General features: G+C 42.5%; 1 protein-coding gene across 1 annotated transcript; it reads right to left on the minus strand.

The window, feature by feature from the left end:
- Nucleotides 1-8260: 8260 nt before the first annotated feature.
- Nucleotides 8261-106539, minus strand: CYB5R1 (cytochrome b5 reductase 1). The gene is made up of 8 exons (XM_075850599.1): nt 106390-106539; nt 98144-98216; nt 75812-75915; nt 67201-67330; nt 64234-64317; nt 47853-47938; nt 17592-17691; nt 8261-9358 (listed from the first exon to the last, which is right to left on the minus strand). Exons 1-8 carry the CDS (start codon nt 106507-106509, stop codon nt 9186-9188), a joined length of 870 nt encoding a protein of 289 aa, XP_075706714.1. The 5' UTR covers nt 106510-106539; the 3' UTR covers nt 8261-9185.
- Between the last annotated feature and the right edge of the window lie 37640 nt (nt 106540-144179).

Consider the following 144179-nt stretch of genomic DNA (forward strand, 5'->3'; position numbering starts at 1 on the left):
CACATCCTGTTTCCTGTATCCCGTATCTGCGCCAAGTGTCATCTGTGCCAAGTGTCGTCTGTGCCAAGTGTTGTCTGTGCCAAGTGTCATCATGCCAAATGTCTGCCACGCCGATTGTCTGTCTATCTTCTACCCAGGTGCTCTTGTCCTAAAGACTTCCATTGACTGTTGTTTGGCCAGCTGCTACTCCGCATTGGCGGAGAAGCCTAGTGGGTCCACATACCCCCACAGTCGTGACAACAGGGATGCCCCTTTCCCCTTTGCTATATAACATCTCCCTGGAGCCCCTTGCTAGACAGTGGAGACGTGTTTGGGGGCATTAGGATAAATAACTCTATGGTAAAACGTACGCTTTTTGCAGATGATATCCTCTTATTTATGCAAAACCCCAAATGTGATCTAGCTCAAACATTTGCCGTTATTGAGAAATTTGGTCATTAATTTGGGTCTAAAGTAAATATTTTGAAAGGTGAGATATTGAGCCTTAAGTCCAATCTCTCATCTGGTGACCTGCAAGAGCTGAGAGTTCCACTTCAGTCAGTGGCATCTCATGTTACTTATTTAGGTATCTGTATTGGGAAATCCCCTGAATCTATTTATGTCTTCAATTATCCTCCTATATTCCGTATATTCATCCAAGATTGAAAAAGTGGGTGCACATTCCCTTATCTTTGATGGCTCACTGCTATTTCATAAAAATGCTTAGCTTTTCTGCTTTACTGTATCCATTGTAAACCATTCCCTTATTATTACAACATAAAGATATTGTGCAATTACATTCGGGTTTTATTACATATATTTGTATTGGTAAAGATCTTCAGATATCTTTAGCCAAATTGATGCTTTCTACTAATCAAGTAGGTGTGTAAATTTTGCGAACTGTAGAGGATATAATCTGGAGCCTGATACGTCATTTAACCGAGTGGTTGCTTCGGACTAATTATTATTTGAATTATAAGTTAGAATCTAGTCTGGCCCTCCCATGGGATATATCTGCCTTCCTACATACACCTTTTTCTTCTCTTCCCCCAAAATTAAACAGTCTCCGGTTCTTACGGACACTATTGGTACATGGAAGGAGATTAGACACCGCTTTAAGTTATTTTTCAGATCTCTAAATACTTTCCACTCTGTATTAATCGGAACTTTCCCCAGCGTCAGTCCAATCGATTATTTCAATCATAGCACATTAAAGGTGTATCAAAGCTATAGGACATGTTGCATACTGAAGATCACATATGGCTTACCCTCCGGGTGCTCCAGACTAGATTCCAATTACAGGCGGGGGGATACTTACAGTATTTTCAAGTACGGTCAATGTGTTCGGGCGAGTTAAGAGATCTGTCTTCAGAAATGAGACAACCAATTTCATTGGGAGTGGTACATCTAAAGGATCTATTGCTATATATTATCGGGGTATTATCAGGATTTTATTGGAGCCTATGTCTCAAAATATATTCAGTGATTAGATTCCCATTTTGGGAGACTCTGAAGCCCCATAGAAAATATTAGAAGAGCTACAGAATGTCAAGAGTGCTGTGATTAATGAGCAGTGGAGTGAGACCCATTTTCGCTTCATTCATCGAGCAATATATGTGTCACGTACTCTCTGCCTGCGGCTCCCTCGGTCTCCAGGACATCGAGAGTTACTCGCTCGGGCGTCGCCCGGCCTGGCAGACTGAGGCAGTCTGCAGCCAATGGGAGCACAGGAGAGTCAGGTCAATCAAAGCCTGGCTCATGTTCCTGAGCTCCCGCCCTCTCCTTATTTAGTTCAACCTTGTAGGCCTTTGTCTGTAATTAGAGTTTCCTTGCCTGGTGCTTTTCCCTTATTTCAGACTCCCCTGAGAGACTTGCATTTCGACTCCTTGTGACCTGACCCCGGCTGGACTCCTGACTTTTCTTTGCCTTCTGACTTTTGTTTTTCCGCACTCTCCCGGTTTGACCCTGCCTTACTCCGCCTTTTGCGCCCGGGCTTGTCCGCGGCGCAATTGCCCTGCCTCTCCCTCCATGTACTTCCCAGGTGACCCTTTGTTATTTCATACTGTCTCTGTCTTATCCGTTTGTCAGTTTCACTTGTACCAGTATAGGGAACGCCGCCCAGTTGTGCGCCGTCGTTTAGGTCGGGTCGTACAAGTAGGTAGGGACAGAGGTTTGGGAAGAACAGGGACCTCACTGTTTACTGTGTATTTGTTCATGACAATATGCTTCTAATATCTTCCCGCATACGAATGCACCCTCTCTTTTAATTGCCTGGACAAAATGTAACCTCCCTAGAGCAATCTTGTTCCACTCTATGTGGTCACGTGACTTGGTTCAGTCATTTTGGAAGATGATTTTAAAGTTTGTCCTGAGCAATTGGAGGATAGAACAACCTCTAGATCCCCTGTCCAGATTATTTTATGCAACCCCATCAGTGGGCTCCTTCCCACTTATAGTGGTGGCCGTTTTATTGAAAGCAAAACGATGTCTTCTTAATCATTGGCTTCCATCATCACTCCCACAAATGAGACATTTTCTGGAGATGTACTGTAGATTGGACACGATCAAACATAATCAGAGTACGACTAAGCAGTTTTTAAAAAAACCTGAAGGGGCTTATTTCTTCTGAGTATTCACATGTAGAAATAGTATGAATAATGAAATACACTGTGGTATCTTACTTCTGATCTAAGGGGAACCCTGGGTAGGTTCCCTAGCCTCGTTTACTGGCCTTCAGGTTAACTATCTGATTGGTCTGATTCCTCAGTTCTTTGTTCTATGATGGCATTCGTGTGAAATGGGTGGGGGAGGGGAAGGTCTGTTTGTAGTTTTTGATATCAGGATGTGTTTATGGAAAGGACAAAAATAAAGCCTTGTGCAATATTCTTACTGAAGTGTAACATGATTGCATCATAATTTATTTTGTACAATGAGACATACACTTGCTATATCCATTATGTCTTGTTTTATTCTTTTTTTGTTTTAAACTTTGTAAAACTCTTAATAAACAGATGTTTAGAAAAATAAACTAGAGGGTAGCGGGAGCGTGGCAAAAATAACTTGGGTTTGGAAAAACCCCTTTAAAGATCCTGCATTTGTCCTTACCCCTCCCTTTGTCACCAGAGGGTGCCCTCTCACTATGACAAACCACTTAAATGCCCCGGTCGGGTTAATCAAGTAGGATTGGAGGTTTCTTCTATCATGGGGGAGCGGTAGGGGGCCTGTCTGATCCATGTTAATCCTCTAGCCAGAGTGAAATCTACACCAGCTAGGAGCGTAGAATTCCACGATAACTCATGCCAGTTTCTGTTTTAAATTACAATAAATTTGAAAGGACATTTTTAGAAAAGTGTTAAGAGTTGCATAAATGGCCCAAAAGTTGCAATCCCCCCCCCCTCTTTGTCTGATGTGTTGAACGTCAGCACATTAGACAAGAACACCGAAAACCCCCTGCTTTTGGGATAGCTACTCATGTTAGGCTGAATTAAAAAAAAAAAGTATTGGAATTCAGTACATGCAAATTTCAGAAAGACTTCACAAATTTATTGCCAAAATTGGTACAGTTTGATGGTCTGCAATTCTGGTAGTAGAGCAAGGCAGTCCCTGGCCCCGTGTGCAGAATACAGCCTACAATTTATGTTGGGGTCCTATGGTGGTGGTCTTTTGGTGCTGTATTTTGACATATGATGTGTTTTTGACATATGATTTTTGACATATGATGGATTACGAGTGGTCTCCTATCTTTTGTGTCATGTGGGCATGGTGTTGTATTTACTTTTTAGAACTTATAGTTTGCAGCAAATTGTTAAGCGCTTGTTATAACTAGAACTATTATATCTATAATTTGCCTTGTGTGGGGTTTTCTCCCAAAATATATTTTCTCCCACTTCGACATTTTGGCATTACTCTGTGGATTTCCTCAGTAAATATAGATGTTATATATTTTTTCACCTTATAACTAGCATATTTTTCAGACTATAAGACAGAGTTTTTAGCTAGAATAAATCTTGCTAAAAAGTCCCTGCGTCTTATAGTCGGCAGCAGTGGCGTAACTACCGCGGTAGCAGTCGTAGTGGCTGCTACGGGGCCTGCGGCTTGAGGGGGCCTGTGCCGCCAGCCGGCACGCCCCTCCCATATGCCCGTTGGCAAACGCCTCGCTGAAGAAAAAGAAGCGGCATGTCACACAATAATGCGGTTTCCATGGTGTATTTCATCATATAAACAGCACAAGAAGTCACAATCAGCTTATCTCTATAGAATGAGGATAAATTGCATGTGGAAATCGCTGCTGTATACTGCCAAACCGCAACAGAAATCCGAGGGTCAGTATCGGATTTCTGCCCCAGAATATCAGGAGGAGGAGGAGAATGCTCGTCCTAAGCGGCAGGTACTTCGCGCATTAGGACGAGCATTCTCGTCCTGTGTGACAGCCGTCCCTGCGCGTGATCGAGAGCGGGGCAATGGCTGTAATACACAGCCACGGCCCCGCTCTAACAGCGGAAAGAAGTGAAACATCCTCTCTCCGCCGTTAACCCCTTGAATGCCGTGATAAAAGCTGATCGTGGCGTTCAAGGAGGGGGGACTGCATTTTGATCTCGTCACAGAAAATACCTGTGACGCGATCAAAGCCCATAACTTGTACGGCCAGACAGCCCAGGGTCCATTGAAGAACCCCAGGGCTGTCTGAACATATTTCCTATTGTTAGAGCATACTGAGGTATGCCCTAACAACTGCCTGTGTACAATTCGTACACAGGCTAATGTACTGGCATATAGATCTATGCCAGTACATTACAGTTAAAAAATAAAAATAAAAAAGAAAAATCCCTTTATTGGATTAAAAGAAAACGTTAATTGAATGTAAAAAAAAAATTAATGATAAATAAATAAATAAAAAGTAAAAAAGAATACACAGAAACACACATTTTTTTTAATAATAAATAAACTTTTTAAAATATAAGTCCCAAAACATGAAATAATATAGACATATTTGGTATCGCCACGACCATTTCAACCTGCACAACAAATTTCTAACATTATTTATGATGATCGGTGTATGGTGTAAAAAAAAATATATTAAAACTGCAACAGAACTGCTTTTTTTCAGCATTTTCGCCAAAATAAAAATTTATATAAATGAAACGATAATGTATTTGTACCAAAAAATGGTACCTACATAAAGTACAACTCGTCCCACAAAAAACAAAGTCTCATACAACTACGTTGTACAAAAAATAAAAAAGTTATGAGCGTCGGGATGCAAAGAGGGAAATATAAAAAAATTGTTCTGTCCTCAAGGCCAAAATTGCCTGTGTCCTTAAGGGGTTAAATGGCACTTACCATGCGGGATAAATAGCGCTATATTATCCCTCTGTCTAAAATCTGAAATGCTGCGGTCGCTTTTGACCGCAGCATGTAATCGGTTAAACGTTAGAGTAGGGTGACAGCTGCAATACACAGCTTAACACCCGCAGAATATGGAGCGAGCTTCGCCTGTGGGTTCGCTCCATACTTAGAGTATGTTCACACGGCCTGTTTTCAGACGTAATTTGGAAGCCGCGAAAAACGTGAGTACTTGCAAAAATGTCTGAAATTCAGGAGCTGTTTTCGCCTGAAAACAGCTCCGTAATTTCAGACGTAATTTGTTAAGACGTGTGAACATACCCTAAGGGTATGATCACACGCACTATTTACGGACGTAATTCAGGCGTTTTACGCCTGGAATTACGGCCGAAAATACTGCTTGAAAGCGTCGGCAAACATCTGCCCATTCATTTGAATGGGTTTTACGATGTACTGTGCAGACGGTCATTTTTTTTACGCGCCGCTGTCAGAAGACGGCGCGTAAAAAAGACGCCCGCGTCAAAGAAGTGCATGTCACTTCTTGGGACGTAATTGGAGCCGTTTTCCATTGACTCCATAGAAAAACAGCTCCAATTACGTCCGTAATGGACGCTGCGAAAAACGCCTGCACATGCCATTACGTCTGAAATTCAGGAGCTGTTTTCTCCTGAAAACAGCTCCGTAATTTCAGCCGTAACGGACGTGCACGTGTGAACATACCCTTACTCTTCCGAATATGGGAAGGTGTTAAATGGAATCTAGAATGCGACCAATTAGTATTTAATTTTCCTGCTCTGTTATTGAGTCACTATTTGGGTAATATATAAGGGAACTGATGATAACACAATTTCCTAATATTTTTTTACAGGTTAATGTTTCCTGGAAGCACTTAAACAATTAGGGTATGTTCACACAGGCTATTTTCAATGGTTTTTCGGGCCGTAAATGCCCCGAAAAACGGCTGAAAATATGGGGGCTGAACACCTCCAAACATTGATTTCAATGGGAAATTCGGCGTTTCATTCCCATGGGGCGTTTTTTACGCGCCGTTTTTAAAAACGACGCATAAAAAAACGCCCCATAAAAAAAGAAGTGCATGTCTCTTCTTGAGCCATTTTTGGAGGTGTTTTTCCTTGGGTCAATAGAAAATCAGCTCAAAAAACGGCCGTAAACAAACGCCGAAAAAAAAACACGCTAGTTGCTTAAAAAACGGCTGAAAATCAGAGGCTCTTTTCCCTTGAAAACAGCTCCGTATTTTCAGACGTTTTTTGTTAAGCATGTGGACATAGCCTTACAGTAAGTTAAGACCCCACTGCAAAAATCCGCTGCAGAGTATGTATTACATGCGGATTTTACTGCATATCCTCTACTAAACTCTCACATAGGAATGATCATGGAACCTGTTCTGCCAAACAAGATTTCTTAATCTTGTTCTGATCTCTAAGTGCAGGAGATGTAGCCTCAATGGGTGATTGGCCGCTACCAGGATCCTGACAGATGGCTTGCACTATGTGGTTGGTACAATTTTATGGGCACTACCAATATTGTTCTATGTTATTGACATTGATATGCAGCTGACACTATTGTATGGGTACATCTATGTGTTTGTCAGTATTCTATTTCAACTATTACATCAGGCTGTAATGACCGGCGGGTTGTGGACCCACTGTGCTACTTAAGCGGTTTGAATTAGGGCAACCTCTAAGGGAGTTGTCTAACTAGCCTCCCCAGTATTCACCCTTTAGCCCCCGTATGGGGATCTGGACTGCGTTGCTGGGAGACTCAAGTGTCCTGACAATGAATAGACATTACCTCCAGCCAGGACGGGATGTGTATTCAGAATCCTAACCACTTCTGTACCGTCTGTGTGAGTTACAGCACAGCACAGCGAGATCTCGCTGTAAATGACATCTTACAGCGTAATCTCGCGAGACTACGCCTGCTGTGCAGTAAATCACAGAGAAGTGCAGAGAAGTGTCAGGATTCTGAATACACATCACGTCCTGGCTGGAGGTAATGTGTATTCATTGTCAGGACACTTGATTAACATTAATGTGTGTGTATGTGGCTGCACATCGTGTTCTGGTAAGAACACGATGCTGCTGTGTAAATGAATGGGGAGAAGTGTATGACGCTGATTGGTCACTGATTGGTCAGAGTCATACACTTCTCTTCACAACACCCAGTTGTTAAAAAGTAAAACACGCCCAGTTGTTCATTAATAAACTAATTAGAATAAAGCCAAAATGCTAAAATAGGTCATAACTCCGTCAAAAATTGCGGGTTTTTCTAAATAAAAAACACTGCTGTAATCTACATTACAGTGCCGATCATATTATGTAGGAGATAGGGTTCTTATAATGTGGTGACAGAGCCTCTTTAAGGTACACTGTGGGCAAAGGTACTGGCAGATAACACTGTGGCAGGCAGGTATAGATCTGATGTCACCGTTTGTAGCTAGTAGTGGCCTTCAGGCTCAGAGCAGGATACAGACTGATAGTAGGTGGCAAAATACAAACTAGTAGCAGGTAGTAGGATGCGAATTGGTAGCAGGTAGCGGGATACAGACTGGTAGCACATAGCAGGATACGAACTAGTACAGCGATACAGACTAGTAGCGGATAGTAGGATTCAAACTGGTACAAGGTAGCAGGATATAGACTGGTAGCGGATAGCAGGATACGGTCTGCTAGCGGGAAACAGACTGGTTGAAGGTAGTAGGATGCGGACTGCGGGCTTCAATCATTTATCCTGCTGTATTAAATTATATATATATATTTTTGCATGACAGATCTGCATTGATTAAAGCTCATCGTATTTAATCCCAAATTTCTAATTACATATTTGTCTGCTAAATAATATTGAAACATACATAAATTACATATAAATATTAGAGTAAAAGAAAAAAAATGCAAACAGAAGAGCATACATAGTTGCAGATAAAAATAATATAAATCACATGCTGATAGTAAGGAAATCTCTCATTGTGTTCCTGCTTTTTTGTTAGGGATTGTTAGAAGACGTTATTTGATTTTTTTTGTATTATGTCTGTAGTTGGAATGTATTTTGGTGGGAAAACACAGTTCATGCTTAGGCCTCATGCACACGAATGTAAAAGCGCCCGTAATCACGGGCCGTAATTACGGGCCCATAGACTTCTATTGGCCACGGGTACCTTCCCGTTTGCTTACGGCAAAGTGCCCGGGCTGTTGAAAAATAGAGAACCTGTCCTATTTCAGGCCGTAATTACGGCACGGGCAGGCCCATAGAAGTCTATGGGGCTCCCGTAATTAAAGGTGGCTACGTGCGTGCACCCGTAATTACGGGAGCGTTGCTAGGCGACGTCAGGGGATAGTCACTGTCCAGGGTGCTGAAAGAGTTAACTGATCGGCAGTAACTCTTTCAGCACCCGGGAGAGTGACTACCGCTGCAGTTAATAGTAGTAATAGTGACTACCTGCTTCTTCTTCCAGTCCGGCCTTCCGGGATGACGTTTCATCCCATGTGACCGCTGCAGCCAATCACAGGCCAATCACAGGCTGCACTGGTCACATGCACTGCCGCGTCATCCAGGGAGGTCGGACTGGATGTCAAAAGAGGGACGCGTCACCAAGACAACGGTACGTATGAACTTTTTTTACTTTACTTATTTTACTTTCAATCACTGCGGAAACTCTGTCCCAAAGGGCTGCCTCTTCTCTCTATTCAGAACTGATAGAGAGAATGGGCTGCCGATTAGTGCAGATAAAACGGGTCCATAAATACGGGTGAAATACTGGTGACACTGGACCCGAAAAAAATACGTTCGTGTGCATGAGGCCTCACAATGTAAAATTGATAAAATAAAAATAAATTAACATTTTTTTAGAAAACATAACACATATCTCCATGATATCCTAATACGTTTAGATTTGGTCTGCAAGCCAGCTTTATCATGGCAGGAGGACCACAAATTAAAATGATGACATCATCGGCAGGTGGTGGTAGATGTTCTTGGATCATCTTCAAGTCAATAAAACCCTTGCTGTATTCCCACGCTTAACACCATCATAGAAACAGAAGAAAGAATTAATGTTAGTAAATAAGCAGGTTTTGTTAGACCAAACTTGGTGGGTCTTTTGTGAGTTTATAGTCATATTGAATTTCAGATCATTTTCTGACCAATCTATCACTCTAAACTGGTGTAAAGTAAACTCAAGACAGTAGATATTGGGTAAAAGTATAATGAAAATGCAATAAATAGCAAACTAAAATCGAAACAAAAATGGCACAACTAAATGTGATTAATAATTAACCCCTTTAGGACGCAGCCTGTTTTGGCCTTGTGGACACAGATGATTTTTTCAAATCTGACGTGTCGCTTTATGTGGTAATAACTTGGGAATGCTTTTACCTATCGATTCTAAGATTGTTTTCTCGTGACATATTGTACTTTATGTTAGTGAAAAAATTTGGTTGATAAATTCAATATAAATTTGTGAAAGCGGTAACAATTTTGGGAAAATTCACAAAAATTAGCATTTTTCAAAATGTCAATGTATCTACTTGTAAAACAGATAGTAATGCAACACAAAATAGTTACTATTTCACATATCCCATATGTCTACTTTATGTTTGCATAATGTTTTGAACGTCCTTTTATTTTTCAAGAATTTTACAAGGCTTAGAACTTTAGCAGCAATTAGGGGGCCTGGTCTGGGGTATGTATTAATTTAGGGAGTCAGGTCTGGGGTCATTAGTTTAGGGGGTCAGGTCTGGGGTCTGTATTAAGGGGTCTGGTCTGGGGTCTGCATTAGTTTATGGGGTATGTATTTAGGAAGCCTGGTCTAGGGTCTGTATTAGTTTAGGGGGTCAGGTATGTAGTCTGTATTTATGGGTCTGGTCCAAGGTCTGTATTTAAGGTGCTTGTTCTGGGGTCTGTATTTATTTAGGGTGCTTGTTCTGGGGTCTGTATTTGTTTAGGGGGGTCTGGTCTGGGGATAGCAATAGTTTAGAAGGTCTGGGGTCTGTATGCATTCTAATTAAGTCTGTGTAAAAGGGGTTGTCCGGGCACATCGATAACTCATCAGTATGAAAAACCGGTCTGTGCCTGGACAACCCCTTTAATGTATGATCCTGGGCCATGGTGTCTGAATTTTTGTGTTTCTATAGAGGCTGGCAAAGGAGTGAGGAGCAAAGATGTCTCATCAGGAGAAGTCGCCATACCGGTCTGTGTCAGATGGAGAACAAAAGAGAACGACTCCCATCAGAGAAGATGTCACTTGTGAGACACTGGATCTATAGATGATCTGTCACCTCTCCTGACATGTCTGTTATAGGAAATACTTAATTCCACATAAAGTCTTTGCATACCCAGGACTAATAGACAAATGCATGTTACCATTCCCATCGTCAAGAGGATGTGTCCCTACAGAGTGTGATACAGTCAGCGATGGTTGGAGACTGTCAGTATGCCCTTTAACAAGAGGAATCGTATCACCCATTTGTCAATTCTCATACAAAAAGGTGGTGCTCACTATAGACATGGCAGAGCGGCAGGGGTAGAGGGTCCCAAGTTTGTGGAACAGCCCAGGGCCTATGGTCTACTTAATCCGCCACTTGGTCTTGTGGTGCCTAAACAGTAGAAACCCCCCAAAAGTGTCCCCATTTTGGAAACTACACCCCTCAAGGCGTTTTTCTAGGGGTATAATTAGCATTTTGACCCCACAGTTTTTTTTTTGCAGAATTTAGTGGAATTAGTCTGTGAAGATAAAATTCAACTTTTTTTCTGCTAAAACATAGAATTTTTTAATTTTTACAAGGAATGAAGGAGAAAAAGCACTGCAACATTTGTAATGCAATTTCTCCCGATTACGGCAATACCCCATATGTGGTAATAAACTGCTGTTTGGACCCAAGGCAGGGCTCAGAAGAGAAGGAGCGCCTTTTGGATCGCGGATTTGCTGGAATGGTTTTCGGTGCCATGTTGCATTTGCAATGCCCTGGAGGGACCAAAACAGTGGAAACCCCCCAATAGTGACACCAAATTTATATAAGTTTTTTTATATTTGACTACTTTTACAAAGAAAAGACTATTTGTTAAAAAAAAACATTTTTGTGTGAAGGCTTTTTTCTTGGCAGGACGAGCTGTAGCTTTTATTGGTTCCATTTTATGGTACTTGCATACAACTTCTTGATCACTTTTTATAAAAACTTTTTAGAGCTAAGGTGACCAAAAAACAGCGATTTTGACATTTTTAATTCTTTATTTCTTACGGCATTGACCGTACACAATAAGTTCCTTTTTCTTTTTCTGCAAGTCGGTACGTACGATATACGTACAGACTTGTACGGTACGTACTATATACATATGTATATAGTTTTTTGTTTTGCTGCTTTTGCACAATAAAATCTAATTTTTATAAAATAATTTATTTTTTGTGTTGCCATATTTTGAGAGCCATAACTTTTTTATTTTTTAGTCAAAAAGCTATGTAAGGGCTTGTTTTTTTGCGGGACGGGTGCTAGTTTTTAATGGTACTATTTTGGGGTACATGCGACTTTTTTTTCACTTTTTATTCTATATTTTGGGAGGGTTGGTGACCAAAAAATAGCGATGCTGTCATAGTTTTTAATTTATTTTGTGGTGTTCCCGTGAGGGAAAAATAACATTCTAATTTTATAGTTTGGGTCGTTACGAATGCGGTGATACCAAATATGTGTATTTTTTTTAACGTTTTCATTTTTTTCCTATAATAAAATACTTATTATAGGAAAAAGACAACTTTTATTTTTACACCTTTATAAAACATTTTTATTAACCGCGAGGACGTATAGTTACTGAGTGGTGCGGCTAGGGGTTAAAGGCTACCTTTGAAAAGGTTTTTTTTAACATTTTTATAAACATGTGTATCTGTGTAATTGGTGCCACTTTGGTGCACTCTGACGGGTCCACCTGTTATCAATCACGTCTAAGTTATATACTTAGATGTGATCAACAACAGCTCGATCCTGCGTGTCAGAGAACCCGTCAGTGCCGCTGACCTGACGGAAACAGGTTTTAGCGCTAGATACAGCTGCTCTGTATACAGGATACTGTTACGTCTGGGGTTGTCGACCCACTGGACCACTTCGCTGTAATGGAGTAGCATCTGGTCAAACAAATGTAAGACAGTCACTGGTCAGTTGTACCTGGATGGAAGGCTGGTGCCGGATAGCTGGAAGCTGGCTTGTGCTGGATTATCGGAAGCGGGTTTGGCTGGATTATCAGAAACTGGTTTGTGCTGGATTATCAGAAACTGGCTTGTGCTGGATTATCGGAAACTGGCTTGTGCTGGATTATCGGAAACTGTCTAGTGCTGGATTATTAGAAGCAGATCTGGTTTCGGACACTGGATGCAGATACTGGACTTGTCACGGAAACAGAACACGGATACTGAAGTTGGACACTGGACCTGACACGGACACCGGACACGGATACTGAAGTTGTCACGAACACTGGACTTGACACGGACATCGGACACGGATACTGAAGTTGTCACGGACACTGGACTTGACACGGACATGGATACTGAAGTCGTCACAGACACAGAACTTGACATGGACACCGAACATGGATACTAAAGTCGTCAGTGACACTGGATACAGGAACAGCCTATGGAACCTTTGCAGACTAACACAAGGTTAGCAACAACATTGCTCAGAAACTCACTCTCCGAACTCTGTCCAGCAGAAGTAGGCCCCTGTGGAGGGTGAGCCCCTTCTGGTTATCTTTAATCGGCCCATCAGATAGGATCCCGGATCAACTAGATTGCTTTATATCCACGAACGATATACACATGGGTGCCTCTATTTTTTGGGATACCCTCAAAGCATACTTGCGAGGCTGTTTATCCTCTACTATTTCTTACATTAAACGCACGTCAGCCCAGGATGAGGAAATTCTGACAAATAGGCTAGCATTAGCTGAAAGGTCCTATGTCTCTGACCCTACTGATGCACACAGGTCTGAATGGTTGAGCTTTCAGAGATTATACGCCCAACAACAACACGTTAAATCTAAACGGTAGTTATTTTTTTCTAGACAGTCATACTTTGAACTGGGGAATCAATCCAGCAAACTATTAGCATTCATGGTGAAGCAAAACTCTGCCTCGAATGCGGTCTTTAAGCTTAGGCCCCCTTCCGGGGATATACTTGTGGAAGCAGAACTTTTGACTCAATGCTTTCAGGATTATTATACTTCCCTTTATAAGACTACATTGGCTATAACTGATATGGATATTTCTGCTTATCTCTCAGATTTATCTTTCCCGCAGCTCACAGACACTCAACGGGCATTTCTGGATGCCGATATCACAATAGATGAAATCACCCTTTCCATCAAAGCTATGGCTAAAGGTAAAGCCCCCGGTCCAGATGGCCTGCCTATAGAGATCTATAGTAAATACAGTGACCATTTAACACCCCAGTAACAGAAGGTCTTTGAGTCTGCCATTGCTTCTGGGGCATTGCCATCCGCATTTTATGATGCCACCATAGTGGTTCTGCTTAAACCCGGAAAGGACCCCTTGGACTGTAGTTCATACCGGCCCATATCATTGGTAAATGCCGACTATAAGATCCTGACTAAAATCCTTGCTCAAAGACTGAATACGGTCATCTTGGATTTGATACCCCCGGATCAAACCGGCTTTATGCCGGGTAAAAGCACATCTATAAGTATTAGGAGGGTTCAGACGATAGTTCAATATAGTGCATTGCAGGAAAACACTTGGGCTTTGGCGTCCCTGGACGCAACAAAGGCTTTTGATTCCATTGAATGGCCCTTTTTATTTGCTTGCCTGGAAAACGTTGGTTTTGGTCCCGTTTTTTGTAAATGGATACAGATAATATATGCTTCACCCCGGGCTAATGTCTTGGTGAATAATATACTATCCCCGTCATTTGCTCTTCAAAGGGGTACACGTCAGGGATGCCCCCTCTCGCCCGCTTTATTTAGTTTGCCAATTGAGGCTTTAGCATTGCGGATACGCTCCTCTCCACATATTACAGGTATAAACATAGCAGACCGTACGGACACCATTGGTCTCTATGCAGATGATATGGTGCTTTTTATGGATAGAGTGCAGGATACCCTTGCCTCGGTAATTAATATAATTGAACGTTTTGGACAATATTCCGGTCTTTCTATTAATTGGGGGAAATCATCTCTTATGTCCCTGTCCAAAGCACAGCCCCCTGGCCTATCTGAGTTGTCGCCGTTGCCTCTAGTAGATAATTTCAAATATCTGGGCATATTCATCACTAAACTTCCAAATGTTGACCTTTCCTTAAATATGTTACCGCTATTGGGCTTCACACGGTCTAAATTTCATGCATGGGGTAAACTGCCTTTATCAGTATCTGGCCGTATAAACCTGGTTAAAATGATTTTGTTGCCTAAATTTCTATATGCCCTTCAGCACAGTCCGGTTGTCGTACCTAAATCCTTTTTTAAACAGCTCAACTCCTTGTTATCACCGTTCATATGGGGGAATTCTAGACATAAACTTAGGTTGTCCACGCTCCAAAGGCCTAAGGCACTGGCAGGGACGGCTCTGCCTGATTTCTTTGTATATTATTTAGCAGGTCAACTGAAAACTTTAAGTTCCTGGATGCCTGAAAAGGACCTTCCCAACTCAGAGCACCATTTGGCACATGTACTTGGGAGTCAATGTTTGCTTGGCTCCCTTGAAGTAAATTCTCTCCCTGCTCAAATTAAACCCCTGCCCTTACACAAGCTGGCTCGTGTGGTTTGGAGACAAGCGAAAAAGCAGTTGGGTTACAATGATATTGTGTCTGAAATGCCTCTATGGAATAATGCTTCTTACTTTCCTTTAATGCCCCCACGGTTATCTCCAGCTACTGCAACTATAGGGGACCTATATGAGGATAATGTCCTACTTTCATTCACTCAGTTGCAGACTAAGTATGACATACCACGTACCCATTTTCATAGGTATCTACAGACCCGACATATTTTACAAACCCAATTCCATCACTTGAGAAATAACTTAACAATCTCTTCCTTTCCACTGATAGGGATTCTTAACTCCCAAGGTCCACGAGGCCTGATATCCGTTCTATATACCCATTTGTTATCCGTCACGGTGAATTCCACTCCACTAGCTATAGAGAGTAGATGGAAACGATGGATTCCTACCATTCAGACAGATGAATGGGATGATATTTTGGAGTCTCATCTTCATGTTTCCCCATCCGCAAACAATAAAATGATCCAGTTATATATAATACACCAGGCATACTTGACCCCGGTTAGGATAAACAAAATGGGACGTTTGCCTTCTTCAGAATTTCTGAGATGCCATGTTCCGGAGGAAGATTTTTGGCATATGATATGGTCATGCACGGTCATAAGGGACTTCTGGAACAACATACTATCCCTGTTATCGTCCTTATTGCATGTAGGCATCCCTTTATGTCCTAAGATATGTTTGTTTGGTATACTGGATGGGGAGACATGGAATCACCACACTAGAATTTTCTTGAGAGAAACTCACAACATTGGATCAATGATCGACCTCCATCCATTGGTTATTGGAAGGGATTGGTAAATTCTGTAATACCTTTTGAGAAAGTTGTATTTCTAAATCGTGGTTGTAGTACTAAATTTTCTAAGGTTTGGGATATTTGGAATAACTCCCCTCTGACAGTCAACCCCGTCGCTGGTTCACCAGATACTGTGAGATAGTAATATAGGTGACCCACAAATTTTTATTATGTATCTCCATGAACTTGCTGTACCAGATTTATCAGTTGCTCGTGGGTAACATGGGTCCTAGGTTGTTTTGTTTTCCTTTATATCTGTTTTTGGTTTTTGTCTTTTTGTTGAATTGTCATACATACGTTCTAGCAAACCAATCTAAGCGCCATTATTTGTGGGAAATCATCTTTTTGTAATGCTTTATATGTACTCATTACTTGACTTGCTATTTGATCCAATATGCCAAATATTGTAATTAGCGATGTGTGACTGTTTTTATACTGTAACAATTCTTAATAAAACGAGTTTAAAAAAAAAAAATTGCTCAGAAACTTGGGAGATGGAGGAGGTGCCTTAAAAAGTCCTGGGACACAGCAGGGGTGATAGGGTAACTTTTAGAATTTTGCGCGCACTGATCCTTTAAGAAGCGGCCACAGCCTGCGATGGGAAGCGCCGAGAGAGGCACAAGACACAGTGGCGGGGATCACTGGCAGATGCCGGACCCGCCTCCGGCGTCACAGATACAAACCAGCTATATCTCAAAAAGTAAAAATAATTTAAAATAAAATTTAATAATAAAGTTGCACCAATCAACACTGATACATTTTTATATAAATAAAGTTTTCAAAGGTGTATACAGCCTTTAACATTATTGAATAGTACACAGTAAACCTTTTACACTACATTTACAAGTAAAAAAATCAGAGCACAACTAGTGCAAAGGAATAATGGAGAAAGTGCATATAGTAACCAGGTGTCTGCTTCCATTTTTCGCAGCAATTTGGCAACTCCTCCATGCTTCTTATGCATTCATTTTGATGTCCCCTAATATTTATATTTTGCACAGTGTTTTTGTTTGTGGCTCTGAATGTTGTTGCCTAGCAATTATCAAGCATGTTATCTATTCATACCTAGAAAAGTAAGGCCTCATTCAAATTGCGTTTATGCCCTACGTTTAGCATGTACATTGGGAAAGCTTTCAATGTACACGTTATGTGTGTCCATAGGGCTCCATTAGCATAGTGGAAGCCAAAAGGATGATCTTTTGGCCTCCGTTGGGCTGGTATACGTCGGTATATCATTATTTTGAAGGATGGAATAGCGTAGTAGACTATGGACAGTGAAATAGTGAATGAACAGTGAATTAATGGGCTTCCCAGAGACCCCAGCAAAAGCGCTTCCAATTCTCTGGCTGTGGACTCCGTATTTGAAAGCCCCTGACATCACTGTCCATATATGTACAGTGATGTCGGTGGCTTCTCCAGTCCCAGGCCATTGCGCTGTCATGCTCTGGTCAGGGGACTTCATAATTGAAAGCCCCTGACATCACTATACAGTACATGTATGGACAGTGGTGTCAGGAACTTCTCCAGTTCTGGATTTCCCAGCCAAAGCGCTTGCGATGCTCTGGCTGGGGACTCCGGCATTGTAGATCTTGACATCACTGTCCATCTGTATATCTCAGATGGAAGTCTATAAATGTGATGTGAACAGGGCAAAAAACATTTTAATGACAATGTCCTCACCTTCTGGAGCACTTTCCACAGTGAACCAAAGTTTAAAGCGTTCTGAATACTCATCCTCTAGCTTCTCAAGGTCATTACGGAGGAGAATATCATCTTCTGACTGAAAGAAGACGTAGTTGTTAAATTTTTTTCTATTGCAGAAACAATGAGTTTTGCTATTCTTTTTATTTGAACAGTTTATTTAAAAAGTCAATAATATCACAAACCGTAAAATAAATTTTACAATATAATGCACTGGCTTGGAACATCAAGCATGAAAAGAAAGGTGGTGGCATATTTACAACAGAGATGACACAACTGCAGTAACATGCAGGAGTATTAACATTTAATTGAATCAGCTATTTTACTTATCACATTTTTTCTAGGTTAATAAATCGACATTTTAGGCTATGTTCACACAGGGTATTTTGCCGAGTTTTTTGACGCGGAAACCGCGTCGCAAAACTCGGCAAAAACGGCCCGAGAACGCCTCCCATTGATTTCAATGGGAGGCGTCGGCGTCTTTTTCCCGCGAGCAGTAAAACTGCCTCGCGGGAAAAAGAAGCGACATGCCCTATCTTCGGGCGCTTCCGCCTCTGACCTCCCATTGACTTCAATGGGAGGCAGGAGAAAGCATATTTCTCGCTGTTTTATGCCCGCGGCGCTCAATGGCCGCGGGCGAAAAACGGCGCGATAATCGCCGCGAAAATCGGCGTGCAGGGAGAGGAATATCTGCCTCAAAGTTCCAAACGGAATTTTGAGGCAGATATTCCTCCCCCAAAATACTCCGTGTGAACATAGCCTTACAGCTTTGATTGTGGAATGATTGTGGGTGAAGCATTGGTGCGAGCATAATACAAAAAACAGGGACTTAAGGGGGTTATCCTAGACTTTTTTTTAAATTGACAGCAGGGCAGGGGATGGGGTAAAATAATAAACTAGCATATATTAACCTCCTGGATTGCCACGGCTCCCGGTCTGAGGCCCCATTCTTCATGGCTCTGGTCCCGGAAAGCTCCTACAGTGGTCACATGCCTTTCATCGGTCACATGCCACTGCAGTCAATTGCTGGCCTCATCGGTCATGTACCAATTATGGCAGCATCTCCCCTGAGGCCAGCAATTGGCTGCAGTCGCAATTGACAGATAAATGAAACATGAAGGGTGCAGGAGCTTCTATGATGGGAACTGTGGAGAATGGGGTCTAAGCTCTGGAGTGGAGGGGCACATCAGTGGCGAGTATCTGCAAGTTTATTATTTTGTTCCATCTCCTGCTATGCTGCCACTTTTAAAAAGTCTTGGATAACCCTTTCAGTGCAAAGCCTTTTATGGCAGACATCTATTGGATGGAGCAGAGTGGAGTTCTGCTGGTTTTGAACAAGCAGACAGACAGAATATAAGAAAAGCCTCTCAAGGTACAATATGCTTCGATCTACATAGTATGGGTATGAGTAAAGATGGCCCAACAAAGTATTAAGTAAGTGTTCATAATAAACTGACTGCTAAGTATATAACATCCACTTGAGAAATATGTTTTTCAGTCATATAGTCCTAATGGATCTTAAAGAATCTTTAACCCCTTAGTGACCAACAGTACGCCTTTTTACGTTCGTCACTAATGGGCTTTAGGCTAAGGCGCCGCCTTTTCACGTGATTGCTTTAGCCCAAAGTAGCGCCGAAACGGAAGATCAGAGCTCCGTTCTCTCAGCTACCGGAGGTAGCTGAGAGTTCGGAGCAATGACCAGAGACCATAACGAGTGGTCTCTGGTCATGTGATCGGCCTGAATCGTTATTTCACGGCATTCACGCTAAAGCGGCAGATCGTCGCCATTTCTTTCTCCTCTCATGGAATAACTCCTTAGAGAGGAGAGAGAACGGGTAATAAGTGTTCCCCCACCACTCCCACGTCCGATCCTCCCACGTCCGACCCTCCCCCTCGTCCGATCCCTCCCCCCAAAATGGCGCACACATGCGCAGTGCATAGCTCCGTTCTCTCAGCTACCGGAGGTAGCTGAGTGTTCGGAGCAATGATCAGAGACCATCACGAGTGATCTCTGGTCATGTGATCGCCGTGAATCGTTATAACGATTCACGGCATTCACAGTAAAGCAGCAAATCGTTGCAATTTCTCTCTCCTCTCATGGAATAACTCCTTAGAGAGGAGAGAGAACGGGTAATTAGTGTGTCCCCCCCTCCCACGTCCGATCCCCCACGTCCGATTCCCCTTCATGTCCGATCCCCCCCTGGTCTGACCCCCCCTTGTCCGATCCTCCCCCCTCGTCCGACCCCCCCCCAAAATGGCGCCCGCATGCGCAGTGCAAAGCTTACCTGTGTCGGTAGCTGGCATAGCAACAGTCAGGGACCGTTGTGACTGGTCCCTGATCAGGTGATCTCTGTGATAAAACCTATCACAGAGATCACTGACAGTTATTTTCATAACACAGCCAGGACATGGGCTGTGTTTCTCTCTCCTCCCATTGTAGTTGTTCTGAGAGGAGAGAGAGATCAGTCTGCGTCCTGTTCTGTGAAGGAAAAAAAAAGTGAAAAAATCATCTTTCTAATATATACATATATATATATATATGTATATATATATATATATATATATATATATATATATATATATATAGAAACAAACATATAATAGGAGCAGCACTGTGCAAAAAAACAAAAACAGCTGGTGCTAAGATTCAAATAACAGGGAGTGACGTTCTCCCAGTAAGGTATATGGAAAAAATCGAGCAAAGAAGCAGCACTCAATAGCAAAAAATGAAATTTATTCACCCAACACAGCAACGTTTCACTTCCTCCATGGAAGCATTTTCAAGCAATTAGTGAAAAGCACACACAGGTATATATAGGGAGCACAAAGCTCAATTAACAAATCATCTAAATAGCAGCAATTATACACTTCATATTGAAAAAAATACCCCGTGTAACAGTGTAACAAAATATTATATATATGTGTACAAGAGTCAAACATTGACAAATGGTATGAAGAACTTTAAAATTCCAACGAGTGTCATACGTGCCTATAAAATAGTGTAATGCATTAATTGCATATTGATTAATAATCACATTATAATACACAATAGCTGGCACTCACCAATCTGGAGAAACAAGGACATCCTGAACAGAACATGTGTGGAATTAAAATTTCCGGCGTTACAAACACCGAACTGCACATGCCCCAACTCTATCTGTCCATTGGGTAAGGCTATCACATGTGATCTGACTCGCCGTGACGATGCACAGCGACGCAACAGCTGGAACGGCTATGGGGTCCAATGTGGCCCCTACGTATGCCAATATTGTCATGGCTGACATGGAGGAGACGTCGATCTATGTATCCCACCACTTCACTTCGGTACTTGGGTGGTGGCGATACATAGATGACGTCTTCCTCATTTGGACAGGGGACCTGCTTGGTTTGAACAGTTTTTTTGAGCATTTAAACTTGATAGACTCCGACATTCAATTCACTATGGTTGTTTCTGATAGTCAGGTCCAATTTCTTGATACCTTGGTATGCATACAAAATAATAAACTTGTAACTGATTTATTTGTTAAAGACACGGACTGCAACAATCTACTCAGCTTTGACAGTCATCACCCTAAGGGGATGATCAAATCCCTACCGTATAGTCAGCTATTGAGGGTTAAACGGATTGTTGATGATCCCATTAGTTTAGACCATAAACTCAATACGATGGTTAGGAAGTTCATAGACAGAGGATACACAGAGCGTCTTCTTAAGACACATCTGGAAAGAGTTAAACGAGTGGATAGGGCCCAACTAGGGCAGGATAGGAAGAAGATTCAGCAGAAAATGGATAGACTCCCTATGGTTTCCACATTCAGTGTATGCAGTCCTAATGTGGCAAATATTATCAGAAAACATTGGGGTATTCTGAGTAACTACTATGATAAAGTGATAGAATTTCAATCCCCTCCTTTATTTTCATACAGAAGACCCCGCAATTTAAGGGACAGATTGGTCGTGACGGATGTCAGTACAAGGAATGTTCAGGGCAGAGGTAGACAACAGGACTCGACACGGAACGGTTGTTTTCCCTGCCTGTCCTGTGATAGTTGTGCGATTATTCTCAAAGGCAGTTCTTTTTTGCATCCTACTACCGGTAGAGCTTATAAGATTACCTCCTACTATACATGCAGAAGTGACTATGTTATTTATGTTCTTCAATGTCCTTGTAATTTGATTTATGTGGGGGAGACCACAACTGAATGTAGACTGAGATTAAACAATCATAAGTCTAGCATACGTACAAAGAAGGTAGAACTCCCTGTAGCGAGACATTTTGTGGAAATGGGTCATAGTGTACAACAACTTAGATTTTGCATCATTGATAGGGTTCCCCCCATCAAACGGGGAGGGAATAGGGAATTGATCCTTAAACAACGGGAGGTTCAGTGGATCAATAGACTAAATTCTCTCTACCCTAACGGTCTCAATATTGATTACCCCTTGAATGTATTCAAATAAGTATTTTATTACATCTAGGACATTGTGGTCCAGATGGTTTTGAGAGGTCATTCTCTTCATGTACAGCCTTTAGATTTGGCCTCTGCGGCGTTCCTTGGGGATTCCTTTGCCTAATGATATCTGTTCATGATCCCTTCACTACTTTAGATATTGTCTGATGTATAGGAATAGGAAAGTTATTATACTGTAATTTTTAACCCCTTCCCGCTCCTTGACGTACTATTACGTCATGGCAGCTGTATCGTTCGCGCTCCATGCCGTAATAGTACGTCTCGGGAGTAACGGCCGTTTCGGCCGTCCTCCCGACACATACAGGAGCTGTGACGCTGCTGTCTTGTTCAGCAGCTGTCACAGCTCCTACAGCGGGGACCGATCGCTGTGTCCCCGCTGATTAACCCCTTAAAAGCCGCGTTCTATAGAGATCGCGGCTTTTTAGGGGTTAAGCTGCCATCGCCGGCCTGCTACGCGATAGCGGCCGGCGATGGTGACTATGGCAACCGGACACCAAACAATGGCGTCCGGCTATGCCATAGACGGAAGCCTAGTGGGTCCTGACAACGTCAGGACCCACTATGCTTGCTGTCAGTGAGTAGCTGACAGTTCTAATACACTGCACTACGCATGTAGTGCAGTGTATTAGAATAGCGATCAGGGCCTCCTGCCCTCATGTCCCCTAGTGGGACAAAGTAATAAAGTAAAAAAGATGTGTAAAAATAAGAAAATAAAAGTTTTAAAAGTAATAAAAGTAAAAGTCCCACTTTTTCCCTTATCAGGCCTTTATTATTAATAAAAATATATAAACAAACAAATAAACTATACATAATTGGTATCGCCGCGTCCGTAACGGCCTGAACTACAAAATTATTTTGTTATTTATCCCGCACGGTGAACGCCGTAAAAAAAAATATTAATAAACCGTAACACAATCACAATTGTTTGGTCACTTCACCTCCCAAAAAATGGAATAAAAAGAGATCAAAAAGTCGCATGTACCTAAAAATGGTACTGATGGAAAATACAGTTCGTTACGCAAAAAATAAGTCCTCGCACGGCTTTATTGATTGAAAAATAAAAACGTTATGGCTCTTAGAATAAGGCAACACAAAAAGTGAATGATTGTTTACAAAACGTATTTTATTGTGCAAACGCCATAAGACATAAAAAAAAACTATAAACATCTGGTATCGCCGTGATCGTATCGCCCCGCAGAATAAAGTTAATATATCATTTATAGCGCACGGTGAACGCTGTAAAAAAAAAAAAGTATACAAAAACAATAGTAGAATTGCTGTTTATTAGTCACCACGCCACCTAAAAATGGAATAAAAACTGATCAAAAAGCCGCATGCACCCCATGAAAACTACAATGGATTCCTCAAGGGGTCTAGTTTCCAAATTGGGGTCACTTTTGGGGGGTTTCCAATGTTTTGGCACCACAAGACCTCTTCAAACCGGACATGGTGCCTAATAAAAAAGAGGCCTCAAAATCCACTAGGTGCTCCTTTGCTTCGGAGGCCGGTGCTTCAGTCCATTACCGCCCGAGGGCAACATGTGGGATATTTCTCTAAACTGCAGAATCTGGGCAATAAGTATTGAGTTGCGTTTCTCTGATAAATCCTTTTGTGTTATAAAAAAAATGGTATAAAAAGAGTAAATTTCACCTCTACTTTGCTCTAAATTTCTGTGAAACACCTAAAGGGTTCATAAACTTTCTAAATGCTGTTGTGAGTACTTTGAGGGGTCTAGTTTCTAAAATGGGGTGTTTGATAGGGGTTTCTAATATATGGGCCCCTCAAAGCAACTTCAGAAATGAACTGGAACCTAAAAAAATAAATAAATGAGGCAATACTTCGCTTCTTACATTATACTGATAATGAGCCGTGCCCACTCCGAGATGACCCCAGTTTTGACCGTTTGTATAAACGGAGACCCCTATTAGACCGTTCCAGTGCCCGGTTTTCCCAAGCATACACCCCCGAGAAGTGTTTTTCTATTGATGAGTCCCTGGTACATTTTAAAGGGAGGGTTCAATTCCGCCAGTACCTGCCAGGTAAGAGGGCAAGGTATGGCGTGAAGATGTATAAGCTGTACGAGAGTGCATCAGGGTATACCTACAGGTTTAGGATATATGAAGGAAAGGCCACCCCCAAACCAGACTGCATCCTGGACTACAATAGGTACATGGGAGGGATGGACTTGTCAAATCAAGTCCTGAAGCCCTACAGCGCCATGCGGTGTAGTATAAGAAGCTGGCCGGGCACATCATACAGATGGCTTTGTACAATGCGTATGTGCTACGTCGATGTGCAGGCCAGAGGGGAACTTTCCTGGAATTTCAAGATCTAATCTTTAGGGACCAGGAAGGGGGGGGCGCATCGTACCAGGGCAACACTTTCCAGGAGAAGGTCCCCAAACCGGTGGAAAGGGAAAGAGTCAAAAGAGGTGCAGAGTCTGCTATAAGAGGGGGATAAGGAAGAACACAATATACCAATGTGACACGTGTCCCGAAAAACCAGGGCTCTGTATAAAAGATTGTTTTAAAATGTATCATACATCCCTTGATTTTCAATTTACCCTGATGCACTCCGCACAGCTTACCCCCCTCATCTTTCCCTTCTGAGCCCTGCCGTATGCCCAGGCAGCTGATAACAGCCACATGTAGGGTATTGTCGTACCCAGGAGAACCCACATTACAATTTAAGGGGTGTATATCTCCGGTGGCGCATGCTGGGCACACTATATTGGACACTGAAATGGCATATACATATATAAAATTGCAAATCTCACACTGCACCATCTGCTGCGCATTATATTTTACACAGTACCTGTGGGGTCAAAATGCTCACTACACCTCTAGATGAATGTCTTAAGGGGTGTAGTTTTTAAAATGGGGTCACTTCTCGGGGGTTTCAACTGTACTGGTACCTCAGGGGCTTCTGCACACATGACTTAGCACCAGAAAAGCTCCAGTAGGCCAAATGGTGGTCCTTTCCTTCTGAGCCCTCCCATGGGCCCAAAGGGCAGTTTATCACCACAAATGGGGTATTGCCGCACTAAGGACAAATTGGGCAACAAAATGGGGTATGTTGTTCCTTGTGAAAATAAGAAATTTTGATCAAAAATGACATCTTATTGGAAAAAATATAATTTTTTTCATTTCACAGCCCAATTCAAATAGGTGCTGTGAAAAACCTGTGCGGTCAAAATGATAACAAAAACCATAAATGAATTCCTTGAGGGGTGTAGTTTCCAAAATGGGGTCACTTCTGGTGGGTTTCCATTGCTTTGATACCTCTGGGGCTCTGCAAATGCAACATGGCACCCGAAAACCAATCCAGCAAAATCTGGACTCCAACAAACACATAGCGCTCCTTTCCGTCTGAGCCCTCCCATGGGCCCAAACGGCAGTTTATCACCACAAATGGGGTATTGCCGCACTAAGGACAAATTGGGCAACAAAATGGGGTATGTTGTTCCCTGTGAAAATAAGAAATTTTGATCAAAAATGACATCTTATTGGAAAAAATATAATTTTTTTCATTTCACAGCCCAATTCAAATAGGTGCTGTGAAAAACCTGTGCGGTCAAAATGATAACAAAAACCATAAATGAATTCCTTGAGGGGTGTAGTTTCCAAAATGGGGTCACTTCTGGTGGGTTTCCATTGCTTTGATACCTCTGGGGCTCTGCAAATGCGACATGGCACCCGAAAACCAATCCAGCAAAATCTGGACTCCAACAAACACATAGCGCTCCTTTCCTTCTGAGCCCTCCCATGGGCCCAAACGGCAGTTTATCACCACAAATGGGGTATTGCCGCACTAAGGACAAATTGGGCAACAAAATGGGGTATGTTGTTCCCTGTGAAAATAAGAAAATTTGATCAAAAATGACATTTTATTGGAAAAAATATCATTTTTTTCATTTCACAGCCCAATTCAAATAGGTGCTGTGAAAAACCTGTGCGGTCAAAATGATAACAAAAACCATAAATGAATTCCTTGAGGGGTGTAGTTTCCAAAATGGGGTCACTTCTGGTGGGTTTCCATTGCTTTGATACCTCTGGGGCTCTGCAAATGCGACATGGCACCCGAAAACCAATCCAGCAAAATCTGGACTCCAACAAACACATAGCGCTCCTTTCCTTCTGAGCCCTCCCATGGGCCCAAACGGCAGTTTATCACCACAAATGGGGTATTGCCGCACTAAGGACAAATTGGGCAACAAAATGGGGTATGTTGTTCCCTGTGAAAATAAGAAAATTTGATCAAAAATGACATTTTATTGGAAAAAATATCATTTTTTTCATTTCACAGCCCAATTCAAATAGGTGCTGTGAAAAAACTGTGCGGTCAAAATGATAACAAAAACCATAAATGAATTCCTTGAGGGGTGTAATTTCCAAAATGGGGTCACTTCTGGTGGGTTTCCATTGTTTTGATACCTCAACGCCTCTTCAAACCTGGCATGCTGCCTAAAATATATTCTAATAAAAAAGAGGCCTCAAAATGCACTAGGTGCTTCTTTGCTTCTAGGGCTTGTGTTTTAGTCCACGAGCGCAGTAGGGCCACATGTGGGACATTTCTAAAAACTGCAGAATCTGGACAATACATATTTAGTAGTGTTTCTCTGGTAAAACCTTCTCTGTTACTAAAAAAAAATTGAATAAAATTGAAATTCAGCAGATAAAATGAAATTTGGAAATTTAATTTCCACTTTGCTTTAATTCCTGTGAAATGCCTGAAGGGTTAAAAAACTTTCTATATGCTGTTTTGAATACTTTGAGGGGTCTAGTTTTTAAAATGGGGTGTTTTATGGGGGTTTCTAATACATAGGCCCCTCAAATCCACTTCAGAACTGAACTGGCACCTTCAAAAAAAGGCTTTTGAAATTTTCTTAAGAATATGAGAAATTGCTGTTTATGTTCTAAGCCTTGTAACGTCCAAGAAAAATAAAAGAATGTTCAAAAAACGATGCCAATCTAAAGTAGACATATGGGAAATGTGAACTAGTAACTATTTTGGGTGGTATAACCGTCTGTTTTTCAAGCAGATGCATTTAAATTCTGAAAAATGCTATTTTTTGTAAATTTTCTCTAAATTTTGCAATTTTTCACAAATAAAGACTGAATATATCGACCAAATTTTACCACGAACATGAAGCCCAAAGTGTCACGAGAAAACAATCTCAGAATCGCTTGGATAGGTTTAAGCATTCCGACGTTATTACCACATAAAGTGAAATATGTCAGATTTGAAAAATGGGCTCTGAGCCTTAAGGCCCAAACTAGGCTGCGTCCTTAAGGGGTTAATATACCTCTTCTTTCTTCTTTTTTATAGATTGAAGTCTCGATATTGATATTGGAAGACACTTGCCAACTTGAACAAGGAATTCTGTACACATGTGGCCTCTTTGTTGCTGTACTTCTGTATTGTGTTGCTGTATTTCTGTGTTTGTGAATCTGTTTTGATTGCTAGCAAATAGAAGATAGCAAAAACTCACACAATTTAAAAAAAAAAAAAATTTGTAAATTTTTTATTTTTTTTTTTCCCTTGCAGATTCGTTCCAGCTGAACAGCTGACGAGGGGGAAGGGGTTAACTGGACACAGGTGGTATAAATTAGTCAGCAGACCTCATTTTGAGCTTGCTCTTTCTGAGCTTGGTGGTTTAAGTGGCTTGTGAACTAAGTGGAGTTCTAAAACCGGAGTTGAAAAGAGGAGTTGAAGCCCCAGTAAGTACTCTTCTTTTTCTTTGATAATTGTTCGCTGTTTTGGTGTAACTTGGATAATGGATAGCAAGATTGGAGGTTTTCTTCAGTGCACAGTTTGTCATATGTATACACGACTGGAGCCGGAGTTCCAGGGTGAATATCTCTGTGGCAGATGTGAGCATGTTGTTCACCTGGAAGCTCGTATTAGAGATCTGGAGGAGCAGAATGCAACACTGAGGAGGATAGACAATTTTGAGCGGAGCTTGCTGCTCACAGAGCATGCAGTTAGTGGGTTAGAACTGGAGGGTGAAGACATGGGTGAGCAGGATCAGGTAAGTAGCTGGGTTAATGTAGTTAGGGGCAGTAGAAAGGGGTCAAAGACAAGGAAGGCCGATCCGGTTTCTGGCATTCCAAGCAAAATTGCCAGGTTGGGTGATGATGCGAGGGTGTCAGTCTCAGAAAAGGCAGCCCTAGTGGATACTGATCTCCCTAACAGCCGGGAGAACAGCCCAGCTAGTAGTCGGCGGGATGGTAATGCAGGCAAGCCAAGACAATTGATAGTTGTAGGGGATTCTATAATCAGGAAGACGGATAGAATAATTTGTCGCCAAGACCGCCTCAACCGAATGGTTTGCTGTCTCCCTGGTGCCAGGGTTCGGCATGTGGTGGAACGGGTGGACAAATTGCTGGGAGGGGCTGGTGATGATCCAGCTGTCGTGGTCCATGTCGGTACCAACGACAGAATAAATGGTAGGTGGAGGAGCCTTAAGAATAATTTTAAAGAACTAGGCTACAAGCTGAAGGGAAGGACCTCCAAGGTTGTATTCTCAGGAATACTGCCTGTGCCATGCGCATCACAGGAAAGACAGCGGGAGCTTAGGGAGTTAAATGCATGGCTGAAGTCTTGGTGTAGAGGAGAAGGATTTGGGTTCCTAGAGCACTGGGCTGACTTTTCATTGGGGTACAAACTGTATTCTGCAGATGATTTGCACCTAAATGGAAGGGGGTCCGCTGTGCTGGGGGAGAGAATTCTAGCTGGGGTGGCGGAGTATTTAAACTAGGGCTGAGGAGGGAGGTCAATGTAGAAAAAAAAGGGGTAGCCAGGTTAGAGAGGGGTCAGACTATATTGGTGGGGGGAGAAACAGAATGTGGGGAGAGGACTAGACAACAAGATAAGGAGATCCTTTCGTTACAAAACATCAGTGTAAATAAAAAGGACCGATTAATGTCAAATCACATTTCTGATAATAAAAGTGAAAAACTGACAGGCAAGTTAAAGTGTATGTTCACAAATGCCAGAAGTCTAGCAAGCAAAATGGGGGAGCTGGAGGCCTTGATACTGGAAGAAAATATAGATATAGTTGGTGTTGCTGAAACATGGCTGGACTCTTCATATGACTGGGCTGTAAATCTACAGGGTTTTACACTTTTTCGTAAAGACAGGACAAATAGGAAAGGTGGTGGTGTATGTCTGTATGTGAGAAGTGATATGAAGGCGAGTGTGAAAGAGACAATAGTGGGTCAAGACTGTGAGGAGGTTGAAACCTTGTGGGTGGAACTAGAAAGGGAGGTAAACACTGAAAAAATTACTTTTGGTGTAATCTATAGACCCCCCAATATAACTGAGGAGATGGAAGTTCAGCTATATAAACAGATGGAGCGGGCTGCACAGGCGGGTACTGTAGTGATAATGGGAGATTTTAATTTCCGGGATATTAATTGGTGTCATGGTTCGGCTTCAACTGCAAAGGGGAGACATTTCCTCAACCTATTGCAGGAAAATTTTATGGGCCAGTTTGTGGAAGACCCGACTAGAGGTGAAGCTCTGTTGGATCTGGTCATTTCTAATAATGCAGATCTTGTTGGGAATGTCAATGTTCGTGAAAACCTCGGTAACAGTGATCATAATATAGTTACATTTTACCTATACTGTAAAAAACAAACGCAGGCTGGGAGGGCAAAAACATTTAATTTTAAGAAAGTCAATTTCCCCAGGATGAGGGCTGCAATTCAGGATATAGACTGGGAAGAACTAATGTCAAATAATGGAACAAATGATAAATGGGAGATTTTCAAATCTACTTTGAGTTATTATAGTGCAAAATTTATTCCTACAGGTAATAAGTATAAACGACTCAAATTAAACCCCACATGGCTTACACCTTCTGTGAAAGGGGCAATACATGACAAAAAAAGGGCATTTAAAAAATACAAATCTGAGGGTACAGCTGTAGCCTTTGTAAAATATAAAGAGCTTAATAAAATCTGTAAAAATGTAATAAAATTAGCAAAAATACAAAATGAAAGGCAGGTGGCCAAGGATAGTAAAACAAATCCTAAAAAATTCTTCAAGCATATAAATGCAAAAAAGCCAAGGTCTGAACATGTAGGACCCCTAGATAATGGTAATGGGGAGTTGATCACAGGGGATCAAGAGAAGGCAGAGTTACTAAATGGGTTCTTTAGCTCTGTATATACAACAGAAGAAAGAGCAGCTGATGTAGCCGGTGCCAGTGCTGTTAATATATCAGTTGATATACTGAATTGGATGAATGTAGAGATGGTCCAAGCTAAATTAAATAAAATAAATGTGCACAAGGCTCCGGGACCAGATGGGTTACACCCTAGAATTCTTAAAGAGCTTAGTTCAGTTATTTCTGTCCCCCTTTTCATAATATTCAGAGAATCCCTAGTGACTGGTATAGTGCCAAGGGACTGGCGCAGGGCAAATGTGGTGCCTATTTTCAAAAAGGGCTCTAGGTCTTCCCCGGGTAATTATAGACCAGTAAGCTTAACATCCATCGTGGGGAAAATGTTTGAGGGGCTATTGAGGGACTATATACAGGATTATGTGACAATAAATAGCATTATAAGTGACAGCCAGCACGGTTTTACTAAGGACAGAAGTTGTCAAACTAACCTAATCTGTTTTTATGAAGAGGTGAGCAGAAGTCTAGACAGAGGGGCCGCTGTGGATTTAGTGTTTTTGGACTTTGCAAAGGCATTTGACACTGTCCCCCATAGACGCCTAATGGGTAAATTAAGGACTATAGGTTTAGAAAATATAGTTTGTAATTGGATTGAGAATTGGCTCAAGGACCGTATCCAGAGGGTTGTGGTCAATGATTCCTTCTCTGAATGGTCCCCGGTTATAAGTGGTGTACCCCAGGGTTCAGTGCTGGGACCACTATTATTCAACTTATTTATTAATGATATAGAGGAAGGGATTAATAGCACTATTTCTATTTTTGCAGATGACACCAAGCTATGTAATATAGTTCAGACTATGGAAGATGTTCATGAATTACAGGCAGATTTAAACAAACTAAGTGTTTGGGCGTCCACTTGGCAAATGAAGTTTAATGTAGATAAATGTAAAGTTATGCATCTTGGTACCAACAACCTGCATGCATCATATGTCCTAGGGGGCGCTACACTGGCGGATTCACTTGTTGAGAAGGATCTGGGTGTACTTGTAAATCATAAACTCAATAACAGCATGCAGTGTCAATCAGCTGCTTCAAAGGCCAGCAGGATATTGTCGTGTATTAAAAGAGGCATGGACTCGCGGGACAGGGATGTAATAATGCCACTTTACAAAGCATTAGTGAGGCCTCATCTAGAATATGCAGTTCAGTTCTGGGCTCCAGTTCATAGAAAGGATGCCCTGGAGTTGGAAAAAATACAAAGAAGAGCAACGAAGCTAATAAGGGGCATGGAGAATTTAAGTTATGAGGAAAGATTGAAAGAATTAAACCTATTTAGCCTTGAAAAAAGACGACTAAGGGGGGACATGATTAACTTATATAAATATATTAATGGCACATACAAAAAATATGGTGAAATCCTGTTCCTTGTAAAACCCCCTCAAAAAACAAGGGGGCACTCCCTCCGTCTGGAGAAAAAAAGGTTCAAGCTGCAGAGGCGACAAGGCTTCTTTACAGTGAGAACTGTGAATTTATGGAATAGCCTACCGCAGGAGCTGGTCACAGCAGGGACAGTAGATGGCTTTAAAAAAGGGTTAGATAATTTCCTAGAACAAAAAAATATTAGCTCCTATGTGTAGAAATTTTTCCTTCCCTTTTCCCTTCCCTTGGTTGAACTTGATGGACATGTGTCTTTTTTCAGCCGTACTAACTATGTAACTATGTAACTATAATAGGAGAGTGTTATTGAATAAAAAATTTTCATTTAAATTTTTATTTAGATTTTTCTTTATCTATGTGAACTGCAATAATGTTGTTGATTTTGCACAGCTCCACGACATCTGCCATCTATGTTTGTTCAGTATCATTTGGGTTGCTTATTGACTCTTTTTATATACGTTTTGAGCCGTGAATGATAGCTCCGCAACGGGGGAGTTCTGATTCGAAGGTACAGGTTTTTGCTAATTTTCCAGAGATCCCTTAATAGGAGTAATACTACGCGCCTCTGTGTTGATGATAGATCATCGCATTGGTTGAGTATTTCTTCGTGGGACTTGAGTTCTGCACGCTATGCGAGCGGGCGTTCTCTTGTCTCTTGGGACATAAGGTATTCCAATTGAGCAAAACCTACCACTGTGCATCTTATACACAGTTTTCATACACTCCTTTTTGACTAGCGGAATGTGTTATTCACGACTTCATTAGAGGTATTTTAGTGGTATCTCCACCCTGTAAACTGTAGTTCTGGCATATTTGCCCTTAACAAACATGGCGTATTATGTTGCATTGACCCTAACACGACTGTGCGATTTGATGGGCCTCTGCTAGTGATGTAATCATGTCAGCTGTTGCGTCGCTGTGCATCGTCACGGCGAGTCAGATCACATGTGATAGCCTTACCCAATGGACAGATAGAGTTGGGGCATGTGCAGTTCGGTGTTTGTAACGCCGGAAATTTTAATTCCACACATGTTCTGTTCAGGATGTCCTTGTTTCTCCAGATTGGTGAGTGCCAGCTATTGTGTATTATAATGTGATTATTAATCAATATGCAATTAATGCATTACACAATTTTATAGGCACGTATGACACTCGTTGGAATTTTAAAGTTCTTCATACCATTTGTCAATGTTTGACTCTTGTACACATATATATAATATTTTGTTACACGGGGTATTTTTTTCAATATGAAGTGTATAATTGCTGCTATTTAGATGATTTGTTAATTGAGCTTTGTGCTCCCTATATATACCTGTGTGTGCTTTTCGCTAATTTCTTGAAAATGCTTCCATGGAGGAAGTGAAACGTTGCTGTGTTGGGTGAATAAATTTCATTTTTTGCTATTGAGTGCTGCTTCTTTGCTCGATTTTTTCTATATATATATATATATATATATATATATATATATATATATATATATATATATATATATTAATTCACTGTATTTACCGATACAAATAATTTGTGCTCCCACAAAACATGAAGAAATTGCCAATTCACTGAAGTGATATGAGTAAAATATATATCTTTATTTGGTAACTCTCTAAAAACAGGGGTACAATCACCACCGTGAAAAGCCCCACCGTGTGTGTTAAAAACGTATTAAACAAAATACTCCAGGTCCTGATTCAATTGTGAACCCTATATACCTGGATGTATCACAAAGATACAAAAATTGGAATCAGCGTTTGAACATTGGTGTAACAGTGGTTTAAACCCTCAGACACACAAGAGCCCGCGATTACCGCAACAAAAACTCCTAATGCTCAGGTACACAACAATGCCACTGTCTCCTACGCTCTAATTCCTCACTTGAAACCAACCCTACGCGTTTCAATATACTTACGAAAAAGGCTTACGATTTTGTTAATCAACAACAACAGCAGCACCAACAGTCTAATAGGGGTTCAAAAGAATCTGACCCCTCCACTTCTGAGAGTGAAACAACAGACTCTGAAAGAGTGGGTCCTTTCTTTGGGACTGGTGGTGGTAGACAGAAATATAGGGGAGGTGCCAGAGGTAGGAGTAGAGGCCGGGCTAGAGCTTCCTCCAATAGTGGCAGTAATTTTTTATCCAACAATCCCCCCATTTCCCGCTACATGCTGAGGGGACAAAAGGATTAATAAAGGGAAGAGGAACAGATAGGTTACAAATTATTAATTTATCTGAATATAATCTAAGTGCATCTGAGATCATGTTATTAGAGAGGGGGCTTTCATTTGTCCCCACAGTAAAATTTGATTCATTTACTTGGATCAAGGACTTAAATCTGTTTGCTCGCAAATTAAAGTGGATCAAGTTTTTTTAAACATCACAACCGCAAAAAATGTATGGAAATGGGTTTGGAAGAATCAGATCTGGAAGGCCTAGAAGCCCTGGAAGGGCTACTTGAGGAAGCAGGTAGAGCCCCAGGACTAGGGCCTTTTACCAATCTAAAAACCAAAAGTAGGAAGCTGCCACCAGTGGGAGATTTCACAAATGTGGATTTGTTTGTTGACATGGTGGGAGATGAAATTAGGGCCTTGAGTCAGGATATGAGGGGCATGGATAATAATCTGTCCTGGTCTGAACGAGTGGCTCTCACCACATTGGAAAAAAGACAAAATATCGTGTTGAAAGCATCCGATAAGGGTGAGAACATCGTGATTATGAGCAGAGATGACTATAAAAGAATGTGTGAGGACATTTTACTTAATCCTGACTGTTATACCATCTTAAAGGTCAATCCCACAGCACAGTTCAAGAAGGAACTGTTGGTTATTTTGCGTGATGCAAAGAGCAAGTCTCTGATCAGTGCTAGTGAATTTGACTTTTTATTTCCCCAATTTCCCACTATGGCATGTTTCTATAGCCTGCCCAAAATCCACAAGGGGTATCCTCCCTTACGTGGCAGACCCATTGTGTCAGGCATTAACAATTTAACCCAGAATGTGAGCGCATATATCGACCAAGTGTTGCGTCCATTTGTATTGGGCCTTACATCATACGTACGTGATACTATGGATGTTTTGAAACAAATTGAGGGTATCACATTAGAACACAACACATTTTTGGCCAGCCTGGACGTAGAGGCTTTGTATCCTTCCATCCCACATAGACTTGGCTGTGAAGCAGTGGAGTATTTCTTAAAATCAAGAGGGACTCAATTTGGGGCTCATAACCAGCTTGTCTTGCAACTGTTACACTTTGTGTTGGAGAGAAATGTATCGCATTTTCCATCAACAACGTGGTACAGCAATGGGGAGTCCGACTGCTCCCACTTATGCAAATTTATTTCTTGGCTGGTGGGAAGAGACAGTAGTATTTGGGGACAGGTTTGCTAAATGGACTTCATCAATAGGAATCTGGATCAGATATATTGACGACGTGTTGTTGTTTTGGAATTCAACAGAGGAGGAATTTAACACTTTTGTGGCAGCCCTTAATATAAATGATCTAGGGCTAAGGTTCACTTGTGAAATCAGTGATAAAGAACTATCCTTCTTGGACCTTAAGATTATTAAAACTAATGAAGGCACAATACGTACCAAAGTACATCGTAAGGAAACAGCTACCAACAGTTTCCTTCAATGGAATAGTTGCCACCCTTACCCCCTTAAACAAGGGATCCCTAGAGGCCAGTTTATGAGAGTACGCCGGAACTGTAGCACGATAGAGGATTTTGAGATACAGGCGCAGGACCTCACGAATAGACTAAAGGATAGGGGTTTCCCTAGGGGAGTAATCAGAAAGGCCTATGAAGGAGCAAGGGATGCAGATAGGCAGAATCTTCTTGTCCCTAGACCGCGAAAAGAAGAACGAGTCACGAGACTTATAGGCACTTATGATTCTAAACAAACTGAAATCATGAAAATCTTGAAAAGATACTGGCGTATCTTAAGTGCTGATGTAGACTTGGCGGATCATATCACACAGTGGCCTTCAGTAACGTTCCGTAGAGGCAAAAATATCAGGGACAGGGTGATGCAGAGTTGTTGTGATCCATCACACGTAAAGGAACTTGGTTGGATAGGCAGGTACCGGGCACACATAGATGTGGCAGTTGCAAAGCCTGTGATTTTATCCAAGGGGGAAAAAATTCAAAAGTGTTACAACGAAGGTGGAATATGATATCCGAGATTTTGTGAATTGTAAGACAGCAGGAGTGGTTTACCTAATTACTTGTCCATGCCCCTTGAATTATGTGGGCAAAACGATACGCCAGTTTCGGCGCCGAATTAGAGAACATGTTGGTGATGTTATAAATTTGAGAGACACCTCTATATCTAAACATGTACATGCTAAACATCAGGGCAGAGCAGAATGTCTTAAATTTCAGGCAATCGAACTAATACGTCCTCCTAAGCGGGGAGGGGACTGGGATAATCTCATTCTGCGAAAAGAAGCTAAATGGATCCACAGATTGGAGTGTGTACAGCCCAAGGGGTTAAACGAGCAGACAAACTATGCCTGTTTTATTTGAATATGCATTTCCATCAGTTGCATATTAGGAGTACTTTTAGGCAGATATACGGCCGTTGTGCCAAGTTCTTGTATAGCGCCTTGCATTATGCCATTAAAGCCAACAGACTTGGTGTTTGGTTTTGGCAAATGATTTGGGATTCCAATTGTGGTGGACATTGTATCACTCCTTCATGCAATGTGTATCTATAGGGATGGTGTTTTATCAATGGAAGTCCGTTTGTGGGCCTGGGCTGACCCGCAATATATACCCAAACTTATTATCGCTAAACTCCTTCCTCGACCAAAATGAGCTCCTGAGCGGCAATGAGGTGTTCTTACAGCCTCCACTGCGCCTGCGCGTTCGCTTGATGCTGTCAGTGAGACACTGGTGGTTACATGGTCAGGTATCACGAGCTTGGTGGGGGAGTGTGATAGGCTGGTAGGGAGTGCGCCGCCGAGGCCAGGGGGAGGAGTTACATGTATATAGTAACTCAGAGTCCCGTAGTGAAGCATGCCGCTGATATCTATGAGGGCATGCTTCCGTGGTGTACAGCAGAATATCTGCTGCTGAAGTAATATTGCTGGCATCTTGGCCAGACTTATCAAGCTACAGACCCCTGACGATAAGTATATTGAAACGCGTAGGGTTGGTTTCAAGTGAGGAATTAGAGCGTAGGAGACAGTGGCATTGTTGTGTACCTGAGCATTAGGAGTTTTTGTTGCGGTAATCGCGGGCTCTTGTGTGTCTGAGGGTTTAAACCACTGTTACACCAATGTTCAAACGCTGATTCCAATTTTTGTATCTTTGTGATACATCCAGGTATATAGGGTTCACAATTGAATCAGGACCTGGAGTATTTTGTTTAATACGTTTTTAACACACACGGTGGGGCTTTTCACGGTGGTGATTGTACCCCTGTTTTTAGAGAGTTACCAAATAAAGATATATATTTTACTCATATCACTTCAGTGAATATATATATATATATATATATATATATATATGTATATATATATAATATATATATATATAATATATAAAATCTATATTAGCGTCAGCGCTAGATTAGCGTTAGTGCTAGTTTAGCGTTAGTGCTAGATTAGCGTTAGTGCTAGATTAGCGTTAGTGCTAGTTTAGCGTTACTTTAGGTTTAGTGCTAGTTTAGCGTTACTTTAGGGTTAGGGCTAGTTTAGCGTTCGTGTTTAGGGCCGTTAGAATTTATTTTACGTATGTTATATAAAAAAAATATATATAATAATAATAATTTGTGTCATTTTTAGGTTTACTTTAGGGCTAGGACTTATAGGGCATATATATATATATATATATATATATATATATATATATATACAGTGAAGGAAATAAGTATTTGATCCCTTGCTGATTTTGTAAGTTTGCCCACTGTCAAAGTCATGAACAGTCTAGAATTTTTAGGCTAGGTTAATTTTACCAGTGAGAGATAGATTATATTAAAAAAAAAAATCAAATTGTCAAAATTATATATATTTATTTGCATTGTGCACAGAGAAATAAGTATTTGATCCCCTACCAACCATTAAGAGTTCAGCCTCCTCCAGACCAGTTACACACTCCAAATCAACTTGGTGCCTGCATTAAAGACAGCTGTCTTAAATGGTCACCTGTATAAAAGACTCCTGTCCACAGACTCAATTAATCAGTCTGACTCTAACCTCTACAACATGAGCAAGACCAAAGAGCTTTCTAAGGATGTCAGGGACAAGATCATAGACCTGCACAAGGCTGGAATGGGCTACAAAACCATAAGTAAGACGCTGGGTGAGAAGGAGACAACTGTTGGTGCAATAGTAAGAAAATGGAAGACATACAAAATGACTGTCAATCGACATCGATCTGGGGCTCCATGCAAAATCTCACCTCGTGGGGTATCCTTGATCCTGAGGAAGGTGAGAGCTCAGCCGAAAACTACACGTGGGGAACTTGTTAATGATGTCAAGGCAGCTGGGACCACAGTCACCAAGAAAACCATTGGTAACACATTACGCCGTAATGGATTAAAATCCTGCAGTGCCCGCAAGGTCCCCCTGCTCAAGAAGGCACATGTACAGGCCCGTCTGAAGTTTGCAAATGAACATCTGGATGATTCTGAGAGTGATTGGGAGAAGGTGCTGTGGTCAGATGAGACTAAAATTGAGCTTTTTGGCATTAACTCAACTCGCCATGTTTGGAGGAAGAGAAATGCTGCCTATGACCCAAAGAACACCGTCCCCACTGTCAAGCATGGAGGTGGAAACATTATGTTTTGGGAGTGTTTTTCTGCTAAGGGCACAGGACTACTTCACCTCATCAATGGGAGAATGGATGGAGCCATGTACCGTCAAATCCTGAGTGACAACCTCCTTCCCTCCACCAGGACATTAAAAATGGCTCGTGGCTGGGTCTTCCAGCACGACAATGACCCGAAACATACAGCCAAGGCAACAAAGGAGTGGCTCAAAAAGAAGCACATTAAGGTCATGGAGTGGCCTAGCCAGTCTCCAGACCTTAATCCCATCGAAAACTTATGGAGGGAGCTGAAGATCCGAGTTGCCAAGCGACAGCCTCGAAATCTTAATGATTTACAGATGATCTGCAAAGAGGAGTGGGCCAAAATTCCATCTAACATGTGTGCAAACCTCATCATCAACTACAAAAAATGTCTGACTGCTGTGCTTGCCAACAAGGGTTTTGCCACCAAGTATTAAGTCTTGTTTGCCAAAGGGATCAAATACTTATTTCTCTGTGCACAATGCAAATAAATATATATAATTTTGACAATGTGATTTTCTTTTTTTTTAAATATAATCTATCTCTCACTGGTAAAATTAACCTAGCCCAAAAATTCTAGACTGTTCATGTCTTTGACAGTGGGCAAACTTACAAAATCAGCAAGGGATCAAATACTTATTTCCTTCACTGTATATATATATATATATATATATATATATATATATATATACACATATCTATAAATATGTCTCAGCGTATGTACAGCGCGGAGCAAGCCTACGCCTTGCTATGTTCCGACAGTCCTGAAAGCGAAACAGACACCGCTTCAGAATTTGTTCCCGACAGTGACGATTCTAATTCTACCGCTGAACCCCATAGTCCTATGGTGGTAGATACGTCAGTCGCTGTAGAGGTGTCAAGTGCAGGGCCGAGTGTTGCAGTCCCTCCCGTGATGTGGGATCCTGCACTATCATTTTCCCCCCAAGTACCCCAATTTGAAGCGACTCCAGGAATTAGTGTTGACGTCCAAAATTTTACCCCCTATAATTTTTTTCATTTATTTGTATGCGATACGGTCCTAGACTTGATAGTCCAGCAGACTAATCTGTATGCTAGGCAGTTTGTTCTGCAAAAGCCTGCATCTATGTACTCCAGAATGTGGAACCTCACAAGTGTCCCAGAAATAAAAAAATTTTTAGGCATTACCCTCAATATGGGTTTGGTTAAAAAACCATCTGTCCGGTCCTACTGGACTTCTAGTGCTGTCCACGCTACCCCTGTATTTGCAGCAGTGATGTCCAGAAACCGCTATGAGGCCCTAATGCGATTCATGCATTTTACTGACAATTCCCAAGTCCCCCCAAGAAGTGACCCAGCCTATGATTGGCTTAATAAATTAAGGCCATTAATCACCCTTCTAAGTGATTTATTTCTAAAGTTGTATACCCCTGATAAAAATTTGTCTGTAGATGAATCGCTCATGAGCTTCAAAGGCCATGTTTCCTTTCGTCAATTCATCCCTTCCAAACGAGCCAGATATGGGGTGAAATTGTACAAAGTGTGCGAGAGCACAACGGGTTACACCTGCGGTTTCAAAATATATGAAGGCAGGGACCGCCAAATTCATACCCCAGGCTGCCCAGAAACTATTGGCACCTCTGGCAAAATTGTGTGGAACCTAATGGAGCCATTTCTGCACAAGGGGTACCACGTCTATACAGACAATTTTTATACAAGCGTTGCCCTTTATAAAGCCCTTCATGCTGCAAATACAGGGGCCTGTGGGACAGTACGGAAGAACAGAGTGGGACTCCCACAACAGTTGGTGTCCAGGCGTTTGGGAAAAGGAACATCCATGGCCCTTGCAAGTGAGGAATTACTTGCAGTGAAGTGGGCCGACAAGAAAGATGTCTACATGCTGTCCACCGTACACACGGACACCACTGTGGCAATTACGGAGAGGGGGCTACCACTGCAAAGCAGAAACCTGTCCGTGTAACAGACTATAACAAATTTATGGGGGGTGTAGACCTTTTCGACCAGGTGCTTCAGCCTTACCTGGTGAAGCGCAAAAATAAGGCCTGGTACAAAAAGTTAGCAATCTACCTCTTCCAGGTTGCTATCTATAACAGTTTTGTTATTTTCAAAAAAGCCCAAGGAACGCTCACTTTTCTTCAATTTCAGGAGAAGGTCATTGAGCATCTCCTTTTTGAGTCCACTATACCTGCAGAATCCTGCGAATCTGAGGATGTGCGCAGGCTTTCAGAGCGCCACTTTTTACACCCTATTCCTTCCACTGAGACCCAAAAATATCCCCAAAGAAGGTGTCGGGTATGTAGCAAGCATGGCAGGAGGAGGGATACCCGCTTTTATTGCCCCATGTGTCCATCAAAACCAGCCCTTTGTGACTAGCCCTGTTTCGAAACCTTTCACACGGTTGCAAATTACTAGAATTTAACACCAAAAAAAATAAAAATGGGTGGGGGGTCTTTTTAGGGAGTCAATTTCTTTATATTTTCTTTTTAGTTTGTGGGCTTTCCAAGTACGGATTATTTCTTGTGGGAGAGGTTGTAGAGCACATTTTTTTCAGATCGTGAAACTAATTTTACCCCTTATGATTTTTTTTATTTATTTGTGGGTGATCAAGTGCTAGAATTAATTGTCCAGTACAAAATCCCACATCCACAATTTTTTTATTTTGACTGTTCTTATGACTATGTCCTGCCACATACAGCTGTTACATTCCTAATTCTGTACCGTGATACGGGCATGATCTTTTTTTTATTTGGAGGATCTCTAATAATCGAGCTGTTCCTCATCAATACACCATCATGGGCTTTGTTACAGTTCTTCTGGAAATACTGACATCATTTTGGGGATTAGTGATCCTTTACTGTTCCTATAGATGGTTTTGGACACTGTCCCTTTATATATTCTGTAGGTGATTGGTTGTTTTGTGCACATAGCGGTTCCTATCTTGCCGGGCAGGGGCCTGTTATGGTGTACCGCGTCACTTGGCACATTCGTCCCTCATAAGGATTGATGGAGCTAAAGAGACGTTGTACAACCAGTCACTGAAAAAAACAAAACCTTGTCATCGCAGCCCTGCAGGTGTTCTTCTATCTAGTCAATAGACTCGAGTTTGCAACATAGTTGGATACATTTTCCTCCATTTGTTTGAAGATATTGCCCGTCACTCCAGTACAGTTTATTTTTTCCTCTCTGACTGATTTTATATTAGGACAGAATTCTGTCCACAATGACATCATAATGGCACCAACTGCTTCTTCAGCAAGACATAGTCATAAGTACAGGCAAATATGTCTATAGCAACATGTATCCATTATGAATACACGGCTTCACTTCTCTTCTGTATGCCGCACAAATTTATTAATGTGGCATATTTCTAACAAAATAACCTTCTACCACATCTCCTCTATTTCATGTGGAAACGTAATAAGAGTTTGAAGAAAACATTATATACCCATAGTGTCTGAAATGATACCCATTATTTCCTCCTTTAAAAATTTTTGGTCCGCATGCTCACTACACCACTAGATGAATACCTTTTAGGGGTTTAGTTTTTAAAATGGGGTCACTTCTGCGTGTTTTTTTTTTTGCTCAGGCAGCTCAATGCCTCTAAATGCATGATATGAGGCCTAGAATTTATTCAATTGTGCCCTGAAAGCCAAAGGGTGCTCCCTCTCTTTTTGGCCCAGCCACACGTCTAATAAGATGATTGGGGCAACAATGGGAGTATTTTTGAAAACAGGAGAAACCGGGTGATAGATTTTGGGGTGTGTTTCTTCATTCTCATGGTCGCCTTACAAAGAAATCGGTCTTCAAACTGACACTTTTATGAAAAAAGTTTTAAATTTTTTTTCACCTGCTATTTATTAAATTTAGCAAAAAACTGTGGGGTCAAAATACTTACTATACCCCTAGGTAAATACCTTAAGGGGTCTAGTTTTCTAAATGGGGTCATTTATGGGGCGTTTCTATCGTTCTGGCAGCTCAAAACCTCTCCAAATGTACAGTGGGGCCTAAAACATTTTCAAGCAAAATATGAGTCCTGAAAGCCTCCGGGTGCTCCCTCCCTTTCGGGCCCTGCCGTGTGTCCAGGCAACGCATTAGGGTCACAATGGGGGCATTTTTGAAAACAGGAGAAACAGGGTGATAGATTTTGGGGTGTGTTTCTTTATTCTCATGGTTGCTTTACAAAGAGATCGGTCTTCAAAGTGATACTTTTATATAAAAAGTGATTTTTTTTTAAATTTTACCTGCTATGCATTAAATTTAGCAAAAAACTGTGGGGTCAAAATACTCACTACACCCCTAGATAAATACCTTAAGGGGTCTAGTTTTCTAAATGGGGTCGTTTATGGGGAGTTTCTATCGTTCTGGTAGTTCAAAACCTCTCCAAATGTACAGTGGGGCCTAAAACATTTTCAAGCAAAATATGAGTCCTGAAAGCCTCCGGGTGCTCCCTCCCTTTCGGGCCCTGCCGTGTGTCCAGGCAATGCATTAGGGTCACAATGGGGGCATTTTTGAAAACAGGAGAAACAAGGTGATAGATTTTGGGGTGTGTTTCTTAATTCTCATGGTCGCTTTACAAAGAAATCGGTCTTCAAAGTGATACTTTTATGAAAAAAGTGAAATTATATTTTTTTATGCCTGCTTTGCATGAATTCTTACAAAAAAACTGTGGCGTCAAAATACTTACAACACCCCTTAATAAGTACCTTAAGGGGTGTAGTTTTCAAAATGGGGTCACTTGTGGGGTTTCCACCATTCTGACACCTATGAGCCTCTGAAAACCTGGCTTGGTGCAGGAAAACAAAATGTAAAAATGTATAAAATTATTACTAAACTTCTAAGTCTTCTAAATTGCTCAAAAATTATTATTTTTTTTCAAAAGTGCTGCCAAAATAAAGTAAAGAGATGGAAATATATATTTAATAAAAAAAATTGTGCAGTATGTATGTACATATGTGACCTATTGCAGTTAAAAATAGGGAAAAATTATAATTTTTACAAAATTTCTTCAATTTTTTTATTTTTTAATTAATTTCCGCAAATCGTATCAGCCTACTTTTACCACTAAAATAAAGTACAACATGTGACGAAAAAACAATGTCAGAATTACTTGGATATTCAAAACTTTCACAGAGTTATTCTCTGATAAAGTCACACATACCAGATTTGACAAATTTGGCTTGGTCATTAAGGTCCAAACAAGCTTGGTTACTAAGGGGTTAAAGAGGCTCTGTCACCAGATTTTGCAACCCCTATCTGCTATTGCAGCAGATAGGCGCTGCAATGTAGATTACAGTAACGTTTTTATTTTTAAAAAACGAGCATTTTTGGCCAAGTTATGACCATTTTCGTATTTATGCAAATGAGGCTTGCAAAAGTACAACTGGGCGTGTTGAAAAGTAAAAGTACAACTGGGCGTGTATTATGTGCGTACATCGGGGCGTGTTTACTACTTTTACTAGCTGGGCTTTCTGATGAGAAGTATCATCCACTTCTCTTCAGAACGCCCAGCTTCTGGCAGTGCAGATCTGTGACGTCACTCACAGGTCCTGCATCGTGTCGGCACCAGAGGCTACAGATGATTCTGCAGCAGCATCAGCATTTGCAGGTAAGTAGCTACATGGACTTACCTGCAAACGCCGATGCTGCTGCAGAATCATCTGTAGGCGCTGCAATGTAGATAACTGCAAAGTTTTGTTTTGAAAAATGATCATTTTTGCCCAAGTTATGAGCAATTTTATATTTATGCAAATGAGCTTTTCAATGGACAACTGGGAGTGTTTTCTCGTTTTTTCCAACTGGGCGTGTATTGTGTTTTTACCAACTGGGCGTGTATTGTGTTTTTACCAACTGGGCGTGGTGAATAGAAGTGTATGAAGCTGACAAATCAGCATCAAACACTTCTCATCGTTCCCACCCAGCTTCTTTCAGTGCAGACATACAGCGTGACATCACCCACAGGTCCTTCAACATTGTCGTCAGACAAAGAAGATACATCGGCTCCAGGCGTCCAAAAGGTTAATATGCTCATCTCTAGGGAGTTTGCTATGCTTACCTACACATACCCTGAACTGTACCCTCTGACCCCTGGAGCTGATGTGTCTTCTCTCTTCCGACGCCAAGGTTTAAGGACCTGTGGGTGACGTCATCATTCCCAGCCAGCTTCTTTCACTGCTGACACACAGCGTGACGTCACCCACAGTTCCTTCAACCTTGGCGTCGGAAGAGAGAAGACACATCAGCTCCAGGCTGACAATTTTGCACAATTTTTATTTCAATTTTTGTAGGGCGAAGTGACCAATAAACAGAAATTCTGTAATTGTTTTTTACGTGTTTTTTTTTACGCCGTTCACCGGGTGGAATAAATAACATAATATTTTTATAGTTTCAGCCGTTACGGTCGCGCCGATACCAAATATGTATGTTTTATTTTTTCAATAATAAAGGACTTTATAAGGAAAAAAGGGCGATTGTGTTTTATTTTATTACTTGAAACTTTTATTATATTTTGTACAACTTTGTTTTTTACTTTTTTTCTTTATACTTTTTTTTACACTTTTCTTTAGTCCCACTAGGGGACTTAAAGGTCCAACTGTCAGATTTTTTTTCTAATACATTGCACTACCTATGTAGTGCAATGTATTAGATCTGTCAGTCATTCACTGACAGCAAGCCGATTAGGCTCACCTCCAGGCGGGGCCTAATCGGCTTCCGTAATGGCAGAGCAGGAGGCCATTGTCAGGTCTGCTGTTGTCATAGTAGCAGTCAGCAGCCCTGCGATTGCAGGGCAGAGCTGCCGATTTGCTGACAACCACAAAGATGCAGCGATCGCTTTCGATCGCTGCATCTAAGGGGTTATAATGACAGGGATGGGAGCTAGCTCCAGTTCCTGCCGTTACAGGTGTATGTCAGCTGGAAAATACAGCTAACACCCACCGCTGATGACGCCGGCTCTTCTACTGATCCGGCTCCATCTTGCCGGCGGCTACGGAAGCCTTTTAGGCTCCGCCTCCGGGCAGGGGCTGGACGTTTTCCATACAAGTCAGAACGGGAGGCCACTATTAGGTCTCCGGTTGGCATTGCAGCCACCGACACCCTGGCGAATTCATTGCTGGGGTGCCGATGAGCTGCAAGCACCTTAAATGCAGCGATTGCTTTTGACCGCTGAATTTAAGGTTTTAATGGCGGGGATCGAAAATAACTTTGGTCCCCGCCATTACAGCAGGGTGTCAGCTGGATGATACAGCTGACATCCGGGGATGATGGCACCGACTCAGCTTCTGAGCCGGTGCCATCCATTTGTCGTAAGTATACAACATTTTGCGGGAAGCACTGGCTTTCCATGGCCTATACTTACGACAAATGTCGGGAAGGGGTTAAAATGAGAATAATTTTAGAAAAATAGAGAAACAAAAGCATACAGTGCATTTGGAAAGTCTTTAGACACTTTCACTTTTCTTACATTTTGTTATGTTTAGGCCTTCATTCAATTCAAGTTTTTCCCCATCATTCTGCATTCAATACCCCATAATGACAAAGTGAAAACAGAATTTTAGAAATGTTTGCAAATTCATTAAAGATGAAAAATTAAGGGCATGACCACACGTGGCGGATTTCCTCCGCAACTGTCCGCATCAATGCCGCACAAAATCTGCGTTGCAGATTCTGCTGCGGATCTGCACAAAATGTGCAGTAAATTGATGCGGACTAGCTGCTGCGGACTGCGGTAAAAGTACTTCCCTTCTCCCTATCAGTGCAGGATAGAGAGAAGGGACAGCACTTTCCCTTGTGAAAGTCAAAGAAATTCATACTTACCGCCCGTTGTCTTGGTGACGCGTCCCTCCTTCGGCATCCAGCCCGATCTCCCTGGATGACGCGGCAGTCCATGTGACCGCTGCAGCCTGTTATTAGCCTGTGATTGGCTGCAGCCGTCACTTAGACTGAAACGTCATCCTGGGAGGCCGGACTGGAGACAGAAGCAGGGAGTTCTCGGTAAGTATGAACTTCATTTTTTTTTACAGATACATGTATATTGGGATCGGTAGTCACTGTCCCGGGTGCAGAAACAGTTACTGCCGATCGCTTAACTCTTTCAGCACCCTGGACAGTGACTATTTACTGACGTCTCCTAGCAACGCTCCCGTCATTACGGGAGCCCCATTGACTTCCTCAGTCTGGCTGTAGACCTAGAAATACATAGGTCCAGCCAGAATGAAGAAATGTCAAGTTAAAAAAGCAAGACGGATCCGCAGCACACATAACATGTGCATGACAGCTGCGGACTTCATTGCGGAAATTAGAATCTCCATTGAAGTCAATGGAGAAATTCCGCCATGAGTCCGCCACTGCTCCGCAACAGACAGAGCATGCTGCGGACATCAAATTCCGCTCCGCAGCCTATGCTCCGCAGCAGAATTTTACGCCTCGTCTAAACGAACACTGCTAAATTAAAGTGTAAGTCAATGGACAAACGGCTCCGCTGCGGATTAACGCTGCGGAGTGTCCGCAGCGGAATTTAAGTGAAATTCCGCCACGTGTGAACCCAGCCTAAAGATTTATTCTTGCTAAAAACTGCGTCTTATAGTCCGAAAAATATGGCATGTCAATGCAATATTTTAGTTTTTCCTTTTCAAAAATTAGCAAAGATTACTAACATTCTGTTTTCTCTTTGTTATTATAGGGTATTGAGTGCAGCTTGATGGGGAAAAACGTTTTATTTTTATTTTAGCACAAGGCCTCAACATAACAAAATGTGAAAAATTGAAAGGGTCTGAAGACTTTCCGAATGCATTGTATATACAAGAGTGGCAACTTTTACACTCTAGCTTATTTAAACATATTGGGGAAGATTTGTCTTAACTAATGCAAGTGAAAAGCAATCAATCAGGGCACAGTTATATCGGCCTCCGAAAACAGAATCTGATTGGTTGTTTTGGGCAAGTCCTCCACTTTTTCTTAACATTAGTTTTCATAAATCTCCCGCAGTGTCTCTTTATGTAGAAATTGGTGGAGATTTATTAATAGTGTCCTAAATATAGACAGGATAAAACTAGACTAAACAGATAGAAGCGGTGTCAAATTAATCACAGTGGCACACCCTGTATGATAAAATGAAAAGTGTGCTCTTCTTTACACCACAACTTGGCTAGCGTACATTACTCCAATACTTTGCGCCAAAAGAATGGCGCATGCCATTAATAAATCTGGTGCATTTTATATCTCCTCTTAGCCATACCCCTTTTTCTATATACTTTTCAAAACTGTCGCAGTGAGGTGTAAAAAGTGACACATAGTAAATATGACGCACAGCGTATACATCCAATTTTTTGTGCAGTTTGAGCGAGAATTCTGAATCATTTTGCTTTGTAAATCTCCCTCACAGCATTTAGAACAATGAGTGTCTGTGTTTCACTCACCTTATTGGCAAACAGTAAAAAACACTTTGTTTCATCTTCTGGGTCATTTAGTATAGCTTGAATTAGTTGAAGCATTGGGGTAAGACCTGTAAAACCATTAAAATATACATGTACTTTAGATGTTAGTGTTCTTTTACATTTTCTTTTTTCTATATTCCAAATTCTTTACTTACGTAATCAGGGCTAGAGTCAGCACCCGGCGTACCCGGGCAAGTGCAGGGGCCCCCTACCCTTCGGGGGGATCACTCGGCCACCGAGTGCTGACACTGCCGTCATGGCTCCTCCAGGAGTGGAATCCCCAGCCAGAGTGTTGCTGACGAGATTCTGCTGCTAAAGGGAGCCCCTGTCTAGGAGGCGGCATAACTACCGCTGTAGCAGCCATAGCGGCTGCTAGGGGACCGGCTGCATGAGCGGGCCCGTGCCCCCCGCTGTCACGGCTCCCCTATTCCCAGTGGCCCCGCTAGCAGTCGCTATACACGTTGTGCCTCATGACGTACACACTATCCCTCCATGTTTCACTCACTTGCACCCCATTATCCATTTATTTCTATTGAGGCACTTCACTCATTACTGCCCCCTATATTTCACTTATAGTATTACACTTGCACACACACTATTCATTTATTATTTCTGACTACACATCCCATGCACCACACACCACTCCCCTCAAGACTAGTGGGAGTGGCTATTATTATTTAAAGCACCTGCTCGCCCTTTCATCAGCGTTTCTGACCTGGCTGTGTCCATTTGTAAGTATGGCCTTTTTCGGTGTTTTTGTATATGTCCCTGTGTTTTTATCGGTTCTGTTTGTGCATCAGGAACGTTCTGTTCCAGTTTAGGAGTTAGGGACTCGCAAGTCTGGGGATCCTTGTCGTGGATTGCGAGCTTGCGTCCTTTTGGCCAAAATGATTACCAATACCCCAGGTATTTTTCATTATTATGTATATTCGCTTCTCTTGGACACAGCCGGGTCTTTGATGCTGGGAGAGCATGGTGTGTTGTTGTTTGGCATAGCAAGCAGGGTAGCCCGCTCTATGAATTATCAAGGCGTCACAAATAGGCTTCTACCTGGCTATACACGTTGTGCCTCATGACGTACACACTATCCCTCCATGTTTCACTCACTTGCACCCCATTATCCATTTATTTCTATTGAGGCACTTCACTCATTACTGCCCCCTATATTTCACTTATAGTATTACACTTGCACACACACTATTCATTTATTATTTCTGACTACACATCCCATGCACCACACACCACTCCCCTCAAGACTAGTGGGAGTGGCTATTATTATTTAAAGCACCTGCTCGCCCTTTCATCAGCGTTTCTGACCTGGCTGTGTCCATTTGTAAGTATGGCCTTTTTCGGTGTTTTTGTATATGTCCCTGTGTTTTTATCGGTTCTGTTTGTGCATCAGGAACGTTCTGTTCCAGTTTAGGAGTTAGGGACTCGCAAGTCTGGGGATCCTTGTCGTGGATTGCGAGCTTGCGTCCTTTTGGCCAAAATGATTACCAATACCCCAGGTATTTTTCATTATTATGTATATTCGCTTCTCTTGGACACAGCCGGGTCTTTGATGCTGGGAGAGCATGGTGTGTTGTTGTTTGGCATAGCAAGCAGGGTAGCCCGCTCTATGAATTATCAAGGCGTCACAAATAGGCTTCTACCTGGCTATACACGTTGTGCCTCATGACGTACACACTATCCCTCCATGTTTCACTCACTTGCACCCCATTATCCATTTATTTCTATTGAGGCACTTCACTCATTACTGCCCCCTATATTTCACTTATAGTATTACACTTGCACACACACTATTCATTTATTATTTCTGACTACACATCCCATGCACCACACACCACTCCCCTCAAGACTAGTGGGAGTGGCTATTATTATTTAAAGCACCTGCTCGCCCTTTCATCAGCGTTTCTGACCTGGCTGTGTCCATTTGTAAGTATGGCCTTTTTCGGTGTTTTTGTATATGTCCCTGTGTTTTTATCGGTTCTGTTTGTGCATCAGGAACGTTCTGTTCCAGTTTAGGAGTTAGGGACTCGCAAGTCTGGGGATCCTTGTCGTGGATTGCGAGCTTGCGTCCTTTTGGCCAAAATGATTACCAATACCCCAGGTATTTTTCATTATTATGTATATTCGCTTCTCTTGGACACAGCCGGGTCTTTGATGCTGGGAGAGCATGGTGTGTTGTTGTTTGGCATAGCAAGCAGGGTAGCCCGCTCTATGAATTATCAAGGCGTCACAAATAGGCTTCTACCTGGCTATACACGTTGTGCCTCATGACGTACACACTATCCCTCCATGTTTCACTCACTTGCACCCCATTATCCATTTATTTCTATTGAGGCACTTCACTCATTACTGCCCCCTATATTTCACTTATAGTATTACACTTGCACACACACTATTCATTTATTATTTCTGACTACACATCCCATGCACCACACACCACTCCCCTCAAGACTAGTGGGAGTGGCTATTATTATTTAAAGCACCTGCTCGCCCTTTCATCAGCGTTTCTGACCTGGCTGTGTCCATTTGTAAGTATGGCCTTTTTCGGTGTTTCAGTCGCTACGGGTGCTACATTGGTAGCGACGCCACATTCAATAGTATATGTGTCGTTAGTTAGCCATTTACTAGGTTAAAAACTCCCAGGCAGAGTGCTGGTAGCGCTCTGCCCTGGGACTTTTGCTCTGGCGTTGCCCCTGACATCACTGGACAGTGACGTCAAGAGCAGAGCTGGAGTCCCAGGCAGATCACTAATAGCGCTCTACCCAGGACTCTGGCTCTGGGGTTGCCCCTTACATCACTGTCTAGATATGGAAAGTGATGCCAGGAAGAGAGTAGGATTCCCCGGCAGAGAGCTAGAAGCAGCTCTGCTCCGGGATCCCGTCTCTGGGGAAGCCCCTGACATCACTGTCCATATATGGACAGTGATGTCAGGAGCAGAACAGTGTCCCAGGCAGAGTGCTAGTAGCGCTCTGCCCGGGATTTTGACTCTGGTATTACCCCTGACATCACTATCCATATATGGACAGTGATGTCAGAGGCTTCCCTAGAGCCGAAGTACCGGAGCAGAGCCTTTGCTAGCTCTCTGCTCTGGACTTCAGCTCTGCTCCGGAAATCACTGTCCATATATGGACAGTGATGTCAGGAGCAGAGCAGGAGTCCCAGGCAGAGTGCTAGTAGGGCTCTGCCCGGGACTAGGCTCTGGGGTTGCCCCTGACATCCCAGTCCATATATGGATAGTGACGTCAGGGGCTCCTCCTGAAGCGGAATCCCCGGCTAGAGAATCGGCAATACTCTGGTTGGGGATTCCACTCCTAGAGGGAGCCTCAAAGGCGCTACCTACAGGGAGGGGTGCTGTGTGGCACTTCCTTGTAGGGGTACTGTGTGGCACTTCCTTGGAGGGGGGCTGTGTGGCACTACCTGGGAGGGGGGCTGTCTGGCAATACCTGCGAGGTAGGGCTCTGTGGCACTACCTGGAAGTAGGGGCTGTGTGGCACTACCTGGGAGGGGGGCTGCATGGCACTACCTGGGGGGGGGGGGGCTGCGTGGCATTACCTGGGAGGGGGCTGCATGGCACTACCTGGGACAGTGGGCACTAAATTCATGGGGGCCTAACTTCTTTATGGGGGAATAAACAGGGCTTAACTTCTAGATGGGGGCACAAAGTGAAGTTTTCTGCCATTTTACTGCCGCTGTGAGTTTCCCCACAAAGTGTCCCACTATGTCTGTCACCCAGGGGCCCACATAAACCTGGAGCCTGCCCTGTACATAGTGGCCAGTTTATTATGACCAGTAGGACATTTAATGCAAAGTGGATACTGAAATCAGAGCACTTGGAGATATAGGAAGGTTAAAATGAGATCACTCAGCAACTTCTAGAGCCTTTAGGTTCTAGACTTAAGGGGTTGTCCAGTCACAAAAAAATTGATGGCCTATCCTTAGGCTGCCTTGCGTTGAATGGTCAGCATCAGAGGCAGGGAAGCTAGCTCCACCCCATTGGCCTACTACAGCAAATTATCATATAGGGAGCCAACACAACAGTGGCCATTCAGGTCAGTTAACCAGTTAAATTAATATGACCTAGTGACAGGTCCACTTTAACGCTTATTGGTACCATTTGAGGGTACATATAAATTAAACTTTTTTGTGTGGGAATGGAAAAAAACAGTATTTCTGCCATTTCCTTTTGCGTTTTTTTAACGTCATGGACCCTGTGATATAAATTATTTGTTGTCTTTATTCTGAGTTGTTACGATTATGGTGATACCAAATTAATATAGTTTTTTTTTCTATCTTGCTGAATAAAAGCATGTGGTATGTATAAGGATCAGTTCACATGTTGCGTAAATACTTAGATTACGGAATTCGTTGTGTAAAATCTGCAGCAAATACAGTAGCAGCAAAGTGGATAAGATAAAACAAATCTCATCCACGCGCTGCCTAAATACTGAGCAGAAAAAACGCTCAGAAATTGACCTGCTGTGCGGAATTTTATTCCACAGCATGTCAATTGTATTTGCGTAAATGCCTCTTATTTGTTGCGGGTTTTCCACAGTTGTTGCGTTTTTTCGTGGTGGGTCCGCAGCAAACCCGCCGCAAAAAAAACGCAACTCAGAAAAAAACAACAACTTCTACTTACCCAGAAGTCTGTGTTCTCCCACCAGCGCGGCATTCTGGGATGACGTTTCATCCCATGTGACCGCTGCAGCCAGTCACAGGCTGTAGCGGAGGTCACATGGGATGAAACATCATCCCAGTAGGCCCGGCTGGATGACATCATCCAATGTGACCGCCGCTGCAGCTAATTACAAGCTGCAGCGGTCTCCTGGGATAAAATGTCATCCAAGGAGGCTGCCCTGCTAGTAGGCCGGGTAAGTGCTGCAGTTTTCCGCAGCGGACATTCTTAGCCAAAAACTGTGCTTTTTCGCCCGGAATTCCCCGCGGCACCTTTCCCCTGCTTGTTTCAGAAGCGCCCGGGCCCGGCGACTCAGCAGCTGAATAACCACCTAGGCGCTTCTTCTCACAGTGGCGTCGCTACCGCTATAGCAGTCATATCGGCTACTAGCGGCGACACCGGGCATGAGGGCGTCCGTTACTTATTATCTCTTAGGGCATTATACTGTGGGTGGGGCATTATACTTTTTTATGGGCCATTTTTTTTGTGATGGGGTGGGTAGCCAAAAGATAATTTGGCACGTGGCAAAATCTATTCTAAGGGTGTCCCTCGATAGGGATATATCTCTGGCAGATCTGGGAGCCTTGTCAGGCCCCCGGTTGCCATTAAATGTCATTGGCACCCCGTGACTGCGTTATGGGTTGCCGATAGACTGGTAGGGGGAGCACCTCAAACTCCTTAGATGCCATGATCACTATTGACCGTGGCATCTAATGGGTTAACGGAGCCGATCAGTAAGGCCCATCCCACTCACTCGCCGCAGCTATATTCATGCTTGCGACAAGGAGTCAGTGGGTCGAGAGAGAGACAGCCACAAAACCACTTCCACTGGGAGCACCAAAGGACGCTGACTCACATACTAATGGAAAGTGGCACTTTTCATAAGACGTGGAAAGGCAGCCCTGTTCGTTAAAGCGGTTAAAAATGATAACTTTGAAACGCCTTACCAAAGTACAAAGTCTAGGCCAGTTTCAGATGACTGTAATGAAGCCACATTTTAGAGTAGTTTAGAGTCCGTGCAATATGCAGACCATTTGTGCTTTTACTGAAACAAACTTAGGTCACTGTGAAGTTTTAGGGTATGTTCACACGCAAACTCAAAAACGACGCCAAAAACCGTCCGAAAATGCCTCCCATTGATTTTAGATTGGAATTATGAGGCAGAATTTTTTGCCTGCGAAAAACTCTGTGTGAACATAGCCATTGGATGATTTTGTCATTTTATCCACACACTTGTATATAGTTTATTATGCATAAAAAATAGATAAAAATTAGTGGATTGAGTCCTCAATATGTCTCATATAGCCATCATCTTATATGAGTATAACATCCAATGTAAAATTACTTTACTAGTAAACTAGTTCACTGTATTGTGCTTCATGCAATACTGCCATCTATTGATATTTTTTTGGAATGACTGTCAATTTTTATTGATAAAAAATACTTAAATGACAAAGTTGAGTACCGAATATGATGCCAGAAATAGCTAAGTATACTGGAAGTCAGAAGCAGAATGAAACTATTTATAACTATTTTTATTTTTTTATATAGCCACATCAACATTCCTGGAGCTGCACAATGTGAAATAATGAATAATACATAAGTGTGCAAATAATACAGTCATACAAATCTACAAAATGACAGTAACAAATACAGAAGGAGAGGTGTTTATCTCCTTCTTGTATGACTGTACTGTACACCGAACAAGTGATTATCTCCCCCTATCTTTTGTATTCGTACGACCAGCAGGTTTGTGGACCCACTGGGCTACTCCCCCGGTTTGGCCTAGGGCCCACTCTAAGGGCGTTATCGAAGTAGCCTCCCTGCTCTTCACCCTTTAACCCCCTATGCAGCGATCTGGTCTTTGCTGTCCTGAGGCTACCAAATCGCTACCTTTTGAGGTGGTCCCGGCAGAGTAGCTGCTGGCCAAACAGATACTGGCAGATGGTGCCTTGAAGGATGGAAGCTGACAGCGGATCACTGGCCACTGGTGGATAGCGGCTAGCTGGACACAGACAGGTAGTGGGTAGCGGGACACAGGCAGGTAGCTGGACACAGGCAAGTAGCAGGTAGCTGGACACAGGCAGGTAGCGGGTAGCTGGACACAGGCAGGTAGCGGGTAGCTGAACACTCACAGATAACTGATAGCAACAGAGGACTGGATACAGGCTGACCACAGGTAGCAACGGTGGACTGGATACAGGCTGGTTATGGATAACCGGATACAGGCTGACCACACATAGTAACAGCGGACTGAATACAGGCTGCTAACGGACAACTGGTAACTGATAGCAATAGCAGACTGGATACCGGCTAGTAACGGACAACTGGATACAAGCTGATAACTGAGCGCAATAGCAGATGAGATACAGGCAGGTAACGGAGAACTGGATACAAGCTGATAACTCATAGCAATAGCATATTGGATACAGGCTGGTAACGGACAACTGGATGCAGACTGATAACTGATAGTAATAGCAACTGGAGACAGGTGCATACAGGAACCTTCGCTGGATAACACTAGGTTGTTCCAATATTGCTCAGGCACATTGTGGATAATAAAGGTGCCTTAAATAGTCTTGAGGACAACAGGGATTGGTGAATTACTTTTGAATTTTGCACGCACAGTCCCTTTAAGAAATGTCCGGAGTGCACACCCGCACTAAGAACAGTGTGACGCCAGCGGCCTGGAGGGGGGACAGGCCGCAGGAGAAGGTATGAGACCTGACGGCAGCGACCACCGACAAAATCGGGACCTGCCACCGGTGTTACATGTGTACAGGATGTGAAACATCACATGCCACTTATCTCCACTGCTCCCTTCCTGTCTCTGGAGGAATCATGTTTCACATGCTGGGCTGCAAATCAGTGAGCAGCAGAACGGTAGAGCAGTGTCTCACTAGAAAATCTGAGTTGTGTGTGAAGTGTGAGTAATTACAGCACTACCTTACACCTTGTAATAGAGGGGCATGCAGGCAGCAGTAAATAAAGGCAATGTAGTGAGAGGGAAGATGAATCATAGGAACTTTAGTCCTTTACATGGTAATCCCACCTGCGGCAAGCCCTAACAGCCTCAAAACTGAAGTGCTGTACAGAGCTGGACAAGAGAATGAAAATGAAAAATAACTACTCCTGAGCTATGATAGCATTATCTGTTGACCATTCAGACACATGTAGATACTTTTCTGTATTTTTATAAGCTCAGAAAAAAACTTTAAAGTGTACTTTCAGGTGACTTTTCAGGATAAGCTATGATATGTGTGTGTACATAAGGAATAATATTATTTCCAGCCATTATATGACTTGTATATAGCATTTTTAAGCAGCTTTCCTCTCTAAAGGCTCTATCTTTTATTCTTAGTTTTCTCTGAGCTAGTGGGTGAAGCCTAACTGCTAGCATGTCTGCCATACAACGATCACAGAAAAGAGGAGAATCCTACCCTCCTATCTCAATCTATGGCAAATATAGTATCTGCAGCAACATGTAGCAGATTATACTGAAGTAATGAGCAGTGTAGCTGTGAATCCAGTACTGGAGTGGCATATAACTTACCAGCAGCATGTGTCTCCCCTCTCTCTCTCTGCTGCCGTTCCCTCTTCCTGCTCCCCCTCCCTATCCATAGACTTCTATGGGCAGGCAGTGAAGTGACACCCCCTACACTAAATGCAGTCTGTCTTCTTTGCTCTGTAATCAATTTTACTTGACCACAGGGGGTGAATAGCAGATTACAGGAAGGGAGATACCTAGTGGCAGTAACTTCACACCAAATTTGCAGGAATAAAACGTCAACATTTTACCTGTAAGTAAATTACAAAGTTGATATATATCAGTGGCGAGAATTTGCACCACAAAAATAGTTATATGTTTTTTCACGGAAGAGGAATCTAAAGGGAAGAAGCGCAATTAGGTTTTTGGAGTGCAGCTTTTACTGAGTTGGTTTTTGGGAGTTATTTGGCATTGTCCTGAGGTACCAGTACAGTGAAAACCCAGACACTATTTTAGACTCTACACCACTCAAGTTATTCATCTACTAAAACCCCTTGGTGCACCCGGACGTGCGGGGGGTGATGCCTGGAGCACTCCATGTTTTACAGCTGACATCCAGGACTAACAGCCAGGAACGGCGATCGCGCTGTTCCTGGCTGTTTAAGCCCTCAAATGCTGCGGTTAAACACCTCATTGTTCCCCTGCAGGATGGTTGTCATGGCAGCCCAGGGGCCTAAGGAAGGCCCCCAGGACTGCCTTCACTCTGCCTCTTTTAAGCCTTGCCTGTGGCAGGGCTTAACAGAAGCCTGTAAAAATGACAATATACTGCAATACATTGGTATTGCAGTGCATTGTACCAGCGATCCAACGATCGCTGGTTCCATTCCCCTAGGGGGGCTAGTAAACGGTGTAAAAAAAGTGAAATTATGTTTTTAGTAGTGAAAAAAAAAATATTCAAAACTAAAAAAAACCTTTTCCTCTAAAGTAATGTAAAAAAAAAAAAAAAGTAAACAAAATTGGTATTGCTGCATCTGTAAAAGTCTGAACTATTACAATATAGCGTTATTTAACGTGGATGGTGAACGCCGTAAAACAATTTAAATGTTAACCGTGAAAATAGCTGTTTTTTGGTCAACTTAGCGCTTAAATTTCTTGTTATAAAAAGTGTTCAAAAAGTTGTATGTTCCAAAAAATGGTACTGATAAAAACTACAGCTCGTCCAGCAAGAAAAAAAAAAAAGCCAACACACTGCTCAATCTATGGAAAAATAAAAAAGTTATGGCTCTTAGAATGTGGCAATACAAAACTATTTTTTTTTTAACTAAAAGTTTTTTTCTTTAAAAGTAGTAAAATATATATAAAAAACTATATAAATTTGGTATCACTCTAATTGAATTGAATAAAGATAAAGTTAAGTTGTCGTTTTTACCGCACGGTGAAAGCTGTAGGATCTCGACCCTTGCAGCGGGATGCCTGTTCTATATTACAGCTGTCATCCGCTGCAGATGGTGTGGTGGTTTTGCAGGAAGGTGTTGAAGGGGTTGTCCGCTTTTTCTTTTTTTATTGTTTATTTACAGAATAAGAAATCATACAGTTTTCTAATATACATTTGTTAGAAATTCTGCTTCCATACTTTTCTTATAACAGAGCATCTGTCTCTTCACAGTTGAAAGGCCCAGATTAGTCAATCCATGTAGGGTTGCCACCCGGCCGGTACAGCACCGCCTGGCTGGTATCCACCTCAAGAAGCCGGTGCAGGTATTTAATCGGCAATAATAATTGCAGATGAAAAACTTTAAGTAACTGCAGTCAATGTTATAAGATCCAAAAAAGATTACTCGTCTTATATATGTCCCTGCCGTTCGGGACATCAGTGATTGGCTGCAGAGCTCACTTGAATGATGTACGTGACATCATTGCTGCATAACCGGCAGGTGAGTAATCCGTTTTTATTTTACAAAATTTTATCTGTCTTTTTTTGTCTAGACTGAGGTCTGATCAGGGGTCTGGAGTCACAGGGGGATGTGTGGATCTCTCTCTACAGATGGCACTGTATGGGGCACTATTTACAGGGCACACTGTGTGGGGCACTATCTACAAATAACACTCTGGGGCAATTTCTATAGGGACACTATCTACAGATGCACTGTGTGAGGCACTTTTTACAGGGACACTGTGTGCGGCACTATCTACAGATTACAATGTGTTCGTGGCACTATCTACAGAGGCACTATCTACAGAGAGCACTGCATGTGGCACTGTCTACATGGGGAACTGTGTGTGCCACTGTCTGCAGGGGGCACTGTGTTTGTCATTTTCTACATGGAACACTGTGTGTGGCACAATTATTTGTATGGGACACAGTGTGTGGTACTATTTTTATGGGGTACTGTGTGCCACATGATTGTATTCAGGGGCATATTGTGTGTGTGTGTGTGTGTGTGTGTGTGTGTGTGGGGGGGGGGGGGTTCGTCCAACATTTATCTGTGTTTCGCCACCTATATCAAGAAGTCTTTGTCACCATACCCATTTTTTTTACGTGTGTTAACCTGGTATTTTTTTGGGGGAAAGATGGCAACCCTAATCACATGTGACCCCTAGCATTCAGTTAGCAAAGGGTTGCATGTCATACATGTGCTAGCTAAACATAAAGGAAACATCCATGGGCTTTGTGAATAAGACTAATGGTGAAAACAATGATTAACAACTACCTCATTGTGCGTGTATTTACTTGTATAAAATGGCTGCCTGTCTTTAGGTGATAGACAACCTGTGCAGGAAGTCCCTCTTAAGACGGACAGCATTGTTAGCAAGCAAGAATGTGGGAATAGGCCAAGGTTATTAACCCCTTCCCTCTTTAGCCACTTTTGACCTTCCTGACCGGGCCTCATTTTTCAAATCTGACATGTGTCACTTTATGTGGTAATAACTCCGGAATGCTTTCACCTATCCAAGCGATTCTGAGATTGTTTTCTCGTGACACATTGGACTTTAAGTAACTGGCAAAATTTGCTCGATACATTCAGTATTTAATTGTGAAAAACACCAAAATTTTGTGAAAAATTGCAAAAATTTGCATTTTTCCCAATTTAAATGTATCTGCTTGTAAGACAGATGGTTATAGCACACAAAATTGTTGCTAATTAACATCACCCATATGTCTACTTTAGATTGACATCGTTTTTTGAACATCCTTTTATTTTTCTATGACCTCACAAGGCTTGGAACTTTAGCAGCAATTTCTCACATTTTCAAGAAAATTTCAAAAGGCCATTTTTACAGGGGCCAGTTCAGTTGTGAAGTGGATTTGAGGGCCTTATATATTAGAAACCCCCAAAAAGTCACCCCATTTTAAAAACTTCACCCCTCAAAGTATTCAAAACAGCATTTAGAAAATGTCTTAACCCTTTACACATTTCACAGGAATTAAAGCAAAGTAGAGGTGAAATTTACAAATTTCATATTTTTTTGCAGAAATAAATTTTTAGTACAATTTTTTTTATAACACAGAAGGTTTTACCAGAGAAATGCAACTCAATATTTGTTGCCCAGTTTCTGCAGTTTTAGTAAATATCCAACATGTGGCCCTAGTGTGCTACTGGACTGAAGCACCTGCCTCAGAAGCAAAGGAGCACCTAGTGGATTTTGGGGCCTTATTTTTGTTAGAATATATTTTAGGCACCATGTCAGGTTTGAAGGGCTCTTGCGGTGCCAAAACAGTCAAAATCCCCCAAAAGTGACCCCATATGGGAAACTACACACCTCAAGGAAATTATCTAGGGGTACAGTGAGCATTTTGACCGCACAGTTTTTTTACAGAAATTATTGGAAGTAGGCCGTGAAAATTAAAATCAACATTTCTTCAAAGAAAATGTAGGTTTAGCGATTTTTTTTCTCATTTCCACAAGGACTAAAGGAGAAAAAGCACCGTAAAATTTGTAAAGCAATTTCTCCCGAGTAAAACAATACCCCACATGTGGTAATAAACGGTTGTTTGGAGACACGGCGTGGCTGAGAAGGGAAAGAGCGCTATTTGGCTTTTGGAGCTCAAGTTTAGCAGGAATGGTTTGCGGAGGCCATGTCACATTTACAAAGCCCCTGAGGGGACAAAACAGTGGAAACCCCCCACAAGTGACCCCATTTTGGAAACTACACCCATTGAGGAAATTATCTAGGGGTATAGTGAGCGTTTTGACCCCACAGGTTTTTTGCATAAATTATTGGAAATAGGCCCTGAAAATGACAATCTAAATTTTTTCAAAGAAAATGTAGGTTTAGCTAATTTTTTCTCATTTCCACAAGGACTGAAGGAGAAAAAGCACCGTAAAATTTGTAAACCAATCTCTCCCGAGTAAAACAATACCCCACATGTGGTAATAAACGGTTGTTTGGAGACACGGCAGGGCTGAGAAGGGAAAGAGTGCTATTTGGCTTTTGGAGCTCAAGTTTAGCAGGAATGGTTTGCGGAGGCCATGTCACATTTACGAAGTCCCTGAGGACACAAAACAGTGGAAACCCCCCACAAGTGACCCCATTTTGGAGACTACACCCATTGAGGAAATTATCTAGGGGTATAGTGAGCGATTTGACCCCACAGGTTTTTTGCAGAAATTATTGGAAGTAGGCCCTGAAAATAAAAATCAAAATTTTTTCAAAGAAAATGTAGGTTTAGCTTATTTTTACTCATTTCCACAAGGACTGAAGGAGAAAAAGCACCACAAAATTTGTAAAGCAATTTCTCCCGAGTAAAACAATGCCCCACATGTGGTAATAAACGGCTGTTTGGAGACACGGCTTGGCTTAGAAGGGAAAGAGCGCTATTTGGCTTTTTGAGATCACATTTAGCAGGAATGGTTTGCGGAGGCCATGTCACATTTGCAAAGCCCCTGAGGGGAAAAAACAATGAAAACGCCCAAAAAGTGACACCATTTAGGAAACTACACCTCTTGAGGAATTCATCTAGGGGCGTAGTGAGCATTTTGACCCCACAGATGTTTCATAGAATTTATTAGAATTGGGCAGTGAAAATAAAAACAATCCTTTTTCTTCAATAAGGCGTAGCTTTAGCGCAAATTTTTTCATTTTCGCAACAAATAAAGGAAAAAAAAGAACCCAACATTTGTAAAGCAATTTCTACCGAGTACGGCAATACCCCATATGTGGTCATAAACTGCTGTTTGGGCACACGGCAGGGCTCAGAAGGGAAGGACCGCCATTTGGAGTGCAGATGTTGCTGGATTGGTTTCTGGGCGCCTGTGGGCCCAAAACAGTGGAAACCCCCCAGAAGTGACCCCATTTTGGAAACTACACCCCTCAATGCATTTACCTAGGGGTGTAGTGAGCATGTTAACCCTGCAGGTGTTTTGTAGAAATTAGTGTGAACTCGATGTTGCAGAGTGAAAATGGGATTTTTTCCTCAGATATGTGGACAATATGTGGTGCCCGGCTTGTGCCACCATAACAAGACAGCTCTCTAATTATTATGCTGGGTTTCCTGGTTTTAGAAACACCCTACATGTGGCCCTAATCTCTTGCCTGGACAGTCGACCAGGCTCAGGAGTGAAAGCGTACCATGTAAAATTGAGGCCTAATTTGGCGATTTACAAAGTATTGGTTCACAACTGCAGAGGCTCAGATGTGAAATAATAAAAATAAACCCCTGAGAAGTGACCCTATTATGGAAACTGCACCCCTCAAGGCATTTATTAAGGGGTGTAGTGAGCATTTTCACCCCACAGGTCTTTTTCATAAATGAATGCGCTGTGGATGGTGCAAATTAAAAATTTATATTTTTCCCTAGATATGCCATTCAGTGGCAAATATGTCGTGCCCAGCTTATGCCACTGGAGACACACACCCCAAAAATTGCTAAAAGGGTTCTCCCGGGTATGACGGTGCCATATATGTGGAAGGAAACTGCTGTTTGGGCACGCTGTAGGGTTCAGATGGGAGGAAATGCCATTTGGCTTTTGGAGCGTGGATTTTGCTTGGTAGTAGTTTTGTTTGGAGTCTTACTGGTGTTTCCGTTTATAATGTGGGGGCATATGTAAGCCGGGCGGAGTATATAAGGGGCATAGTCAGGTGGTATAATAATGGGGTAAAAAAAAACAATAAAATGATCCATAGATGTGTGTTACGCTGTGAAGCAATCCTTTCTGCACAGGCCGGTGTCGCACTGATATATGGCGTCCTTTATTATCCCCCTTTTGGTCCACACTCCGCACCTTTGTAGTTTGGGGAATTTTGCTAGGAAGTGTTGTCCTGGTATAATACGGGCACCGTCGCTTCCAGCGGATATGTTTGGGCCCTCCCTTTCCTGGTTCCCTAATTTTAGGTCCTTGATAAATCGCCTCTTCAAACAGAAGAAATGTTCCCCTCGGGCACAACTGCATATTTTTTTATTTCCTGACTTATTGGAGCCATAACTGATTTTATTTTTCATAGACGTAGCGGTATGAGGGCTGGTTTGTTGCGGGACGAGCTGTAGTTATTATTGGTACCATTTTGGGGTACATGCAACTTTTTGATCACCTTTTATCCTATTTTTTGGGATGCCAGGTAAACAAAAAAACACAATTTTGGCACAGCTTTTTTTGTTTTTTTTATACAGCGTTCACCACGCGTTATAAACTACATGTTAACTTTATTCTGTGGGTCAGTACGATTCCGGCGATACCTAATTTATAGCACTTTTTTATGTTTTACAACTTTTTTCACAATAAAATTACTTTTGTAAAAAGAATGTATTTTTTCTGTCGCCAAGTTGTGAGAACCATAACTTTTTAATTTTTTTGTCGACGGAGGTGTATGAGGGCTTGTTTTTTGCAGGACGAGCTATAGTTTTTATAGGTACCATTTTTGGATACGTGCGACTTTTTGATCACTTTTTATTCTAACATTTGTAGGGCAAAGTGACTAAAAAACAGAAACTCTGGTAACGTTTTTTACGTTTTTTTTTACGCTGTTCACCGCGTGCAATAAATAATATAATATTTTGATACCTCAGGTCGTTACGGTCGCGGCGATACCAAATACATATGGTTTATTATTATTTTTCAATAATAAAGGACTTGATAAGAGTAAAAGGGGGATTGTGTTTTATTTGATTACTTGAAACTTTTATTGTTTTCAAACTTTCATTATTTGCACTTTTTTTTACACTTTTTTATACTTTTTTTACACTTTTTCTCAAGTCCCACTAGGGGACTTGAAGGTCCAACGGTCAGATATTTTTTTTTCTAATACATTGCACTACCTATGTAGTGCAATGTATTAGATCTGTCAGTCATTCACTGACAGCAAGCCGATTAGGCTTCGCCTCCCGGCGGGGCCTAAATCGGCTTCCGTAATGGCAGAGCAGGAGACCATTGTGTCTCCTGTTGCCATAACAGCAGTCGCCAGTCCTGATTGCCAGTCAGGGCTGGCGATCTGCTAGTAACCGCTACGATGCAGCAATCGCTTTCGATTGCTGCATCGAAGGGGTTAATGGCAGGGATCGGAGCTAGCTCCGGTTCCTGCCGTTACAGGTGGATGTCAGCTGTACAGTACAGCTGACTTCCACCGCTGATGACGTCGGATCAGCTCCTGACCCGGCGCCATCTTGCCGGCAGCTACGGAAGCCGATCAGGCTCCGCCGCCGGGCGGATCTTGACCGGCTTCGGTGCTAGGCAGACCGGGAGGCCAGTATTAGGCCTCCGGTTGCCATTGCAGCCACCGGAACCCCGGCAATTTCATTACTGGGGTTCCGATGAGCTGCAAACACCTTAAGTGCAGCTATCGCGTTTGAGCGCTGCACTTAAGGGGTTAATGGCGAGGATCGAAGCTAATTTCGGTCCCCGCCGTTACAGCCGGATGTCAGCTGTAAGATACAGCTGAGATCCGGTGATGATGGCACCGGCTCAGCTTCTGAGCCGGTCCCAAACATTTGGCGTACATGTACGGCAAGATGCGGGAAGTCAATGCTTTCCATGACGTACATGTACGGCAAATGTCGGGAAGGGGTTAAAAAGGGCATGGAACGAAAAATAAACACTAGGCAATTCTGTTCTGAGGGCAAGAAACTGGACTATTCTTTTTTACGTACGCCACTAATGAAAAGTTTATAGAAATGGTGGGTAAATATCAAAAAATAAAAATAAAATATATCCCCCAATCTCTATATTCAGGCATGAATAGGATTCTATGTTTTTACATACCTGTTCCACCTGCTATCATTCCCACTTGACGGGCAAATCGTTTCTCAGCCGGGGATCTCTTGTTTGGTTGTATAGCAAAGTAACCTCATAAAACAAAGCACAAAGAATCAACATATTTAATGTGTGATAGAAATGTGAGATTTTTTTTCTCACTGTGCTTCATCGAGCTGGGGATTTTGATGCTGATATTGCCATCCATAGTTGGGTAATGCTTTGTGTTATTATTGTCAGCTAAATGGGTATGATGTAATGCAGTCTCAAAATGATATTTTGGGGCGACGTTCAGACATGGTGGATTTGTTGCAGATTTTTGGTGGGCTTTCCAACTAGAAAAACTTAGGAAAACAACGTGGGTGTAATAATAATAATAATAATAATAATAATAATAATACATTTCCCTTATTACGCCCTCTCATTGATGCAAAAAAGTGCAGAATGAGACTAAATACAGAAATAAACGACGTGCTACAATGTAATAGCAAATAAAGCCAATCAGTTGATGTAGTCTTAACCCCTTGCAGTCTAAGCCATTTTTTTTAAATTTAATTTTCCCCTCCCTGACTTCTATGAGCCATAACTTTTTTATTTTTCCGTCAATAGAGGGTGTGAAGGCTTGTTTTTTTGTTGTAGTTTCTATTGGCACCATTTAAAGTACCATATAATGCACTGAGAAACTGAAAAAAAATTCTATGTGAGGTGGAATTGGAAAAAACTGTGATTCCTCCATTTTCTTTTGGGTTTCGTTATTACGTCTTCCACCGTGGGGTCAAAAACGACAAATTTACTTTATTCTGCTGGTCAATATGATTACAGCGAAACAAAATGTATATAGGTTTTTTAATGTTTTACATCTTTCACAAAGAAAAAGTTATTTGTTAGAAAATAAAGTTTTTTCTCCATATTCTGAAAGACTAACTTCTTTATTTTTTCATCCATTGAGCGGTGTGAGGGCTAACTTTTTGCAGCACGAGCTTTGGTTTTCATTGGAACCGTTTTTTGGTACATACCATATGACTTTTTGACAACTTTTTATTACATTTTTTTCACCGCTATGTTGACCAAAAAAACTGTAATTCCGACTTATTTTTTTTACGTCCTTCACCGTGTGTATTAAATGATGCTATATTGTAATAGTTTGGACTTGTATGGACGCAGCGATACCAAATTTGTTTAGTTATTTATTTTTTACATTACTTCACAGGAAAAATGGAAAAAGTTCTTTGAACTTTAAATTTTCTATTTTCTTTTCACTACTAAAAACTTTATTTAACTTTACTTTACACATTCTATTAGTAAAGTAAAGTAAAGTAAAGTAAAGTATTAGTCCCTAGGGGACTTGAACCAGCGATCGTTACAATACACTGCAATTATAATGTATTACAGTACAATTTTTACCGGCTTCTGTTAACCCCTGCCACAGGCAGAATGAAAGCAGTCTGGGGGCCTTCATTAGGCCCCTGGGCTGCCATGACAACCATCGGGTGCCGATGAGCTGTCAGAGGGGGCCGCTCCTCTCTATAATGCCTAAGTTTCTGCTGTCGCGTTTTACTGCAGCATTTGAGGGGTTGAACAGCCAAGAACAGCGCGATCGATGTTCATGGCCATTCGTGCCGGGTTTCAGCTGTAAAGCACAGCTGACACCAGCAGCGTGTGGAGCTTGTTCAGCACGTGAGCACGCTCCATACTTCTCCTGCACCATGACGTGCACTTACTTCACTTGAAGGTGTGAAAGAAAAAAATACATGTTTATAAACAAGAGGGATGTGTATTAGTACAGTGTTTCCTCAAGTTACAATATTGGGGTTATCCGGGCACAGGACCGTTTTCCATACTGTTGACCTATACACAGGATAGCTAATCAGTATATGATCGGTGGGGGTAGGATGCCAGCTGCTTTGGCTGCCTCCGGGCATCTGATGCCCTGAGGCCGCCCTGGGGCCGCACTTGCCTGATGTCCAAAAGGGCAGCTAATCCTGGCACAGGTAGATAGCAGTACAGAACATGTAGTACTGTACTGCAAAGAAGTGCTACTAGGCACTTAATTATTACAGCACCAGCAAATTGGCTCCATTTGCCTCCAAAGTAAGGCACTGATTGGTTGTTCATTGTGGCTGATACATTTTTTAAGTAGCATGAAGAATGGAAAGGGTTATAATTGAGGGTGGAGGATAAGGCTTGGTTCACACTGAGTTTTTTGCAGGCAGAAAAATCTGAATTTTGAGGCAAATTTTGCTCTGCCTGCACGCTGATTTTCACGGCGTTTTATTGCAGCATTTTTCGCCTGCGGCCATTGAGCGCCGGGGACAGAAAACGCAGAGAAATACGCTTTTCTACCTCCCATTGATGTCAATGGGAGGTCAGAGACGTAAACGCCCGAATATAAGACATGTCGCTTCTTTTTCAATGGGAGGCATTTTCAGCCGTTTTTTGGCGCATTTTCCAACGCGGTTTCGGCATCAAAAAACGTGTCAAAAAACTTAGTGTGAACTGACCCTAAGGAGGTAGCAGTTGGTATTAAAAAAATATTTTTTAGCTCATAAATATATGATGGGACACATTGGTACACAATATATAATATAATAGGGGTATATCTCAACATGTTGCATGGAAAGGGGGATCCGATTGTGTTGAACCACACATAGTCTATGAACAATAATGGCACTGTTTCTGAGAGAAGGTAGCCACGTTCTTCTAACCTCATACAGTCTATTTGTGTCTTACAACTTAAACTGAAGTGAAAGCTTTATCACAGGGCCAGCCTGCTGTAATTGTATGCCATTTATTGGTGCACATATCTATTGTAATTGGATGATACATATTGTAAATTCTTAGACTTGCCTCCTTTAAAAAAAAAAAATATGATTGGTTGATACATGAACCGAAAGAGTTTATTTAGCTATTCTCAAAATGACTGTTCAGTGAAGTTTCTCTTTTAAAAGCAAATGCCATGATAGAGAAGTACAATACCTTTTCCTTGATATGCAAAAAGTCCTTTTGGACCTTGGAATTCAATAGTTTGCCCTTTGGAGAGATTGTCCAGGTACTGGGACATCTTGCCTCCTTCTGGAAAGTCTGGATTTTGATCTTTAAAGTAAACCTTTAATAAAAGACAAAGCGTGAGTACTCGCGAAATGGCCGTAGGCTATAACTCCACATCCTACAACTGCTTATGCTGAATAAAAAAAGATATTAATATTGCTAAATGTTGAGTGTCGTGGATTTTTCTCGCTATAAATGCTTTAATAATAGAAAGCTATAATAATTATGGAGTTATGTTTTATTTTATATTCTATATTTGCGTGTATTCTTTTTTGCTTTTCAGAACATACATGTAGCATGGTCGAGGCATATATTAGGCAATCACACATATTTTTGCGTAGTTGTTGACAGTATTGATTTGTAAAATCTGAGCAAACAAAGTTCAGTGGTAACGACTACCTCTGTTCAAACATTGAATTTGTGTTTGAATCTCTAGACTACAATTAAGGCCTAGAGATATTTATGGGCTTCAAATTGAGATTCGCATGACACAGATCCTGAATATGGCTGTGTGCACGAGCCTTAAACTTATTCGTGGTCATTATTATAAATAAGTTTAGGACTTGACAATTATGGGTTGGGGTTAGAGAGCTTGTGTAGAGGATGGGTTATTAGGGATAGATTTAAAATGATGGATTATATATTGCACTTAATGCAAAGTTGCATGAAGGTGATTGTAAACTCTTTTGTTGTGTATTTCTAAAAATATACGTTATGATATATACAACAGCAGTTTCTATTTTATGATCCTGTTCTTCTCACACTGGGAGGTAGACCTTACCAGTGAGGCATCACCCCAGTTGTTCGGGAGGCACAGCTAGGGAAGTAGTTTTTTACTGTTATGCTGGGTTTAGGAGACAATATTTTTCATTTTGGAATTAACTTTTGACTACTGATGGTGAGACTCAGGCATCAACATGTCCTGGCTGGTGAGGCCCCAGTAGAAAAAAGAATAAGACAAAAATCCAAGAATGATTTGTGCCAACGAACTTGTGATATGTATGAACTACACAAGGTGTTATTGAGGACAGGAGTGGAGGAGAGGTAACAGACTGAGAGCTACGTAATGGTAAGAGCAGAGTTCACAGCAGCACTGAATCTGCACGCTCCTCTCCTGAAATACTCTGTGCTGCTGTGAACTCTGCTCTTACCATTACGTAGCTCAGTCTGTTACCTCTCCTCCACTCCTGTCCTCAATAACACCTTCACATGATTGGCAAGTCACCACCCCACACAAGATCTGCACGCTCATCTCCTGAAATACTCTGTGCTGCTGTGAACTCTGCTCTTACCATTACGTGGTGACTTGCCAATCATGTGAAGGTGTTATTGAGGACAGGAGTGGAGGAGAGGTAACAGACTGAGAGCTACGTAATGGTAAGAGCAGAGTTCACAGCAGCACTGAATCTGCACTCTCCTCTCCTGAAATACTCTGTGCTGCTGTGAACTCTGCTCTTACCATTACGTAGCTCAGTCTGTTACCTCTCCTCCACTCCTGTCCTCAATAACACCTTCACATGATTGGCAAGTCACCACCCCGCACAAGATCTGCACGCTCATCTCCTGAAATACTCTGTGCTGCTGTGAACTCTGCTCTTACCATTACGTGGTGACTTGCCAATCATGTGAAGGTGTTATTGAGGACAGGAGTGGAGGAGAGGTAACAGACTGAGAGCTACGTAATGGTAAGAGCAGAGTTCACAGCAGCACTGAATCTGCACGCTCCTCTCCTGAAATACTCTGTGCTGCTGTGAACTCTGCTCTTACCATTACGTAGCTCAGTCTGTTACCTCTCCTTCACTCCTGTCCTCAATAACACCTTCACATGATTGGCAAGTCACCACCCCGCACAAGATCTGCACGCTCATCTCCTGAAATACTCTGTGCTGCTGTGAACTCTGCTCTTACCATTACGTGGTGACTTGCCAATCATGTGAAGGTGTTATGGAGGACAGGAGTGGAGGAGAGGTAACAGACTGAGAGCTACGTAATGGTAAGAGCAGAGTTCACAGCAGCACTGAATCTGCACGCTCCTCTCCTGAAATACTCTGTGCTGCTGTGAACTCTGCTCTTACCATTACGTAGCTCAGTCTGTTACCTCTCCTTCACTCCTGTCCTCAATAACACCTTCACATGATTGGCAAGTCACCACCCCGCACAAGATCCGCACGCTCATCTCCTGAAATACTCTGTGCTGCCTTAAACTCTGTGGACAGGTCAGGATCCTGTTTCTTTTAAATGCCGCACTGTAGCGCAGCCTTATATAGTGGATCGAGCGGGTTCCCCAGCAGCATTTAAAAGAAACAGGATCCTGACCTGTCCACAGAGTTTAAGGCAGCACAGAGTATTTCAGGAGATGAGCACGGTCGGTCACGGGCAGCCGGTCGTTTTTCCGAGCCGTGCTCCCATTATAAAGTATAGGAGCATGGCCCGTAAAATAAAAAAATAGAACATGTTCTATCTTTTTAACGGCACGGGCACCTTCCCGTGAGAAAACGGGAAGGTACCAGTGGCTAACAGAAGTCTATGGGCCCGCTATTTCGTAATAGTGTTTTTACGGTCGTGTGCATGAGGCCCCGTAATGACGGGTGGCTACATGTGTGCACCCGTCATTACGGCAGCATTGCTAGGCGACGTCAGTAAATAGTCACTGTCCAGGGTGCTGAAAGAGTTAACTGATCGGAAGTAACTGTTTCAGCACCCTGGACAGTGAATTCCGATCAGAATATACATGAACCTGTGAAAAAAAAAGACGTTCATACTTACCGAGAACCTTCTGCTTCCTCCAGTCCGGTCTCCTGGCCGTTGCCTTGGTGACGCGTCCCTCTCGACATCCGGCCCGACATTCCTGGATGACGATACAGCCCATGTGACCGCTGCAGCCAATCACAGGCTGCCGCGGCCTCTGCAGCTAATCACAGGCTGCAGAGGCCTCTGCAGCCAATCACAGGCTGCCACGTCAGAAAAGAAGGTCGGACTGGAGGAAGAAGAGGGACTCGTCACCAAGACAACGACTGGGTACGTATGAAATGCTTTTTATTTTATTTTTAATCAGCAGCCTCTTTTCTCTATCAGTGATTGATAGAGACAAGTGGCTGCCGATTTGTATAATATTTTTGACCGGGTTCGGTCAAAACGGGTTTGGCCGAACCCGGTGAAGTTCGGATTCGCTGCGAACCAAACTTTTCCCGATGTTCGGACCGAAACCGGGTTCGGTTGTCCCGGTTCGCTCATCTCTACCTGTATCTAAACATCTTACATAACCACATGGTAAGCTTAGATACATGGCCCATATGTGATCTCATCTGTTGGACCCTGTATCTAAGCCTACCACATGGTAGGCTTAGATACAAGGCTCCAGCAGACTAATCTTATACTGTATAAGATTACTGTCTGCTGGACCCTGTATCTAAGCCTACCTTGTGGTAGGCTTAGATACAGGGTCCAACAGATGGTATCACACATTGGCCCTGTATCTAAACCTACCACATGTGTTACTAATAGTTTTTTTTGGGTTTGTGTTTTTTTACAGGTGCGGTTGTTGGCCTATGTGGGATTTGAGGACTACTTCGATGACGGCTTTTTTTATTATCAATAAAATGGTTAATGAGGTTTGTGTGGTTTTCTTTTTATTTCTTAAAAATATTTTTTCTATGCCTTTGTGTTTTTTTTAAACTTTATTACTACCGCCTTAGTATTGGCCACTGGCTGATTGACAGCGTCCATTACTAAGGCGGATGCTTAGTGTTAGCCGGTGCAGAGGCTAACACTTACACCCATTATTACCCTGGTACCCACAGCCACCAGGGGTGCCGGGAGGAGCCGGGTACGATCCAGTACTTGACCATCTGTAGCGATGATTGGATACTGGGGGCGCCCGCGTGCTGGTATTATCAGGCTGGGAAAGGCCCTTCCCCCCGGTAATGCTAGTCTGCTGCTGCTTTATTGTATCTGGCTGGTTATGAAAAACCCACGTCATTTAAAAAAAATTGGAAAGAACGATGTGGGGTCCCCCCCAATTTTCATTACCAGCCATATACAACACAGCAGCAGCAGCCTAGCATTACCAGGATGGGAAGGGCCACTTTTTTTGGCCTTCCCCTGCCTAATGCTACCAGCCTGCGGCCACCCCAGTCCCCGACCATCAATACAGATGGTCGGGTACAGGTTCGTACCCGGCTCTTCCCAGTACCCCTGGTGGAGATGGGTACCGGGGTAATAATGGGGGTTAGTGTTAGCCTCTGCACCGGCATAACATTAAGCCCCGCCTTAGTAATGGACGCTGTCAATCAGCCAGCAGCTATTACTAAAGTGGTAATAATAAAGTTTAAAAAAATACAAGGACATAGAAAAAATATTTTATTGAAATAAAAAACCCACACAACCATCATTAACCATTTTATTGAGAATAAAAAAAACGCTGTAGTTGAAGTAGTCCTCAAATCCAATGTAGTCCAACGACCGAACCTGTAAAATAAAACAAACACACAAAAATAATCAGTAACACATAAAGAAGCAAAACAATTATTATTCTTACCTTTCCCGGGTCCAGCGCTGGAGCCGCAATGTCAGCGAGCTGGGCCCTATATCTAATCCAATCATTTGTGATACTGTCTGCTGAGCCGCTGTATTTAATCCTATCCATAGTTTATAGGATCGTAGTGCTATAGATATGCTGTCTCATATACACACATATACACACACACATTTTCTTGGGGGGAAATATGTATTGGGGTTATTTCCCCTGACGTTTTTACACCTTAGTGACGCCCCTGGCTGCTAGTGCTGCATTGTTGGGTCACTTAGGAAACCCAGCGATGCAACTGAAAGCTGCGGGCTGTTGGCCATGAGAAGTTTGCGGGGGGCTCAATAAGAACTTTTGCATCGGGGCCCATGAGCTTTTCGCTATGCCCCTGCTTACAGAGTATACTTTTATGCACAAGAGCTTTGTCAAGTAAGTGTATTAGTCGCAAAGTTGAATTCTAATGCAATTTACGCGATGGCATGTATTAATTTCACAATTCTATATTTTGCTTCCTGCTATCACTGCTCTGACCATGGCTCGGTCGCAATAGTGTGGTGCTTGATGCGCTCGCCCTACAGTTAGGTTGAGCCAAGTAATCTCTGCTCAGAGCAACTCCTTGTATTTAAACTATCCTTTGATTCTTTAACCTTGCAACAAGGTCCTTTTGGTTCCTGTGTAATTTGTGGAAATGTTTTGTTTGCTACTTGTTCTTGACAACACGGATCGATCGCTGCCTGACCTGTGTCTGTTTTCCATACTCCATCAGCCCTGACCTGGAATTGGTAAGACTAGTCTTCTGCTAATCACTTCTGGTACCACACTTTAGAAATATCTATCCATTTTCAGTCAGCTAATGCCATTGACGACTATCCCGAGGATGCAACTTACTAGAAGTAGAACATTTTATTGCCAAATATGACAGTCACAGATAAGTCACAGAATCTGAAATTTACAGAATGGATAATCATAAAAAGCATATTGGGCTAGCGCTTATAAGAAAAGCACAGGCTAGCACATATTATACATATAATTATATATGCTTATTCAAAGAGTTACTGCAGTAGGATAAAAACTTTCTCTGAACATACCGCACTTGTTTCTGTCCTGACCACTCGATACTGTTTCCCCAAAGGAAATTAATTAAAGGGTAACTAAATGTTCAACAAACTTCTGACATGTCATACTGACATGTCAGATGTTTTGAATGGTGGGGGTCCAAGCACTGAGACCCCCACCAATCGCTCATGCTCATGCTTGTGTGAGCGCTCAGCCACTTAGTTTCTGTTTGGCTTTTTACAGAAAGCCAATGTAGCGGAGTATGGAATCATAGGATTTCTATTGAGTCCGTACACCGCTACATTGATTTCCGGAAAAAGCAGAAAAGAAACTAAGTGGCTCAGTGCCCACACGAACGCTTCTACCGATTTAGCAATTGGTGGGGGTCTCAGACCCCCACAATCAAATCTTTTGACATGTCACTATGACATGTCAGAAGTTTGTTGAACCTTTAAAGAAAAACTATAGGACGGGTATGAACAAAATTCGACATACTTAACTGACACACCTTACCTCAAAGATGTATGACAGTTTGAAAACTTCACAACCTACAATGGATCAAGCTGTCTAACCCACCCTACATGACAGACACTTTTCCCTCATTGTCGCAACACCAAACCATACTGTGTCATAAATTAAAATAGTTGCCTGATAAAACCTTTGCAAAACTTCAACACTAAAACCACACTTTTGTAATACTCGTAAAAAGTAAATGCGCTCTTGGGTCTTCTTGATTATAGCATTAGGCCTGATTCACACGAGCATATTTTACATCCGTGTGACGGCCATTAAAACAACGGCCATCACACTGACCTATGTATTTCAGTGGGGCTGTTCAACTTGCTAAGGGCCATTGAAGGATAGAACATGTCCTATTATGTTCCATTCTCTCCCCCCATAACTAAATTCTAAAAAAACGGAACCCGCACAGGAGCACCTCGGACGTGAAAAAGTCACGTTTTTAACGTCCAAGTTTCCCCAGGTTCGTGTGAATCTGGCCTTAATCTTTGCAGACAACTTTAAGAGTATGTTCCCACACACAAGATTCGCTGCAGATTTTCTGCAAAAATAAATCAGCAGCAAACAGAAATCTGTTTTTTCCACAGCGGTTTTATCTGCGGATTTACCGTTAAACATTGAGTATAGCAAACTATATGTGCACCTGCGGATTTCCAGCAGTGTTTACTGTGTTTCCACTGTGTAAACACTGTAAAGACACAAATCTATTGCAGAATTTCTGCTCCCTTTGCTGTTACTGTAATTTCAGCGGAATTTCCCCACAGAATTCAGTTTACGCTACATGGGAACCCGGCCTAAAACATGTTAGATAGTGCCCATGTTCTACCCTTGTTTCCTGAGACCAGATTGTTCTCTGTAGACCACCTCTCCAACCGCTGAAAGTAAACCAATCAGTATCATGTCATCAGCATAGTTCAGTAAGATAGTAACCTCATGACATGTACCATGATCTACGGTGTAAAAGGAGAACAATGCAGTGCTGAAACAACATCCTTGTGGTATCCCTAAATTTGACTTCCTCGTAGAAGATAATACATTTCCTACTCTTACCACTTGATGCTTCTCAGTCAGGGATTCCCTGCTGGAAAGTCTAAACCCCTTTGAGGTGTTTTAGGGTGATGAACAAATAATTTAGACTCATAGGTCCCAAGCCAAATCCAATAAAACAGTGGTTTTTCTGTTTGTCTTTTGGCCTGTCCATGACAGTGCCTGTGGTTTACATTCAGAAAGTATACTGATATTGGCATATAAGGCTAAGTTCACACTACCGTTAATATATGTTTACCTCTCTTCCGTCAGAGGAGGAGAGGATCGAAAGATTAAACGGAAAGCAACGGTTCCGTTAGAATTACCATCGATTTCAATGGTAATTCTTTTGTTTCAGTTGCTTTCCGTTTGTCTACGTTTGCTAGGTTTCGTTTCTTTTTAACGGAAACAAAAGTTCTGCATTCTGCCCTTTTGTTTCTGTTCAAACGGAAACTTAGCGAACGGAGACAAACGGAAAGCAACTGAAACAAGAGAACTACCATTGAAATCAATGGTAATTCTAACGGAACCGTTGCTTTCTATTTAATCTCTCAATCCACTCTTCCTCTGATGGAAGAGAGGTAAACTTGTAGTTATGGTAGTGTGAAACAAGCCTAATATGATTTTTTTATTCTATATTTCTGGTTTTATTTGTATATATCTCAAGAATGTTAAAATTGTCCTGGCTACCAGAGATGCAAAAGTCCATAAACACATGGCAGCGCAGGGGTTAAAATAGTATTTGCACGCCATACAGCTGTCAATCTTGCCAAAGTCACTGAATAATTTATATGTTTAAATCATAGATCTCAGGTGACTCTGGACTAAAATACAATAGATCAGGATACTGCCAAGAAAAGATGTTTGCACAAATAGCAAATAATGAACAATAAATAAACTAAATCAGGGGCCTGAGCATCTCTTGAGGAGAAGAAAAAAATAAAATAAAATGTCAGTTATAAATTCATCATCAAAAAAAGTTAAATAAGGCTATGTTCACATTCCGTTACGTTACGTCGGAGCTTTCAGTCGGAACAGAGCCCTGACTGACACAAACTGAAACCATTGGCACCGGATCCGTCACCATTGAAATCAATGGTGATGGAAACGGAAACCTATTGTTTCAGTTTGTGTCAGTCAGGGCTCTGTTCCGACGGAAAGCTCAGACGTAACGTTGGAACGGAGCCCTGACGCAGATGTGATCGAAGCCTAAGATTACCTCTTGGTAAAATCAACATACGATATAATGCAATATGTAGTAATAAAGCAGGTTAAAATAATAAAAACAGTCCTAATCGAATACATGAATATACAAGTCTTACATATATTTTACGTTAATCGGGATCTTTGAGTTAAACAACTATAAAGTAGCTAAACATCTGTAAGTGCTGCTTTACGCGTATATTGCATTACCTTTACTATCAGATCAACGTATCCTTTCTCATCACAACACAATGGAGTATATGGTCTCACCACAAGATTGCCATTGATTCTAGCTGATAGGTAGACACATTTACCTATGAGAAAACATAGAGAAAACAGATATATGAATGCTTATGAATTTTAGAGAAAAAGTATGATAAACATATGGGACTCTAAAGCGTAGCTGGTGTTTCAGGTGAATTTTCAGAATAAGCTGAATAAATATGTATGTACTTTAAAGGGAAGGTATCACAAATTTTTTTTTTTATATGTTATTGCTTTTAGTATGTCATTAAAATAAATTTTATTTATTTGTGTTTTTGTGTTGTACTTTTTTCTTATTTCTTTCTTTTACTTCTCTATGGGGGCTGCCATTTTTTTTTTCATCCCTGTATGTGTCGATTAACGACACATAAAGAGATGGAATACGGCACATACATCCCCATAGAGAATGCGAACGTGACCCGTTCCGTTCACTATAGCATATGCCGTCTGTGTGGGAACGGCGCATGCGCCGCTCCCACACAGTCCAAAAGGAAGGTCTTCGGCAGAGCGACATCCGGCGCCATTTTCATGTGGACCGGAAGCCGCGGCCAGACAGTAAGATGACTACTTCCGGTCGCGGCTTCCGTCCATATGTTCAGAAGCAAGGAATGGGAGCGGAGGCAGCGGCAGCGACAGCGGCGGCGGCAGGAGCAGGTAAGATGTTTGTGTGTGTGTATGTTCGTGTTATACTGTGTGATTACCACTGTATCTAATCCTGATTACCACTATATCTAAAATGGCGGCACACAGTGTAGGAGGTTTGAACATTCAACCCCCTCCTTTCTCCTGGCACTAGCCAGGATAAAGGAGGGGGGATTGTTTGAGGACACTAGAGCGAGTGTGTCTTCTCCAATTTTGCAGCATAAAGCAATGAGGTTGCTTTACCACATGCCAATGCTGCAATTTTGGGAATTGCTCCCTCTAGTGACCAGCACATGGAAATGTTATAAATTAGAATCTAATTTATATTTCCTGACTTGTGAAAAAATTAAAAAAATTAGAACAATGTGTAATCATTTATATACTAACAGTTTAACTAAAAAAAAATATTTTTTTTTCTAGTGACACATTCCCTTTAAGAATACACTATTTCTGGCCATAATATGACTGTACGTGGCATTTTCACCACTTTTCTCCTCTGTATGCTCTGTCTCTTAGGCCTAATGCACACATCCTCCACCCTATTCATGTCTGTTTAAAACAGATCCGTATGTCCGTTATGACTTCCGTGTGGTTTCCGTTGTCACTCCACATCCGTTCCGTTGTTCCGTTTTAAACGGACGTTGTGCTACAGTCTGTCTTCCATTTTAACGGTCCATTAAAATCCACCTTGTGTGTTGAATGCAGGGAACTTTGGCACGCCATGCCGTTGCTTGGCAACGGATCAGTGAATAGAGGACGGCACGCGGATGCCTTCCGTTTGCCGCCCGTTGTTTTGACAAACTCATAGGCATCAATGGGCGAGACGGACACTGAACCATAGACAAAAGTAGGACATGTTCTACTTTTGAAGGCACTGAAGAATGGAGCCGTCAAAACAATCGAAGTGTGCATGGCCCCATAGAAATGAATGTGTCAGGGTGCTATCAGTTAAAAAAACGGATAGCACCCTGAAGAAAATAACTGAAGTGGGCATGAGGCCTTAGGCCCGATTCACACGAGCGTGTCTGTTTTTCGTGTGGAACAAATGTTTCCTGCGTTGCAGTTCTGTGTGACATCTGTGTATGGCGTGCGTCTGTGTTTTATACGCGCGTATGTCATCCGTATTTCATTTTCACGTCAGCAGAAAAAACTGATGGAGGTGTTTTTCTTTTTTTCATAATTTCTTTAGCAACTAGATGTGCGTCCATGTGCTGTCCATGATTTTCATGCACCCATTGACTTCAATGGGTGCGTGATGCACAAAAAACGCACAAGAATAGGACATGCAGTGAGCTTCACACAGCGGACTCACGCTGCGTGAAAAACACTGAATGTCTGAATGGACCCATAGAATTGCATAGGTCCGTGTGACGTCCGTTGTTTTAACGCGCGTAACATGGACGTAAAATACGCTCGTGTGAATAAGGCCTTATTCACACGAACGTGTTAAACGTCTGTGTGACGTCTGTTGAAACAACGGCCGTCACACGGACCTATATAATTCAATCTGGCCGTTCACACGGCCGTTGTTTCAATGGACTGTGTGAAGGGTCCGTGAGAAAATAGGACATGTTCTATTTTTTCACGCTTCACGTATCCCTCCATAGATTCTGGTCTATGGAGGATACGTGATATCGCATCCCGCAGCGCAGAGCACGGATGCACCTCGGGCGTGAAACCGGCAGATGCGCAACACCCATGTGAATCTAGCCTAAGTCCAAAGGGCTCATTCAGTCAAGCGTAAAACTCGTCCGTGTGCTGTGCGTGAAAATCATACACAACACACTGACCCATTGATTTCAATGGGGCCATTCTTACACGCAAGAGTTTACACGCAGCGTGTGTCCATTGCGTGAAACTCACTGCATGTCCTATATTGGTGCGTTTTTCACGCACCTATGCACCCATTGAAGTCAATGGGTGTGTGAAAATCACGCACAGCACACGGATGCACATCCTTGTGCTGTGCATGATTTGCGCATCAATTCCATTGAAAAAAAAAATGTGCTTTGCAAGTGCGTGAAAAATGCATGCCACTCGCAAAGCACACTGATGCATAACGCAACACACACGGACCAGATTCACGCGCAGTTTTTCACGCCCGTGTATTTGATATGCTCGTGTGAATGTAGCCTAAGGCCTTATTCAGATGAACGTGCGCCCCCCCTTCCCTCTCTATAAACCTCTATAGGCAGCATATAACTTGATCTCTCAGTGAGCTAATAATCCGTCTCGTCTCTCAAGATGGATTTTAACAGGGAATTGAGGGTGAATGATTACGTTTTGTATGTGTCTCCTTAGTTGCTAATTTTTGCCAAAACTAATGTTACCAGTGCCTTAAGCGTGGAAAAGTTAACAACATTTTTCACCTAAACTAATTTCTATTAATAGTCTTGTTAGGAAAACAGCTGCTCCCTTAAGGTCACTATGACGACTTCTCTAGCTTCTGGGCGGTTCTTCCTTTGCCTTGAGCCTATCTCTTTTCTCTGTTCATTTGCCAATCAGTTGGGGGGATTGTATATATGCCTGTCTTTTCCACCTGTCCTTTGCTTGTGAATTTCCTCCTTTGGTTTCTGATTAAGCTTCTGACATCACCTACTCTTCTGATTCTGGACCTCGTGTACACTGACTTCGGCTTGTCTCCCGTTTACTCTCTGCTTACCAATTTTGATTATCCGTTGCTGGATGTTTTTGGCCTTTTGCTATTCCTGATATCCGCTGCCTTCTGTTTTGCTCTTTCAGTTACCCTCTGGCTGTCTGGTTTCCAGCTCAAGTGTGCCTACATTGTACCTTTCGTCCCAGACTGCACTCTGCTAAGACAACCTGGGTTCTGAGCAGCAAAGTCCATCCCATCTTGCGGTCAGCTCTAGCGAACACCTCAGAGTAGCCTTAGACGCTGTCGATCAGAGTGGTTGCGGATTTGGGGTTTGCGATTTACTTGCACGCTCTCTCCAGGAAGACACCAGCAGCCTTGAGGTAATCGCTAACATTACATATTCACTAGCCCAAAATATATTACATTTTTTACACGATGGAACCTATGCAAGCCATGGTGGACCAGATCTTTCAGAAAACGTAAAAAGATCTCTTAATCAATTATTCTTACTCTAGGGCAGGGGTCTCAAGCCCGCGGACCGCATGCGGCCCCTGAGGCTGTCATCTGCGGACCGCGGGACACAGAGCTGCTAGTATCGGCTCTGCTCCGGGACTCTGTGGAATTCCCTGACATTGCTGTCTATATATGGACAGTGTTGTCAGGGTCTTCCCTAGAGTGGAGTCCCAGGCATAGCGCTAGTATCGGCTCTGCTCCGGGACTCTGGAATTCCCTGACATTGCTTTCCATATATGGACAGTGTTATCAGGGTCTTCATCTAGAGCGGAGTCCCGGGCAGAGTGCTAGTATCGGATCTGCTCCGGGACTCTGTTGAATTGCCTGACATCGCTGTCCATATATGGACACATGATGTCTGGGACTTCCCCAGAGCCGGAGTCCTGGGCAGAGTGCTTGTATAGGCCCTGCTCCAGGACTCTGTGGAATCCTCTGACATCGCTGTCCACATATGGACAGCGATGTCTTGGGCTTCCCCAGAGCTGGACAGTGATGTCAGGAGCACAGCTGGAGTCCCAGTAGGAGCGCTACTGGCGCTCTGCCCGGGACTCCAGCTCTGGGGTAGCCCCTGACATCTCTGTCCATATATGAACAGTGATGTCAGGAGCAGAGCTGGAATCCTAGGCAGAGTGCTAGAAGCGGCTCTGATCTGGGACTCCAGCTCTGGGCAAGCCCCTGACATCACTGTCCATATATGGACACTGATGTCAGTTGCTTCCCCAGAGTTCCGAAGTAGAGCCTATACCAGTGCTCTGCTCTGGGACACTGGCTCTGGGGTTGCCCCTAACATCACATTCCAGTCCAGGAAGATCCCCTGACGTCACTGTGTATGGACAGTGACATCAGGGGCTCCTCCAGCAGAGGAATCCCTGGACAAAGTGTCGGCAATGCTCTGGCTGGGGATTCCACTCCTAAAGGGAGCCCCAATGGTGCTGTACTCTGGGGGGGGGGGGGGGTGTGGCACTATCTACAAGGGGTGTGTGTGGCATTATCTATAGAGGGCACTGTGGCATTATCTACAGAGGGCACAGTGGCAGCATCTACAGAGGGAACTGTGACAGCATCTAAAGAGGGCACTGTGGCAGCATATACAGAGGGCACTGTGGCAGTATTTACAGAGGGCACTGTGGGTGTGTGGCAGTATCTACAGAGGACACTGGCATTATCTACAGAGGGCACTGTGGCAGCATCTACAGAGTGCACTGTGGCAGCATCTACAGAGTGCACTGTGGCAGTATCTACAGAGGGCACTGTGGCAGTATCTACAGAGGGCACTGTGGCAGTTTCTACAGAGGGCACTGCGGCAGTATCTACAGAGGGCTCTGTGGCACTATCTAAAAAGCGGCTGCCCAATCTTGACATTTGTGTGTCTGCCAAACGCTGTCAACTGAGCCGCCGGACTGCATTTAGCGACACAAGCTGGAAAACTGGATTGTTGAAATAAGCACATGGAGAAATCTTGCAAATTTCCGTTAAATTTAAACCTAGCGGTATTATTATAGTAGTGTAGTATTATAGTAATGGAGTATTATTATAGTAGTTAAAATAACTAATTGACTAACAATAATTTTGTATTGTATCAAATTTGAAAGTAATGCGGCCCGTCAACTTCACATTTTTTCTATATGTGGCCCACTTACCCGGCCGAGTTTGAGACCCCCGCTATAGAGGATACTATTACCCTTGTAGTACGTCTAGACCGACGACTACGCGAGCGCAAAAATGAAAATATTGTTATGGGTGCTCCCCTCCCCTGTGCTGAGAACCCTTCTTCTGTTACACAAGAACCCATGCAGCTGGGTTCCACTCTGTCCTCTCAGGAACAGAGACTTTTTCGAAAATGCAAGGGGCTGTGTTTCTATTGTGGGCATGCTGGTCATACTCTCGAGTTCCAATAGTCCACCTCCTGAAAACTTCAGAGCCTAGATGGTTTTTCCCACATTGTCTAAAAAAAGTCCTTTTGCCTCTGGATTTGTGTTTTGATAATATTTGTGTTTCTGGACTAGCTTTTGTAGATTGTGGTTCTGCAGCAAATTTCTTAGATCTCCAGGTTGCTAAAAAATTGGCTATCCCCCTTGTTCAATTGAGTACCCCAGTCAAAATTTCCGCTACTGATAATACTCCACCCACTCAGGGGTCAGTCAAGTTCTCTACTCCGCCTGTTACATTGAGTACTTTACATACTTAACAAATTTCTTTCTTTATTTTAGAAAATTTGGCCTCCGAAATAGTATTGCCTGAGTACATTCAAGATTATGAGGAGGTTTATTCTGACATTGGTAGTGATTCTCTTTCTCCTCATAGGCCATTCGACTGTCCTATCATACTTCTCCCTAATGCTAAACTACCCAAGGGGGGATGTATAACCTTTCTGCTCCAGAAAGACAGGCCATGAAAGACTATGTTAAGGACAGTCTCCATAAGGCTCATATTCGTTCATCTACTTCTCCGGTGGGAGCCGGGTTTTTCTTTGTTAAAAAAAATATGGCAGTTTAAGATCCTGTATTGACTATAATGAATTGAATAAGATTACTGTAAAGAATCAATATCCTCTTCCACTCATCCCAGACCTGTTTAATCAGATCTCAGGAGTCAAGTGGTTCACTAAACTAGATTTACGCGAGGCCTACAATCTGGTTCGTATCTGCAAAGGGGATGAGTGGAAGACAGCATTTAATACCCCAGATGGTCATTATGAGTATTTGGTCATGCCTTTTGGTTTAAGTAATGCTCCAGCAGTTTTTCAAAACCTGGTCAATTATATTTTTAGAAATTTTATTGGACGCTTTATGGTGGTGTATCTGAATGATACTCTTGTATTTTCTTCCGATTTGTCCTCTCATATCCAACATTTAAGGTTAGTCCTTCAAGTATTGAGGGAGAATTGTCTGTATTCGAAATTTTAAAAATGTCTGTTTGGAGTTCAGTAAATAAATTTCTTGGGATATGTGCTGACTCCTCATGATTTTCGTATGGACACCACTAAGGTTGAAGCAATACTTGATTGGGTTCAACCCACTTCATTAAAAACACTGCAGAGGTCCTTGGGTTTTGCTAAATATTACCGGAAATTTATTCATCATTTTTCATCCGTTACTAAACCTCTAAAGGATCTTACTAAAGTGGGTTCTTGTTAATTGGAAACCTAGTGCTATCTCCAACCTTTAAAACATAAAAACAGTATTTTATGAAAGCGCCTGTTTTGGTTCAACCTGACCTTTCTAGCCCCTTTATTGTTGAGGTTGATGCCTCAGAAATAGATGTGGGGGCTGTGTTGTCTCAAGGATCTTCTGTATTGACTAATTTGCGTCCCTGTGCTTTTTTCTCGCAAATTTTCTTCCACACAAAAAAACTATGATATCGGTAATCGTGAGATTTTTTGCTATTAAGTGGGCATTTGAAGAGTGGCGCCACTTTCTGTAGGGAGCCAGACATCAAATTACGGTACTGACTTACCATAAAAACCTGACTTTTTTAGAATCAGGAAAAAAACTCAACCACCAACAGGCTAGATGGGCTTTGCTCTTTATCAGATTTGACTTGATTGTAACCTACAGACCTGGGTCTAAAAATGTCAGGGCCGATGCATTATCTCAAAGTTTTTGCTCCTCACAGGTCCCTGAGTTTCATCCTGAACCTATTTTGTCTAAAGGGATAGTGGTTTCTGCAATATCATCTGATCTTACTACTGAAATTAAAGAATGTCAGCAACTTGCTCCGCAAACCATTCCTGCAGGGAAACACTTTGTACCCCCTCAGTTCAGATTTTGTTTGCTCAATGAGTTACATGATTCTGTTTTGTATGGTCATCCAGGGATAACTGGTACAAAAAAATTGGTCTCGCTGCTCTATTGGTGGCCGTCTTTGTCTCGTGATGTGAGTTCCTATATTTCTGCTTGCGATGTCTGTGTTCGTGCTAAGTCTCCTCGAACTCATCCTATGGGTGAACTGCTGCCATTGCCTGTTCCACAGAGACCTTGGTCTCATCTGTCCATGGATTTTTATCACTGATTTACCTCCCTCCGAAGTGTAGACTGTCATTTGGGTGGTGGTGAATCATTTTAGTAAAATTTGTCATTTTATTAGGGTACCCCAACTCCCTGATTCCAAAACTTTGTCTAAACTATTTGTTGATAAAGTTGCATGGTTTTCCAGAAAATATTGTCTTTGATAGAGGTGTACAATATGTGGCTAGCTTCTGGAGGGTCTTCTGTAAGAAGCTTGGGGTACAGTTGTCGTTCTCTTCTGCATTCCACCCTGAGACTAATGGTCAAACCGAGTGTTTTAATCAAACCTTAGAACAATATCTTAGGTGTTATATTGCTGATAACCAAGTAGAATTGGTCTCATATCTTCCTTTAGCGGAGTTTGCTATAAATCATCACCACCATGATGCTCTTGATACTTTACCATTTTTCTGTAATTATGGTTTTCATCCTTGTTTTAGTTAATTTTCCGCCTCTTCTAGTGATAACCCTGAGGTTGAAGTTGAATGAAATAAACTGTGCACAGTTTGGGCTCAGGTTCAATTGAACCTGAAGAACTCCCAAGTAATTCAAAAGAAAAATGCTAACAAAAAACATACTGCGGGTCCTGTATTTTGTGTGGGTTAAAAGGTGTGTCTTTCTACGAAAAATCTGTGACTAAAAGTACCATCTAAGATTAGGTTTATTGGTCCTTATGAAATCATTGAAATGATTAACCCTGTGTCATTTAGTCTTGCTCTTCCTTAATACTTCAGGATTCATAATGTATTTCACAAATCTGTTCTGAATTTTTTTTTCTACCACCCAATCCTCTAAAGAAACCTTCTCCTTCAGTTCTAGTAGAGGGAGATATGTAGTTTGTGGTTCAGAGGACTGTGGATTCTAGAAGGGTCAGGGGTCCTCTACAGTACTTAATGCACTGGAAGAGGTATAGGCCAGAAGAACGTACTTGGGTTCCTGCCCATTCGGTACACGCCAGTCATTTGGTAAAAAAATTTCATTTGAAGTCTCCTTTAAAACCTAGGCCAATGTTCAAGGGTCCGGAGGGCCCTTGTAGAGGGGGGGGGGGGGGTTACTGTTAGGAAAACACCTGCTCCCTTAAGGTCACTATGTTGACTTTTCTAGCTTCTGGGCGGCTCTTCCTTTGCCTTGAGCCTATCTCCTTTCCCTGTCTGTCTGCCAATCAGCTGTAGGGTTGCATTTATGCCTGTCTTTTCCACCTGTTCTTTGCTTGTGAATTTCCTCCTTTGGTTTCTGATCAAGCTTCTGACATCACCTGCACTTCTGATTCTGGACCTCGTGTATACTGACATCGGCTTGTTTCCCGTTTATTCTCTGTTTACCGATTTTGATTATCCGCTCCTGGCCGGTTTTGACCTTTTGCTATTCCTGATATCTGCTTGCCTTCTGTTTTGAACTTTCAGTTACCCTCTGGCTGCCTGGTTTCCAGCTCAAGTTTGCCTGCATTGCACCTCTCATCCCAGACTGCACTCTGCTAAGACAACCTGGGTTCTGAGCAGCAAAGTCCATCCCACCTTGCGGTCGGCACTGGCAAACACCTCAGAGTAGCCTTAGACGCTGTTGATCAGAGTGGTTGCTGATTTGGCATTGCGGTTTACGTGCATGCTCTCTCCCGGCAGACTCCAGCAACCTTGAGGTAATCGCTAACATTACAAGTCTATAATAAAGCCTGTACTAATGTCTTATTAACAGGGTTGGTGTTATGTGGAGAGGGTAAAAACGCTAGGTATATCATATAACAGAGTCCACAGCACACAAAAAAGGTCATAGATGAGTCCGAGTTATGATGCTTAAAGAAATTGAGAATTTATTCCAATACACAAGAGAATAACAGATATAATATTTAACAACTTTTTGATTCTAACTGCATCTTTGCCAAGGATATGTACAAATAAAATACATATATTGAGTGACAGGTATTTACATGGTGGAAAACCACAAGAAATTACAAATTAGTATATGTCAGAATCCATATTAACATATATACTGTACATACAGAATATAGAAGTATAGTGTGAGTGTAAAGGATCTGCCAGATCTGTGTCGACGCCGGTGGGTAATCAGTATGCACCTGCTCCTAAGTCTGAGAGAGTGACACGATCTTCTACCAGTCAGGCTGGGAGGCTGAGGAGTGGGAGAGCCTATCACAGCCTGGCCAGACGGAGCTAGCTCCCGCCCTCTGTCTATTTATCCTGCATTTCATGCTCCTCCAGTGCCTGTGATTCTTTCCTGTTTCCTGGCTCTGCTGCTCCTGCTATGATTATTGACCTTGCTTCATTTTGACCCTTGCTTTACTGACTACGCTCCTGCTCTGCGATTTGTACCTCGTACACTCCTGGTTTGACTCGGCTCGTTCACTACTCTTGTTGCTCACTGTGTTGCCGTGGGCAACTGCCCCATTTCCCTTAGCTTCTGTGTACCATTGTCTGTTTGTCTGTCATGCACTTATTGAGCGTAGGGACCGTCGCCCAGTTGTACGCCGTTGCCTAGGACGGGCCGTTGCAAGTAGGCAGGGACTGAGTGGCGGGTAGATTAGGGCTCACCTGTCTCCCTACCCCGTCATTACATAATCACAGGCCCATATACCTTTTCTACCCTGGTCCCTGACACTACTATGGACCCGCTTGAGACCCTGGCTCAGAAAATGCAGGGCCTCTCCCTACAGGTCCAAGCCCTTGCTCAGAAGGGCAACCAGCATGATGCTACCCTGGTAGTGCCCTCCACCTCACCTCTTGAACCCCACCTCAAGTTGCCTGACCGGTTCTCAGGGGACCGGAATACTTTTTTCTCCTTTCGGGAGAGTTGTAGGCTCTATTTCCGTTTAAAGCCCCACTCCTCAGGTTCTGAGAGCCAGCGGGTGGGTATAATTATGTCCCGGCTCCAGGATGGGCCCCAAGAATGGGCCTTCTCCTTGGCTCCTGACACCTCTGAACTTTCCTCTGTTGATCTTTTCTTTTCTGCTCTCGGGCTCATATATGACGAGACTGATAAGACTGCCTTTGCCGAGAGTCAGCTGGTGACCTTACGTCAGGGTAAGAGACCCGTTGAGGAGTACTGTTCTGACTTTAGGAAGTGGTGTGTAGCTTCTCGGTGGAATGACCCTGCCGTGAGGTGCCAGTTTAGATTGGGTCTGTCGAACTCCCTGAAAGACCTGTTAGTTAGCTATCCCTCTTCTGACTCCTTAGATCAGGTTATGGCTTTAGCGGTACGTCTTGACCGACGTCTCAGGGAACGACGACTGGAACGTTTTTGTGCCTTCCCCTCTGACCCCCCCATGATGGCTCCCGAGGTTCCGTTGCTTCATTCTTCCACGGAAAACTCGGATGAACCTATGCAACTCGGGGCCTCCGTGTCTCCCCAACAATGTAGAGAGTTCCGCAGGAAGAATGGTCTCTGCTTCTACTGTGGGGATGACAAGCATCAAGTGAACAACTGTCCTAGGTGTAAGAATAAGCAGCCGGAAGAACTTCCGCGCCTAAGTGACCATCGGGGAGGTCACTTGGGCGCACAGGTATTTCCCGTATATATGAAACCTAATAAGATCTTGCTTCCCTTTCAGGTCTCTTTTGAGGGTAGGTCTCTCACCGGCAGTGACTTCGTGGATTCAGGGTCTTCTGCTAATATTATGTCTGTGGAATTTGCTATGTCTCTAGCTATGCCATTGATTGACTTGCCTAAACCTGTCCCGGTAGTGGGTATCGACTCCACTCCTCTTGCTAATGGTTATTTTACACAGCATACCCCTGTTTTTGAACTCCTTGTAGGCTCCATGCATTTGGAGCAGTGCTCTGTACTGGTGATGCAGGGATTATCGTCCGATTTGGTTTTAGGCCTTTCCTGGTTGCAGATGCATAATCCCACATTTAACTGGAATACTGGGGATCTTACCAAATAGAGTAATGAATGCATGACGTCATGTTTTTCTGTTAATTTTATCTCTCTCCCTGAGGAGGTGAACACTCTACCTGAGTTTATTCAGGACTTCGCTGATGTTTTTTCTAAAAAGGCCTCCGAAGTGTTACCTCCTCATAGAGAATTCGATTGCACAATCGATTTGATACCAGGAGCTAAGCTCCCTAAGGGTAGGATATTTAATCTCTCTTGTCCCGAACGTGATGCCATGAGAGAGTATATCCAGGAATGCCTGGCCAAGGGTTACATTCGCCCCTCTACTTCTCCGGTAGGTGCTGGCTTCTTCTTTGTAGGGAAGAAGGATGGTGGTCTTAGGCCATGCATTGACTACCGAAACTTGAATAAGGTCACTGTAAGGAACCAGTATCCCCTTCCTTTGATTCCTGATCTCTTCAATCAGGTTCAGGGGGCCCAATGGTTCACTAAGTTTGATCTACGGGGGCTTATAACCTTATCCGCATCAAAGAGGGGGATGAGTGGAAGACTGCGTTTAACACGCCCGAAGGTCATTTCGAATACCTCGTCATGCCCTTTGGGTTGCGTAATGCTACCACGGTCTTCCAGAATTTCATAAATGAGATTTTGAGAGACTACCTGGGGGTATTTCTTGTAGTGTACCTTGATGACATACTTGTGTTTTCCAAGGACTGGTCCTCCCACATTGAGCATGTCAGGAAGGTGCTCCAGGCCCTTCGGGAAGACAAACTGTTTGCTAAAACCAAAAAATGTATGTTTGGGGTGCAGGAGATACAATTTTTGGTTCAAATCCTCACTCCTTATGAATTCCGCATGGACCCTGCCAAGGTTCAGGCTGTGGCTGAATGGGTCCAACCTGCCTCCTTGAAGGCGTTACAGTGCTTCCTGGGGCTTGCAAATTATTCCAGGAGATTTATTGCTAACTTCTCGGTCATCGCTAAGACTCTTACGGATCTTACTCGCAAAGGTGCTGATCTCCTCACTGGCCTCCGGAGGCGGTCCAGGCTTTTGAGATCCTTAAGAAGTGCTTTATCTCTGCCCCAGTGCTGATTCAGCCAAACCAAATGGAGCCATTTATCGTGGAGGTTGACGCCTCCGAGGTGGGAGTGGGTGCTGTCTTGTCCCAGGGTACCAGGTCCCTCACCCATCTCCGTCCCTGTGCCTACTTCTCCAGGAAGTTCTCGCCCACTGAGAGTAACTATGATATTGGCAACCGCGAACTCTTAGCCATTAAATGGGCATTTGAAGAGTGGCGCCACTTCCTGGAGGGGGCTAGGCACCAGGTAACGGTCCTTACCGACCACAAGAATCTGGTTTTCCTAGACAATCTCGATGGGCGTTATTTTTTACTAGATTCAACTTTTTGGTCACCTATAGGGCTGGGTCTAAAAATATTAAGGCTGATGCACTGTCGCGTAGCTTCATGGCCAGCCCTCCTTCGGAGGAAGATCCTGCTTGTGTTTTGCCTCCAGGTATAATCATTTCCTCTGTTGATTCTGACTTAGTCTCTGAAATTGCGGCTGATCAAGTTTCAGCTCCCAGGAACCTTCCTGAGAACAAGCTGTTTGTTCCCCTGCAATTCCAGCTAAGGGTACTCAGGGAAAATCATGACTCTGCTCTATCTGGCCATCCAGGCATCCTGGGTACCAAGCATCTCATTGCCAGAACCTATTGGTGGCCTGGGTTGCTTAAAGACGTTAAGGCCTACGTCGCCGCTTGTGAAATTTGTGCTAGGTCCAAGACTCCCAGGTCCCGACCAGCGGGCTTACTATGTTCTTTGCCCATTCCCCAGAGACCTTGGACCCATATCTCCATGGATTTTATCACCGATTTGCCGCCATCTCAAGGCAAGTCGGTGGTGTGGGTTGTAGTAGACCGTTTCAGTAAGATGTGCCACTTTGTGCCCCTCAAGAAACTACCCAATGCTAAGACATTAGCTATCTTGTTTGTCAAACACATCCTGCGTCTCCATGGGGTTCCTGTCAACATTGTTTCTGACAGAGGGGTACAATTTGTTTCATTGTTTTGGAGAGCATTCTGTAAAAATTTGGAGATTGATCTGTCCTTCTCCTCGGCCTTCCATCCTGAAACTAATGGCCAAACTGAGAGGACTAATCAGTCTCTAGAACAATATTTAAGGTGTTTTATCTCTGACTGTCAATATGATTGGGTCTCCTTCATTCCCCTCGCCGAATTTTCCCTTAATAACCGGGTCAGTAACTCGTCAGGGGTCTCCCCCTTTTTCTGTAATTTTGGGTTTAATCCACGGTTCTCCTCCGTTTCACCTGGTAGTTCCAACAATCCCGAGGTAGATGTCGTTCATCAGGAACTGTGCACAGTCTGGGCCCAGGTTCAGAAGAACCTAGAGGCGTCCCAGAGCATACAAAAGGCAAAAGGCAGATAGAAGGCGTTCTGCTAACCCCTTGTTTGTGGTCGGGGATCTGGTTTGGTTATCTTCTAAAAATTTGCGCCTTAAAGTCCCGTCCAAAAAATTTGCTCCCCGATATATAGGGCCGTACAAGGTCATTGAAGTCCTTAACCCTGTCTCCTTCTGACTGCAGTTACCCCCGTCTTTTCGAGTACACAACGTTTTTCATGCCTCCCTCCTTAAACGCTGCTCCCCGTCCTTGGCTCCCTCGAGGAGACTTCCGGTCCCTGTTCTCACTCCTGAAGGGGTAGAATTCGAGGTGGCGAAGATTGTGGACAGCAGGATGGTCCAAGGCTCCCTCCAGTACCTGGTCCATTGGAGAGGATACGGGCCTGAGGAGAGGACTTGGGTACCCGCCCGGGATGTTCACGCTGGGGTATTGCTCTGGAGGTTCCATCTTCGCTTCCCTAATAAGCCAGGTCCACCTAGAAAGGGTCCAGTGGCCCCTCTTAAAAGGGGGGTACTGTAAAGGATCTGCCAGACACAGCTTCTGTGTCGACGCCCGTGGGTAATCAGTCTGCACCTGCTCCTATGTCTGAGAGAGTGACACGATCTTCTACCAGTCAGGCTGGGAGGCTGAGGAGTGGGAGAGCCTATCACAGCCTGGCCAGATGGAGCTAGCTCCCGCCCTCTGTCTATTTATCCTGCATTTCCTGCTCCTCCAGTGCCTGTGATTCTTTCCTGTTTCCTGGCTCTGCTGTTCCTGCTATGATTATTGACCTTTCTTCATTTTGACCCTGGCTTTACTGACTACGCTCCTGCTCTGCGATTTGTACCTCGTACACTCCTGGTTTGACTCGGCTCGTTCACTACTCTTGTTGCTCACTGTGTTGCCGTGGGCAACTGCCCCATTTCCCTTAGCTTCTGTGTACCATTGTCTGTTTGTCTGTCATGCACTTATTGAGCGTAGGGAACGTCGCCCAGTTGTACGCCGTCGCCTAGGATAGGCCGTTGCAAGTAGGCAGGGACTGAGTGGCGGGTAAATTAGGGCTCACCTGTCTGTCTCCCTACCCCATCATTACAGTGAGATTACCACACTGAATCACTGGGGTCTGTTAGTAGCAGTAAATGTTATGTGAAGAGAAACCGTTAGTGGTACATACTCCCAGTAGGGTGCATGGGTTTCGAGTGGGTATAACATGCTAACAGTCAGGAGGATGATTCCATAGGAGAAAAAATGGCTAAAGGTGGTGGCTACATTAAAAAAGATGGGCAGTCAAGGGAGTTTAGCTCAAGAAGAAGTCTAGAAAAAGGTCGGCAAGGGGATTAGCGGCGTCCAGAGGTGTTTAGCAACATAGAGTAGCATATCTCATATAATAATTTGTCGTTTTTTGTGGTTTTCCACCATGTAAATACCTAACACTGATCGCGTTTATTTTATTTGCAGATATTCTTGACAAAGATCTGGTTAAGATCATATGTTGTTGGGGGCGTGGCTTAGCGGCGTATGTGAGAGGAAGCAGGAACCGGAGCTCCCGCTGCCGATACCCTGGAAATTATCCTGAGACTCCACTATACTAACGCGGACATACCTGTAGTGACAGGGGAGAAGACGGTGATCCTCCAGGTACAATTCTGGAGCTGATTGAAGCTGTTATGACCCGGTCCAGGAAATCTAAGGCGGCAGAGGACGGTGAGCTGGGGCTGCAAGATGGCGCCGACATGTGCTCGTATACAGAGAGCAGAGATGTGAGAGGGGCGGCAGCATCCAGGCTGGAACGCTTTGCTAGGAAGGCCCCTATGAAACCTGAGGCAGCTGGAGGAATGTCGGATGGAGGGAAGGAGCAGGCTGGCCGTTCAGGCTCGAGATATGAGCCGCTGCGAGCACAGATGGAGTCAGAGGAGGAGGAGGAGAATGGAGGAGACGCTCCAGGCGGTTCAGGAGGAGGATTGAATGGAGGCATGCAGAACTTGGACAAGCCGGGCCCCACGCTGGCAGATGTTTTTTCGGCGGTAAGCCTGAGTAATACTACGCTGGCTAAGCTTACCTGCCAGGTGGGGGGAATCAAGGAGGATTTGTCTATCATACGTCATGACCTGCAGAAGGTGGCAGAACGCACAACAGCGGTGGAGGGCAGAGTCAGCAACTTGGAAGATGGCATGCTGCCCATGAGACGGGATGTAAAAGCGGTGGCGGAGGATGTAAAGTATCTCTTATCTAAAACTGATGATTTGGAGAATCGTTTAAGACGAAATAATGTGAGGATGGTGGGAATCCCTGAAAAAGTGGAAGGGTCTAATCCGGATTCCTTTTTTGAAAAATGGCTATTGGAGGTATTTGGAAAAGAGTCACTGACCCCATTATTTGCAGTGGAAAGAGCTCATAGAGTACCCACACGTCCTGGTCCACCTGGGCGGCCACCGCGACCTGTTCTGGTAAAATTGCTCCATTATAAAGATAGAGACATAATTCTTCGACAGGCCCGGGAAAGGCAAGATATTCGGGTGAACGGTGTGAAGGTGTCTTTTTATCCGGATTTCTCTGCAGAAGTCCAGAAGCGGAGGATGCAGTTTCTGGACATAAAAAGGCGGCTGAGGAATCATCGGGTTCCATATTCTATGCTGTATCCTGCAAAGCTTCGGGTGGCGGCATTGGGATCCGTAAAATTCTTTGAAAGCCCGAAAGATGCACTCAGATGGCTGGACAGTCATGATGATCGCCTACGGCATGATCGTGAGGAAGCGGCGGCGTGATCAACAGGCGGATGGCTAAAGAAGGGACTCTGCTATGAAAGGAGGAAGATGAGTTACATGAGGGCATAAGGCCTTGTTTTTTATGCAGTTTTATGTTGGTCTAAAGTTAGGCTGCAGTTCATGTGTCATTGATGGTTGGAGGGGAGGGAAGTGCTGTCAGTTCAAAGGCAGACTGAGATGATGGAGTCATTAACAATACTAATTGTTTATTGAGGAGGAGGTAGCGGGAAGCTCTTGGTTCTGAGATTAACACTGTAAGAGGAAAAGAATGTGTTTTTGCAAAGTGAGTAGGAAGCTGTATGGTCATAGAGGTGAAGTTTTCTTTACCAGCCCGGGCCCTCTTAGGAGGGTATGTTTATGGATAGTTGGGGGGGTTAGGGTGGGGGGAGGGGAGAAGTTTTGGAGGGAAAGGGAGTTTGCAACGCAGTACACTCGGATAGCCACTGGAGGTAATAGGAATAGCCACTGTCAAAAGCAAGAAACGTCCAGATGGGGGGTAGGGTAAATCTGTTGTCCTGGAATGTGAGAGGTATGGGGGAGATAGCTAAAAGGCGGGCTATATTTGATTACTTGAAAGGGCAGTCCGCTGGAGTGATGGGCCTACAGGAAACTCATCTTACTGCTGATACGGTGCAACAGATACATAGAGTATGGATACGGCACAGCTTTCATTCTTTTCATTCTACATACTCGAGGGGGGTTAGCCTCCTAGTGCATAGAGATGTACCGTTTAGCTGTTTAGATTCCTTTAAAGATAGGGATGGGAGATATGTTGGGGTGCATTGTAAATTGTTCAATTGGGAATGTATACTTGTGGTGATGTATGTGCCTCCCCCGTACTCTGTGGTACCAATGAGAGAGGTGTTGGAGAAACTGGCTGGCTGGCCTATGATACCGACCATATTGATGGGAGACTTTAATAATATAATGGATAAAGGGTGGGATAAATTTCCAAACGGGGGGGGGGGGGAAGAGATGTTTGTCTGACAAGGTTTGGTAAATACATGACGGAAGCTGGGCTCACGGATATCTGGCGGGCAAAGTGGCCGTCTACTACGCAATACTCGTGTGTTTCATCTACGTATGGATCGCTGTCCAGAATAGATTTAATGTTTAATAATGGAATAGGGATGGAATGTGTGGAGGGGGTGGAATATTTGTCACGATCGCTGTCTGATCATTCTCCAATGTTGCTAAAGCTCCGAACAGGTGTACAGGCGGGGGGGCTGAGAATGCACTGGAGGCTCAACCCATTTTGGATACGCTTGGTGGGGGAGGAGACCATAACCATGAGCCTGAGAGAATACTTCGAATTTAATAAGGGTACGGTTCCTACAGATATACTGTGGGATGCGATAAAGGCGAATATAAGAGGGGTGTATATAAGGGAGATTACCCACATAAAAACTAAGACAAGGCAAATAGGTCAACATTTGACGGACCGGGTGACAATAACGGAGGCGAGCCACGTTACCAATAATAATGCGGAAACTTTAGCCCAATGGAAGGCGGCTCAAAAATTGCTTAGGGAACATCAGATGGAGCAGGCAGCTAATAAAAGATTATTTCTGCAACAAAAATACTATGAGGAGGGCGAGATGACAGGCAGATTGTTAGCAAATATCGCACGGCCGGCGCGGGAGAGTGCGTTCATACATCAGTTAAGGACAGCAAGTGGGGCTCTGGTGGAGGAAACAGGAGATATATTAGGGGTGTTGACATCATTTTATAAGGAACTATATCGCACTAAGGTGGACTATCCGGAAGATCTTCTGTCAGAATATCTGGCAGAAATGACATGGGTTACTTTGGGAGAGGAAGAGAAGGAGGGGTTGGAGGAGTCAATTACTTTAGAGGAAATACAGGAGGCGGTGAGCTCTATGGCGAATGAAAAGGCCCCAGGGATAGATGGTATACCCACTAAACTGTATAAGACATATGGAGAGACGGTTCTGCCGGAGTTACTGGAGGTGTTCCAGGATAGTTTCGCCAGAGGGCGTTTACCGCAGACAATGTATGAAGCTGCTATAGTTGTGATTCCTAAAGATGGGAAAGATCGAACGCAACCTGACTCTTACAGGCCGATATCTCTGTTGACTACAGACATAAAAATCTTAGCTAAAGTACTAGCTAATAGGTTGTCGCGCGTAGTGACTACAATAATAGGGATGGATCAGTCAGGATTTATGCCAGCAGTTAACTTACGTAGACTTTTCTTAAATTTGCAGACAGATGCCCCGGATATGCGGTGTAGAGCAGTGTTGTCGTTAGATGCCGCCAAGGCGTTCGATAGTGTGGAATGGAACTACTTATGGGCTGTATTGGAGCGGATTGGCTTTGGAAGGAATTTTATTAAGTGGGTACAATTACTGTATAAGGAACCGGTGGCTCGGATCAGAGCAAATGGAAGGATGTCGGACTCTTTTAGGTTGGAGAGGGGGACGAGACAGGGGTGCCCACTTTCTCCGTTACTGTTTGCGCTAGCGATTGAGCCACTAGCAAATATGGTAAGACAGCATCCGGGGATAGAAGGGTTTCGTTGTGGAGAGTTGGAGGAGCGTATAGCACTATACGCGGACGATATTCTGCTGTTCCTGGGGGAGATAGATCATTCACTGCCAGTGATAATGGCGATATTGGAGAGGTTTGGCAGGTTTTCAGGGTTAAAAATTAATTGGAGTAAGTCGGCGTTGTTACCACTCCAGCCAGTGAATACACCATTGATGATTGGAGTAACTGAAGTGCCGTGTGTACGGAAATTTAAATATCTGGGGATTACGGTATCAGCAAGGGTGCAGGACTTTGTCGAGTTGAACGTGATACCATTAATGAATAAATTGACAGATAGGACCAAAGTCTGGCTTGGGTTGCCGCTGTCAGCACTGGGACGAGCAAATCTCATCAAAATGATTCTGATGCCCCAGGTTCTCTATATTATGCACAATGCCCCAGTGTGGTTGCCTAAATACTGGTTCAGGAGAATACATAATTTGTTTAGAGACTTAGTGTGGAAAAGGGGGGTCCCCAGGATAAAAATGGAAAAGATACAATTACCAGCAGAACAGGGGGGGTTAGCTATTCCAAATGCGTGGATATATTATCTAGCAGCCCAAGTACAACACTTTAAAGGATGGAAGAACAGGGAGGATTGGAACTCCAGTGGGAAACTGGTATACTATCTGGGTCAAAGAACGAATTTATTAGAGGCCATGGAGTCGCATAAATTACGGAGGGAGGCGAGAGGGAAACCGACTCTGCTACTATTACATAAAGTTTGGTGGGAAAGTAAGAAGATATTGGGGATTGCAGGATGCTCCAACTATATGCCTTTATGGGATAATCCTTATCTATGGGAGGTTAATATTTTGGAAGGATTTCAGGATTGGGAACAAGCAGGGATTAGATATGTGCACCAGGTATATGAAGGAGGTACTCTTAAGCTTTTTGCGCAGCTACAGGAAGAGTTTGGACTCTCACATAGGAGGTTCTACCAATATCTTCAGCTCAGGCATGCGATGCAGACACAAGAGAGGATGGTGGATTTGAGTTGCTCCGCTATGGGAGGGATGGAACGAGTGCTGGAGGCCCAGGACACTAAGGGGCTTATTTCGGTGCTATATAGTATGCTACTTACTAAATTCCTAGGAGATCCGTTGGTAGAGACTAGACGTAAATGGGAAGAGGATGTAGGGACGATAGCGGATGAAGAATGGGAGGAATTAATCGGATCGCGCAAAATAATCTCTATTAGTGTGGCACACAGGAGGTCGCAACTCTTTCTGCTGCATAGGGTGTATAGGACACCTAAGATGCTGTGGCAAATGCGAATTAGAACAACAAAAGAGTGTCCCAGATGTATGTTTGATGGAGCAGATATAAAGCATATGTTTTGGAGTTGCCCAAGGCTGAATATATATTGGAAAGCAGTTAAGGGAATGGTATCTAGAGTATATGGTAGAGATTTCCCACTGGAACCTAAGATCTTTTTATTGGGTTGTATGGGGGAGGAAGGAGGAGATGGGGTAGAATTACTGGCTATAAAAAAGGTTCTGTACCATGCTAGGAAATTAATTGCAAAATATTGGCTGCAGGCGGATCCCCCGGAGGTGGCTGAGCTAGTTGGATATGTTAACCACACGGTATCACTGGAACACCGAATATATCTAAAAAGAGGGGCAATGCATAAATATGAGAAGCAATGGAGTAAATGGGTGAACACCTATAGTAATGTGACACATTAGATGGGATTTGAAGGTGGACTGACGTATAAATATGTGTAAAGTATGGTGAAATCACGGGCAGGCATACAGGAAGGAGGGAAGAGGTGGAGGGACTTGGCGAATCAAGGAACAGAGGAGGTACTGCGAAAGGGGGGGGAGTTTGGGTGTTAGGGTTAGGGAAAGGGATATATATACTAGTACAACTAATGATGATGAAAGGCAAAGTGTAATGTAAAGTACAGGAATTTTGTTCTAAGCACAAGATGTTATGTTGTTACTTTGCTTTTTCTTCTGTTGACTGATTCTTTGTACTTTATCAGAAATGAAAAGGATGTATAATTCATGTTGTATTTTCAATAAAAACTTGTCTGATTTAAAAAAAAAAAGATCATATGTTGTTAAATACTGTGGCTATTATTCTCACGTGTGTGAAAATAAATGCTCAATTTGTTTGAGCATCATAACTTGGACTCATCTATGAACTTTTTTGTGTTTTGTAGACCCTAATTTATATTAAACAATAGCTCCATTTTAAAGTCATACTTGGGTCGTGCATGCAGGTCCAGGCCAATGGATAGGTTCATTATTAAAAAATAATACAAATTACAAGAACTGGCTGGTCGGAGAGTGTATGGAAAGAAATGGAAGGCACTCTCAGGAAGCCTGCAGAAAAAGGAAGTAGGTGGACGCAGCTGTGAATATAGGATAGCCGCGGCTTATTAGAAATAAAAAACCACTGTGAGTGCCCGTGCTATTAAACGAAATCATTAATACTATTAAATTTGGAACAGAGCCCTTCCTATTCAGAAAACATTTGGCTGGGTTAGAATACAATGATAGAGAATTCTGTATTAATAGAGGTGGGTCCACTATTCAGGACCTTCATCTATTAGAGTGAAGAGGGTCTAAAAAGATCACCTCTCACTCTGGTGGACCCGGATTGTCAATGCATTACACAGAGTGCTCTCTGATTTCAATAAGTAATAATGTACTGCCAGGTTCCCCACAGATTACAGTTGATCTCTGGGGGTCCCAACAGCGGGATATCCGTGGATCAGTTTATAATAATAGGGCCGTTGTGACAAATTGCATCCACTCAAGAGTCCCCCAAAGTGCTCATCTTAAAAGATTAGTACATTTGTCTGAGCTCTCAGTAGGAAAGGGAGGGGGCAGGAGTGGGGGCACGCTATGTTTTGATAAGGGGCTCTATGATTTCTGTGTATGCAACTGTGACCAACTAAAATTCCTAACAAATTTAATTTAGCTTGATGTTTGAATTAACTTTCTTACCAGGTGGAAGTCCCAATGTATGGTTCATAGATGGAAGAGCAAATCGAAATCTCTGTGTATTATGATTTATAGCCTGCAATTCAAATAATACTCAGTTAATATGTAGTAACGATTTTAGTAAATGTTAACATAATAGAAAGCATAAAAAATTACATAGTACGATTGAAAAAATACATATGTCCATCAAGTTCAACCAAGGGATGGGAAAAGGGAAGGGATGAAACAAAAATTCTACACATTGACATAGGAGCTAATATTTTTTTGTTCTAGAAAATTATCTAAGCCTTTTTTTAAAGCCATCTACTGTCCCTGCTGTGACCAGCTCCTGCGGTAGACTATTCCATAGATTCACCGTTCTCACAGTAAAGAAGGCTTGTCCAGACGGAGGGAGTGCCACCTTGTTTTTGATGGGGTTTTACATGGAACAGGATTTCACTATATTTTTTGTATGTGCCATTCATATATTTATACAAATTAATCATGTCCCCCCTTAGTCGTCTTTTTTTCAAGGCTAAATAGGTTTAATTATTTTAATCTTTCCTCATAACTTAGATTCTCCATGCCCCTTATTAGTTTAGTTGCTCTTCTTTGTATTTTTTCCAACTCCAGGGAATCCTTTCTATGAACTGGAGCCCAGAACTGAACTGCATATTCTAGATGAGGCCTCACAAATGCTTTGTAAAGTGGTAATATTATATCCCTGTCCCGCGAGTCCATGCCTCTTTTAATAAACGACAATATCTTGCTGGCCTTTGAAGCAGCTGATTGACATTTCATTGTTATTTAGTTTATACACTCAGATCCTTCTCAACACGTGAATCCCCCAGTATAGCTCCCGCTAGGACATATGATGCATGCAGATTGTTGGTACTTAAATTCATAACGTTACAGTTATCTACATTAAACCTCATTTGCCAAGTGGATGCCCAAACACTTAGTGTGTCCAAATCAGCTTGTAATTTATGAACATTTTATATAGACTGAACAATATAACTTGTTGTCATCTGCAAAAATAGAAATAGTACTATTAATCCCATCCTCTAGATCATTAATAAATAAGTTGAATAACAGAGGTCCCAGCATGGAACACTGGGGTACACCACTTATAACAGGGGACCGTTCAGAGTAGGAATCATTGACCACAACTCTCTGGATACGGTCCTTGAGCCAATCCTCAATCTAATTACAAACTATGCTTTCTAAACCTATAGTCCTTAATTTACCCATTAGATGTCTATAAGGGACTGTGTCAAATGCCTTTGCAAAGTCCAAAAACACTATATCCAGAGTGCCCCCTCTGTCTAAGCTTCTACTCACCTCTTCATAAAAACAGATCAGGTCGGTTTGACAACTTCTGCCCTTAGTAAAACCGTGCTGGCTGTCACTTATAATACTATTTTTTGTCACATACTCGTGTATATAGTCCCTCAATAGCCCCTCAAACATTTTTCCCACGATCGATGTTAAACTTATTGGTCTATAATTCCCTGGGGAAGACCTAGAGCCTTTTTTTGAAAATAGGCACCATAATTGCCCTGTGCCAGTCCCTTGGCACTATACCAGTCACTAGAGAATCTCTAAATATTATGAAGAGGGGGACAGAAATAACTGAACTAAGTTCTTTAAGAACTCTAGGGTGTAACCCATCTGGTCCCGGGGCCTTGTGCACATTTATTTTATTTAACTTAGCTTGGACCATATCTACATTCAGCCAATTAACTATATTAATCGATGTATTAACAGCACTGGCACCGGCTACATCAGCTGTTCTTTCTTCTGTTGTATATACAGAGCTAAAGTACCCATTTAGTAACTCTGCCTTCTCTTGATCCCCTGTGACCAACTCCCCATTACCACTATTTAGGGATCCTACATGTTCATACCTCTGCTTTTTCCCATTTACATTTTTTTGGGATTTGTTTTACTCTCATTGGCCACCAGCCTTTCATTTTGTATTTTTGCTGATTTTATTACTTTTTTGCAGATTTTATTAAACTCCTTGTAATTTACAAAGGCTAAAGCTGTACCCTCAGATTAGTATTTTTTAAATGCCCTTTTTTGTCATATATTGCCCTTTTTACAGAAGGTGTAAGCCATGTTAGCTTTAGTCGTTTATACTTGTTGCCTATAGGAATAAATTTTGCACTATAATTACCCAAAGTAGATTTTAAAATCTCCCATTTATCATTTGTACCATTATTTGAAATTAGTTTCCAGTCTATGTCCTGAATTGCTGCTCTCATCCTGCTCTGTGGCTTGAAACAACAAGTGGTTTGTAGATCAAGTGGAGTTCCAAAAACCGGATTGATTTACTGTGTTGTGTGTGACAAAGTGGGGGGCCATTGTATGTGATATATGTATTGATTGCTTGCTACAAAGTTTGCAAAAGTGACATTATTTAAAACCATTTTTCCCTTGCAGTTTCCTTCCTGAGTAGCTGAGTAAGGGGGAGGGGTTAGCTGGTACCAGGTGCTATAAATCAGGCCTCCGTACTCTGTAGAGCCTGCTCTGTGGCTTGAAACAACAAGTGGTTTGTAGATCAAGTGGAGTTCCAAAAACCGGAGTTGAAAAGAGGAGTTAAAGCCCCAGTAAGTGCTCTTCTACTTCATTTTCTTTTTGATTAACACCTGTTCGCTGTTTTTTTTTTGTAACTTGGATAATGGATAGCAAGATTGGAGGTTTTCTTCAGTGCACAGTTTGCCATATGTATGCACGACTGGAGCCGGAGTTCCAGGGTGAATATCTCTGTGGCAGATGTGAGCATGTTGTTCACCTGGAAGCTCGTATTAGAGATCTGGAGGAGCAGAATGCAACACTGAGGAGGATAGACAATCTTGAGCTGAGCTTGCTGCTCACGGAGCATGCAGTTAGTGAGTTACAACTGGAGGGTGAAGACATGGGTGAGAAGGATCAGGTAAGTAGCTGGGTTAATGTAGTTAGGGGCAGTAGAAAGGGGTCAAAGAAAAGAAAGGCCGATCCGGTTTCTGACATTCCAGGCAAAATTGCCAAGTTGGGTGATGATGCGAGGGTGTCAGTCTCAGAAATGGCAGCCCTAGTGGATACTGATCTCCCTAACAGCCGGGAGAACAGCCCAGCTAGTAGTCGGCGGGATGGTAATGCAGGTAAGCCAAGACAATTGATAGTGGTAGGGGATTCTATAATCAGGGAGACGGATAGAATAATTTGTCGCCAAGACCACCTCAACCGAATGGTTTGCTGTCTCCCTGGTGCCAGGGTTCGGCATGTGGTGGAACGGGTGGACAAATTGCTGGGAGGGGCTGGTGATGATCCAGCTGTCGTGGTCCATGTCGGTACCAACGACAGAATAAATGGTAGGTGGAGGAGCCTTAAGAATAATTTTAAAGAACTAGGCTACAAGCTGAAACGAAGGACCTCCAAAGTAGTATTCTCAGGAATACTGCCTGTGCCATGCGCATCACAGGAAAGACAGCGGGAGCTCAGGGAGTTAAATGCATGGCTGAAGTCTTGGTGTAGAGGAGAAGGATTTGGGTTCCTAGATCACTGGGCTGACTTTTCATTGTGGTACAAACTGTATTCTGCAGATGATTTGCACCTAAATGGAAGGGGGTCCGCTGTGCTGGGGGAGAGAATTCTAGCTGGGGTGGCGGAGTATTTAAACTAGGGCTGAGGAGGGAGGTCAATGTAGAAAAAAAAGGGGTAGCCAGGTTAGAGAGGGGTCAGACTATATTGGTGGGGGGAGAAACAGAATGTGGGGAGAGGACTAGACAACAAGATAAGGAGATCCTTTCGTTACAAAACATCAGTGTAAATCACATTTCTGATAATAAAAGTGAAAAACTGACAGGCAAGTTAAAGTGTATGTTCACAAATGCCAGAAGTCTAGCAAGCAAAATGGGGGAGCTGGAGGCCTTGATACTGGAAGAAAATATAGATATAGTTGGTGTTGCTGAAACATGGCTGGACTCTTCACATGACTGGGCTGTAAATCTACAGGGTTTTACACTTTTTCGGAAAGACAGGACAAATAGGAAAGGTGGTGGTGTATGTCTGTATGTGAGAAATGATATGAAGGCGAGTGTGAAAGAGACAATAGTGGGTGAAGACTGTGAGGAGGTTGAAACCTTGTGGGTGGAACTAGAAAGGGAGGTAAACACTGAAAAAATTACTTTTGGTGTAAGCTATAGACCCCCCAATATAACTGAGGAGATGGAAGGTCAGCTATATAAACAGATGGAGCGGGCTGCACAGGCGGGTAATGTAGTGATAATGGGAGATTTTAATTTCCGGGATATTAATTGGTGTCATGGTTCGGCTTCAACTGCAAAGGGGAGACATTTCCTCAACCTGTTGCAGGAAAATTTTATGGGCCAGTTTGTGGAAGACCCGACTAGAGGTGAAGCTCTGTTGGATCTGGTCATTTCTAATAATGCAGATCTTGTTGGGAATGTCAATGTTCGTGAAAACCTCGGTAACAGTGATCATAATATAGTTACATTTTACCTATACTGTAAAAAACAAACGCAGGCTTGGAGGGCAAAAACATTTAATTTTAAGAAAGCCAATTTCCCCAGGATGAGGGCTGCAATTCAGGATATGGACTGGGAAGAACTAATGTCAAATAATGGAACAAATGATAAATGGGAGATTTTCAAATCTACTTTGAGTTATTATAGTGCAAAATTTATTCCTATAGGTAACAAGTATAAATGACTCAAATTAAACCCCACATGGCTTACACCTTCTGTGAAAGGGGCAATACATGACAAAAAAAGGGCATTTAAAAAATACAAATCTGAGGGTACAGCTGTAGCCTTTGTAAAATATAAAGAGCTTAATAAAATCTGTAAAAATGTAATAAAATTAGCAAAAATACAAAATGAAAGGCAGGTGGCCAAGGATAGTAAAACAAATCCCAAAAAATTATTCAAGTATATAAATGCTAAAAAGCCAAGGTCTGAACATGTAGGACCCCTAGATAATGGTAATGGGGAGTTGATCACAGGGGATCAAGAGAAGGCAGAGTTACTAAATGGGTTCTTTAGCTCTGTATATACAACTGAAGAAAGAGCAGCTGATGTAGCCGCTGCCAGTGCTGTTAATATATCAGTTGATATACTGAATTGGATGAATGTAGATATGGTCCAAGCTAAATTACATAAAATAAATGTGCACAAGGCCCCGGGACCAGATGGGTTACACCCTAGAATTCTTAAAGAGCTTAGTTCAGTTATTTCTGTCCCCCTTTTCATAATATTCAGAGAATCTCTAGTGACTGGTATAGTGCCAAGGGACTGGCGCAGGGCAAATGTGGTGCCTATTTTCAAAAAGGGCTCTAGGTCTTCCCCGGGTAATTATAGACCAGTAAGCTTAACATCCATCGTGGGGAAAATGTTTGAGGGGCTATTGAGGGACTATATACAGGATTATGTGACAATAAATAGCATTATAAGTGACAGCCAGCACGGTTTTACTAAGGACAGAAGTTGTCAAACTAACCTAATCTGTTTTTATGAAGAGGTGAGCAGAAGTCTAGACAGAGGGGCCGCTGTGGATTTAGTGTTTTTGGACTTTGCAAAGGCATTTGACACTGTCCCCCATAGACGCCTAATGGGTAAATTAAGGACTATAGGTTTAGAAAATATAGTTTGTAATTGGATTGAGAATTGGCTTAAGGACCGTATCCAGAGAGTTGTGGTCAATGATTCCTACTCTGAATGGTCCCCAGTTATAAGTGGTGTACCCCATGGTTCAGTGAAGGGAACCACTATTATTCAACTTATTTATTAATGATATAGAGGATGGGATTAATAGCACTATTTCTATTTTTGCAGATGACACCAAGCTAGGTAATATAGTTCAGTCTATGGAAGATGTTCATGAATTACAGGCAGATTTAAACAAACTAAGTGTTTGGGCGTCCACTTGGCAGATGAAGTTTAATGTAGATAAATGTAAAGTTATGCACCTGGGTACCAACAACCTGCATGCATCATATGTCCTAGGGGGAGCTACACTGGCGGATTCACTTGTTGAGAAGGATCTGGGTGTACTTGTAAATCATAAACTCAATAACAGCATGCAGTGTCAATCAGCTGCTTCAAAGGCCAGCAGGATATTGTCGTGTATTAAAAGAGGCATGGACTCGCGGGACAGGGATGTAATATTACCACTTTACAAAGCATTAGTGAGGCCTCATCTAGAATATGCAGTTCAGTTCTGGGCTCCAGTTCATAGAAAGGATGCCCTGGAGTTGGAAAAAATACAAAGAAGAGCAACGAAGCTAATTAGGGGCATGGAGAATTTAAGTTATGAGGAAAGATTGAAAGAATTAAACCTATTTAGCCTTGAAAAAAGACGACTAAGGGGGGACATGATTAACTTATATAAATATATTAATGGCACATACAAAAAATATGGTGAAATCCTGTTCCTTGTAAAACCCCCTCAAAAAACAAGGGGGCACTGCCTCCGTCTGGAGAAAAAAAGGTTCAAGCTGCAGAGGCGACAAGGCTTCTTTACAGTGAGAACTGTGAATCTATGGAATAGTCTACCGCAGGAGCTGGTCACAGCAGGGACAGTAGATGGCTTTAAAAAAGGGTTAGATAATTTCCTAGAACAAAAAAATATTAGCTCCTATGTGTAGAAATTTTTCCTTCCCTTTTCCCTTCCCTTGGTTGAACTTGATGGACATGTGTCTTTTTTCAGCCGTACTAACTATGTAACTATGTAACTATGTAACTATGTATGTAACTATGTGGGGTTTAGTTTTAGTCGTTTATACTTTTTGCCTATAGGAATAAATTTTGCACGATAATTACCCAAAGTAGATTTTAAAATCTCCCATTTATCATTTGTACCATTATTTGAAATTAGTTTCCAGTCTATGTCCTGAATTGCTGCTCTCATCCTGGCCTGCTTAAAATTAAGTGTTTTTGCCCTCTCAGCCTGTGTTTGTTTTTTACAGTATAGCTAAAATATAACTATATTGTGATCACTGTTACCAAGGTTTTCGCAAACAGTAACATTCCCAATAAGCTCTGCATTGTTTGAAATGACCAGATCCAACAGAGCGTCACCTCTAGTCAGGTCTTCCACAAACTGGGCCATAAAATTTTCCTTCAACAGGTTGAGGAAATTTCTCCTTTTCGCAGTTGAAGCCGAAACATGACAACAATTAATGTCCCGATAATTAAAATCTCCCATTATGACTACAGTACCAGCCTGTGCAGCCCGCTCCATCTGTTTATATAGCTGACCTTCTATCTCCTCAGTTATATTGGGGGGGTCTACAGATTACATCAAAAGTAATATTTTCAGTGTTTACCTCCCTTTGTAATTTCACCCACAAGCTTTCAACCTCCTCACAATCTTCACCCACTATTGTCTCTTTCACCCTCGCCTTCATATCGCTTCTCACATACAGACATACACCACCGCCTTTCCTATTTGTCCTGTCTTTCCGAAACCGTGTAAAACCCTGTAGATTTACAGCCCAGTCATGTGTAGAGTCTAGCCGTGTTACAGCAACACCAACTATATCTATATGTGCCTCCAGTACCAAGGCCTCTAGCTCCCCCATTTTGCTTGCTAGACTGCTGGCACTTGTGAACATACACTTTAACTTGCATTTTAAATTGTCACGTTCGGTTTCAGAAATTTAATTATTTGGCATTATTCGTGCATTTTTATTTTCACTGTTGTTTTGATTATTACATTTATATTATATACAATGACAGCTGCATAGTCCACAGCCTGTATGAATTAGGAATAGAACATACAAAGAAAGAAGTAATAAAGTGAATTTGACACCATAGTTTTTTCAGTTTTCTGTGCCCAATGAAAGGGCACAATGTGACATAAAGCTTCTTAGTATTAACTTAGGGCTTGATCTCACCTGAATCATTAAAGTTTGTCACCAGAACATTATATCAGGGTTTCTTACACCTTACAATGATGTTCTAGCAGACACAATTGCACCCACTACTTTTACCCAGAAATACCCATTCGGTGCTGAAAAATATCACACCACAGATGCTAAGGAGAGAACTTGTGACACTTTGTTTTGTGGATATTTCGAGAAACAATTGCAAGGAATTTTAAGTCTTTGCACTTTACCAATTTAATAATTTTTTCACCAGAAACTTAGTATTACTTACCAAACGTATGAGGTCTTTACTTTCAGATAAAGTATAGGCAGACATTTGTTATGCAAGATAATGGCGTCTTATAAAATGCAGTGATGATTATGGCCTCAGAGTACTTACTATTTTGTGAATAAGTCTTAACCTGTATTTTTTGTTTGGATCCTGAAGGGTTACACATTTCCTTTTTTTGTTGATCATATAATTTCCTGCAGCAACACCAAACATAGTTAACAAGACCATGCCAATTGCAACAAATGCCCCTTTTAGCTGTAAAAAGAAGTCAAATACATAATCAAAGCGTATCATATTATGGTATTGAAGGGGTTGTCTTTTACCGAACAACTGGTGACCTATCTACTGATGTCATCAGTATATCATCGGAGCGGGTTCGACACCTGAACCCTGCACCGATCAGCTGCTCCAGTGGCCTGCGGGCAACGGATGTTATGGCCCATTATGCAATGTATGGAGCCGGAAACAGTTGGCTCCATACATCGCATAGCGGCTGTGCTTGAATAGCAGCAGAGCTGCAGTACTGCAGGTCGGCCCCTATTCCATGACCTGTGCTATCTGCTTCTAGCATGGACGTCCGGTGCCCGGAGGCAGCCGGAGCGGATTAGTGGTGCGGGGTCCGGGTGTCGGACCCCCACAGATCGTGTACTGAAATCATCAGTTGTCTGGTAGTGGACAACCCCTTTAAGCAAAGAAGACACAGATCAATTAAAAAATATATATTAAAGGCTATGTACACATTCCCAAGCTATTTTTTTTCATTGCTCCAATGCATGTAAAATGTAAAAAAAAAAATGCAGCCTTGCAAATAGTCTTCATTAAAAATTCTCTACTGTTTTGTGTCTATAGCTTCTGTTCAGATCTATTTGTCTCTATAGTAACAGACAACAAACAGACAAACCAACCCTGTGTAGTCTGATCCTGCAGCCATACTCCCTTTCATCTGTCCCCTACTTCTTGCTAAACTATCGACTGGATTCGTAGGTCGAAGCTAAAAACAAAATGTTAGGATATTTTTAATAAATGTCTATTTCGAAGGTTGCTTTACTTTTTATTTTATATGTATTGGAGAAATAAATTAGTTGCGAAGGTGGACATAGCCTTTAAGTAATATATTTGAAAACAATATATGGTATAAAAATTACTATAATACAGTTCTTAATAATATACAGAATGAATACTAGTACAAATTTAATCAGGATTACAAAAGTAGTGAAAAGAACAAAAGGACTGCAACACCTATATAAAGGTTCTTTCTATTAGTGGTCACCTATGTGCAAAGATTTAGATGAGTTTCAGCCTTTTTCAAGCCAAATGGTTGCACATGGTTGACCAATAATAGAAATAACCATTATATGATGAAGCAATGCTTTTGTACCATTGATGGCAGAGGAGTGGGGTTTCCTCAAGATGGTTTAGCATCTTTGGAATTGTCATATGCTGTACTTTACCCTTCTATCCAGGTCTACAAAATAAATCAATAGGGAATCTGTAACTGCCCCCCCCCCCATTTTATAAAGAGAATCTATTGAAAGGAGTTTGGAATGCCATTCAAAAGTGGGTGCTGCTGCAGCTGTGCCTCTGTTTGGCACATGGAGGCTCTGTAATTAGGAGACAGCGCAGTCTATAGAACGCAATGGCACCCGCTTAATCACTTTATGAAGAGCACCTTTATAAATGCATGATTTTTATTAAAATGCTTAATTGTTACAGAAATATATACAAATGTAAAATGCACTCACTACTGTAACTAACAAAAAAAGACATAAAAGCTTTGCTTACCACAAGAGTAAATACAATTGATTGAGTAATCTGACAATAACATAGTGTACAAACATAAAAAAAACAAAAATATATACATCATGTGTCTAGGTACACACTAGGCGCTTATATGATCTACACATTTATTTAAAAAATACAACAACAAGTTCATAAAATATAGCTAGGAAGAAGTCACTTTCAACAATGTCTTAGCATATATGTATTTTCTTGTTGCAAGTTTAGCTGTCTTGGATTACAAATTGTCAACAGACCCGAATGTCCAAAGATTGTTTATGACAGTTCATTGTAATGGCTGTTTGCAAGGGCGTAGCTAAAGGCTCATGGGCCCGGGTGCAAGAATTCAGTTTGGGCCCCCCTACCCCTCCCCAACACCACCATCATCAGACCCCTGCGCGAGCATTTGCCCAGATGTCTTGCCCAACAGCCCCCGTAGTATAATGGCCCCACACAGTATAATGCTCCCATGGCTGCCCCCACACAGTATAATGCCCCATAACGTATAATGCTCCCCATATCAGCCCCCACAGTATAATGCCCCACATAGCTGCCCCCATAAAGTAAAATGCCCCCATACAGTATAATGCCCCCATATGAGCTTCCCATAAAATATAATGCCTCCCCATATGAGCTCCCCATACAGTATAATGCCCCCATATGAGCTCCCCATACAGTATAATGCCCCTCCATATCAGCTCACCATACAGTATAATGCCCCCATATCAGCCACCCCATACAGTATAATGCCCCCTATATCAGCGCCCCATACAGTATAGTGCCCCCATATCAGACCTCATACAGTATAATACCCCCATATCAGCTCCCCATACAGTATAGTGCCCCCCATATCAGCCCCCATACAGTATAATGCCCCCCATATGAGCTCCCCATACAGTATAATGCCCCTCCATATCAGCCCCCATACAGTATAATGCCCCCCATATCAACTCTCAATACAGTATAATTCCCCCCATATCAGCTCCCATACAGTATAATGCCACTCCATATCAGCCTCCCATACAGTATAATGCCCCTCCATATCAGCTCCCATACAGTATAATGCCCCCCATATCAGCTCCCCATACAGTACAATGCCCCCCATATCAGCTCCCCATACAGTATAATGCCCCTCCATATCAGCCCCACGTACAGTATAATGCCCCCCATATCAGCTCCCCATACAGTATAATGCCCCTCCTTATCAGCCCCCCATACAGTATAATGCCCCTCCATATCAGCCCCCCAATACAGTATAATGCCCCCATATGTGCATAATAGAAAAATCGCATAATTACTTACTTATCCCCGTTCCTTCGCCTCCTCTGGTGTGTGCTATGAGTGACTCGGCGCAGACAGGCGCGATGATGTCGCTACATCCCACCTGCCTGCGTCGAGCCGCTCAGGGCACAGTGAATGCTGGAGCAAGGAGACGTCAGTTCCTTGCTCCAGCATTGAATGGAACCGGGACCTCGGTGAGTGATTCACGACCCCCCAGAGGTCTTCACACGACCCACAGTTTGTAATGTATTGTTTTGTATTATGCAGTTTGCAGTGGAGAGAGGAGGGGGGCTGTAATTTAATGGGCCCCCCTCCACCGCAAACAGCACAATACAACACATTACAAGACAACACAACACAATACATTACAAGGCAACACAATACATTACAATACATTACATTACAAGACAATACAATACAACACAACACAACACAATACATTACAATACAGACTCTGCAGCTCACCTGGAGTCCTCCGCACCGACTCTTCCACTACACTGGCTGGAAGACGTGTCACGTGACAACACGGTCACATGGTACACTAAGTGTACCATGTGACCGTAACCAGGAAGTGCCGGCTTCACGGCACAGAAAATTTATTTAACAAGCATGCTGTATGGCAATAGGGGCCCATGGGCCCCCAGGATTAGGGGCCTGGTCGCAACTGCGACCTCTGCGACCCCTATATCTACACTACCGGCTGTTTGTGCGACTGTACGTATGTAATATCGGCTTGATACTGTCCTTCTGATGTTTGTAGCCTGCCGATCACAAGGGACGTTGTTGCCAGGCCTGCACGGACGCTGTATGGTAGTTTGTGAAGCTCCGATGATTTGACGGTCTCTGTTTTTTGGACCAATTCTTTGTGGGGCGCAAAACTCACTTGTGCTTCCTAAATGTCATGAAGCTACTTATCAATCTCTTGGTGTATAGACTCGAAATTTGTAGTATTCTAATGCCATTTGTATTTCAGTTCCTACAGCTTCTTGCAGATGCCAGATGATGTGAAGTTATCACTAAACGTGTTTTGGAGATGTTGCTTTGCCTCGTTCCTTGGGGCTCATAATCACGACCGTTGTTTTCTTCAGTGTCCTATTCAGTTTTTTTGCTATCCGCACGCTAAACCATCCATTTCTATTGGGCCTTGCACTCCTCCGTTTTTTTTTTGTGGATCCATGTGTGCGTTCCGCAGAATTTTAGAACATGTCCTATTCTTGTCCGTGTTTGCTGTGCGCATTCTAGTGTATGCGGACAGCACACGGAAAGTGTTTTGTAGTCGTGTGTATGATGCCTTAGTAGCCTTAGTTACAGTGCACTGTCATAAATGATCTTTGAATATTCAGATCCATTGACAATTGCTCCTATATAAAAGTTATAAGAGTGTTTCTAACATTAATGCCAGACGGTTACACTTGCAACAAGAAGACAAATATGCTGAAACATTGTTGAAAGTGCACTATTACTACATTTTATGGTTTCTTTTTCTTTTAATAAATGGTCTATATCATATAAGTGCATCGTGTGTACTTGGACATATGTTTGGTTTATATTTTTTCAGGTTTTTTTATGGTTGTATGTTAGCAACAGATTACTCAAATTTTTTAAATTTCCTTAAAGGGTTATCGACATTTATGGCATTTCCACAGGAAATGCCGTAAATGTTTGAGAGCAGGGGGTCCCACATTCCCTAGTGAATGAAGAGAGTTGCTCACATGAACAGCCACCTCTTCATTTATTCCCCATCAGAATGCAGTAGCCGTGGCAGCCTCACCTATTAGAATAGTTATCTGGGGACCCCAGTTTTGGAAATATGCCATAAATGTCTATGATGGGAATACCTCTTTAATTCTGCACCAAAAATAAGGACAGTTTGAAAGTAATCAGAAACTGAAATGCTGTCACAAACCATCTACAGAATATATAGAAATAATCTATAATAGTCAAAGTGTTAAGACGTATGCGTGAAATTTAGATTGGGAGATTTGATGGGGATGGACCTATCTACTTTTGGCTCATTGTTGATCTTTGGCACTTTTTAGGTTTACTGCTTTATTATCTTTTGGTCTATATATGTCTCATGAATACAGTTGTAGATAAATCTATAGAGATCTATGTACATATCCTGTTTTTACCTATAGAATGTAAACTGTATTTACCTCTAGTTTTATTTAAAGGGGTATTCTGGTTTTAGCAAGTAAATTTTATTTTTGTATAATGAAAGTTATACAAATTTCCAATATATTTCTGTATCAATTCTTCATGATTGTGAAGGTCTCTGCTGGCTGTTAATTAACAGGAAAATTTTCTATTTACTCCCAGGAGATACAAATTCTGTCCATGGTCAGGTAATGGACATAGGTGCATGGCTCGTTTTTTGTAAACTTTTTAACCATGCGTGAATTTTATTTTGTCTAGGGTTTCTTTCTTGGTTTTTATTCTATTTTTCTGTTACAGTTCATCTCTTTTAGCGTACGGGTATAGCGAATGGGTCCTCTCATTGGTGAAGACTTCGCCTGGCTGCAATTGAAAATTTGGAGGATAGAAGACATACATACATATATATATATAATTCTGTACGATATTCATATAATATGATTTGTGTATATATATCTTTACATATTTTTATACTTTTGTATCATTACTAATATTTTCTTGGCAAAAAAGTATTGGAGTTTTGTATGTATATACTTATACTATACTGCACAGTATTATGTCTCGAGTATACTTACTATCATGATATTTTGGTATGGTTGGGTATATGTGTGGTAGTTACGATTCATTAGTACTATATACTGTGCTCTTTATATTACTTGTATATGTATTTATTTCTTCACATATCTGCAGAATATTTGTTTATGCTATTTCATTTATATTTATATACATATATATTTATTTATATACACCTTATTCATTATATCTTACATTGCACATATATATATTTTTATTTTCTTTTGTTTACTATAGTTTTTTTTATTTAATTTATTATTTATTATTATTATTTTTTATCTTTTTATTTTTATTTATATTTTTTGTACACGGCACTTTATCTTCATTGCCTTGTTTTTGGCAATGTCTTCATGCTTATATAGTAAATCATTTATTACTTTAATCACTATTATTGTTGGTGTATACATTTTCACTTTTCACCTCTTTATTACTTATATTCATCTGTATTATTCATCATTATTTATATTTTCATTTACTTTATTTTATTATTCATTCTTTATTTGCACGGTTCACTTTTCATTATTAATCTATTTTTGCTTTCTATTTTATTTGTTGCATGTATTTTTTAATATATGTATTTTTACCGTCATTTGTATAAACTGCTGTTACTGCACTATTGTATATATTCATTTCAACTGTATGCATATATTGTTAGTTGGCCCCTTCGCTATAGAAACTTCCTTCTCTTGCTATCGTGGGTTGTCTCTCCTGCGGTGTCTGGACAGACGCTCGGTCGCGCACCCTCGGCGGGGCATGTATCCGGGAGTGCCGCTCAGCGTCTAGGGTTGCCATGGTGGTGTTTACATCACGTGGCACCTGTCACATGACGCGCGGCGCGTCCCGTGATGCATGCGCCGCCCTGTGGGCGTGTGGAGCGCCGATTTTCACTCACCGCAGGTGAGCCTAACTCTGTCTCTTCACTATTTAAACCCCTAGATTTTTACTGTATGTAGCCTCCTGACGAAGCCGGTCACAGGGCGAAACGCGCGTCGAGGCGTTCATTCACCCATCCACTTCATTGATCCTCCACGCTCCTCATCATGTCTCTGGGGATGTGCACAGGTTTTTTCAGCCCTTTGTAGCCTCCACAGTATTGTGCTATTTCAGCCAGTCATATTTCTCTTGGCTATTTGAGCCTTCAAACCACTTGCATATGCTTTTCAGTTTCAATTTGTCACGTACTACCTACTATTTTGTATAGATTGTGCACGTACTGTTACATGCACTATATACTGTGCAGGCTACGCATACTGACATACTTTATACGTTGTTCATCTAGCTGATTACATGGCACTATGTATGGGACTAACCTCCCCATACCCCCGGGTTTACTAACTACTTACCTATAACTGAGCGTGTGTTAGGTCTCTAGTGGACGGTTGATTCTGTTGGCTCTGGTCTTTTTCATCTGACCCTGTTGTTTATGTCTCCGTGTTTATTGTATCAGATCTCTTTTCTCATTATTTGTTATTGTTACTATATTTAATAAAGATTTTTTGTACTTTTATCTTCGGAGTACATTACTTGCTTTAGGGTCATGTCCCATCTCTGGTTCGTTTTTAGGTCTGTGCATGGCTCGTTAGAAGACAGAATTCTGATACACATAGTGTAATGTGTCCTGCACATGTCTGTCCATCACATGCACATCCACGACAGAATCTAAATTCTGAAGGTTTCTATTGAATGACTGCAAGCAGAGATCTTGCAAACCAGAAAAATACAGGAAGTGTATAACTTTTAATTGCATAATGAATTACATTTATTGGGTAAAGCCGGAATACCCCTTTAAGTCCATCTTTGCAACTCAAATGAACAGTGAAGCAACTTTTCAATACGTCTCTCTGTATAGTATGATCCTGCAGTCATACTGCCTTCCATTTGACCACTAATGTCCCATCAGACATTTAGCCTGATGGAACATATTGACAGTAGTTTAGCAAGAAGTATAGACAGATAAAAGGGAGTATGGAGGCAGGATCAGACTACACAGTGTGTTGTCTGTTATCAGTGAGTTAACAATAGAAGCTTTTTAATCAAGTCCTTTTGCAAAGTTGCTTCATTTTTCATTTTAGATACATTAAGACAATGACAAATTGAATTGCAAAGGTGCTTGATTTCTCTTGACCAATTTTAATAGGATGTGAGCACTCTAGATACAATATATTCTCATAGTTTGAGCTTCTCTTTACTAAATGCTTTACTTACTAATAAAACCCTGTAAAAGCTTAAAGGAATTGTAATGGATTAGAAAAAAAGTGTCTTTTTTTTTTTTTCATGACACAGTGTCACTCCAGTCTATGGTAAAATCATAAGATAATTCAGCCTGATATATCTGTTGCATGGTATAGAAAACCACTTCAACACCAAAAAAAACAACTGCAAACAATATAGCAAAAATGCATAATAAACGATATGTGTTAATACTTTCAATAATATCACTGGTAAGATATTATTCAATACCTAACATATATTCAGAAGTCACCTAAAGTACACCAGTGTTTAGAGCTGGAAAAATACAACACATTACACACCTACAATCAAAGCAGTTTAAAATATAAGTCACTTACCTGGAGAAAACCCATATTAAGGTATCAAATATGGAAGGACAATTCGGTCAGTAGGTTATGATTTATACTTTACTTACTAGGCTATTAAACTGAAATAAAGTTAATATTGTGTTAGCAAGGGCCAGACGTGGCATATGTCAGTGTACAGCTTGTGCTCCCAAGAAGGAGATGTGATTTAATGAAGAATAAAATGATTGTCTTACATTGTGGGAAGCAGCCTGGCACAGCTAACGCCCCTCCTCTTACTGCCCCACATGTCTGTCATTCTCTTCTGATGAGTTTATAACTATAAGCTATACAGGTATTAGAAGTAATGGAGATTTTCTGTGATTGGAAGAAATCAAATATGTGTTGAAGTGTTTTCTCCTGAATATTTTACAATGAGTTAAAACATCTTTCATGACATCTCATATTTTTACATAGGTCACTGAATACAAAGAATATTTTAATGCTATTTTCTGTGATTGACATACAGAGTTTGCTGCATCGAGTACATTACAGTCTCGTACCTCCCAACTGTCCCGGATTCAGTGGGTCTGTCCCTGATTTCGGGTGGTGTCCCGCTGTCCCGGGCGGCCAGTGGTTTGTCCCGAACTCCCCATGTCAACTGTATCTGCTTCCTCAGGACTGTGTGTGGGCAGGTATTTGGCATTATACTGTGTGGGAGGCCCTATAGGCGCATGATACTGTGTGGGCTGAACCAGGTGTGTATGGGCGGGGATTGGGCGGGATTAGAGGTGTGGCTTAAAAGGGAAAAAATATCCAGTCTGTGTAGAAATTCAGCCACCAAGAGTAGATCATGACTGCTTGAATTACACATTGTGCAGTTTGTTTGTTTTTTGCCACTGCCAGACGTGAAAAGAAAGTAAAGAACTTCTCAACTCACTGAAAAAATTGTATTAGTCCAGGATCACAAACAAAGATTTGATGCAGTTTTTGGCTCAGTGTTTTTATCCAAAGTCAGTAGTGGATTTACAGTGAAGGAAAGATATAAAGAATAGACCAAGGGTCGGCACACTTCTTTGTACGGCGTGCCAATTTAAAAAGAAAAAAAATCAAAGATGATGTACTTAGTGTGCCATGCAACAAGAAAGTCACATATCACTAACTGTTACCACGTATCTGACATAAACCAATTAATCAGTTATTAAACTTACATTTCAGTATGGGCCTTGTCTGAGACTGGTGCCTACATCCCAGCCAAACACCGCCCCCCTTGGCTTGATTGACGGCTCTAGCCTGCGCAGATGTCATTGGTTGCTTTAGTGAAGCATCGCCCAAGCGCTGTGCATACCCTGACCCTGAAAAAAAACAGAGATGTAGGTGCACACTATAGCCATTAATCAATCCAAGGTGGCAGGGTTCAGGCTGGAGAGCACTTGCTGGGCTTACAACTTAACGTGCAAGGCAAATATGCCCCGCTTGCTAGCTGTGGCACACGTGCCATAGGTTGCTGACAATTGTAATAGACTGATAGATCTCCTTTGCTCTGTGTCTAATCCTGTGTTTGGCTTAAACAACTAATCCAATTACTGCACCAAAACTGGTTAAAAATGGTGTGTCTGATCCTGGCCTTTGGGTGATTTCTCACACATCGGTTTTTTCCTTTCAAATCTCTGCCGTTTTTGTGGCACATTTTCATACAGTTTTTTTTTAGCCAAAGGCAGAAGTAGATTTGAAAGGAATAGGAAATAAAACGGAAGGCCTTATAGGTCTCTCTTCTGCTACATCCACTTCTGACTTTGGCTAAAATCAAATTGCATGAAAAACTGCAGTGGCACTTTTCCAAAAAGTGCTGTGTGTGAATCCACCCTTTTGGCTCAGTTTTTTAAGCCAAAGCCAAAAGTGGATCCTGAAGGAACAAAAGGCATAAAGAAAAGACTGATGCATCTCATTCCTTTAGTATCCATTCCTGTGTTTGGCTTAAAAACTTGAGCCAAAAAAGGCCACAAAAACTGCAACTGTGTGTGTGATTCTGAATGCACCCAAAAAGTACCATGAAAACGGCACTAAGTAACACCACAAATGACACAGGCAGTGATGCTGTTGGTGCAGTTTTTGTTACAATTGATGACTCTAGGGGAAAACGTCTTAAAAAAAATGCCAACTAGAGCATGCTGTTTAGAATAAAAAAAGCCACACATTTATAACTGATTTATTACAAAATATTTACTGCTTTTCTTCTTAGAAAAGTGGAGGTGAGCAATGCTAGTTTTTGCCACAGAATATGTCATAAATGCCTGATAGATGTGGGTCTAACCCAGGGGTCTCAAACTCGGCCGGGTAAGTGGGCCACATATAGAAAAAATGTGAAGTTGACGGGCCACATTACTTTCAAATTTGATACAATACAAAATTATTGTTAATCAATTAGTTATTTGAACTACTATAATACTACATTACTATAATAATACCGCTAGGTTTAAACTTAACGGAAATTTGTGCATTTTCTCCACGTGCTTATTTCAACAATGCAGTTTTCTAGCTTAAGTATCGCTAAATGCAGACCGGCGGCTCATTTGGCATCGTTTGGCAGACACACAAATGTCATGATTGGGCAGCCCCTTTTTAGATAATACCACAGAGCCCTCTATAGAGACTGCCACAGTGCCCTCAGTAGATACTACCACATTCCCCTCTGTAGATAGTGCCACAGTGCCCTTTATAGATACTGCCACAGTGCCCTCTGTTGAAACTGCCACAGTGTCCTCTGTAGATACTGCCACAGTGCCCTCTGTAGATACTGCCACAGTGCCCTCTGTAGATACTGCCACAGTGCCCTCTGTAGATACTGCCACAGTGCCCTCTGTAGATAATGCCACACACCCCTATATAATGCGAGTGTCCTCTGTAGGTACTGCCACACACCCACAGTGCCCTCTGTAGATAATTCCACAGTGTCATTTGTAGATGCTGCCCCTGTGCCCTCTGTAGATACTGCCACATTGCCCACTGTAGATGCTGCCACAGTGCACTCTGTAGATGCTGCCACAGTGCCCTCTGTAGATGCTGCCACAGTGCCCTCTGTAGATACTGCCACAGTGACCTCTGTAGATGCTGCCACAGTGCCCTCTGTAGATAATGCCACACACACCCCTTGTAGATAGTGCCACCCCCCCTGTAGATAGCTCCATTGGGGCTCCCTCTAGGAGTGGAATCCCCAGCCAGAGCGATGCTGACACTTTGACCAGGCATTCCTCTGCTTGAGGAGCCCCTGACGTCACTGTCCATACACAGTAATGTCAGGTGATCCTCCTGGACCGGAATATGCTGTCAGGGGCAAACCCAGACCCAGCGTCCCAGAGCGGAGCACTAGTATAGGCTCTGCTACGGAACTCTGGGGAAGCCCTGATATCAGTGCCATATATGGAGTCCCGGAGCAGAGCCACTTCTAGCACTTTACCTGGGATTCCAGCTCTGCTCCTGACATGACTGTTCATACATGGACAGAGATGTCAGGGGCAACCCCAGAGCTGGAGTTCCGGTGTGGTCTCCACATCACTGTCCAGCTCTGGGGAAGCCCAAGACATCGCTGTCACATTCTATACTAGCGCTCTGCCCGGGACTCTGCTCTGGGGAAGACCCTGACAACACTGTCCATATATGGACCGCAATGTCAGGAAATTTCACAGAGTTCCGGAGCAGAGTCTATACTAGCGATCTGCCCAGGACTCAGCTCTGAGGAAGACCCTGACAACACTGTCCATATATGGACAGCGATGTCAGGGAATTCCACAGAGTCCCGCAGCAGAGCCGATACTAGCGCTCTGCCCGGGACTCTGCTCTGGGGAAGACCCTGACAACACTGCCCATATATGGACAACGATATCAGGGAATTCCACAGAGTCCCGGAGCAGAGCCGATACAAGCGGCTCTGTGTCCCGTGGGCCGCAGATGACAGCCTCAGGGGCCGCATGCGGCCCGCGGGCCGCGTGCTTGGGACCCCTGGTCTAACCGTTGTGACCGGTAGCTATGTCTAGAATGGGGCCCCCTAACCCCCATCCTACCTTCTTTTGCTGTGGCTTGGCTCTGGCCACTGAAATACAAGGTGGTTGGGAGTATGGAAACAGCCGAGCTTGCTGAAATATGCTGTTTCTATAACTCCTATAGAAGTGAATGCAACTTACGGAAACAGTGTAGCACAGCAAGCTATTCTGTTCCATGTCTCCTGAGTTACAGAAACAGTGTAGCTCGCTGTACTGTTGCGGTAACTCCCATTTATTAAACTATATAGAGTACTTGTAAACTGGGTTTCATTTTTACGGTTTTCACCGTAAAAATTGATATAGTTTTTTTTACTACTTACAAGGAAAAAAAACCTAATTGTTAAAAATAAAATTGCCATATTCCGAAAGACAGAATTTTTATATTTTTCCGTTGATTGAGCGGTATGGGGGCCTATTTTTTTCAGGGCCAGCTGCAGTTTCTATTTGTACCATTTTGGGGTACATTAGACTTTTTAAATACTTTTTATTTCATTTTTTGTGCGAGGTGACCAAAAAACAGCGATTCTGGCGTGTAAATTTGTATTTTTTTGCGTCGTTCATCCTGCATTTTAAATAATGTGATATTGTAAGAGTCCAAACTTTTACGGACGCGCCAGTATAAGTTATGTTAATTTTTTTTATTGCTTTTGTGCGAAAATGTTTTACTTTTAATATAGGTTTTGTTATATAATTTTTTTTTTTTTATTTAGCTGTGTTTGAATTTTTTTTATTAGTCCCTCTAGGGGACTTGAACCAGTGATCATTAGATGACTTGCATGATAAATTGTGATTTTGTCAGGCTCATATTAAGCCCTACATCCAGCAGGGCTTAATAGGGGTACAAAAAAAACAGACTTAGGGGCCTTTAGCCCAGGCTGCCATGAAAACCATTGGCCAATGGAACGTCAGAGGGGCCACCCACCTGTTTCTAATGGCTTAGATGTCGCGGCCGCTATAGACTGCGGCATCTAAGGGGTTTAACGAACGTGATCCTGCATGTTACACTAGGTACAGATGACACGCTCGTTCTATAGAGTGTGCTCAGCCCATAAGACCACTCCGTACTCCTTCACCTTACATTCACCATATATATATATATATATATATATATATATATATATATATATATATATATATATACGCATATATATGTCGGGAAGGGGTTAAGGGCTCATGTCCGATTTCATATAATAGTTTTTTGGGGGGATTCTGTATACATTTGACTAGGGACATGCTGCCTAACATTTTCATTGAAAAGATTGTGGTTCTTAGACAATGTAAATCCTCAAGCTCATGGCATACGGCGGCACACAGAGTTCCTACTACTCTGTAGTACGGTACTAATAGAGCTTAATACTATTATAACACCCACAATAGTTCCTATGTTAACCTAGCTGGAGCAAGAATTTATGCATAATTCCTACTTCCGTGCGGTTTGATAGGTCAGAAGCAGGAAAACAGTTAAAATTCAGTATACAGCTTGTATTATAATAACAATAGTAATAATATTAATAATAATATTAATAATTATAATAATAATAATCATCATCATCAGATATTTTAATCAACTTGTAATCACTTAATCTTAGAAGTGTTTCATTAAATTGCTTATGTTTTTAATTTAGAACACCTACATATTTTCATCTCATCACAATTTCACATCAAGTTAGTTTCTAGATTTTCAGTGAAGAGACTGTTATTATTCATTAATGAGCAATGTGATTATGAGTAATCGATTTGTGAGTAATGGGGAAGCTGCTAAAGGAATTATTGAAAGCATTTTGAAAAATGCATTTAGAGTGCCAGAATATTTAATAGAGGCAGACCACTTAGTGAATTATTTTTAAGATTCTCTCTAAAGAGATGACAGTTATAAAATTAGCTATTATTTTCTCGCTGATTAGAAAAACTTAGTGTTAATGAATGTTTATGATGTATTGTCATTTATAAAGATACTGTATATGAAAAAATATATAAACTTTAATAGGTTCTGTCAGGTTTCTGTCACGGTGTCCGTTGTTTTGTGCGGAAGCATCACAGGTGAGGTGTGGCTGTTGGTAAGATGACAAGGGGGGCTAGCCCTATATCTGTGTACCAGAACCCTGAAATGTCAGATACCTGTGGTGGCTGCACTTAGCAGCAAGGGTAGTGTATCTCCTATAGGCCACTTTTATACAACAGTATTTTGGTTAGTATTTTGCTTCAGTATTTGTAAGCCAAATCTAAGAGTGGGTCCAAAATAACGAAGAAGTGATAATCTTTGCATTAGACTTTTTATGTTTATGTTCCACTCCTGGTTTTGGTTTAAAATACTGATGCAAAGTACTGACCATAATACTGCAGTATGAACATGGTCTTAATGCATGTTTAGATACAGCTTTTGCAGTGTTTTTTGGTGGAAGGCAGTGATTTCTACCAGGCCATTAAAGAGGCTCTGTCACCAGATTTTGCAACCCCTATCTGCTATTGCAGCAGATCGGCGCTGCAATGTAGATTACAGTAACGTTTTTATTTTTAAAAAATGAGCATTTTTGGCCAAGTTATGACCATTTTTGTATTTATGCAAATGAGGCTTGCAAAAGTACAACTGGGCGTGTTGAAAAGTAAAAGTACAACTGGGCGTGTATTATGTGTGTTACATCGGGGCGTTTTTACTACTTTTACTAGCTGGGCGTTCTGACGAGAAGTATCATCCACTTCTCTTCAGAACGCCCAGCTTCTGGCAGTGCAGACACAGCCGTGTTCTCGAGAGATCACGCTGTGACGTCACTCACAGGTCCTGCATCGTGTTAGACGAGCGAGGACACATCGGCACCAGAGGCTACAGTTGATTCTGCAGCAGCATCAGCGTTTGCAGGTAAGTCGATGTAGCTACGTACCTGGAGCAGGATCAAATAGTCAGAAGCTGTAGCTGGGCCAGGAAACCACACGAGAAGAATCACAAGCAAAGGAGGAACAGGAAAGGCAGGTATAAATAGACAGAGGGCGGGAACTAGCTCCGTCTGGCCAGGCTGCGATAGGCTCTCCCACTCCTAAGCCTGCCATCCTGAGTGGTGGAAGATGGAGTCAGTCTCAGAGACATAGACTCAGGTGAAAACTGATTACCTATGGGCGTATACACAGAAGTTGTGCCTGGCAGATCCTTTACAGTACCCCCCCCTTTTATGAGGGGCCACCGGACCCTTTCTAAGTGGACCTGGTTTATTGGGGAAACGAAGGTGGAACTTCCTGACCAATACCCCAGCGTGAACATCCCGGGCGGGGACCCAAGTCCTCTCCTCAGGCCCGTATCCTCTCCAATGGACCAGGTACTGGAGGGAGCCTTGGACCATCTTGCTGTCCACAATCTTGGCGACCTCGAATTCCACCCCCTCAGGGGTGAGAACGGGAACAGGAGGTTTCCTCGAGGGAGCCAAGGACGGGGAGCAGCGTTTAAGGAGGGAGGCATGAAACACGTCGTGTATTCGAAAAGATGGGGGCAACTCCAGTCGGAAGGAGACAGGATTGAGGACTTCAATGACCTTATACGGCCCAATAAACCGGGGTGCAAACTTCTTGGACGGGACCTTAAGGCGCAAGTTCCTAGACGATAACCACACCAGATCCCCGACCATAAACAAGGGGTTAGCAGAACGTCTTCTATCAGCCTGAGTTTTTTGTATGCTCTGGGACGCCTCTAGGTTCTTCTGCACAGTTCCCGATGAACGACCTCTACCTCGGGATTGTTGGAACTACCAGGTGAAACGGAGGAGAACCGTGGATTAAACCCAAAATTACAGAAAAAGGGGGAGACCCCTGACGAGTTACTGACCCGGTTATTAAGGGAAAATTCGGCGAGGGGAATGAATGAGACCCAATCATATTGACAGTCAGAGATAAAACACCTTAAATATTGTTCTAGAGATTGATTAGTCCTCTCAGTTTGGCCATTAGTTTCAGGATGGAAGGCAGAGGAGAAGGAAAGATCAATCTCCAACTTTTTACAGAAGTCTCTCCAAAACAATGAAACAAATTGTACCCCTCTGTCCGAAACAATATTGACAGGGACCCCATGGAGACGCAGGTTGTGTTTGACAAACAAGGTAGCTAACGTCTTGGCATTGGGTAGTTTCTTGAGGGGCACAAAGTGGCACATCTTACTGAAGCGGTCTACGACAACCCACACCACCGACTTGCCTTGAGATGGAGGCAAATCGGTGATAAAATCCATGGAGATATGGGTCCAAGGTCTCCGGGGAATGGGCAAAGAACGTAGTAAGCCCGCTGGTCGGGACCTGGGAGTCTTGGACCTAGCACAAACCTCACAAGCGGCGACGTAGGCCTTGACGTCTTTAGGCAACTCAGGCCACCAATAGTTTCTGGCAATGAGGTGTTTGGTACCCAGGACGCCTGGATGACCAGATAGTGCAGAGTCATGATTTTCCCTAAGTACCCTTAGCCGGAATTGCAGGGGAACAAACAGTTTGTCCTCAGGAAGGTTCCCGGGAGCTGAACCTTGATCAGCCGCAATTTCAGAGACTAAATCAGAATCATTAGAAGAAATTATTATACCAGGAGGCAAAATACAAGCAGGATGTTCATCCGAAGGAGGGCTGGCCATGAAGCTACGCGACAGTGCATCGGCCTTAATATTTTTAGACCCAGCCCTATAGGTAACCAAAAAGTTGAATCTGGTAAAAAAATAGCGCCCATCGAGCTTGTCTCGGGTTTAGCCTCCGGGCAGATTCTAGGAAAACCAGATTCTTGTGGTCAGTAAGGACCGTTACCTGGTGCCTAGCCCCCTCCAGGAAGTGGCGCCACTCTTCAAATGCCCATTTAATGGCTAAGAGTTTGCGGTTGCCAATATCATAGTTACTCTCAGTGGGCGAAAACTTCCTGGAGAAGTAGGCACAGGGACGGAGATGGGTGAGGGACCTGGTACCCTGGGACAAGACAGCCCCCACTCCCACCTCGGATGCGTCAACTTCCACAATAAATGGCTCCATTTGTTTGGGCTGAACCAGCACCGGGGCCGAGATAAAGCACTTCTTAAGGACCTCAAAAGCCTGGACAGCCTCAGGAGGCCAGTGGAGGAGATCAGCACCTTTGCGAGTGAGGTCCGTAAGAGGCTTAGCGATGACCGAGAAGTTAGCAATAAATCTCCTGTAATAATTAGCGAACCCCAAGAAACACTGTAACGCCTTCAGGAAGGCAGGTTGGACCCATTCCGCCACAGCCTGGACCTTGGCGGGGTCCATGCGGAATTCATGAGGAGTGAGGATTTGACCCAAAAATGGTATCTCCTGTACCCCAAACACAGATTTTTCGGTTTTCGCAAACAGTTTGTTTTCCCGAAGGACCTGGAGCACCTTCCTGACATGCTCAATGTGGGAGGACAAGTCCTTGGAAAACACCAGTATGTCATCAAGGTACACTACAAGAAATACCCCCAGGTAATCTCTTAAAATCTCATTTATGAAATTCTGGAAGACCGCAGGAGCATTACACAACCCAAAGAGCATGACGAGGTATTCGAAATTACCTTCAGGCATGTTGAACGCAGTCTTCCACTCATCCCCCTCTTTGATGCGGATAAGGTTATACGCCCCCCGTAGATCAAACTTAGAGAACCATTGGGCCCCCTGAACCTGATTAAAGAGATCAGGAATCAAAGGAAGGGGATACTGGTTCCTTACAGTGACCTTATTCAAGTTACGGTAGTCAATTCATGGCCTAAGACCACCATCCTTCTTCCCTACGAAGAAGAAGCCAGCACCTACCGGAGAAGTGGAGGGGCGAATGTAACCCTTGGCCAGGCATTCCTGGATATACTCTCTCATGGCTTCACGTTCGGGACAAGAAAGATTAAATATCCTACCCTTAGGGAGCTTAGCTCCTGGTACCAATTCGATAGCGCAATCGTATTCTCTATGAGGAGGTAACACTTCGGAGGCCTCCATAGAGAAAACATCAGCGAAGTCCTGAACAAACTCAGGTAGCGTGTTCACCTCCTCAGGGGGAGAAATAGAATTAACAGAAAAACATGACGTCAAGCATTCATTACCCCATTTGGTAAGCTCCCCAGTATTCCAGTCAAACGTGGGATTATGCAACTGCAACCAGGGAAGGCCTAAAACCAAATCGGACGATAATCCCTGCATCAACAGTACAGAGCACTGCTCCAAATGCATGGAGCCAACAAGGCGTTCAAAAACAGGGGTATGCTGTGTAAAATAACCATTAGCAAGAGGAGTGGAGTCGATACCCACTACTGGGACAGGTTTAGACAAATCAATCAAAGGCATAGCTAGACACATAGCAAATTCCACAGACATGATATTAGCAGAAGACCCTGAATCCACGAAGGCACTGCCGGTAGCAGACCTACCACCAAAAGAGACCTGAAAGGGAAGCAAGATTTCATTAGGTTTCATATTTACGGGAAATACCTGTGCGCCCAAGTGACCTCTCCGATGATCACTTAGGCGCGGAAGTTTTCCGGCTGCTTATTCTTACAAATAAAGAAATTGAGAAGCAAGAGTCACAAGGCTACACATATTGTAAAAAATAAATTTTATTGCATATAAATATATAACCATATAACATACGTAGTAAAAACAAAGCGAGGTTTCTAAAAAAGAAGAAAGTTATATATGAACCACTCCACACTACTGTTGAATCGCAGGGATGGTATAAATGCTACACCTAACCACAGGGGCAGGGTATACAAGTTCACCTTAACACAGGGACATATATGTGGTAGACAAAAGTATTTAATAAAGGACCATGAAGTCAGCAAGTAAGTAGCAATAGTGCATAATCCATATCATCTGCTGTCCAACATGCTACAAAACCACAACGTTATGTCACCGCATATACTAAGCATCTTAATTAGCAGTCCACAAAAAAGTGTACTCCGAGGAAAAACCCCGGTGCCATCTACCCAAAGGGAATATACCCTGAATGTACCCAAAGGTGAAAAAGACTTCCAATCTGGAAACAACCAGAGGGAGCCAATGCATCAGATCTTACCCGTTGATATGATGGTGAGCCTGCGATCCACGTGGTCCATGTGACGAAGAATAACACCCCAACGCGCGTTTCGCTGTTCTAGCTTCCTCAGGGGGTATAATCTAAACTATATCCTGTCCTCCTTATATACTGTCCCTCATCATACAAACTTGAACTGTTCCGTGTAGACTCACTTCCTCATTGGTCCACGGCGCATGCGCGGGATTGTGTCAAAGGTCACAGTACCCCGATCGCCTGTCGTCACACCGCTGCTGTGCACGCGCGTCTCCAAAGACGCGTCTCCATGGAGACAGCGCAAGCGCATACACGGCGTATTGACGAGAGGAGACCGAGGGACGGACCCGACATCCCTGCAGCCTGCGCAACCCCAAAGTGAGGTAAGTGTCTAGCACCTATGTGTATCTCTGTATTTGTTTGTGATCGATGCTACTCCTCTGGAGAAATTCAAACAGTATATTCCCTTTACGATACATGTAAAAGCAAATGCCTCAAAACAGATTATATATCAGCGAAAGATATCGCAGTCATAGAGTGCATAATAAAAGAATGTGAAAAAGTAACGTGAAAAATAAAAATTAAGTATATTAAAGAATATAACCAAATTAGTGAAGAGCAATAATAATATTGCTCATATTAGTCACATTAGTCCTAAATCGTTACAGAATTTATGATGAAAAAATGCGTTAAGTAATACAGTGAAGATAAGACAGTGAAGAAATTAATTATATACACATTATATACGACATAAGTGAAAAAGAACATAAATCGTGACAACGTGAAGGTCCTGGCACAAAAGGAGTGCAGATGGATTACTACCCTTGGAACTATGGCCCCCCTAGGTCTTAATGAGAAATTGAGCTTTTCTGCGTTTCTATGAAGTGATAGTCTCGTCCATTGCCAATATAATATTTTTAGGCGATTTTAATTTATTCTGTGTATATGTCCTACCTTGATTTGATATTGACTGCATATTTTTGTGTCAAGGTCTAGATTCTGTTGAACTTTTTCCAATTTGAGGTGTTCTTTCGGACAGCTGTGATACTACTGGAAACATCTGGAAAACAAATATTCGATTAATCACAGATTGACACAGTGATGAGAGAATGAACATTCAGTTCCTATATTAAAACATTAATTATGTTTAAAAAAAATATGTTGTATGCTACTTGATGATACTACTGTTTGAATATTAGTGTAATATTCTCCTCTTCCCTTGCCCTTAAATATGGAATTTTTAAAAAAAATGTGGCTTCTCTGTATATTATAGAGAGATATTTTGTACCCTGTAATAAACAGTATAATTTCACTTTTTCACTTTGTCACCTTCCCCTTTTTTCCTTCACGTTGTCACGATTTATGTTCTTTTTCACTTATGTCGTATATAATATGTATATAATTAATTTCTTCACTGTCTTATCTTCACTGTATTACTTAACGCATTTTTTCATCATAAATTCTGTAACGATTTAGGACTAATGTGACTAATATGAGCAATATTATTATTGCTCTTCACTAATTTGGTTATATTCTTTAACCCCTTAGTGACCAGCCTATTTTAGGCCCTAATGACCAAGCTATTTTATTCGTTTTTCTATAGTCGCATTCAAAGAGCTATAACGTTCTTATTTTTTCATCTACATAGCTGTATGAGGACTTGTTTTTTGCGGGATTAGTTGTGCTTTTTAATGGCACCATTTTTGGGTACATATAATTTTTATATTAACTTTTATTAACCTTTTTGGTGGGGATTATAAAAAAAACCTGAAATTCCGCCATTGTTCTATGCGTTTTTAAATTGACGCCGTTCACTGTGCGACGTAATTAACATGTTACCTTTATTCTATGGGTCGGTACGATTACGGCGATACCACATGTGTAGAGTTTTTTTATGTTTTACGACTTTTGCACAATAAAAACACTTTTGAACTAAAATTATTTGCTTTTGCATCGTCGCTTTCCAAGAGCCGTAATTTTTTTATTTTTCCATCAATGTAGTGATTTTTTGGGCTTGTTTTCTGCGGGACAAGACGTAGTTTTGATTGGTACTGTTTTGGGGTACATGGGACTTATTGATTCATTTTTATTATGACTTTTTTGGGGGGCAATGGAAAAAAATTGCAATTTCGCCATGGTTTTTTGCGTTTTTTTTTTACGGTGTTCACTTTGCGGTTTAAATTACATATTAACTTTATTAATGGAGTCATTACGGTCGCGGCGATACCACATATGTGTGCTTTTTTTTTTTTTTTACACTTTTACTAAATAAAACCACTTTTTATGGAAAAAAATGGTTTTATTTATTTTTTTACTGTACTTTTTATTAATAATATTTATTTCACTTTGATTACTGATTTTATTAGTCCCACTAGGGGACTTTACTGTGCGATATTCCGATCGCTGCTATAATGCTCTGGTATACTTCGTATACCAGAGCATTATTGCCTGTCAGTGTAAATCTGACAGGCAATCTGTTAGGACGTGCCTCCGGCGCGTCCTAACAGGAATATGTCCAGGGCAGACCTGGGGGCTTTTATCAGGCCCCCGGCTGCCATGACACCCCATCGGAGACCCGCGATTTCATTCGCGGGCCGCCGATGGGTGACAGAGGGAGCTCACTCCCTCTGTAAACAAAGTTAAATGCCGCGGTCGCTATTGACGGCGGCATTTAACGGGTTAAACGGCCGCGATCGAAGTAAACTTCGATCGCGGGCGTTGGAGCAGGAGCTCAGCTGTCATCAGACAGCAGAGCCCCGGCTCCTGCCTGCACGGGAGACCCGTGCAGGACTTAGACTAGGCTGACGTGAAAAGGCGTCAGCCTAGCCTAAAGCCCATTAGTGACTCACGTGAAAAGGCGTATTAGTGGTCACTAAGGGGTTAATATACTTAATTTTTCTTTTTCATGTTACTTTTTCACATTCTTTTATTATGCACTCTATGACTGCGATATCTTTCGCTGATATATAATCTGTTTTGAGGCATTTGCTTTTACATGTATCGTAAAGGGAATATACTGTTTGAATTTCTCCAGAGGAGTAGCATCGATCACAAACAAAGACAGAGATACACATAGGTGCTGGACACTTACCTCACTTTGGGGTTGCGCAGGCTGCAGGGATGTCGGGTCCGTCCCTCGGTCTCCTCTCGTCAATACGCTGTGTATGCGCTTGCGCTGTCTCCATGGAGACGCGTCTTTGGAGACGCGCGTGCGCAGCAGCGGTGTGACGACAGGCGATCGGGGTACTGTGACCTTTGACACAATCCCGCGCATGCGCCGTGGACCAATGAGGAAGTGAGTCTACACGGAACAGTTCAAGTTTGTATGATGAGGGACAGTATATAAGGAGGACAGGATATAGTTTAGATTATACCCCTGAGGAAGCTAGAACAGCGAAACGCGCATTGGGGTGTTATTCTTCGTCACGTGGACCACGTGGATCGCAGGTTCACCATCATATCAATGGGTAAGATCTGATGCATTGGCTCCCTCTGGTTGTTTCCAGATTGGAAGTCTTTTTCACCTTTGGGTACATTCAGGGTATATTCCCTTTGGATAGATGGCACCGGGGTTTTTCCTCGGAGTACAGTTTTTTGTAGACTGCTAATTAAGATGCTTAGTATATGCGGTGACATAACGTTGTGGTTTTGTAGCATGTTGGACAGCAGATGTTATGGATTATGCACTATTGCTACTTACTTGCTGACTTCATGGTCCTTTATTAAATACTTTTGTCTACCACATATATGTCCCTGTGTTAAGGTGAACTTGTATACCCTGCCCCTGTGGTTAGGTGTAGCATTTATACCATCCCTGCGATTCAACAGTAGTGTGGAGTGGTTCATATATAACTTTCTCCTTTTTTAGAAACCTCGCTTTGTTTTTACTACGTATGTTATATGGTTATATATTTATATGCAATAACATTTATTTTTTACAATATGTGTAGCCTTGTGACTCTTGGTTCTCAATTTCTTTATATGATATAGTAGAGTCCTGCTATTCTTTGATTCGATATTTTGGGGGTACTTTGTACACATGTGCTGGTCGTACCTAACCACTTACTTTCTCCTGTGAGACATTTATTCATAACTGCTTATTCTTACGCCTAGGACAGGTGTTCACTTGATGCTTGTCATCCCCACAATAGAAGCAGAGACCATTCTTCCTACGGAACTCTCTACGTTGTTGTGGGGACACGGAGGCCCCGAGTTGCATAGGTACCTCCGAGTCTTCCGTGGAAGAGCGAAGCAACGGGACCTCGGGAGGCATCATGGGGGAGTCAGAGGGGAAAACACAAAAACGTTCAAGTTGTCGTTCCCTGAGACGTCGGTCAAGTCGTACCGCTAAAGCCATAACCTGGTCTAGGGAGTCAGAAGAGGGATAGCTAACTAGCAGGTCTTTCAGGGTGTTCGACAGACCCAACCTAAACTGGCACCTTAAGGCAGGGTCATTCCACCGAGAAGCTACGCACCACTTCCTAAAGTCAGAACAATACTCCTCAACAGGTCTCTTACCCTGACGTAAGGTCACCAGCTGACTCTCGGCAAGGGCAGTCCTGTCAGTCTCGTCATAAATGAGTCCGAGGGCAGAAAAGAAACGATCAACGGAGGAAAGTTCAGGGGCGTCAGGAGCCAAGGAGGAGGCCCACACTTGGGGCCCTTCCTGGAGCCGGGACATAATTATACCCACCCGCTGGCTCTCAGAACCTGAGGAGTGAGGCTTTAAGCAAAAGTAGAGCCTACAACTCTCCCGAAAGGAGAGAAAAGTCCTCCGGTCCCCTGAGAACCGGTCAGGAAACTTGAGGTGGGGTTCAAGAGGTGAGGTGAGGGGCACTACCATGGTAGCGTCAGGCTGGTTGACCCTCTGAGCCAGGGCCTGGACCTGTAGGGAGAGACCCTTCATTTGCTGGGTCAGGGTCTCAAGGGGGTCCATAGTAGTGTCAGGGACCAGGGTAGACTAGGTATATGGGCTTGTGATTATGTAATGATGGGGGTAGGGAAACGGACAAGTGAGCCCTAATCTACCCGCCACTCTGTCCCTGCCTACTTGCAACGACCCGCCCTAGGCGACGGGGTACAACTGGGCGGCAGTCCCTACGCTCAGTAAGTGCACGAGACAAACAGACAAGGGTACACAAAGCTAAGGGAAATGGGGCAGTTGCCCACGGCAACACCGTGAGCAACAAGAGTGGTGAACGAGCCGAGTCAAACCAGGAGTGCACGAGGTACCAAACGCAGAGCAGGAGAGTAGTCAGTAAGCCAGGGTCAGTATGGAGCAGGATCAAATAGTCAGAAGCTGTAGCTGGGCCAGGAAACCACACGAGAAGAATCACAAGCAAAGGAGGAACAGGAAAGGCAGGTATAAATAGACAGAGGGCGGGAGCTAGCTCCGTCTGGCCAGGCTGCGATAGGCTCTCCCACTCCTAAGCCTGCCATCCTGAGTGGTGGAAGATGGAGTCAGTCTCAGAGACATAGACTCAGGTGCAGACTGATTACCTATGGGCGTATACACAGAAGTTGTGCCTGGCAGATCCTTTACAACTATACACTGTGCTCCTGTATATAATAGTATTATACACTGTACTCCTGAATATAATAGTACTATACACTGTGCTCCAGAATATAATAGTAGCATATACTGCATCCCTGAATATAATAGCACTATACACTGTTTCCTCCCCCCTGCACACACAGTGCCCCCCATAGAGCCCCCTGTAGACAGTGCCTAACATAGAGCCCTATGTAGACAGTGCCCGGCACAGAGCCCCCTGTAGACAGTGTGCCACAGACATAGTGCCCCCTATAGAGTCTCCTGTAGATACTGCCCCCATAGAGCCCCTGTAGATAGTGCCCTACATAGTGCCCCACATACAGCCCCCTGTATATAGTGCCCGACATGCAGCCCCCTGTAGATAGTTCCCGACATATAGCCCCCCTGTAGATAGTGCCCCACATATAGCCCCCTATAGATAGTGCTCCATATATAGCCCCCACATATAGCCCCCTGTAGATAGTGCTCCTCATATAGCCCCCACCCCTGTAGATAGTGCTCCACATTAAGCCCCACATACAGCCTCCACCTCCTGTAGATAGTGCTCCATATATAGCCCCCCATACAGCCCCCACCTCCTGTAGTTAGTGCTCCACATATGGCCCCCACATACAGCCCCCTGTAGACAGTGCTCCATATATATAGCCCCCACATACAGCCCCCCTCTAGATAGTGCTCTACATATAGCACCTCACACTTTTAATAGAATCTTAAATCGCCCCTTGCGTCGTTAAAAGGCGCTGAGTGGCAGGGCAATTCGTTTGCCTGGCCAATCAGCACCTTTCAATGTTGTGTTGTTGAAAGGCGCTGATTGACAGTCTGCCTTGCTGTGTCATTCAACGATGTAAGCGTCGCGATGATGACATCACACCGCTTACATCAATGAAAGGCGCAGAATAATGGGACATGTTCCATGCCCCTCCATTCAGCGCTTATGCGTGTAATTGTATCTGTGTCCGACAGAAGCAGGTACAATTATAGTACAGGATGGGATGCTCATCTTGCCTCATGGACGGTGTGAACCCTGAGTGCATCCTGATTAGACTGGTGGGTACCCTTAAAGGGGTGTTCCCATCTCGGACATTTATGGCATTTCCATAGGAAATGGCCGATAGATGCGAACCCCATCTCTGAGACATGTACCTATTTCTATAACTGGGTCCCCTGACCACCGTCCCACCTCCTACTGCTATGGCTGCACTCCAGCCATTGTCTTACATGGTGGCCAGGTCTTCCAAAAACAGTCTAGCACTTTTTGCTACGCTGCTTTTGGAACTCCCCTAGTAGGGAATGGGAGTTAAGGAAGCGTAAAATAGTGAGCTATGCAGTTTCTGTAGTTTCCGATTTCCGGAAACAGTGTAGCACCCTGTGATATGCTGTTTCCGTAACTTCCATTCACATCTATGGAAAGTCCAGAACCAGTGTAGAAAATATCGCTCGGCTGTTTCCGGAAAACCAGCCACCTCATAAAGCAGTGTCTGGAACCTGGTGGCAGAAGCTAGAACAGGGGTCAGTGTACCCCAATCTAGAGCTCGTTGCTGTGGATATGCCATAAATGTCCAAGATGGGAATACCTCTATAAGGGCACTAGTGCATGTAATGATATCACAGGGATGATGACATCATGGGGACATAGCATCTCAGAGATATGACATAACAGATGATGGAGTTATAATGGGCAGTGCCAGTGACGCTGTCTGATGTGTCCTCTTTAATCAGTTATTTTTAAAATTTTCATCATCACATTCCAAGAGGCATAACTTTTTAATAACTTTGGTAAACAGTCAGCACCCCATAGACGAATCGTGGGCGCAGCGATGGGCTGACAGAGGGAGTTTTACAGAGGTAGTATTCTTCCTATGCAAAACTCCTTAGATGCTGCAGTCGTTATTGAATGCAACATCTAAGGGTTAAACGGCTGGGATTGCAGTGCAGCCTGAAATGTTTGCCGACCGGTATTTACAGTCGGAGGAGGAGTTTAGGAGAGGGGATAACGGCAATGAACTTTTGATAGCAGCGGCCAGTAAGGGATAAGTAAAGTTCAATAGGTGAAATGCTGGTGACAGGTTCCCTTTAAGACCTCAAAATGGTTGGTGAAACAGAGGTGAGAATACACTGGGCTTTGGGGGTATGGTGGATGCAGTTGTCAAAATGGTATCTGGAGCAGGGGTGGTTCATGCCTGGGATGAGGTTTGTCCCCCTTAAGGTTTCAAAGTGGGTAATGATACTGTGGATGTGATATCACAGGAGAGGATGTTACTGTCTTGAATTTGTCACATCTATTATGTCAGAAAATATGGCATACAAAATGTGAGCCATTTACTAAAACTCACCACCCTTTACTTCAAGCACTTATTTTTAGGCGAAAACTTGTGACATATGTACAACAGCCTATATCTGTCGTACAGCTTTCCCTCTAGTTAACCTTTGACAATTTATAAAATGTTGCACCACATTTTAGTTGCCAGCAGCATTTACTGTCAGGGATGGTTGCAAGTCACCAACCCCATTGCTCCTGATTTTCAGCCGTTTTTTTAAATCAAAGTAGTGTTTTTCGCTGTGTTTTTTTACGGCAGTTTTTGGAGCTGTTTTTTTTAAACACCCCGTGGGAACGGACCGCCGTTTTTCCCAATGAAATCAATGAGCAGATGTTTGGAGGCATTCAGCCCCCGCATTTTTTGCCATTTTTTGGGACATTTACCGCCCGAAAAACGGCCCATGTGAACATACTCTTATTATAATCAAATATCAAGTATTAAGATCAATAGGAGCTTTAGAGCAAGGCTCCTATTCTGTCTGCTAAGGCTATGTTCACACGGAGTATTTTGGGGGAGGAATATCTGCCTCAAAATTCCGTTTGGAACTTTGAGGCAGATATTCCTCTCCCTGCACGCCGATTTTCGCGGCGATTATCGCACCGTTTTTCGCCCGCGGCCATTGAGCGCCGCGGGCATAAAACAGCAAGAAATACGCTTTCTCCTGCCTCCCATTGAAGTCAATGGTAGGTCAGAGGCGGAAGCGCCCGAAGATAGGGCATGTCGCTTCTTTTTCCCGCGAGGCAGTTTTACTGCTCGCGGGAAAAAGACGCCGACGCCTCCCATTGAAATCAATGGGAGGCGTTCTCGGGCCGTTTTTGCCGAGTTTTGCGACGCGGTTTCCGCGTCAAAAAACTCGGCAAAATACCCCGTGTGAACATAGCCTTAAAGGGGTTTTCCCATCTTGGACATTTATGGCATATCCACAGGATATGGATATGCCATAAATGTCCGATAGATGCAGGTCCCAACTATCACAAGAACAGGGCCCCCTGACTGCTGTCTTACCTTCTATTGCTCTAGCAGCTCTCCGGACACTGACTGACAAGGTGGTCGGGAGTTCGGAAACAGCTGAGCTCGCTGTGCTACGCTGTTTTCATAACTCCACTTCGCTTCTTTGGGAGTTACGGAAACAGCGTAGCTTAGATGTCTCTGTACAAAGAAATGTATGAATAAATTGACAACTGGGTGTAACCTTTCCCTTTGTCAGTAGCGTTCCTACGTATTCTGAAACTGTCCAATTAGTGCTGACAGCATCAGACTGTGTAGGTACACACCTTATTGACAACGAAATGGTAACACCACAATTTATTCATACATTTCCTAGAGGAATAACAGAGACACATCACAATGCAGAAAAAAAGCACCAGCATTGTTATATTATGATAAATGCAAGTATTTATTAAAATAGACATGTCAGGAGAGCTGACAGATGCTCTTTATCTTTAACCATGATGTTGTAACATAATCTACAAATATTATTGGTGTACTACTCTCCAGAAAAAAAAAAAGAAAAAAGCCCTTTTACAGAATAAAACCGTTTAAGTAAATCCTTAATTTTAAGCATGGAGTTTTGGAGATCTGATAAAGCAAGATTATCCATCTGGTCTGATTTGGCAAGCCAAAAGCTTTTTTTGTATCCCATGCTTCATGGATTGCATCATAAATAGAGATGAGAAAATTTCCCGAAATTAGTTTCCGGCCCGTTTTGGTTGAATAAGCCGTCCAATTCGATTGCCCTTAAAACTTGTGTCGAACTCTGATGTCTTCTAGGACTGTAACAGACCCCTTTCAAGCTCTTAAATGCCAAACCAGAATTAGTAATGTCAAAGTGACAGCAACATATATGAGTAGAAGTAGGGATAACTGCAATGAATTTTGGGAAGATTGACTGTAAAGCATTATAGGGAGGCCCACCCGAGGTCATGTGATTCTTTTTTCAAATCTGTAAATGGCCACCGTTTTGCTTCTGTTCATGCGCCACAAACCCCAACGTTTTTTAAATTAGCTGAATCCGAAACTTTGGAGAGATTAGGACAGATTCGATTTGTGTAGAATCAATTTACTCATCTCTAACTATAAACTCTGACATAATAATAATAATAATAATAATAATAATAATAATAATAATAATAATAATAATAATAATAATAATAATAATAATAATAATAATAACAACAAGTAAACTTGAACAATATTATTGTACTAAAAATGTATAAAATATTCTGTAAGTTTCCATGATTTAATAATAGCAAAGTTTGCTGAACAACTGAAATGAGCTGGTAATGTTTCTTGAACATGGCTTATGGAAGTGTTCTTTTAAACCGATTCATCCATTAGATCATCTCAGTCTCCATGGGGCTAAGCCTTTTCTCATCCTGTTCAAGAGTCTCTTGGTTTCTGTAAACGTTGTTCAGACAAATGTATAAATGGGATTTTTGGCTCCTCCGGAATATGAGATGCCCTAACAAGATGCTTGTATCTGTCAATCAATTCAAAGTAATGAACAAAAGCATTACATTTTAATAATACATTGATCCTCCTGCTGAATATTATAATTTTCTATAATTAGTAACATTGCTTCCTCTGTATAGCTGCTACTTTTATATTATTTTAGCAGCAAAGCATCTTAAAGCTATTACATCTAAATTATGAAATAATGCTGTCATTCTTGCTCTCATTGTATCCAAAACTTGAAGTGAATGTCCACCTTTTAACATCTGGTAATTTTTAGATTTAGAATACTGTGTTGTTAATTTCTTAATATCTATCTATCTATCTATCTATCTATCTATCTATCTATCTATCTATCTATCTATCTATCTATCTATCTATCTATCTATCTATCTATCTATCTATCTATCTATCGCACATCTATCTATCTATCTATCTATCTATCTATCTATCTATCTATCTATCTATCTATCTATCTATCTATCTATCTATCTATCTATCTATCTATCTATCTATCTATCTATCTATCTATCTATCGCACATCTATCTATCCATCTATCTATCTATCTATCTATCTATCTATCTATCTATCTATCTATCTATCTATCTATCTATCTATCTATCTATCTATCTATCTATCTATCTATCTATCTATCTATCTAGACGACTAAGGGGGGACATGATTAATTTGTATAAATATATGAATGGCCCATACAAGAAATATAGTGAAAACCTGTTCCATGTAAAACCCCCTCAAAAAACAAGGGGGCACTCCCTCCGTCTGGAGAAAAAAAAGGTTCAACCTGCAGAGTCTACAAGCCTTCTTTACTGTGAGAACTGTGAATCTATGGAATAGTCTACCGCAGGAGCTGGTCACAGCAGGGACAGTAGATGGCTTTAAAAAAAGCTCAGATAATTTCCTACAATGAAAAAATATCAGCTCCTATGTCAATGTGTAGAAATGTTTCCCTTCCCTTTTCTCCATCTTTAGGTTGAACTTGATGGACATGTGTCTTTTTTCAACCCTACTAACTATGTAACTATGAAACTATATTACATGCTGTGTAAAGTAATATAGGTGATATATAAACACCATACCGTAAGCTCCTAAGCTACATTAACACAGCTCTGTATCAAGAAGATGGAGCTCTGACCTCAAAAACGTTACATTAGGAAATGAATCAACACAGAATTTTGGACCTAATTGGGTGAGAAAGAAACAGTATTCGAGGATGGTCACTCCGATACCAGCCGTTTAACGCTTAAAGCAACACGATAATCGGGACTGACTGAAAAATCGTGACAGTGACAGACTAATTAAGGCCCACACGAATGTCTAGTAATTGTATATGTTAGGGCATACTTTGGCATTGCAATTTTACATGCCCAGGCAGTAATGTACTTTCATAAAGTCATATGACAGTACATTATGTTGAAAAGATATTTAGAAGTAAAAGTCCCCTAATGGGACTAAGATATATATTTTTTAAATTCCAATGCACACTAAGTTTTTTTTCAACTACTTATGCTAATCTTATAGTATACCTGATATATATCAATTTAGTAATTTACGTATTTTCAAAATTTGGTTGTTTTATCCATGAAAGTCTGTGTGAAATTACTGCCAGTAGGTGTCTCCCTACCTGCTCTCTGCTGTCCACCCCATTGTCAATCATAATCCGCCTCTAGTTACAGAGCAGAGGAGACGGACTGCAGGTAGCGCGCGTGTGTCTCTTTACTGCCTGCCATAAAAGTCTATGGAGGTCTATGGAGGGAAGAGGGGAGTCGGAGGAGAAAGCAGGAAGAGAAAGACACAGACACGTTGCCCATACAAGTTTATGAAGATCCAGACATGCTGCCCATAGAAGTCTATGGACAGGGGAGGGGGAAACAGGAGGTGGGAGAACGAAGAGAAAGACACAGACACAGACATGCTGTCCAAAGAAGTCTGTGGAGAGGGGAACAGAAGCAGTGAAGTGACACAAATGTGCTGCAACTTTCTGGTAAGTGCTTTATCTCACCCCATTGCTGGATTCTTAGCTTCACTGCTCCTTACTGCTGTATGATCTTCTCCATGCTGGTGCTTCCTATATACACTCCCCAACATTGAAATTACAACACCAATAAGGTCAAGGTGAGTTATGCAGTCTTGCATACCTTACCTGTGTGGCTCTCATTTAATTTCTTCAAGAGGATAAATAGTCTCTCGCGATTTTCTTTGGAATGAAAGTCATACCTTCTATGAAGCTAAAACAGCTACAATTGGCTAAGGAAGAGGAGGCGTAGTCATACCAAGGGCATGGGTAAATATATTCTAGTCCCCCAACTCTAGCAAATGCAGGGAAAAACTGGGCGGACTCAAGGAGTAAGTTGAGGTATCTGTGGGGAGGGAAACAACCACTAAACTCACTAGAAGCTCCAACCTCCCCCTGACAGCCGCAGCCACGAGTCGACAAGCGCTGGCCCCAGCCTCCACCTCAGGAGACGCCAGCGCTCGCGTCAACTCTCCTCTGCCGGATCCCGTAGGGTGCGCGCGCACACGCTCGTGCCAGCTCTTAAAGGGCAGCGAGCGCACTAGACCTCATGGACGAACTTTGACCCGTGAGTACCCTGGACTATAAGAGAGGTCCAGCCCCTACTTCTATGCCTGAGCGTTGTTGTGTTCCCTATAGTTTGACTATGCAAATGGTCCCCTAGTGTTTCCTGCTCCCAGTGTTTCCTGTTCCTGTAACCTGTATCATGATCTACTGCCGTGCTTAGCTGTAGTTGTGCTGTGCTGGATACCACACCTGTCCTGCTTCTCCACGCTTGACGTCTACCTGCTGACCAGTTCCTGCCACGCTACTGTCCGTGCTGCCACAGGTACCCTATATAACTATAGACTCTGACCTGCGCCCTGTTAGCCAGCTGCCTTACCGCCAAGGACCCTCCATGACAGCAACGTCTGACCGGTCCCACTCCCGGGATAATGGTGTGGGGTGGTATGATGTATGGTAGCAGGACCCCTCTAGTTTTCCTTTCAAGTAAAGTAACAGCTCGTCATTACATTGATTTGGTCCCAGAAGCCATTTTTCAATAGGACAATGTCAGACTGCATGTTGCTCATGCTACTGTGAGCAGCCTGCATGGTCTAAACGTGCAAGCCTGATCAGCGTCTCCGGACTTGTATCCCATCGAGCACATCTGGGACGTCATTGAACAGCAATTGCAAAGGAAGCTGCCAGCAGACAATCTTGATAATTTGCGTGCCCAAGTGCATTCAGCGTGGCATACAATTCCTTCACACAATCATTAATAACCTCATTGATAGCATGCCAAGGCATGTAGGTGCGTGTATTTCTGCGTGTGGCGCTCATACTCAATACTGAATAAATCAAGATGTTTTTAATATTTTGCTTCCATTTTTTTATCATTTGCATATCAATAACATGTCTATCGATCCTGTGATTTCCATAATTCCTAAACTTTTCCTTCTTGGTGTTGCAATTTAAACGTTGAGGAGTGTGTTATCTACAGTTAGGACCAGAATTATTTGAACAGTGACACAAGTTTTGGCATTTTAGCTGTTTACCAAAACATATTGAATATAAACTTATATAATCAATATGGGCTTAAAGTGCAGACTCTCAGCTTTAATTTGAGGGTATTCACATCGGAATTTGAGGAAGGGTTTAGGAATTACAGCTCTTTAATATGTAGCTGCCTCTTTTTCAAAGGACCAAAGGTAATTGGACAATTATCTCAAAAGCTATTTAATGAGCTGCGTGGGCTATTCCCTTGTTAATCCATCATCAATTAAGCAGGTAAAAAGTCTGGAGTTGATTCCAGGTGGGGCATTTGCATTTGGAAGTTGTTGCTGTGAACCCACAACATGAAGTCAAAGGAGCCCTCAATGCAAGTGAAAGAGAACATCATTATGCTGAAAAAAAAAAAGAAGAAATCCATCAGAGAGAAAGCACAAATGTTAGGAGTGGCCAAAACAACAGTTTGGTACATTCTTGAAAAGAAAAGAGCGCCCTGGTGATCTCGTGAACTCCAAAAGGCATGGACGTCCACGGAAGACAACAGTGGTAGATGATTGCAGAATCCTTTCCATGGTGAAGAAAAACCCTTTCACAACATCTACCCAAATGAAGAACACTGTCCTGGAAGTAGGTGTATCAGTATCTAAATCTACCATAAAGAGAATACTTCATGAGAGCAAATACACAGTGTTCACCACAAGGTGCAAACCATTAATCAGAATAGAAAGGCCAGATTAGACTTTGCTAAACAACATGTAAAGAAGCCAGCCCATTTCTGGAATAGCATTTTTTGGACAGATGAACCTGTACCAGTATGATGGGAGGGAGAAAGTATGGAGAAGGCTTGGAACGGCTCATGATCCAAAGCACACCACATCCTCTGTAAAACATGGTGGAGGCAATGTGATGGCATGGGCATGCATGGCTGCCAAAGACACTGGGTCACTAGTGTTTATTGATGATGTGACTGAAGACAGAAGCAGCCGGATAAATTGTGAAGTGTTCAGGGATATACTTTCTGCTCAGATTCAACCAAATACAGCAAGGTTGATCGGACGTCGCTTCACAGTACAGATGGACAATGACCAAAAACATACTGCGAAACAACCCAGGAGTTTTTTAAGGCAAGGAAGTGGAATATTCTGCAATGGCCAAGTCAATGGCCAGATCTCAACCCGATCGAGCTGCATTTCACTTGCTTAAGACAAAACGACAAAACTTAAAGCAGAAAGCCCCACAAAAAAGCAACAACTGAAGACCGCTGCAGTAAAGGCCTGGCAAAGCATCACAAAGGTTATGTCCATGGGTTCCAGACTTCAGGCAGTCATTGCCTGCAAAGGATTCTCTACAAAGTATTTTTTTAAAAAACAACATTTTATTTATGGTAATGTTAATTTGTCCAATTACTTTTGAGCCCCTGAAATGAGGAGGCTGTGCAGAAAAATTCCTAAACATTTCACAGGATAGTTTTTTTCAACCCCTTGAATTAAACCTGAAAGTCTACACTTCAATTGCATCTGTTGTTTCATTTCAAATCCAATGTGGTGGCATGCAGAGCCCAAATCATGAAGATTGTGTCACTGTCCAAATAATTCTGGACCTAACTGTATATATAGATATTACCTTTCATTGTAATCCTGCCTGTTATGATAATGAGATGACTGCTGAGTAGTGATCTCTACAGAACAGGAACTTTTAGTCTATCATAAGGCTCTGTGGCCAGTGAAAATGGCAAGATTTTATCATTATTTAACCCCTTAAGGACACAGCCTGTTTTGGCCTTAAGGACACAGCAAATGTTTTTTCAAATCTGACATGTGTCACTTTATGTGGTAATAACTTTGGAATGCTCTTAGGTATCCAAGCGATTCTGAGACTGTTTTCTCGGTACACAATGTACTTTATGTTAGTGGTAAAATTTGGTCAATATATGTAGTGTTTATTTGTGAAAAACACCAAAATTCAGAGAAAATTAGCAAAAATTAGCATTTTTCTAAATGTAAATGTATTTGCTTGTAAGACAGATAGTAATACCGCACAAAATAGTTACTAGTTAACATTTCCCATATGTCTCCTTTATGTTGGCATCGTTTTTTAAAAGTTCTTTTTATTTTTCTAGGATGTTACAAGGCTTAGAACTTTAGCAGCAATTTCTCACTTTTTCAAGAAAATTTCAAAAGGCAAATTTTTCAGAGACCAGTTCTGTTCTAAAGTGTCTTTGAGGGCCTTATATATTAGAAAGTCCAATAAATCACACCATTTTAGAAACTGCACCCCTCAAAGTAGCCAAAACAGCATTCAGAAAGTTTCTTAACCCCTTAGGCGTTTCACAGGAATTAAAGCAAAGTAGAGGTAATATTTACAATTTTCATTAATATTTACAATTTTCATTTGTTTTTGCCAAAATTCATTTCTAATACATTTTGTTCTGTAACACAGAAGGTTTTACCAGAGGAATGCATCTCAATATTTATTGTCCAGATTCTGCAGTTTTTAGAAATATCCCACATGTGGCTCTAGTGTGGTAATGGACTGAAGCACAGGCCTCAGAAGCAAAGGCGCACCTAGTGGATTTTGTGGCCTCCTTTATTTTAGAATATATTTTAGGCACCATGTCAGGTTTGAAGAGGTCTTATGGTGCCAAAACAGTGGAAACCTGCCAAAAGTGACCCCATTTTGAAAACTACACCCTCAAGAAATGTATCTAGCGTATAGTTAGCATTTTGACCCCAAAGTTTTTTTGCTAAACTTATTGGAATTAGTCTTTAAAAATGAAAATCGACTTTTGTTCTTAAAAAACGTAAAATGTTAAATTTTTACAAGGAATAAATGAGAAAAAGCACCCCAACATTTGTAAAGCAATTTCTCCCGATTATCGCAATACTCCATATGTGGTAATAACCTGCTGTTTTGACCAACGGCAGGGCTCACAAGGGAAGGAGCGGCATTTGGATTTTGGAGAGCAGATTTTGCTGGAATGGTTTTCAGTGCCATCTTGTGTTTGCAACGCACTGGAGGGACCAAAATAGTGCAAACCCCCAAAAGTGAATTTTGGAAACTATACCCCTCAAGGAATATTTCTATAGGTATAGTTAGCATTTTGACACCACCGTTTTTTGGAGGATTTATTGGAAATAGTCAGTGGAAATGAAAATGTATATTTAAAAAAAAAATTTGTAGATTTAGCTAATTTTTTCATGTTCACAATAGATAAAGGAGAAAAAGCACCCCAACATTCATGAAGCAAACTCTTCTGAGCACAGCAGTACCCATATGTGGTAATAAACTGCTGTTTGGACCCACGACAGGGCTTAGAAAGGAAGAAGCACCATTTGACTTTTGGAGCTCAAGTTTTACTGGAATTGTTTGCGGCGCCATGTCACATTTGCAAAGCCCCTGAGGGGCCAAACAGTGCAATCCTCGCAAAAGTGATCCCATTTGGGAAACTACACCCCTCATGGAATCTATCTAGTGGTATAGTGAGCATTTTGACCCTACTTTTTTTGCTGAATTTATTGGAATTAGGCAGTGAAAATGAAAATCTACATCCTTTCCACTAAAATGTTGCATTTTTTTAATTTTCACAAGGAATAAAGGAGAAAAGGCACCCCAACAATTGTAAAGCAATTTCTCCCGAGTAAAACAATATTCCATATGTGGTCATAAACTACTGTTTGGACACACACACACTGCATGGCTCAGAATGACAGGAGTGCTACTTGGGATGCAGATTTAGCTTCATTGGTTTTTGGGCACCATGTCGCATTTGCAGTGCCCCTGAGGTACCAGTACAGTAGAAACCCCTGATAAGTGACTCAATTTTGGAAACTATACCCCTCAGGGCATTCATTTAGGGGTATAGTGAGCAGTTTTATTCTACAGGTGTTTCATACAAATTAGGCAGTGAAAATGAAAAATTTATTTTTTTACAAAAATATGTAGATTTGCTCCCAGTTTTTTATTTTCACAAGCGGTAATAGGAGAAAAAACATCACACAACTTGTTACCCAATTTCTCCTGAGTATGGCAATACCCCATGTGTGGCCTTAAACTGCTGTTTAGGGCCACACATGGTAGAGCTCATGATAGAGCTCAAAATTGAAGGAGTGCCATTTGGCTTTTAGAGCACAGATTTAGCTGGACTGGTGTACAGGCACCAGAGGCGTAGCTAGGTTCTCCAGCACCCGGGGCAAAGATTCAGTTTGGCGTCCCCCCCAACCTCTTTCCCGACATCTCATTCCCCCTCGCCGTGTTTGTTTTCTCTACCAATTGACGTGTCATTTCTTTTCCACATTTCTTTTTATGTAACGCGAGCATAAAAGCATTTGTACATTTTACAAGCAATATGGTTCCATACACAACACCAGAACCAAGTTCAGTACATATATATAGCACCAGCACAAATACAGCTCAATTTAGGGCAACCCTTTCCATATAGGTATGTACGGCGTAAAACTACAGCTCCCAGCATGGCCCGAACAATGATAAGGATATGCTGGGAGATGCTGTTTCACCAAAATACATCCTATCAATCATACCACCATCTCGCTGCAGATCATACAGTGACAACATTACTGATTAGAGGCAGAATGAACATTGACATTAGGTGACTCACCGGTGACGTCTCAGATTCTAGTTTTTTTCTCCATCCGGTCCAGACCTCTATGATGACTTCTCCCGGTCACAGCCCATTTCTGCAGTTTGCCGCT

Source organism: Rhinoderma darwinii, chromosome 2 (genome assembly GCF_050947455.1).
Source record: "Rhinoderma darwinii isolate aRhiDar2 chromosome 2, aRhiDar2.hap1, whole genome shotgun sequence".
NCBI lineage: Eukaryota > Metazoa > Chordata > Amphibia > Anura > Rhinodermatidae > Rhinoderma > Rhinoderma darwinii.

Bases quoted from the DNA above. Each gene is read 5' to 3' on its own strand.
- CYB5R1 (XM_075850599.1), bottom strand. From the start codon at position 106,509: ATGGTCTTGTTAACTATGTTTGGTGTTGCTGCAGGAAATTATATGATC. The intron at 64,318-67,200 runs GTATTGTACTTC...TTGTTTTATGAG, and splicing joins TTTTGCATATCAAGGAAAAG to GTTACTTTGCTATACAACCA. The intron at 9,359-17,591 runs GTGAGGACATTG...GATGGTGTTAAG, and splicing joins TGTGGAAAGTGCTCCAGAAG to CGTGGGAATACAGCAAGGGT.